General features: G+C 46.4%; 7 protein-coding genes, 1 long non-coding RNA gene and 3 other non-coding genes across 16 annotated transcripts; 5 read left to right on the top strand and 6 right to left on the bottom strand.

Annotated features, from left to right (window-relative positions):
* Positions 1-59323: 59323 nt before the first annotated feature.
* psph (phosphoserine phosphatase) lies at positions 59324-64157 on the bottom strand. Of its 3 annotated transcripts, XR_007383110.1 has the most exons (7): positions 63589-64156; positions 62715-62858; positions 62356-62490; positions 61901-62046; positions 61677-61825; positions 60083-60262; positions 59324-59582 (listed from the first exon to the last, which is right to left on the bottom strand). XR_007383110.1 is itself a non-coding variant. In XM_048981196.1 (6 exons), the coding sequence occupies exons 1-6, from the start codon at positions 63695-63697 to the stop codon at positions 60152-60154; spliced, it is 693 nt and encodes a 230-aa protein (XP_048837153.1). In that variant the 5' UTR covers positions 63698-64157; the 3' UTR covers positions 59768-60151. The 3 variants fall into 3 exon arrangements, 2 of the variants coding, with proteins under 2 accessions (XP_048837153.1, XP_048837152.1); XM_048981196.1 differs by lacking the exon at positions 59324-59582 and having other exon boundaries at positions 59768-60262; positions 63690-64157; XM_048981195.1 differs by lacking the exon at positions 59324-59582 and having other exon boundaries at positions 59768-60262.
* Positions 64158-64304: 147 nt separating this feature from the next.
* On the top strand, positions 64305-70199 carry cct6a (chaperonin containing TCP1, subunit 6A (zeta 1)). Its single transcript, XM_048981193.1, has 14 exons — positions 64305-64568; positions 65199-65262; positions 65731-65865; positions 65965-66138; positions 66670-66773; positions 66880-66990; positions 67300-67459; positions 67967-68049; positions 68777-68873; positions 68986-69133; positions 69288-69421; positions 69498-69600; positions 69743-69815; positions 69903-70199. Exons 1-14 carry the CDS (start codon positions 64432-64434, stop codon positions 69979-69981), a joined length of 1602 nt encoding a protein of 533 aa, XP_048837150.1. The 5' UTR covers positions 64305-64431; the 3' UTR covers positions 69982-70199.
* On the top strand, positions 65348-65482 carry LOC125712444 (small nucleolar RNA SNORA22). Its single transcript, XR_007383311.1, has one exon. It is a non-coding gene; the product is annotated as a small nucleolar RNA SNORA22 (small nucleolar RNA).
* Positions 67560-67694, top strand: LOC125712445 (small nucleolar RNA SNORA22). Its single transcript, XR_007383312.1, has one exon. It is a non-coding gene; the product is annotated as a small nucleolar RNA SNORA22 (small nucleolar RNA).
* LOC125712443 (small nucleolar RNA SNORA15) lies at positions 68573-68708 on the top strand. Its single transcript, XR_007383310.1, has one exon. It is a non-coding gene; the product is annotated as a small nucleolar RNA SNORA15 (small nucleolar RNA).
* A 469-nt stretch (positions 70200-70668) lies between the features above and the next one.
* Positions 70669-77341, bottom strand: phkg1a (phosphorylase kinase, gamma 1a (muscle)). Of its 2 annotated transcripts, XM_048981327.1 has the most exons (11): positions 77146-77341; positions 77011-77053; positions 75256-75384; positions 74078-74256; positions 73746-73800; positions 73118-73183; positions 72793-72956; positions 72368-72458; positions 71544-71697; positions 71338-71463; positions 70669-71253 (listed from the first exon to the last, which is right to left on the bottom strand). In XM_048981327.1, the coding sequence occupies exons 3-11, from the start codon at positions 75336-75338 to the stop codon at positions 70993-70995; spliced, it is 1179 nt and encodes a 392-aa protein (XP_048837284.1). In that variant the 5' UTR covers positions 75339-75384; positions 77011-77053; positions 77146-77341; the 3' UTR covers positions 70669-70992. The 2 variants fall into 2 exon arrangements, with proteins under 2 accessions (XP_048837284.1, XP_048837285.1); XM_048981328.1 differs by lacking the exons at positions 77011-77053; positions 77146-77341 and adding an exon at positions 76355-76955.
* A 1285-nt stretch (positions 77342-78626) lies between these two features.
* Positions 78627-80467, bottom strand: chchd2 (coiled-coil-helix-coiled-coil-helix domain containing 2). The gene is made up of 4 exons (XM_048981330.1): positions 80283-80467; positions 79498-79756; positions 79253-79415; positions 78627-78892 (listed from the first exon to the last, which is right to left on the bottom strand). Exons 1-4 carry the CDS (start codon positions 80330-80332, stop codon positions 78882-78884), a joined length of 483 nt encoding a protein of 160 aa, XP_048837287.1. The 5' UTR covers positions 80333-80467; the 3' UTR covers positions 78627-78881.
* A 2429-nt stretch (positions 80468-82896) lies between these two features.
* LOC125712196 (uncharacterized) lies at positions 82897-85541 on the bottom strand. Its single transcript, XR_007383209.1, has 3 exons — positions 85326-85541; positions 85185-85227; positions 82897-83739 (listed from the first exon to the last, which is right to left on the bottom strand). It is a non-coding gene; the product is annotated as an uncharacterized LOC125712196 (long non-coding RNA).
* A 2858-nt stretch (positions 85542-88399) lies between these two features.
* On the top strand, positions 88400-100489 carry si:ch211-235m3.5 (BICD family-like cargo adapter 1). Its single transcript, XM_048981688.1, has 10 exons — positions 88400-88782; positions 90433-90648; positions 94317-94433; positions 94522-94659; positions 95830-96003; positions 96655-96816; positions 97188-97265; positions 97801-97910; positions 98170-98290; positions 98991-100489. Exons 1-10 carry the CDS (start codon positions 88543-88545, stop codon positions 99210-99212), a joined length of 1578 nt encoding a protein of 525 aa, XP_048837645.1. The 5' UTR covers positions 88400-88542; the 3' UTR covers positions 99213-100489.
* A 5696-nt stretch (positions 100490-106185) lies between these two features.
* On the bottom strand, positions 106186-114233 carry LOC125712096 (claudin-4-like). Of its 3 annotated transcripts, none has more exons than XM_048981743.1 (2): positions 113536-114199; positions 106186-107886 (listed from the first exon to the last, which is right to left on the bottom strand). In XM_048981743.1, the coding sequence occupies exons 1-2, from the start codon at positions 114016-114018 to the stop codon at positions 107236-107238; spliced, it is 1134 nt and encodes a 377-aa protein (XP_048837700.1). In that variant the 5' UTR covers positions 114019-114199; the 3' UTR covers positions 106186-107235. The 3 variants fall into 3 exon arrangements, with proteins under 3 accessions (XP_048837700.1, XP_048837697.1, XP_048837698.1); XM_048981740.1 differs by lacking the exon at positions 106186-107886 and adding an exon at positions 112723-113307 and having other exon boundaries at positions 113444-114233; XM_048981741.1 differs by lacking the exon at positions 106186-107886 and adding an exon at positions 113160-113302 and having other exon boundaries at positions 113444-114231.
* A 1763-nt stretch (positions 114234-115996) lies between these two features.
* Positions 115997-117307, bottom strand: LOC125712358 (claudin-4). The gene has a single exon (XM_048982305.1). The coding sequence runs from the start codon at positions 117221-117223 to the stop codon at positions 116573-116575; it is 651 nt and encodes a 216-aa protein (XP_048838262.1). The 5' UTR covers positions 117224-117307; the 3' UTR covers positions 115997-116572.
* Positions 117308-117705: the final 398 nt, after the last annotated feature.

The raw sequence follows: 117705 nt of genomic DNA, 5'->3' as shown, positions 1-117705 counted from the left end.
CCTTCTGGTCTCTCTCAGTCTTAAGCGACTTTCATTCATTAATCTCCGTAGGAATTTAGAAATATGATCCACAGACACCGGCTCATTTCGTGAAACACTGGCATTTCTATTCCGTCACAACCAATAGCGATTTCAGCCAGCGGCCAGCTGATTGCTTAGACCACCACACCAGTCATTAATGAGTCCAGCATGGCTCTTGGACAGCCTGCCCAGGCCAGCTCTAACCCCCCCCCCCCCCCCACTCCAGAACGTCAAACACAGCTCCCCCTAGTTGTCACTTCTATAGATGGTTATGGGCTGCCTGGGTGAGGAATGGCGAAGGAATCTTAATGGCTATTAAAATGTCCCAGAAGGTGGGTGCTGCTTTTGAAATATGGGCGCAAGAAAACATACGGTAAGCTACCTATTTCAGGTAAAACATTTCTGATTGACTTATTAGTAGACACTCAATAAACAGCTATAATATACTGTATTGTGTTACCTTGACAAAGGTGAAGTGAGATTTTGACACCTGCAAAGACCGTGACTATCATGTGCTGTCGGTCACTGTGTAGACTGGGCACCGACTGTCACTGTGGCTTTCTTGAACCCACGTTCCTGCCATAGTCAGTCGCTACTCCCCCAGCCTCCCGCCGCTACGCTTCTTGCATCATACGCTTGTCCAACTTTCCGGCTGCGCTTCCCAGCTCCAGGTTTTTCTGTCGAAAACATCACTTTGTCAGGTCCGTTTGTGGTTCAGCGCTCCGGGAGAGATGTTTGATCAGTGCACGCTCAGAGACCCCTGATGTTTAAACACTAGATTCCGATCAGCTTGCCTCCTGGACATCAAAAAAAGGCAGGAATACATGGAAATAAGGAAAGACGAAACCTCCATGAGCTCATCCTTGCAAGGAACCCTAAATGTATATAAACCGCTGAAGGCTGGTTTGGACTCACCTCCTCACTCCCACCAAGAAAACTTTTCCAGCCTGAAGAATGCAAAAAGTTCCACTTTGTTGGTAGTAATGCTGGAACCCCCGAGATTCTCCTTGCATTTGTAAACGTTTTTCTCTTTACAGTCTAGCATGATAAACAGCAGTCCTCAAGGAACAGAGCACAGATCCACCGTGAAACCCTGATGGGGATAACTGGTGCTCTGTGTGCAAGAAATGCCCAGAGCATTAAATCCATGAACGTTAGCAGGAGAAACTCTCCCTTGATGCAGCTTGTTGCAAGTATGCAGGGGCCGCTTGTGAATTAAATGAATTAGAAACCAGCAATAACATGCAACATACTACAGCAACCAAACCAGCAGGAAAAAACCTATGTTGGTACAGCTCAGTCAGGAACAAATTTAGTGCAAAAAATTCCTCTAGTATCATCTAACTATATTTCAAGTGCATATCTGTAAAATACCTTTGTTTTAATAATACTCATGGACTGCGGTCAGGCATCAGGTAACTGACATGTTACCGTAAACCTGAGCCATGCTGTGGTGGCGCGCCACCATTCTGCCTGCATCATCACTCTCACCAGCCAAGGGTGACCCCAGCAAACTCGGTCCATGTAACTTGGCACCAGAGAATGCCCGGCTGGCTTCGGCCCCCCCCTCCCTGAACCTGACCACAGACAGGCTGACAATAGCCACCCAAAGACCTTGGCTTTGCTAAACCACGGAGCGCGTCGCCTGAAGCGCGTCGCCTGAAGCGCGTCGCCTGAAGCGCGTCGCCTGAAGCGCGTCGCCTGAAGCGCGTCATAACTGGACGCGGCTGCGAGACGAAACAGTGTGAGGAAAATATTATTACATGAAAATATATGAATAGGGTGAATATGAAAGCTAATGATATAAAACATGGGAGTAACATAATATGGTGAAAGAACACTGTTACATGTTATGTTTTCTGACTTGGTTCCTGGAACTTTAGAATTATTTTTATTATTTTTGTAGAATCTGTGCTTTCCATGGTCTCGGTGTGTGATCATGAAAGCAAAGACCATTACTGTAGTCTGTTTGGGGTGCCGAGCATGGGGGGGGGGGGGTCAGCTGGGGGCATCATTCAGACAGCCATACCACATCAAGGGAGGAACTGAATACACAGGCAAGGGAAAGACACCAGGCCCAAATTTGGCCAGCAAAGATATTGTCCCTCTCATGTCCAGGTATGTGGTCGAGGCTTGACCTGCTGGGCCCTTTAACCTCTGTAGGAACACTAAGTCCGCTCTCATTTCTTTGGGTATGGAGGTCAGGTCTTTGGTCTCTGCCGGTCAGACCAGACAGACAGGGACCAAACACCCTGTACAGAGGCTTGTAACCTGAGGGTTGTTGGCTCCACAGAGGTGAATCTCTGTTGTATGTTTAAGTATATAATATATATATATGTCTATGCAGCTGTATAATTGCAAGTCGCTTTGAATAAGAGTGTCGGCTAAGTAATGAAATAACACTAACAAATCCTGCACAATGTGGCCTCTGTGGAAATCCTTCCTCGTTACTTTTATTTATTGTTGTGAATGATTGTTCCAGACAAGCCGAATGGCTCAGGCCCAGCCCCCCACACTCCATATCAATGTGTCTCATTAGCTGGACCGCGAACACGGGACGCCCCCCATTTCCAGGGTGTTTGGGCGTCACGCGGAGCACTGCGGCCTGGCACAGGATGTGGCCCGAATGTGGCATGGCTCAAGCAGCCAGACTGAACCGGCCCTGGCAGAGGTGGGGGCGCCGACGCCTGACGGACCGGCTCTGAGGCTCTCTCATCGGCTCCTCCATTCTCCAATCAAGTTTTCAAGTTTTGCGGACGGAGTTTGTTTATACGTGTGAAGCCCACACTGCCACAGTGTCCAGATTGTTCCCCGGGCCGCCGGGCCTCAGAGAGTCACACGCCAGGGCGGATGTTTGCTTTTGCTGAGATCACATCAGATAAAACGCTACCCCCCCCCCCTCCCCACTGGCGTCTCACATATCACTCTCACTGTTATTCCCGCTCAGGGACGGACAGAGAACCCTTTTAAACTGAGATTCCCCTGAGCCTTTATTAACATATGACTTCAACTTCAATAGAAATTCCACAGGCTCCCGCCCGCTGCCCCCTGACCCCCCCAGCAGCCTCAGCACTAAGTCACCCAGCTCGCACCAGGTCGCCCAGAGGTTCTGCTCAAGCGCTGCTTTGTGACACCCCCCCCGGCAGCTGGCTCTCTGGACACATGTGGCCATCGGGTCCTTGGCTACAAATCTTTGCTGTCTGGGGGGGATTGGGGGTGGGGAACTTCCTGCTATGTGTCTATCATAGCATCCTGCTGGATCTTTCAAAGAAAGATGCAAGATGTGGATTCCACAGGTGAGCAGCAAGGCAAATGAAGAAAGAGAATGAATGAAACATATGGACCTTTACAGGAAGCATTGTTAGTGGCTAGATCACGTCCGGCACATTCGTGCGGATGCCTCACTCCACACGGTAGCTGGCTACATATCTATCTGTCTGGGCTCAGCAAACATCCCCACAAAATATCCGAGATGTAAACTAAGATCTGATATGTCACAGGCAAGGGGAACAGCGTCTCCGGCTCTGATGTCAACCTCAGGCTGCAAAACTTTATGTGACCTTCACCAGTCACCTCTCCAGTCCCTCTAACCCCCCCCCCCCAAAAGGCTGAACAACCCAGGAAGGCAGCCAACACAAACCAAGACCAACACACCAGTCTCACAAGACACAACACCATTCAAGACCTCATAATTCAAAGCAGTGGACTTCAAATTTAAGTACCTAAAAAGAATGAGGAAACTGTACTGCCCCCCCCCCCCCCCCCCGAAAGACAAATTTCTCACATTACTGTCTGTGGGAAAACGCAACCAGGGATGGCAGGAGTCAAATTTTGGCAATTATTGCATTTTCATACCGTAACGAGAAACATAATAAACAAGAGTCCCTTCAGGGAGCTGTTATCAGAGATATTATGGACGGAAGGTCTGGGTCGTATCAGGCAGTGCATTTCAAGGGGATCCAGCTCACTCTGCGTATGCTGAGGCAGCTGGGTACATGACTCCACAAACGACTCGGGTATCAAACTTAAAGAAATGACCTGTGGAGTAACACCTGAAGAAGTAGTTTCTCTTATCTCTTTGAGCAACGTGGCCACCCGTGTCACCCTAACCCACCTGAGGACTGGTATGAGGGATTAACTTGAACTGCAGCAGCACACTTGGAGCTGGAGGCCAAAGGCCTTGCTCAAGGGCCCACAGACATGTGATTATTCTGACGAATCCGGGCTTGCACCAGCAACCTTCCGATCACAGCCACAGAGGCTTAGCTTGCTGAGCCACAGACTCATGCCATAGGTCTGGGTAAACCCAGAACACTCTGGGGGACTGAATCTCTCAGGAGGCTCTGGAATGTCTGGGGATCCCCCCAAGACAATGCTGAATTTGTGGCCTTGAAAACACAGGTCATTCATTTCAATTAAATGCCTCTTCATCTACTTCATTTGTGAAGTCATGGTTCAAGGTCAATGATGGTTAAGTGGATGAAAGGGGCAGTCAGGTGTATAACAGTAAATAAAAAGTGAAGATGTGGGACTGCTGCTGTCCCTGCGCCTGGCCTGCAGAGGCTGACTGAAACATTTACAGACAGGAGAGAAAAGCTTCAGAAACCTCGGCACACAGGAACAGGGGAATGCCAGCCATTTTTACGGGAACAGTTTTATTGTGGAGGACAACATGCTGGAATCCGCCAGTGCGTTTAACGAGCACTCCACAGAAGCGTGAGGAGCAGAGCGGACAGCACCCGGCGCGTTTAGAAAACCACGCTCCGCACCGGGAGCCTGCAGGGATAAGGGCGCCCGCCGTCACACCGCAGAAGTGTGAGGAGCAGAGCGGACAGCACCCGGCGCGTTTAGAAAACCACGCTCCGCACCGGGAGCCCTGCAGGGATAAGGGCGCCCGCCGTCACACCGCAGAAGTGTGAGAGCAGAGCGGGACAGCACCGGGCACGTTTAGAAAACCACGCTCCGCACCGGGGCCCTGCAGGGGTAAGGGCGCCCGCCATCACACCGCAGAAGCGTGAGGAGCAGAGCGGACAGCACCGGGCACGTTTAGAAAACCACGCTCCGCACCGGGGCCCTGCAGGGGTAAGGGCGCCCGCCATCACACCGCAGAAGTGTGAGGAGCAGAGCGGACAGCACCGGGCACGTTTAGAAAACCACGCTCCGCACCGGGGCCCTGCAGGGTCCCAAACTGCACACTGCCAAACTGCCATGGTGGCTGGTAGAATGGAGGAGGACTTGCTGTGTGACTGGGCTCCTCTCTCTGTCCCCTGAATAAGAGAACTGAGGTACTTTACTGATACACCATGGAGAAAGAAGGTAGTTTAAAATGTACCCCACCCAGTATCACGTCGACTATGAAACCACCCACCCCATTTTCTGCAGCCACTTGTCTACTCAGAGACACAGGAGTCTGGAGCCTGTCCTGAAAGCTAAGGGCACATGGCAGGGAACACCCAGGACTCCAGCACCTCAGCATATTTCTGGACTGTGGGAGAGAAATGGGAGTTCCCAGAGGAGACCCACAACAACATGGGGAGATCATGCAAACTCCATACACAGTGCCATGTCTCAGAGGTGTGAGGCAATGGTGTTCACCACTGTGCTGTCCTGTAATTTAAGCACTCAAATGACTTGTGGTGAAAATCAGCAAATACATGGAATGGCTGGTGCCCCCAGTGACGGGTTTGGGAACTGAAGCTGTGTTCATCTAGTCGTCCAGAGTGATATCAGTAACTTTTTGGTGAAGAGAAGAAATTCTTGTTAGCTTTTATTGTGTTACTCTTAATTTGCTTATGTTCTAATGTTAAATTGTATTTTTCTTCTGAGGAAATGTGCACTTACTACTCAGATAAACGTTTCTCCGACTGCATGAGGCAGCACAGCACAGCACATACTGGTGAAACCAAGTTTTGGGGTTAGAGACCAGGCTCAGCCACAATCTACCCTCCGGCACAGACCCACCCATAACCTACTGAGTTATACACCACCGGAGCCAGGAAAGCGACCCCCTGAGCATGACTGCGGTCATGGGACCACGCCGGGTTTGTAAACTGCGTCTGGCCACTGCGTTACCGTTTACAGGCTGTTTGCCAGCGACAGCAGGTCGAATGCTAATGCTAATGCTAGCCCAATGCACACTGTTGCGTAGCCTGCACTGTGTAAAGAGGGCGGCGTGTTTGCCAGGTACTGCATTTACGCCAGCACTCATAGGCATTGGAGAGGGTGCCAAGCGCCAGGTCTTACTCAGAATTGGAAATTTTGATAGATGGGTGTTGGGGGGGGTGGTATGTGTAAAAAACGGACAAGTAACATTTAAAACCATTCACATTTCGCTGGCAATGCTTGGTTACTTGGAACCGCAAAATACAATTAAATTAGGGCTCAGCTTTCAAGCGGTTGTTTTCGAATACAGACGACATCATCACTCTCCAATGAGTCATAAATATAATTTCAGGCCCCTCTGAGGTTTCCAGATTGCACAACTGATCGTTGTGAAATATGTAACGCTTCTGCTCGGCCTCTGTTATTAATTATGAATCACTTCCACAATCTATGTGACACACAGGGTCTTATCTAGCATATTCCATTATGATTAGACTACGATATCAGCGACTGCAACACAGTTAACTTGCTGTCGTACTTGCTTTCCACTTTGCGAAGTTCCACAGCTCCGCCTCAGTCATCATCATGATTTTATTGAAACCTAACAAACAAATCTGTTGTGAACACAAATAAATAAGACCCCCCCCCCCCAACACATTCCTGACGTGTCATGGCAGCCAGATCTGAGGTACCCAACAGCCAGATTCCAGGCTTATTTTTTCCTGATAGTAAATCCAGATAAAACGTTTTAAAAAACAGGAACGTGTTTAGCTTAGTTCTGCGAGCCGCGAGACACTCGGCTGCTGGCCACGGAGCAGGATGAGAGCATGTTCTGGCAGCCCGCGTCTCTGCACTCACACATTCATTCATTGGCCCTGTCTTTGTAAATACTTAATAACATGCAAATTGTAAATTAAAGCACAGGGCCCAGTGCGAACAGTGAAATATTTATCTCTGGGCTCCAGATGTTGTGAGCCCCCACTGGCTGGTCCACTCCGATCTGCACGGCTCCTTCGTAGCTCTCGTGGTGCGTTTAGGTCAGAAGTAGCCTTGGAATCTTGCCTCTGTCTTACAAATTTAAAGGAAAAAATTTACGTTCGGTAAGCTTGTGTCACGCTAGTGCTGGACATTTACAGATGCACTTTCTGGGACTTGGGATCGGCAGCGGATTATGATAGTTTAGGATAACGCACATTATTTTCTAATGAGTTAATCGGCGATGAGGCCCCCTGAGTTCCTCTGCAGATCCTTTCCAGAGTCTCGCTTCCATTCACCCGAGTCTGGCTTGCACGAATCGAGGTGGGGGGGGGGGGGGTGTTTGAACAACGTGCGGTTCATCACGCAGCAGGGGAGGGCGGCGCTCACGCATTGCGGGGCTACGGCCTCACAGTTGAACCGGCACAGAGTACGCGCGGATGCAAACCGACCTCGCCTGCTCAGAACTGAGGGCTTCACTAATTGCTGGCCTCAGGCCCTGGCTGAGAGAGAGCCTCCTAATGCCACAGATCCTGTGCGTAATGTCTGCGATATCTCCAGTGAACCTGCCCTTGAGGTTGTGCCATTATTGCTTAGTGCAACGTTGAATGTTTCTTGGGACTGCCAGCTGTCTGGGGTGTAGAGGGGGTGGGCAGTTAATATGGGGGCGTGCAGAGGGGGTCAGGGTAAAAACCTCCCCTGCTGAGACAGCCGCGGATGGCCGGCTCCCTGCTGAATGGATGTTTCCTGAAACACTGAGCATCTGTATTGTTTTTTTTTGGTTCCGACCAAAACAATGCAAGATCCCCGTAACACTAAGACGAGTCCAAATATTTTCATATTTCTCTGGTTATTCTCACGACGAATCATCTTTGAAAGCCAGGCAGAAGTTCCCGTTATTATCTGACAATCTCAGGAAAATAGAGAAGTAGGGTCACGTCCCATTTCACCTCACCTCAATGAGTCTTCTTATTAACATTTCTCAGTCTACAATCTTAATTATACCTCAGGACTCCTCAATGTTTCCCTTTTTGATAGGTTTAAGGACACTGCATTTTTCTGATAGGGATTTGAGAGTAGACAGCAAACATCCGAATTCGAACTGAGATGTCTGCTGTCTCTCCCCAGAACGAAAAAAAGCAGCCCCTGACAGTATAATGTGGTGATTACTCTGAAGAGCCCCTCAAGGGAATCCTGTTTGTTTGTTCTTAGTCCTGACCCATTTCCTCCACACAACAGGCGTAATTCTGCAAGGCTCCAGCCTCAAACACGAGGCAGCACAGTCCTCGGTGTCACATTCCGGAGCTTTCTCCAGGCGGGCCGTATCTCGGTCTGACATCTCAGTCATGTAGGCACAAGCTCTCAGGCAGCTCGCCATGCGTCTTTCGAGGTGGGACGTCGTCCTGCTTTAATACCAAACAAAGCTCAGCTGACCTCCCTCAGGTCCACATAGGGATTAAACCACTTCTGCAAGCTTGTAATTCCTGGACGGAGCTGATGTCTCTTCCCCGGCTGTTAATGCACATGAAATGATCTCAATTAAGCGAGGATTTAAATGCACAGCAGACATTCGATCATGCAGCTAAATAAATGTGTTAGCCGATCCCTTCATAATCTTTCTTCACACTGTGCCAGTAGGCTGATGTCTCTCTTAGCCAGTTTGCTTGTCATGACATACCAGCCCGCAGTATAAAGACTTCTTTAATTTACAGTGATCTTCAATTACATTTTGACCACTTTTGTTCCTGATTACGATCGCATTTTTAATGCGCTTTATGGTTTTCTTTTTTATATTTTGTTCTAGGGTGCAAAACATGGGACTGAATTGACTGAGCTAAGAAAAATCAGCGATTAGTGGTTGCAGTCGAATTAAATTACTTATCCTCGAGTGCATAGGAATGCACGTCGGCTAGGTGAGAGATTCTGGTTGGCAGGTGACCAGCAAAAATGATGGAAGAGGCCAGGACTTTATAACCCTCCCTGTGTTCTGGGCTAACCTCCACATGGGTTCTTCCTCTTACAGCAAAGTCTTCTTGATCTCAGTCGCATTTCAAGAAGGACGAGAAAACATCAAAAACTCAACAGCACACATCACTAAGCGTGTCAGTGTTAATTTTAGGTACAGGTCGTAGTCGATGGGATTTGTCCTTTACGGTAGTGGGGGCCTGCGTAGACTTTGGCCTACGGCCCACAAAAGTATGAGCTGTGGCACCTGAGCGAAGTGTCCAGGCAGTGACTCAGGCTCCAAGTGTGCAGAGAACATCCACAAGCGATTACACACTGGAGGGATGCCTTTCATGGCCGCGATGAAGGGTTTCACACCTCGAGCGGCAGCCCACAATCCGGAAAACATCTGCCGGCCTGCACGTTCTTTTAATTACTCAAGCAGATGACTTTTCACAGGCTCTGTGTTCGGTGAGCTGCTCTCATCAAAAAACCGCAGCCTGTGGTAAAAGCAATGACCAGTCTGGCGTTGGGTCCATGTGTCACACATTCATTAACCAACCCTGTCAAGTTTTGTGTGGAAAACAAAACAATTGGCTTCCACTGCACTCATTTTACAAATGACACACTCCTGGCTACATGTTATTCAGGTGCAGCTAACTGGCTGTACGTGGCTCAGTCCGCGCCGCTCTGTCTTGTTTTTTCTCCCCGTCTGAGAATGTAGCATTTGGATGTCAAATGAGCCTACAGGCAGATATACTAACCTTCAACACATGGATGCCAGGTGTACATACCTTAAGCTCCACCCTGCCACCATGAGTCCACCTCAGGTAACCTTTCAAGCTCTGGCACAGATAAATTTTCCTATGTTAACTTTACATTTGGTCTTGACTGAGAAGAAACAAAAGGAGACCGTCCACTCCAGTCAGTTGGTTGAAGTCTGTGCCTACTTTGTGAAGTCATCGTTTAACACGTAAGAGAGAGCCGTCCACGGCACAACGGCTGTCCAGATTACATGGGCTATCAGCTATGGCGGCTCTTGGGTGCCTTGCAGCCACATCGAACTCTGAACCTGATCCTCACATCCTTTCCACATTTGTGGCTGGCAACCTAATTGTATGAACACCCCAACACAAAGAAAGAGGCATCAAAGGATGGTCAAAGACAGCAGCGAGGACAGGCAGGCCTGTCGATGCCAGAACACTAACCACCACCCCCCCACCAAATTACCTCAAGCATGTGTCAACCCTTGCTTGGTTTTTGTGTCAGTGTTGGTTCCGCAGCCATAAGAGCTCACAGGTGAGGTCAGATTGCCAATGGAAGGATCCCATGAGTGTTAGAGTGGGATCGGACCTGCTGTTGGGACTGTATCCTCAGGTAATACAGCTGAAATGACTGACACGTTGCAGAAGCCTTGAACAGTGGAATGGAAAATCTGAAAAATGTGCAAATTTCAGCGTTTTCCGAACATTTATATTCCGCATGTGGACTTCTTTGTTGTTTCATGCCAAGCTCTGCTGGCATGTCAGAACGGAGTCGAATGTTTACCTGGTTCTGTTTTGTTTTCGTCAGCCTCGAACCTTCCAAAACGGAGCCAACTGCAGACGCTATATAAATAACCCAGCTCCTTAGACAAATACGCCGCCGTGACTCAGTCCCACTCGAGACTCAGCGGCCCATGAGGTGCCCCAAAATCTGCCAGAAGCATCATCATGAGCCGTTCCAGATGCCACAGGTAACGACCATGTTGTCAGTCCAAGCAGGTGACTTTTGGGAGAGGGGCAGGTGGCCCTTGAGTTGTTCGGCCCATTTGCCAACCCCATTACCCTCTCAGTCTACCTTGTACTGGAGATCACTGTGCTCTTTGGGGGCTCTGAGCTGAAAGACCTGTCGAGCCAAGTTTTATTTTCAGGAAGGCTATAAATTCCCATCACATTTGTGGACTGTATCTAGTAGCATGGAGGGTTTTTCTGTGTTGTTTTAAGTAGTCATGGCAGTAGTAGCCATGACAGTAGTAGCTATGGCAGCAGTAGCCATGACAGTAGTAGCTATGGCAGCAGTAGCCATGGCAGTAGTAGCCATGACAGTAGTAGCTATGGCAGCAGTAGCCATGGTAGTAGTAACCATGACGTAGTAGCTATGGCAGCAGTAGATATGGCAGTAGTAGCCAAAGCCATTGCTATTTAATGCTTCCAAATGATTGTAGAATTCCTTTGTTACAAAAGGGTTTCCCATATGTGGTGAAGGTATAGTTGAAGGCAGTTAACCCCATATGCTCCCTGATCAACCAGATGAGCAGAGCTTGGCATGAATGAACAAAGAACCACAAACCAGAGGATTGTGTCTAAAAAAATCAGGTAGGCACTGGGCCACATGAATACCATGAGTGTTGACAAGCTCAGATTCATGTTGTCCTGATTCAGTCGAGTTTCACCTTCCCACCTTCATGCTCAATTTTGGGTGTGTTTTCCAAGAGCAGAGCTTGTGCTTCACAAAGACCCAAACAGACCCCAATTGCTTTTTGAAGGATCAGACAAATAACAGGGTTCTTCTGATATGTACTTTCAGAATGAGCCCACATCACGAAATGTTATGTCATTCCTGGATCCTCATCCAAAGATGTATGTGGCTTCATTTTTGGACAGGACCCGATTGCTCTTGTCTTTGCTAAAAGTCAGTAGGAACTTCCAGGACACAGGTAGCACCTGGGATTCCTAAAAATGGCCCGACTTTAAATTTCAAAGATCGACAACGTGCAAATGGAGCACGTAGCAAATAAACACCTGTCTTGCGAATATTGAATGTACATTCAATATTTCATCTTCAGTTTCAGTTTCCATTCACAGCAACAGTGTTCTCCAGGCTGTACATGCAAGCTGAAAATATGTCTTAATCCACAATCTGAAGATCTGTTTGTGATTATAAGGTAATTGTTCGAGCTCTGCATTGATCAGGGGAATAAAAAAAATATTCAGTACAAGAGTGCTGTTCTTCATGATCAAGGCTGGATATGTCTAGTGGTTAAACATTTTAGATATTAGACCTTTAGAGGCTCAAAGAATCCATGCCAAGAGCCACAGGGAAGCTGACTCCTAGATTAGATGAGGCCTTTTTCCTTCATCCCATGATGTGGAATTCTTCAACAATGATGTCAGCTCATGGCAATGAAGAATCCCACTCATCAGAACACGCAGCTGGAATGTGTACTTGAGTCCAGAAAACTACTGATTACCCGGCCTTTTCAATGTCGTCACACCTGCCTGCACCCACCACCCCCTTTCAATACTAAACTTGCTGAAATGATGTATAGAGACCGAAGGTCCTGTTATAGGGAAAACTCCAATGTAAAAATAAAGGTACACACGCCACCCGGCTAACCTTGTTAAAAGGCTGGCTCAAGGTGTGAGAGATGAGGGACCAAAGAGATGTGAGCTGCAGGAGAGACCGCCGTGGGCCATCAGCCTTCAGCGCTGACATCTTGCAGACATTTACATGACTTACTTTATTTATGCAGAGTCCAAGACAGCTGCATGTTTGCTAAAGCAATGAAGGTAAAGTGTTTTCTTTATAACAGCTTCTTCTCTGACATCCTGTCAGCCCATTGACTGAGAAGGATCATGCAGAGTCAAGCATTTGAGGGCTGGGAGTATCCCAGTGGCTGATGAACCCTTGGCCCCCACACAGTGGGAGCTGCTCCCTCATGGCTATCTTATCGTCCTTCTGGGAGTACTGGGAGCCAGTGGCCAAGGCTACTGAGTGCTAACATCTGCCCCTTCAGTGTTGATGTTTAGCGGTAGGGCTGCGGCACAAGTGATTGGACAGTCATGATTGTCCAATAAGAGTATAGGTAAGGAGCATTCCTATTGGGCAATCATGATTTCTAGTTTAAGTTAACCCACCTCCCAGAGTGGAGACACATATCACTAACAGTAGATACTGTACATACTTCCAGGAAGCAAAACACTCAAAGAACCCACAGGAATTGACAATACTGCATTTGGGGTGGGTTTACTTTTGCTAATAATTTTCTTATAAAAACCTTTACGCAAACAATACTGAAATCTCACATCCTTCAGCCTGTTTCATCACACGTGAGTAATTTGCAAGCAATTATCTCTTTGTTTGCAATGGAATGGTGCTGATAGCTCCCCAGCTTACTATTGTTTGTGCACCACAAACTCAACGTGGTGAACCTGGGGGGGGGAGGGGGGGGGGGTGAGCTGTTATTGTTGGGGTGGGTTTAAAGAATTGAGTCAATCATCAATCGGATCTTGCAAATATAGTGGTTTTGGAAAAAAAATTACCCGAAGACATTCTGTGAAACATTAATACCACATGAGTACAAGCCAATGTTATGTCAGCATCTAGCTGCCACAAATTAGCGCATATTAACAGTCTGGAGAAAGGAGACGCGTCAACATGACAGACTCCTCCAAAACACACTTTAGATGTTCCTTTGTACATAAACACAGCCTGGGTCCTTCTACCTGTGACAGGCTATCCCTGTAGCTCTGTGAGATCATGGGATGGTCCTCTGGATAAGTCACAGTTATTAGCCCTACTCTACATCCATATTCAGTAACAAACTGGTGTTTTATGATTTCTTTGTGAAGCTGCTTTCTTGGTTCAATTCCACGGATAATGGCTCAATTAATATCAACTTGAGGGATGTCACAGATCGTACTCTTAAACTGCAAAAGCAAATACGGAAAGTTAGATGGGGCCAATGGAGGTCATTTCACGGCAAATGACACAGTCAGAGTGGCTAAGCGATGACTTGACTGGGAATCAAATGTGACACATCCTTCTTGAGAGGTTCAACTCTACCGTCGCCTTAGGAAACTCTGGGGTTTCGTCCATGTCCATGGCAGAAGAACTGGAGTCTGGGCTCGCCATTGATTAGAAGAGGGTCACAATTTTCTCTCAGCCAAAAAACTATCGCCTCCCCTCCATACCATCGAGCATCTAAGCACAGCACAGCCCCTCACATGGATGGTACAGGAAGCCCCACAGGCCAGCTGATTTCCCCCTTGGGAAAGACTTGCTGTACCTCCACTGGACTATAGCAGTAAACTCTAAATGCAGTGTTTATTAAATGGAGACCCCTAGAGGGAGAGTTTACGGTACAATATTTCCGCTGCTTGATTTGTCTTCCCTGGCTTTTTCTCAAAGAGCGGAATTAGTGGATCAGGGAGACCTTGGAAACAAGAGAATACTTGTGCTCCAGCTTGCGGAGTCATACAAGGCTGGAGCTGAATTCTCAGTGTCTTGACTTGATTACCACGTTACCTCGAACAAACTGAACGTGGTGGCCACACCCTGCCCAGCACTGTGCTCAAAAGGGGCACTCTCATGTTTCCCAGACGGCATTACAATGAAAACAACTTGTCACCTGTTAGTCCAGGGCAGCGTAAAGTTGTCCTGGTACGTTTTCTAGACAGAAGAAGAGCTGAAAGAGCTTGAATTTCTTTTGACAGTACATAAAACATCAGGTCGACCACTGCATAGAAAAGTTCTTCCAATAAAATTAGGTGGGGCTTTGCTATTGAGGAAAAAATTACAATGATTTGCAGATGTGAGGGACCTACATGTGCAAATCTGTTCATGCTCTAACCTTTTAAAGCATGGTACTGGATAAAGATCAAGACCATACATGCAGTCCACCTAAAGAGCCCAGTATCCACTTTTATTGCATATGGAAATCCATAAATTCACATAAATTGGCAATACATTCAAAATTTTATTAGAATTTTGTATTACAATTTAAGTCCTGAACTTTCTCTGGTATTACTGACTGCTGGAATATACGAGTCACTTTTTGGATGACTGATGGTTTTTCATGGTGAGTGATAGATCGTTATGTACGTACCATGATGTGTCATAATTAACCGCCAAACTGGCACCAGGATAGACTTACATGCAGACCTATGGATATATTAAAGGTCTCTGGTGGGGTAAAAAAAAAAAAAAACAGAAAACATTTAATTAGGAAAGGAAACAGCAACTAGTGTGGAACACAATAAAACAGAAGTTTGGCGATGTTTAATCAGAAGCATGCTTGCAGGAAGCAGGACGTTTTCAGGCAGGAGCTGTGCTTGACGGACGTCGGGCCTCTTTGTCTTGTGAATATACAACGATCTTGGCTAGACTGCGAGACAGGAAACATCGGACTCACCCGAGTGGGGGCGGGTCTTTACTATAGCCCGGCGATATGCCCTCTCCTAAAAGAGGAGAACCGACAGACAGCGAGAGAAAGGGACAAAGCGGTATCTCTGCTGCCTTTTGGCTTCTGGAATGTTCCCGCTTCCCAGTTCTGAGGGTGGGCCAGGCTGGGACACGCCACACTCCATGGGCCAGGCGCCCTGTCTTCATCTCGCTCGGAGATGATCTGTTGGTTAGCTGTCTGCGCCCCCATGACTTCTCCTTACCTCACTGCTATGGCTGAGCATAGAGACGGCTGGTTTCTGTCCGGGGACCTAATCAGCTTGTCAGTCTCTGCCAAGAGCTTTGGAGCAGAGTGCTGGCCTGATACAGACCGAAGTAAAAGAGGGTCACGGGTCCTATGTTAACAGGGCGGTAGGAATGTAGGGGCACACTGCCATCAGTGGGTCACACTGCTGTTGCCCCTTTTCGATTTATTTGCATTGTTCACTGTGACTCAGATATATGACTCTCCAAAAAAGCAAACAATACAAAAAACAATTACGTATCACAAAAAATGTGTGCAAAGGGGCCGTCCTGGGAACAGTTTCTGGGTAAGTGTTGTGAGTAATGTTTGACTTAGTTATACATGGAGCTGGGAAACTACAGTACTATGGAAAGACGGTGACATTTTGCAAAATGTAAAAATGATTAATTACCCGTAGTCGTGTAACTGCCCTAATCGCAGCATGTTTGCGGGGCAGCTTGGTAACTGCTCGGAGTGCCCAGGTCCCCTCACGCTGTCTCATCCGATTTAGAAGAGGACTCCACTCTGCAGCCCCTTCACATGCTTCCGAGTTCAGCTAAGGACAGAAGACCTGCCTAGTGGCGCTATGCTACAGACCCACACGGTGACAAACACCGGGAACCGTACAGCTTGCCCTCTCTGTAGAAGTCCAAGTTTGAAGCACCACGCTGTCCTTCTTCTCAGGAAATCATTAACACAAACACACCCTGTACGCCATGCGGTGTGATTCTGATTTTACATCACACTTTGGTGCCCGGTGCATGAAGTGATGATGTGAAATGTGTGTGTGTGTGTGTGTGTGTGTGTGTGGGGGGGGGGGGGGGGGGGATGATCCCCTGAAAGACTTCCACAGGACAGGAAGTCCTGCTCTGCATTCTCGGTCTCCTACCCAGGTGGGTATTTACTCTTAGAGACCCCGGGACTAGCAGGAGCATAAGTCCAGTTTCACAATTATTCCGGCAGGCAGGCCAGGAGAACAAACACAGAATCAATTCTCCCAAACAACCATACTTGTGATATTCATGTTCAGACAGCTGACATTAAACTTTTGGCTGGAAGACTGTGAGGTTTGATAGGCCTTGGCAGACCAGCCTGGGGGCTTGGGATTGTGTGTGACGGAGAACTCTCCCTCCCTTGCTCCCTGAACATGGCCGGATGCAACCTCATCAAGCACGTGAGCTTTGACTGCGTGCAATTTGCCGACCCCTGAATGAAGCTCATGTAGTAACAGCTGTCAAATGGCTGTAACAAAGGCCAGGGACTCATGGCCTAATCTGTCTAATGTATGGTGGGAAAAATAACATTGTCAAGGGCTTATGCTCAGGATGTAAATAATGAAAAAACCAAAACCACTGCATTTATTCACTCATTAGGTCATATATCCCTGACACGCCCCCCTCCTCTATAGACAGAAACTAGAACTAATGCTGCACCGACGTCGGTACCATTAACGATGCCCTTTCAGGGAATCAAAATAAAATAAAACTTTATTATAAATAAAAGTTACACACCCATCTAGTTAAACTTATAATATTGAGGAAAAGCAATAAGAAATGAACTGAAGGTGACTTGTGATCATTTGTTTAGCTACTTGGACCATGGCCAGGCCGATACGAAGGGTAATTACTGTCCCAAATGTCCCGATAAAACATTACCAAGAGATTATTGGAATAAATATTTAGGCTGCAGTTACACAATTCCAACTTTAATAGTAATTATTATGTATTTTCCTACTATATTTTTACAGAGGAATGCCAAGGACTCTCCCATACAATTTAAAGAAAGCAGAAGAAGTGTATTATTTTTATTTTGCATTCTGCAGATGACGAAAATTTCGATATTCTTAGCTGGCCCCATTCTGACGGCTTTGCAGAGAACCAAATATGGGCTTTTAAGGGGACATTTAAAATTAAGTATATTAACGACTACAATATTAAAGCTATTATTCTCATTTTATGTTCTGTATTGGTATTCTGTGTATAAAGCAGAGGCCATTAAGATTACATTAGATTATATCCTACTATAAGATATCATCAAGTTGATAAACTTAAATAGTAATGGCTTTACAGTTATAAAAATAAGCTTGCAGACTAGTGCATTTGGCAGACATTTAGTCATGTAAAGCAGAAATCGTGGTGTCCGTTTATTTGCTGAGGATGTCACATGACCCAGACCTGACTTGCGTGATAGAGCATTTTTCGTAAGGAAGCAGCACAGCAATCTTCGCCTCATTTACAGCAAAATTAATTTTTGTGTGGGTCGATAAGCGCGTGAGATGAACCTCTGGGAACGACGGCGCTTTGGTTCAGTGTCTTGCCGAAAAGCTCAACCTTGCAGCGCTAGTGTAGCTTTTCAGCACAAGTACACCCTTGCGGCACTAACTCAGCCTCCCGGCACTAGCGTAGCCTTGCGGCGCTAACTCAGCCTTGTGGCGCTAACTCAGCCTTGCGGCGCTAACTCAGCCTCCCGGCACTAGCTCAGCCTTGTGGTGCTAACTCAGCCTTGCAGCGCTAACTCAGCCTTACGGCACTAGCTTAGTCTTGCTAAGGACGGCGGTGTGACAGGTGAAGTAAAGCAGCCACTGTGTTAGAATCAAACATCACATACAGCTGTTTAGGCTGTGGGAAATGATTGGTCCCACTTGAACACACACATAAACACACACACTTAATAACAGCTGTAAGCAAGAGGAAATTGGAAGAACCAAAAGAGAAAGGCACAGAGGAAACTCGTTTCCCTCCGGCTTGCCTAATTCCTCAGCTAATGAGCAAAACAGGTCTGGTTGGTCCATGCACAGCTGCCTGAGTACCTAGTGCCTCTCCTTACAGTTGTGCCGATGCTCTCAGATTAATGTTGTGGGCCTTGGAATTTATACATGTAGCACCAGCTGTGTCCAGCGGGTGGCATAGGGTATGATACGATGCCAGTCCATCACAGTGCACACACGCACACACACACAGGCACAAACAGGGAGTAGTTCACCTAAATTGAGTCTTTGGCAGCAAGGCAGAAGGTACCTCCATGTAGAGCCAGGGCTGTGATTAAAAGTGCATCCCTGTGGGTGAGAGGCCACAGTGCATCATGTGTAATTATGGGTAATTTACCCCTTCAGCGAGCCACACAGCACAAAAATCATCTGCTCTTCCTTCACCCAAACCATAAATCCACCCGGTTTACGCCTTACACACAGTGAAAGAATCAAAGTTTTATTTGATGACCAACGCTGAAAGAACGTTAAAAAACGCAAATGCTATCTGAATGACTGAAAATGCTTTTTCAGTGAGAGCGGAGTCCCATGCAGGCTTTACATTACTGCATGCTCCCCCCATCTGCTGACTGTCTTAAATCTGCAAACACGGAATATTAATTAGGAAAAAGGAAGAAAAGTTTTTTAAGGTCAAATCTGGATTACGAATCTAGTAATCAGGCGCAGGACAGTTTTATTGTTTTGTGTGGCAACACTAGGCAGATTTATTTATTGACCTGTGACTTTGTGACAGGTGTCCCTGACAAGCCTACCCCCCCCCCCCCCATTTCCTGCGCGATTCAGGCACATGCAGTGCAAGCAAATGCATACAATATAAGCCAGCCAGAGAAAAAAATCAAACACATGCAAGACCAAATAGTCTCAGAATGATTGACAGCCCAACAGGCGAAAGGGAACTTGGAAATGATTAATTAACTGCAAAGGACGTGATAAGCCAAGCGAGAGAGAGCAGCTAGAAAGATGCTCGTTGGTGAGTTCAAGGGGCGGGACACCGCCACATAGCGACAGGAAGTGTTAAGCGTGTAAAACCACACCGGGACGAGAACATGACAGGAGATTCTGGAAGAGGTGGGAGCAGCAGACTGGACTCAGGGAAACCTGCCCTTTTCCACGGGCCAAAACCATCTGCCCACTCTGACTAACCCCTGAGCACCAAGGACACAGTATGGAACCGATTAAACCGACTTTGCTAAAACTAACAATTTTAAAATATCAGCTAACACATAATGCCCCCTTTATTGCTTTCGTGAACAGCCCACGGAGGGCTCGGCAGGCATGGGGAAAACGCTTAGAGCCGTGATTTATGGCGGTGAACACAGTGACTGTCAACCCCGCGCGCGGCCTCACTGGCAAACTGCGCAGTGACAACGTGGGAGCCGTGATTTATGGACTAGTGTGTCACCACTGGCGCCCGGCAATGAGGCTCGCTGAGAGGCTGTTTGTAAACGGAGCTAAAACTTTCCACCTCGAATTCCCAGGCCACCTGCTTCCAGATCGAGAGCCCGATACGTGAGACTGACCCACCCACCCCAACGAAGTCGGAGGTGCATCCGAATGGCACTCCGGCGGCATGCTGCTATCGGGGAAGATGGAGAAGCTGGACTCCTGCTCGGACTTTTAACACACGGTATTACGACCCGGAGAATCCACTGCTATTCAAACTCAAGCCCTCCGAGTACCATCACATAATAGTTCATAAAAGACCAATATCTAAATAAGGCATTATGTTAAATTGAATACATTCAGTGCATAGACATCAGAACATCAGACTTAATACCCTACAGAACAGAACAGAATACAGACAAATAGAATTACTTGTTTATCCTGAAAATGTGTCCCAAACGTGTCCCGCCCCAGACCTGTCTTTGCAGTCTGGGCTTCATAGTCCAGGAGTGAGTAATTTGGACCAATAATATTCCTGATGACCCGTGAATTAACGGGGGAGGCTGGGCAGCAAGAAAACCATCCAGCAGTGACGAGATGTCGGTGCTGCTCCATGGACAGACGAGGCACTTAAAGGGCTCCCCTTCATCGTGACATTAAGAACATGACGGCAAGCATTCGGGTGGGTCTGAGGTGGACCACAGCCGGCCGCTGATGGAACTTCATTACCGCGCTGGTCAGCGTCAGCGCTGAGTTTGGGCTGAGCAGCACCCCATCTCCAGGTCCTGGGGAGCAGAGATCAGGCTGAAGAAGGGCTACGCTGGACTGTAAATGGGAGGTTAAGTAGGGTTTTTTGCCTGCCTTGCACCTTGCCTGCCTTGCACCTGGTGTTTCTACCCCAGGTCCTTGCGTAGGATGAGTGGTAGAGAAAAGGAATTAATGTTTCATTGAACCTCCAAGGGGTCACAGACCCCAAGTTGATTTAGAGTGTCTGGGATGGGGTTCCGTGGAGCAGGATTTCTTGCTTAGTTGGATAACTTGTCGCATTTAAAGTAGTCTGGCTAATATGGACTACATCTTTGTCGACTTACATTTAGCACCGACTGTCTTGAATCCAACAAGTAATCCAGCTAAGCAACAAATCCTGCTTTGTGAAACAGGGTCCCTGGGTATGGAGACAAGGTGAGTTATCACATCGGCTACAAGAAATGAAAGCTTGTCCTTAATAGTTATGGATATGCCCCAAAGCCACACTTCTGCTCACCCACCCCTCTTCCTCCCATACATACGTGCTCTGTGCATGTCGAAGGTCAGAGGTCTGCAAGATACAAGAGGCCTGTGTGCCTGCAGGAGAAGCCCTGGTGGCCAGCAAAACAGGCAGAAGTCGTGTGAGAAGAAACCCTTCGCTTTTATCTGTTTATAGCAGACAGCATGTTGCCAGTGCAGGCAGGAGGGAAGCGTGTCTCGCCTTCGATGTCCACCTTTGATCAGGTCCCCAGGGACGTGAGAAATGCCTCACCCCCTCTGGCCGCACAGCACAAACGTCATGACATCGGGAGTCAAGCGCTGCGGCGAACAGATCTGACAGTGGGGCGAAGCGCCATGTTCCTCCACAGGGAACACCAAGGGCGTCTGTTCTGACGGTCATCACAGCGACAGGAACACTAGACACAGAGTGGGCACTGACAGACGGAGCGCGACAATGGGCTGGATCAATGCTGGTCAGTCACCATGGCAGATGCAGGAACAGGGTTGATCTAGATCATCTAGATCTACTTAATAAAACAAGCTAGATCATCTAGATCTAGATCGCAACCATCTAGATCACAACCACACGGCCTGTTGGGCTGAATACCACCTCCTGGATCAGGGCCTTGGAATGAGGAGAAGCCGTAGATTTGCTTGGCTCTGGGAGAGCATGTATGGTCTAATGGAAAATAATGTCCAATCTGGTGCTTTACAGCTCATTCTATCTGACCAAAGAGAAACCGAAAGGCTGAACCTTTTCATCTTTCTATAAACCCATTTAACTCTAATTTCAATTGTTTGTCTTCGTCTTTTTTGTGGCGCGTTTAATTCAGACCATTCAGCTTTCTTCCCCCCTCCAAAAAAGCGTTGCAAGTATTTCCACGTTTGCAAGCCAGGGCTGGCCGAGAGAAAGCGCGAGGCTCTCTCCAACTGTCCGACTTCAAATAAAACAAGCTAATATTTCTACAGGGATGGGGACCCAGAGTCCGGAATACATCTGGAACAGATATGAGATGTGTCAGTCAGGTCTGGGAGAGGAATCTAATCACAAGATCGAACAAAGAACAAATGATCACATGAGCAGGGCTGGGGAAATGGAAAGAGGTGACTAGAATAGGCAGCAAGACCATCTGTCAAGGAAAGATGATAAAAACAGGGAAGATATATAAAATACATCACTGCTGCTATAATCTTTGTATCCTATTATCCGCCATGTAGTGTCACATTTAATCAATTAGCAAGAGATGTAGGGTATCAAAGACTCAAGGCAAGGGATGGAGCAGCTCCGGGCTGATATGGGAGGATTGCAGAAAAGTCACCCTTGGTCTAAAACATAGAAAACATGGTGTGTATTTCTAATAAAACCACATTTATTTACACTCGAATGACGGTTCTTATCTGAGAGGCAAGCCAGCTGGAAATCTGCGTGCTCTTCAGATTATCAGAGCGACAGACCTGCAGATAGAGGTGAGGCGCGGTGACACGCCTCGCACCCCCCTAAGCAACACGCCGCGGGGTGGCAGCCCGGAAGGGGGATACCGTGCACTAACAAAGGCGTCTCGGAGCAGACAGCGGCCGTAAATCCCCAACCCCAAACTTTGGAGAGCCAGGACCATAAATGCCGGAGTGCATGGGTTAGGTCCACTTTCAAGATGCAACAAAGGCATGGGTCATAGGGGTGCTGGGGGGGGGGGGGTGGTTATCAAGATGACCTATAAACAAGCGGCAGGCTGGGAGCGGGTAGCCGAGTGGTGCTCATTGTGCACCCACAAGCCAACTCCGTGATTCACGCATGGAAGCTTGTCCAGCAACAGTATGCAGATATTCAGCTTTAGTTGCCTAAAGCTGGCCCAGTTCTCTGCATGTCCTGTGAACAAGGCTGCCTGAGGTTCTATTCCCCACACGAAGACAAAATGAAACAAGCGAAAAGGACCGACCTCATTTTTATGGGATCTTTTGTCCTGTTTCCTCACATCTGTGCTACGGAGTTAGTGTCAGGGTGTGGAAAGCCTGCATCGAAAAAAAGAAATGCTTCATCCTTCCTTAGACAAACCCCCCCAGGACAGCAAGAGCACCCAGTATATTGTGTATGGGAGCATGAGCCTGCAGGTCCACAAGAGGCTTAGCGTGCATAAATGACCCATTAGCTCTGTATGTCTGGGCTCTCATAAGTTATAAAATAATAAACACTGTAGCGGATGCCGTATAAATCAGCTCAGGGCCAAACATGGCTTAGTTACTGTAATATGTTTCTGCTTGAATCTGCGATGACAGTCATGCTGTGTGGAGACCCACAGCAACAAAGAACCAATCAGGCGGCCTGAGGCTTGACTCTACGCTCACATCCACATAGCTGGGATAGACGTCAGGGAAATCCTAGGAGAGAAGTCCTGCCCGAATGGACCGTTCCTTTGTCTATGTTTGCCTCCACATTCCTCTAAGAGCATCCTGGCGACTGAAGGATACAAATGATATAATTAATGGGAGCCCTGATCTGATCTGATCTGAGTTAGTAATAAGCATGTTGTTATCGCAGTCAGGGTTCAGGATGGCCGCTGCCATTTCTTGAACGGCAGAAAATGCCGGACACATTGCGGCTGCAAGCGAGCCTGTGTTTAATATTACAACATTCCTGAAAAGCAAGTGTTATTCCGTACGCATGCAAGACCCTCCTCGGATGTGAGTATCAGCTGACAGATTCATACATTCCTGGCACTGTTTCCCAATTAAGTTTTAACAAATTATGCCGGGGGCAAAACATGACAGCAAGGTATTTTCACATGACCTAAGGCCTTCAGAAGAATCAATCAGCTCTTCTAGGGGGAGTGTTCCCTTAAAACCCAGATGCCAGATTAAGGAAAACATGAAGGTATGGGAATGCATCCGGACTTCGGAGGCGCTGGAGTGCGTTCCGTCAGTTGGCAAGGTGACAAGTCCGAGACTGAACATCGGGTTCGTCCTGGGATCTTGACCAGAATAAGAACAGCTCACGGAGTGATTGATAACTCAACGATATTAGGGTTCCTTCACTGAGAAGCTGATGGATGGTGTGGCGTCTGGGTGAGATGCGTCTGGAACACCAGAGAAGCCTTGGATGAGAGCGAGGACCTGGACCCAGACAGAACGTTTTATTAAAGGAAGCATTTATATTGTGAGGATGTGACAGTGTTTCAAGCTGACTCCAGAATGACAATGAAAGGTCACCTGACCCATAACCTTTGGGGTGAGACCACTCACCTTTACTCACTACTGAGTAGGACAGCAAACAGTTATTTGGATAATCGATTATTCAAGTGTTCAAGCAATCAACCAAATTGATTTTATGTGAAATGTAATGGAAAACACTGGCTTTAAAGAAAGCTGCAAATGCTCCATTTAAAGAAACAAGAGATGTTTTTAAGTTACAGTTGTAATAAGACCTTCATACCATGCAGAGAATCTCTATTTACTGACAAAGTGGCAAACAAAGAGCTGCAGTCCCCTGCATATTCAGCTTGCTAACATTTGCATTGCAAACAGCAGCATACAGTATTTTGATGGTATTTTCACAAGTGACAGGTTTTCTGGCATTTTGAAATCTTAGTAATCGATTAGAGTCGGGTCTGAGGGGGCGGCTTATTTTGTCACGAGGATTTCAAAATACCGCGGTATACTGTTTTACCATGACACCATCCCAGCCCAGTAATAATTTTAAAATTGCTGATAAAAATCATCACTATGCTGCTTGTAATTGTGTTTATTACAATAGATCTGCCCTCTGCTGGTCTGGTGGAATATCATTGCTATACGCATGTGCTGACCGCGAACGTCTGCGTTCATTATATCCTTATATCTATATAATTGTTTGTCCAATTTAAGTGAAATTACGTTATATGAGAGTCCACTATATGCGATGCTTTTTCTGCATGTTCATAAAGGCACACGCCCGGGACCAGCGGACCTCATCCGTTATAAGCGAATCCACTATAACGGGATTATACTGTACTATGTACAAAAGAGTTAACACACATAATTGTACGCGGACTATGATGGCACACAGATAAGCGAAGAATGAACTATACTGTACTTAACACAGAAACATTAATGGTGCTAGGTGGATGATGCCATTATAGACTATTCATGTAGCAAACCGCAAAAATGCAACTAATCGATGACAATTTTTTCACATCCTGATTATTATTGACATTATCGATTTATCGCCGAAGTCGTACTACTAATCACTAGCTGCTGTCATCCTGTCACACACACACTGTTAGATGTAGTTCTTAATGTAGGACCCAACATCCTAGCCAAGTTCTACTCAACAACTAACAAACCACCGATAGAGAAGAAAATCGACAATAAACATTGCTTTTTTTCTTTTTTTTTGTTAAATTATTTTTATATGGAAAAAAGACACTTGTGAGAATATTACCACTAGATGTTTCTTTTCAGCCCGCGACCGGAACGCGACCGCAGTCTGTCTCGCGCTGCTTGTCCTGGCGTCAGCGCCCTCACTTCCCTCCCTACTGCTTTCCTTTCGCCCCTCCAGCCAGAACATGAATCTTCTGAATGGGGTCGAACAGACAGGGCTGCCATTAAGTGGGACCATAATTACGGAGGTTCCACGCCGGGCTGCCTGTGGCTGCAGCCACGGTAAATCTACAGTCGGCCTCCCGTTCCGTTACTCTGCCAGATTACCACTACTGTGAAAACCACTCTGCTGCTTACTTTAGCAAGGAGGAGGTTCATTCCCTATGAGGCTTCAGCCTCTCCTGGAATTATCTAAATAGGGTAAAGAAATCCCAGTGGCGGCATGTCAGCAGTAAGATCGATACAGGATTTACCTGGAATTTGCAGGACTACACCCCACAGTTGGGTTAAAGTTAGAGTGTTTGAGATACTATATGTTTCAGGCAGCTTTCTGCAGACTTGGTGTTTCTCGATTGAGCAGCTGGTCAGTTTTAGCTGATCTAGAAGGCAAAGGCTGCGATGAACACTCTGTCTGCCAGCCCTCTTTAAAGGTTACAGCTTTAATGCATACATACGCACGTCCCCCCAGATTCATTCGTGCTGCATGCCTACCAACACACAATGTAAATACCAAGCCACACAATAGCCAGCTGAAAAACAACAGCTCTATTCACAATTCATCCGCTTTCCCAGAACCGCTTATCCAATGAAGGGTCGCGGTGAGTCTGGATCCCATCCCGACAGGCACAGGGCACAAGGCCACACACCCCGCTGAGGGGATGCCAGTCCACTGCAGGGCACACACACTCATACACACAGACAATTTAGAAACATAAATCCACTTAAACCATGTATCTTTAGACTGAGATGAAAGGGAAGTACACACACTAACAAGGGAAGAGCAGGTCATCCCTGCTCATAACATCACCACAGACGTGTCTGTCCCAGGCAGTCTCACGGAGAAGGCGACAAAGGGCACTTCACCTTGCACCAATGTCCCTCCCGCTTGTTAACTGCTACATCATCATGCACATCTGAGTCACGCACCAAATTTAATGCAGTGAGAATAACCAAACCAAACGGAGCAATGGGCAAGCAGCCCAAGCCGTTACCAATGAGAGCAACTGGTGGTGACTGGCTAGCCAGTAATGAACGTTTTGGTAACAGACGGTTTCGTCAGCCAAGAAGGCTGAGAAACCCAGGCAGCTACGGAACGCCAGCCTGCGTACCCCCCGATCCTTTCAGCACTGTGATTAAAAGCCCAAAGTGAAGCTTGTGGAAAGGTGTTCGGCACCATGATCTAACGACTCCCCTTTCTCTTCCCTGAAGCTGCTTGGCGGCGAGCGCAGGAACATATTAAACAACCTTTCCTGTCATTTCGAAACCTGGCCCGGTACTGCTCTCTGTGGAGTCCTGTTCGCCTAAATGCTCATGCCACTGGCGGTGGATTGGCGCGAGGGCAGGTTTTGGGGGCAGCTCAGGCAGCAACTGCTGGCGGGAATGTGCAGGATATCGACATGAAAGCCCTGACCCTGGCCAGCCGTCAGCCGGAGGAGAACAAAGCCGGAGTGCAACACGGCTTGGAGATAAAACGATTTTTTACAAGCGGTAAGGGAATGGGGAAGAGGAGGACCCACATGCTTTCAACTCCATAATCATCCAGATTCAGGAACCACAGGTCACAAATCTGCCAGTCTTACTCAGGAGCCACATCCGAGCCGCCAGTAGGGGGAGACGTGAGCCTTGCTGACACACCTCATTATCGTTAAGTCTGACTGCTTTCTGTGCCACTGCGGCTGATGTATCAGTATATAGGCGCAAAGTATATCCAGCTTGTATATATGCAGCATACATACATATATATATATGGTGTATATATATATACACCCGATACATTACACACACACACACACACAATGCAGGAGAGGGCGGGTTTCTCTCTGAGTTGCTTTTATCATTTCATTTTTCATAGCAGAGGCACCCATCACTGCAATTATGTAAATTTTGATACTTAGTAGGTAGAAAGACATCACTGGCTGTTCAAAAATTATTCTCACCTCCTTTGTGGCAAGCAAAGTCACTCCAGTTTACTCTGGAGTAGTACTGGAAACCAGTAATCACTAAAATGTTAGCATTTTACTTCCAGTTAGCACCAAGCCCCTGGAAGCCATCAGGTGCAAGACGGAAACTCCCAGCGCCAGCTCCAGGCGTCTTGTGATGTCATGTTTATTGACAGACGTTTCACTTCATGACTCTGCGATTCTGTATATGGATGCAAAAGCGTAAGCGAACACCAGGAGTCACACTGGCTCAGTGTCTGGACACGCTCCGACAGGCGGTGACACAAATGCAGCGGCTCGCTGCTGATGCCGGCTCTGATCAGCAGCCGCACACAGCTTCATCAGACCGGAGATCAGCTAGCGAGCTGCTGACGTAAGGCCCTGCTTATCGGTCCAAACTGTAGTACGGCCCCATTCAAAATCCAGCAGCATTTCAATACCTCAAAAGCCCTCGAGATCCTCTACTGAGCGTCTCCACCCATGCGCAAGACTTTTCTCTCACAGCGGCACAGAATGTTTTTAATTACCCCCCTACCCGCGCGTGCTTGCTTTTGCGCATTGATTACCACAACAAGACGCAATGCTTTTTGCCTTTTCGAAATGGCCCACTTCCAGTGACAGCGATCTAAATTAAAACAAATGCTTTTCTGTCATGGCACACGCAAATAAAAATAGCAGGTGGTTGAATAAACTTCTCCCGCAGAGTCAACACATGGATGCTGGTTTTTATAACAAATAATCTCTCTCAAAATATATCAAATAACTTGGATTGCACACCAATAAATTATATTCTCTGTTTAAGAAAGCAATTTCAAATCTGGCTCTCAGAGACTGAGCCTGTAAACCATTCCTCATTTATCCGCTTCTACCGAATGATTAATTGATGACCTATATTGATGATATATACTACTGTGTCTTAAAAGTTATAACTGTATACCAGTAGTTAGCAATAACTTTACATTTGATCTACAAAGACACCAACATCAGCACTGTATGTCACATCCAGTCTCACCAACAGCAGTAAAGGTCCCACCATCCAATTACAGGGTTCCGTGAACCATAAAGCATTCAACATCATCTCAAACCAAATAGAACCACACAATGCTGTTTTAATGCCCCTTAAACAGTTTAATGACGTTACCTCAAGTAACTAGATGCTTTAGAGGGTCACCCAAGCTCGAACCCAAACCCTGTACTGAACCACTAATCGGCACAAAACCCAGGAAACCGGCACAAGCCTGATAACTGCAGGCAAACGTGTGAAGGAGGATGCGATTCGGACCTCAGATGGAAAGCAGGGGGGGTGGAGAGAGCCCGGGACCATAACATGCGAAAGGTGAGACGAGGACAGACATCAGTGCGGAGCACTGGCAGGCATGACCACGGGCGTGTTTTTCTAAGACAACTGCGGAGTACAGAAAAGAAAGATTACTTCCTCTTGGCCAACGAAGTGAAAATTAAATCCTAACGATGGCCAGCGTTCTCCGGCAGGCTTGCGGCAGCCCGTCACGTCTGCGGGAGATTTTCTTAGAGGGTGTGGTGTTTGTTTTATGGTGATACGCGGTACGTGTTGTTAATCCACCTGCTTCGGGGAACATTCGGTTTATCGGAGCTGCGTCTAACTCATAACGCTCAGCATTCCTCTTAAGTGAGTAAAACCTTTGTTTGTTGATGCTGGGACAGGGGAGTGTATCACACTGCTACTCTCCTGACTTATGTTGGTCTAAAATGGCACCACCTTCTGCAGCTCCATTAGCCCCTCAGGATGACATTCATGCCACCCCCTGTGCACAGCCCACTTTTATGCCTCTTGTCCCACTGGGGATAATTCCAGCTTAATGTAAATTCTATGACTTCACTAACATGGCATTTTCCCCCCAGTGGACATATATACACATTACATATGTTTGTTGGCAAGTTTCTTACATTCCACAGAGAAGGAAATATGATTTGATGAAGTCAAGCAGATAGATGGAAAAGTCTGGCCTAGTTCAAAACACTTCCCATTGGGTGTATTGTATTGCACGGGTCACGGTTTGGGAATAAGGAAATTCCCACTGCATAAAACCCCCGTCACCTTCAGTTACGCCTCAAGTCACTGGCTTAGAACTCCTCCGCAATGATGAATGGTGGGGATCCAGGTCTCAGACTGTTTTGTGTCTACGGAGCACACTCATCTGGAACGTACCAACACGCTATCGTGTAACCAGGACGCCAAAGATCTCCATGTTCCCCAGCATTCTCTGATTGGCTCAGCCAGCCATTAAGGGTAAGGCCTTTGGCAGTGCCGAACAAGGAGAATATTGTGCTATAGTTTCCCAGAGCGTTTATGCCACACACCCTAAAACATAACTTCCCAGTCCTTGAGAGCTGATGAAATGTCTGTACGTTGCATGCTAATAAATGATAGAAGAAGGAGAGCCAACAGTCAAGGAGTCTGGCTATGATTGGTTAACTCCTGTGCGAGGCACAAAACGAATGGTTACAAAGCTTTTCATGACAAGGCATGCAAACTGTCATTTAATTGTGAACAGATTTGCTGTGTCGAGGCTTGAGTACTGTTGAAAATGCGGCCCTTTTCACAGCTGCTTGCAATGGCCCGGGTCTGAACATGGAGTGACCAACCTATTTGACCAAGCAGGAAATAGCCCCTCCCAATGCACCTTTATTTACCACACACCTCTTCATTGGCCCCAAGACCAGTTGGAGCCAAATGATGGTAACACTAATGACCTAACGCATAATGCTAATGCTAACAAGGTCATGGCTCTCCACTTCAGAAGACTTGCCTTAGGACTGAATTTGATTAAACACATAATAAATACATTTTTTTTTCTTGTAACATCCCCTTCACTCAATAAGAGGGCTGGAAAATCCAGCGTCGGCCGGTCTGGCTGCAGCCTTTTGTTATGTCAGGAAAATCTCCAAATCTACCACTGTAGCCATAGCTGGCAGAAGTACAAAAACACGGTCACTGTGGACCCCATGGCGCTGTACGGTGCACACTTCAGGGCTCACTGGAAACTGCCTCTCATAAAAGGTTCAAACAAGAAAAAAAAAATATATTAATTACAGCTCTTTGGGTTAGGTGGGGACAAAATTTCAGTGTGAGGAAAACAAAAGTCTGAGAGATCCTCACAATCCAACAAAGTTAACAGAGTCAAGAAAGGAATCTGGTTTAAAAAGCACCAGACTGCTCGTCATTCTGCTTCAGAGGTATTGCTGCTGCGCTGATGCACCTCCACACCGCACATAGCCCTCTGAACGTGCTCTCAGGTCCGAGTGACCAGGAGATGCTGAACTTTGGACGGACCTTGAAAATGAATCAGCCTCAAACCCTGGGCTGTTCCAGGCCCCCCTTGACCTCCCCCAGTCTAGGAACTGTCCAAGGTGGAGAGTCCGCTCAGTCCAGAAAATAAAAAGCAGGAAAACAGATGGAAATTATTGGGTCGCCTCTCCAAAACAATAAAAGTTCAGGTGGTTGGATAATTCTAGAGTAACAGATCCAGCGAGATGTTTTTTTTTCCTCTGACAGCACGTGCGTGAATAGGAAAGACGAGACACACAGTATTTGTGACAAAATAATTTTAACACCATCATTCTATTAATTCCCCACACAGACATCAATGCTTTAGGAAGGAAAATGACACGGTAGCTTGTCCAAGACAGAATGCATCTCCGTGCCAACGAAATGCAGAGAGGTGTCAGCTAATTTGAGGGGGAAAAAACATCGGCAAAACATTGACACTTCTTCAGTCTATTGGCAACTGCAAAGAAGCTGTTTGGCTTCAGATGCCCGATTGAGTCTCCACCTGCAGGGGGAGCGCTTTCCTGAAGCTGACGGCCTGCATTGAAGCTGAGTGACAGAGCGTGGCCCGTCTCACAGCGGCGACCTGGAATTCGCAAACTAGCGGGAAAGGCCTGCGGGAGGAACCAGGCGGAACGGATGGGCGCCAAGACAAACCTATGAGACGCCTGGGGGGGACCTGATTTCTTTAGAGCTATTATAACTCAGCCGAGACAGAGCAGTGATGTGATGTAGGGGCTCAGATATGAGGCCTAATGAAACAAAGGAGCTAGCATTAACATGTAACACTGTTTAGGCTCTCATAGGTCATCTTCCCAAATGAGGACAAATTACAATAATCTTCAGGCTTGATTAAAGGAAATACTGAAATGAAAACCGTTTGAGAATTCATCCTGAAGTGAAATGGAATTCCTGTGTATAGACCGATCACATTTAATTTTCTTGTTAGACTTAGTGACACATTTTCCCAAAACCAGCACACTAGATGTAGAACATGGGCACTTTTGTTGCCAAAGTCCAGATCACGGGGACCATAAAAATGACTCCCAGCTGGATAGTATCATTTCATAAGCTCAAGTGAGTGAAAGAACCTTTTTAATTTGGAGGTCACTTTGGCAACAACAGATACTAGTGATGACATCAGTGATTCCTGACGTCTCCTAGTCAGATGATGGGATTAAGCAAAGGAACATTCTGTTGGATCATAGGCATGGCATCCCCAGGAAACCTGAAAGCAAGACAGGTATCTGTTTTTCAAAGGGTCAGCTCTTGACAAAATGGAAGTATTCTAACTATGTCATTGACGTGATGAATTCACATGCTTTCAGGGGAACAAGGATAATCAGATTATTTAGCTGTGAATCCGACCCTGAGGATGTCAGACATTACTGAAGCCCTGTTCTTTTCTCTTATCACATGCGAACTAATACCTCGAATAAAAAAAATAAATAGTTTTGCTATGAGGCACTGTAGTGCCCTGTGGATGATTTTAATGGCATTCATTTCAATCCACGTGGCTCTCTTTCCATACTAAGGGAATACTTTATTCTTTGCAAATTCATGCCTCAAAGTTCATGCTCATACTCCTTATTAATCATTGTTATTCATCATTAGACAAACATCCATCTGTCTGTTTGCTGGTCACCAGCACCGGAGAGGGCTGTGGTATCACAGGAACAAAAAGTTTGTCTAATTAGACAATCACACTAATTCAGACAAATGAAACTGATTATCGTAAAATAATCTGCCGATGAAGAAATTGACCATCACATCATTCAGCTGTTAGAAACTAAAGAAACACAATAAGAATGAGTGGAGGAAGGACCTGTGAGAATTCCTGTCGGTCATTTTTATTTCGGCACCCCTGAGTGGTGCTGTAACTCAAGTACGACTCCATGCTCCGGAGGGTACATGATTTCAAGAGTAACTAGAGTGTCTCTGTATGTCAAAAAAATCATAGCCAATAAACAGTGTCGGAAAGGGCTCATGTGTCCTGCCTTTGACACAGTACATTACTAGTTGGCCGGAATGGCAAAATGTTATAAATTCAATTGGCACATCACCAAGCCATGTGGAACAAGCCCCTCACTCATACCCCAAACCCATCTACACACACACTCTATTTAACCCCAACCTCACCCCCAATCCATCTACATGCTCTCTGTGTACTTTGTGTGGTCTTGGTTGCTGGTGACGTCAATCTTCGACGAAGACCTTAAGTATAGTGAAGTTCCCAAACTCACACCTAGCAGGCAAACTTCTTTTTAAACGACAATAAATGGTAACCGGACCATTATGGTTGTTAATAAAGCCTGAATGGCTTAGAACGAGGTTTAGGGATGTGTATGGCGCAGTTATGGCGAGATGGAATCATAGGAATGCAATTCACTCAGAGACGATGAATGTTCATCTTTGGTCTTTGATAAAATTCCCATCTTACTCTTTCCATTACAGGTCACTCTGGCTGGATATAATTGGTGCTTGATATGAATCATATTTCCATCAGGTCCATGGGTCTGAAGGAATGCAGTGCAATCATATTTTATGCATTTTATAATCTTTTATGTTGCCTCTCTTCCACTTGAGATTATTCCCCCACTTTCCACTGATTCCAGAATGAATAAAGTCCTGATTTTTCCACAGCCAGGAGAGCTGCAGATGATATGAGTACTGCTGCAGTGAAAGGTGTCCACGACAGCCTGGGGACTTCCAGTCCCCATATGAAGCACCAGTCAATCCAAAGGATTTTAAGGGTTGGTCCAAAAGTCTCTGTGAAGTTCTCGTTACGGCCATACGGCCCTTCGATTAGCATCCCTGCGTCCATCACGGGCAGAAACCCGAAGCCATGAAACAATTGCGTCAACATCTCTGCCGATGCTAAATGCAGGACATACGACGTGCTGAGAGCAGCTAGCCTCAGTTTGCTCAGAGGCAAAGATGATATGGCTATCAACGTTTTCATTTTCATTGCATAGTTATACCTTGAGGGAGATGCTGGCAACGAGGGCCAGGGTTTTGCTGATCGTTCGGTCAGCCAATTAGAGTAGAGATGAGATTACGCAATCTGAGACATTGTGTATATCAAGGGTTACAGATGTACTGTTTCTTGTTTACCCTTATATTCAGGCTGCCTTTTTGTTGGTGATTTTACACCGTTGTGCACAGACCATTACCACAAAACTCACCGCAGAACGAAAACAGCTGCATACTTTACAAGAGCAATTCAGGTACAGAATCCTCGCAGTACTTGAACTTGCAACTCTCAGGTCAACACACCAACCTGTATGTCATGTGCAAGCTTCTCTGGCTATGAGACACGCATGGCCCTCATCCACGTACTTACCGGTGTACACATTTATACACACCGCTGGGTGTCAAGGTTTTAAACAAAGCGACAAATAAGCAACTCTCTGTAACGCAGGAACACAGCAGTCAGAGTGCAGCTGCGCCGGCTGGTCCATTTGGAGACACACACCTGCGCAGGCTGGTTCCGCTTGCAAGGACGCCGGCCCCAAGTGGGCCTAAATTTTTACGGTGTTGACGACTCTCCTGGAACCTGTCTCTGAGCGATGTCCATCAAGGTGATTCCCCGAGCGGTCGTACGGTGAAAATCCCAGCTCAGCTACTGCCTCCAGGCAGACTGATTGGCTTGTCAGACGGTGCGGAGATCGCACTCATGTGGCGGACCATTTCCATAGGCTGACCCGCACTTCTCCTCTTCTCTCCTTTACTGTGCGCTGGAGAGGCATGAAATTCCAGCCTGAGAATTTTTCCCACCATCTTAATCGAGTGGACTGTATTCATTTACACCCAGGAAAGGCAACGGTCATTTTAGGCCTTCCGAAAAACTCTAGGTAGATGATAAAAAATAATGTACTTAACCACAACGCTCTTACATATTGTGCATCAACACAACCAGAAATTCAGTCAAAAGTATCGCACCATGACTATACCCCTGAGAAGGACACAAAGGCAGTGAGCCTTAACAGGGGAATTAATAGCAGTGACTGTAAGCTTCATCATGCTTGATGAGGAAGATGAGTAATCCCTTCTGTTCATTCCGATTCAGTAACTGCTGTCCCTTCCAGTTAAAGCTTCCAGTTGCTTCTCAGCCTGCTAGAAGGGCCGCCCAGTGACCTGAGGAAGTCGCTTCCTTGTCTTGCTCTGTTACAAAAAAAAAGCAGGGGAGCAATATGGATGACCGAAAACTGGAAATGCTCATTAGTTCCCATTCATAAATCTCCTCTTTCAAGGGATAAAGTTATTAATTTCATTAATGAAAAGCCAGCAGTGTAATCAGTGTGAAAATGCTAACATCTGTATGCGTTTGGTAATGTGCCGAAGCATTTCGCAGACATGGGCCGTATTTAATGGCTCCACGGACTCTGATTGGACATTCTGCCGTGCCGCTGTCGGTCTTGCTCTCAGGTGCTCTTATCCATCACCGACTTCAGCATGGACGCTCCAGAACCAGGCTATGATTTCATACTCCTCTGTCATAATAAAATATACAAAATAAATCTGCTAATTTGATTCAACTTTTTTTTTTGCCTGTTTTTCTCAATTCCGACTGCATGCGTGAACCTCAAATTGCTCGCATATGGGGTACAGGACCCAGTCGCAAGGCCAGCGCAGATTTTTCGGCGACAGTGTCAGATCCGTCGGGCCGCTCCACTTCCCGTAACTCGGCAGGATGCCACCGGCTAGCGGGCCTCCAGCAATGATGCGAACACGGGTCGACGAGCACTAGCTGCCATCGAACATAAAAAAGAAAACCCGACCCTTGTTGGTTGATATCTTTGTTGTCTGTACAGCGTGTTCATTCATGTGTAGGTAGCAAGCTGAGGATGTCCTAAACAAATAAATTTAAATATTCCAATGGCCTCCCCTGCTGATTGGCCAACATAGGGAAGTGGGCGTATGTCTGCCTGAGGTGATGTAATTGGGATTAACTAGCAGCTGCCCCTGGTTCCATCATGCCCTGGTTCTGGGATCCCAGGTTTCCAGTGCCATATCCGTGGCGACGTGGGAAGCACCGAATCGGCATGAAGGACATGTAAATCTGTGTACGTGTTTGAGATGCTCCCCTGCCTGACGTAACACCTTTCAGCCACGAAACGAGAGCGTCTTGATGCCACACGTCTGTGATGTAGCTCCGAAAATATTTTGGACCGCGGCACCTCTCACTTAAATTGCTTATAAACTGCGGATAAATCACTTCTTCCCCCCACTAAGAAAAACGTCTCTGCTGCAGTTCTTTAGTGATGGATGGACCTTGAAGCCCCTGAGCCAACAGGCCGCGTTCAAGAGCTGTTTCTTGTCACTGAAAATCAGAAACATGCTTGTGGGGGGGGTGGGGGGTGGGAGGTGTAGGACAGGGGGTACCTATGAGGGTCTGGGCCAAGATTTTATGATCCCATATCAAGGTTTGGGGGGGGGGGGTCACTGAAGACTTGGTGAAATGCTAGGCACGGACCTTCCTTGGATCCCCTTGGGCAGGTCGAGGTAATGTCTTGCCAAAGCCCCTGGAGCCGACGTAAAGAGGTAGAATGACACCCCCAATTCAGGACCGAATCCCAGAACTTAAGGTGTTGGGTGGGGGGGGTGTCCAGAGGTCAGGGAATCAAGCAGTCCCCATCAGAAAGCAATGGTTTGAAACCAGCATTAAATACAGCTGAGAAACATCACTGTCTGCACTGGTAAATCTGCACGCCGGCTGCAGGTAAGCAAGGCCGACGGCTCCTGCCATCTTGGAACACAGCTAGAAGGTGGATCACAGCCGCCCACAGCCCTCATGTGGTCAGATAATCAGGCCTGCCGGTCAGGGAATTTACATCATCCTCTCAAGATGGAAATTTGGGGGGGTTAATTCACTCAGAGAGGAAACATTCCAGTCCTGAGCAAAATCCTCACATCTCAAATCCAGAGCAATTTAGAAGTGCCAAGCCAAGTTTGCCAAGCCGGGCCCATGGGGAGACAGAATGCGGCTAGACCTCGTGGTGACGGAGGATGAAGGAGCTACTCATTTTCAGCCTTAAAGCCACACAAAGCATTAAATGTGGTCGTCCTGAAGGAATGCGATACCTATAAGAAAGCACACGCTCATGTGGTGCCACACAGCTCAGAAGAGGAGCACGTAAATGCTTCCTGAAGTCTCTAACATCTCAAATCAAAAATCATCACCTAGAAACACCTGCAGGAAGATCCCAGTACTTCAAGGTGTTGGTTTTTCCACTGTCGTAAAAACAGGTACCACCACGAAATGACATCACAATGCAAGGTGGGGCATTTCATACTGATTTTGAAAAATGGCTATAGTGTGTTTTGCGAATGGGAAATGCGAGATTTTGATACCAACATAATATGTTATGTCATGCCATCCAGATCTTGTTGTATCTGTTCTTCCGACCAAAGTTTGGATCTATTCATTTGTCCATGGATCTGTTATTTGTACTATTTTATTATATAATTATTTTTTTCAAGTTTTTTCAAGATGGAACTTGTATTGTTTTTCAGAGACAGGCTATTTGCATAACCGATCAAAATAATGGGGTGACACCTGAAAATCCTAAGTACTGAAGTACCAGCTGGTTTGGTATTTTAGGTACTGGTACTCAACCGAAGTCAGTGGAAAAGGGAAAATACCGTACCTGCCACTGGAAAAGCACCCTTTGTCTCAGAGACTCACTAGGGAACCCACATGTACAATGAGGGATTGTGCATGTGACAATTAATCTTTCACGTTCGTAAGCATCCATGATTGTGTTTTCAGTGAACCGTTTCCCCCATAACAACATGCGGTTTCATGGGCCAGCACTGTTCCATCAGTCCTGAAATATGTAGCGAAAATATGCACATAATTAGATGTTTTTCTGAACAACCATTCACTGTGTCTTCGTGAACAAAGATTAATGTCTACTGGGAACAAGCCTGAATGTTGAAGTCAGCTCAGTATTTCCAGTAGTGTTCTGGGATAAATTCGCTTTGAATCCATTCGTGAAAAAAATAAGAAGTCTGGAAGTTTGGTTATAATTTGTTGTCAAAGTTTTTTATACCCCTCATCTGACGAAAAACGAATCTCACCCAGCCGGCCTGCTCTAACCTCCACCAACGCTGCGCTCACAACTTTATACCCCAATAATTTCTGTACCTTAGACTGAAAAATTTACGGGGAAAGGAAATTTAGGGAAAAGGAAAGTTAGCATTTATTTCCATTTGAAAATCCTTCACGTTCTCATTCACAACCTGAGGAATAAAATAATTTAGCCCGTAATATAGAGAGAGCCACAAAACAGTTGGATAGTTGTGGATTTGGAATCTGTGCCAGTGTCCAGGAGGTTGCTGGTTCAAATCATATTGTCACGCCCACACTGGCGGACTCTGCCGAGGGTTCCGCCTCGACCACACCCCATAGGTGGGATTCGCCAGGTGCTTCGCATGAGACTGATAGGGGAGCAGTTTTAGGCACCGAGCACCAGCGAGATGTTGTGAAGTATTGAGCCATGCGAGTGTGCCTTACTGAGCAATCTATCGTCCTTCGTCTTCCCATTGCCTCCTCCCTGTTCCGTTTTCCCAGTGTACTTACCATTCCTCTTCCTCTCCCCAGACCCGTCCCCGTACCTGAACCGTCTTCCCTGCTGAGACCGGCTCCTCTTCTACCCCACACCCCGTGTTCTCGTGTCTTGTGTCTCCTCGTAGGACAGACCTATTGGCTTCAGACCCCTGCTATTCGACCTCGACTCTTCTCTTCGACTTGCCCTACCTGTACTTTTGCTCCCGTGCATCCAATAAAGTCTCTGGTTGCACGTAAGACTGGATCCCTGCTCCTTTCTGTTGGCCTGCACCACACATATGGCCGGCAGAGTAATCATATTGTCATTTGATCAAGGCCCTTAGCCCGAAGAACCACTTCTGGGGGGGGGGGTTGAAAAAATGGCTGAGGCTGTGCTCCAATCTCACCTGTGTGTATCTCATCAATATAGGATGCATGCAGAATCTATTTTATTGTACCCAAGGGTGTCTGAGGAGAATGGATACTATGGGTGTAACGATCCACCAAATCCACGGTTTCTGTTTTTCGGGGGGGGGGGGGGAGATAAGAAAGAATTAGGAAAAATTTTATTAATGTTTTGTGCAATGCTGACATCAGTGTGGGGATGATGTCGTCTGGGATGCGCTTGCATGTCTGAAGTGCTGCCCACCGGCTGCATCCTTCCTGGCTAGTAGATGAATAAGCAGACGTGGAACTTGGCCTATAATTGTGATTATGATCCGCAAAGAGCGGGAATAAAAGTAACAGTGAGCGCAGGACAGCTGCTCCAGACAGGCACATAGAGGCGGAGCAGCCGCGTCCACAGCTGAAAGCACGATTCTCAAACAGAAAGGCACTAATTTCCCAAAAATGTGATCAAATCTCTAACATCTTCAGTTTCCATGTGGTAGAAATTTGTGGGGAAAAAAAAGAATTAAATTAGATTACAGCCTCGAGTCAAAAAACGCACATTTTATCAGGAAGAAAGTTACCAAGTCATTTGACAAAATACAGTTTGAAAGACAGAGGGAAAGCACAGCCACCCTGGTTTCTGTTAACGATAATGAGCTTAACTATGTGCGAAGAGGTTAGTGATAATGGACACTCCAGTAAGTACCATGGAGCAACAGTATGGACGCCCACACCGATTAAACGGTACCACAGGCAGCTTGTGCAGAGAGCCACAACATGCCATGCTAGGTGCCAGCCTTCGGGAACCGACACTGGGTCATTCGAGCAGGCTGTCCCTGCCTTCACATGTGCAAACTCACGGGCACCTTCGCAAAAGGCATTCGCTCCATTTTCCCGTAACGGATCTTCGGCTCTGGTGATTACTGGATAGGGGCCCCCAGCGCAGTCATGTGCACTGCTGGGGAGATCCAAGCTTTGCTCGGTCACCAACATGCACTCAGGACATTTGGAGCTTCTAATGAAGAATCTCAGCGAAGATCATGACTTGGGTGGGGGGGGGGCAGTCACCAACTACACACTACTTTGGATTACAGCCCTATGTCCTCCCGGAATTTTGAAGCCTTATCACCAATCGCCAAGTCACCTGGAGGGGGGTGGAGACGGTCCTCAGAGTGTTACTATCTGGGCAGGCCAGTAGGGGGTGCCAAGCAGGCTCCAGAGTTGAATTTCAAAGCAAGTGGATAACAGTGTCAAAACGGAGGCTGGCCATTCACACCAGTGGATATACCAGCGGCGTGTTGGTTCGGATACCCCAGGCGTCGGTACGCGGGTTTGTGGCTGATTTATACGAGCACTCAGACAAGCACTGCTCCCTCTACAGCAGCGGTAACCCATCTGTGACAGCCCAGCCGTAAATCACTGTATTTATAACTCTAATATTGTTTTTTTGCTTAATGTAACAATTCGCATGTCATGAGCTCCCAGTCCCCTCGGAACAACCAGCCGAGATACAAAATCGAGTTCCGTTATTTTGCAGAAGCCAAAACGGCGTTTGTGTTAAACAGAAATAAAATCATTAAAGCTTCAAATTGCACTGTATACCGGGTCACAAAAGAGAAACTCCTGAATTGCTTGAATGCTTTTACAACTTTTCTTAATTCAAAACTGCAGACTGTTTTATTACATTGAAAATAGAAGCTTTAAACTGCCTTTATTGGTAGGAGGAAAAGCTGTATTGGTTTAAATTCCTGATTTCAGTTATATAAATAAATGCAATAAAGACGACTGATTATGGTGTTTATGTACTTAACATCTCACATTCCAACTTTAGCAGCGCTGATATCACTCAGTCCCTAATAAATCTAAGCAGAATTGGTTGTTAAAAGTTCAATTAGCTGCGAATGTTTTATCTGCATGAGAATGATTACGAGGGTAATCTGTTCTGTTGGGCTTGAAGATTGCAGCGTGGATCATCCCAGGTCAGCCCGCTTCCATCGGACAGGCTGCTGGATCCCGTAATCCCACCCCGAGAGTCGAACCCTGGACCTCGGGCGTCACTGAGCGAAGCAGAAACAGGTCAGAGGAAAAGCAACATGCATTACAAGAAAAAAAAAAAGCAAACTTGCCCCTAAAGTCTGATGGAAGATCATGCCTCCATGACTCCCTATTTCTCAAAATTCTAAATTACATGGCGAATTAGCGAGGTAACCACGGAGACAGCCGGCAAGGGGTGGTGGGGGGGGGGGGGATCCAAGTAACGAGCTGTATAGAAGGAATGCCAAAGGGACATCAACACGCTGACACGGGATGGATCACACACCCCCCCAGACAGGGAGACCATCGGGGCTCCGACTCCGCAATCCAGTCTAACACGTCCCAGGATCCGCAGCCTGCACGGGTCGAGGCACTTCTAATAATACCGAGAGTGCGAGGCAGTGCAAGGCGATGCGAGACGGTGATGTCATGGCTGGGTCTCGCAGCGGGCCAGAGCCGCTGCGCCGAAACAATAAACTTCACCTTGTCATGACCTTAAATGAACAAAATAAAGCGCGCGGCAACGTTTGTCCTCAATCGTACAGGAACATGAAGGACGAGATGAACGTGAGACCAGAGCCGTCATGAAATTCATGTGGAAAGCATCACAAGAAATAAGTCGAGAAACATCTTGACAGTCTTCTGAGCATTTTCTGGGGACCGTTCTACAGTTTCCAGTGTTCTCAACCCGGCGATCGTAATTAAAACTGTGTGTAAACATGAAAGGATGTCACAAGCTATTAAAAACTTAAGCGAGATACGGACGTAACATCACTAAAAAAAATGTTTCTCATCAAGGCCCAAATTACACAGTATATTCATAATTCTACCTGGCTGAGAGCAGTAGAGTTTTATAAGTGGACTGCTTTTCGCCGTTGCAGGCATCAAAATGTGGGGATGAACTCCTGTTACAATTCGAGACGAAAGAAGTGCTTTTATCCCCAATTACATGTCTACCCTCTAAAGTCACAAGAAAATCGCACGAAAAAACACAGCTGTCTCTTCCACTCATACAACAGGCTGCAAGTTAATCTGATGAACCGCGAAGTGGATTTGGAGTCCGCTGGCGGCACTAATGCGGTGCAGGCCAGTCGCAGCCCGAAACCACTGACCGCTCAGCCCCCCCGGCGTATTTACAGCAGCCCGACACAGCCGACTGCCCGCGACCCAGGTACGCTCGCCGGTTTGGTGCTGAGCCAGGAGGGGGGCCAAGCCAGAGGCCATGAAATGAGCAGTGGTGTCCCCATGTCCTGCAGACAGATGTTTTGTGAGCCCAGTCTCTCCTCAGAACAGCATCAGACTGGTGTTTCTGTTCTGGTTCCAGCTTGTGATTTATCAGAACCAGGAGTACCTCGCTACACTGTTTATTAAGGAGCCCCACTCTTTGTTTTGAGGGTAAGTGTTTCAATAATGCATGGAAGCCTCCAGCCGGAGGTAGCAGCTTTCTGTAAAGGCAGAGCCTGCAATCACGGCAGCATGTCGTTCCAGCGCAGTTACCAAAAATTGGAACTTCATCTCACCAGTATCAGTGCCTTGCATAACCTCAAGTATCACTGACACACAATATCGATACACATAAATCAGTGTTTCCCATGCAAACTCAATACACAAATACAAATCAAGAACTTGAGTGAAATGGGGGAAAAGTCTGCTAGTAGTCAGCGTGGCCTGAGACTGGACCTCACTGGCACACACCTATCCGGCCGTCTGAAAAGCCCAGCCCGGATTAAGGGTATCAAGTGCCTCTGGGCAAAAGAAGGGCCCACCATCGCATTTTATGGAAAAACTAGCAACTCCTCTATACTTTATTCTACGTTTTTTTTGCACACCCACTAAGTTGCTGACGTCTCTCCATCTTGATTCAAAATAGCTGACTAACAGACAGTCGCTGGGGGCGGCAGGTGGGTAAAACAAACCAGAAGACAGACCAGCACAAATCCCTGGCTGTTCCACCCCAGATCCATTCGGGTTTGCAGAACCAGACCTCCATCACACACCAGCAGCTCTGCCGATACACAGGACCCAAAAGATTCTTAAGCATGTTGTTTCCACACAGTACATCAAGGTTCCGGTCATCAAACATCACTTCACTATCATACATTTCAACATACATGCATTTTTTTTCCTGAAGTGGTTCAGAATGAGCAGTTTGAGTTTATTTTTAACTTTAAGGGAGAGACGGCAGGACGGTTCCTTAAATGTTACACCACCCGCTGGGCCTGTGTGGCCTAACGTCCCCTGTGCATTTGGACAGCTTGGGTGGATAGAGAGAACCGACCAACCCACTAGCATGAAAACAATGTGATGTCGTGCTATGAATGTTTCACCAGGGTATGTCTGCATGAATTCCAGCCTTCCATGAACACAAAGACCTGCTTTACGACAGTGATTGCCCCTGTATATCACCGCAGATATGATGAGTGGACCTGACAAACCCCTAACTTTTAAAACAAAGACGTTAATATGTTATTTATGGTCTCATGCTAATGAATACGTTTCCATTATGATGTCAGCACGTCTAATAAACATAATGACATCAACCAAGGTCATTGTGCCCATTAACTGACATCATAAATCATTAGGAAAAATATAGTAAATCCAGCAATAAACATCAAGAAGCAAAATATGTTTCCAAGAGCCGTGCTGTTTGTCCGTGCTTCGTGTTTACAGAGACCGTTACGTGTGCACAGTCATTCTCGGGCACACGTCTACAAGCATGAATTTGTAAAAGTCTGAAAAACCCTACTTTAGAAGTCGGTTTTACTGGTTCATTTGTCACCGGTGCTTTCGTGTGGGCTGCACTTGGTTGATTTCTCATTAAACGTGACCATCGACGCCGTTGGAAATGGAATGCTGCACAACAAGTGAAAGCTATCGGCAGAGAGAGCGGCGGCTACCGCTGATGCCAGGCTGACATCCAGTGGGAATCACCCTCCGGTCTTGGTCGGCCGCGTGACATAGACCCCCAGACAAACAGTGTACAGAAACACACCGCAAAAGTCACGCGCTTCCTAAACCTTCCTACTCGTCTGTCCAAACGGCAAATCACCATTCTTCAGAGCACCATATTAACGGTCTGTCAGGAAGGTTTGTCTGGTTTTGTCCTTCTCTTGGTACTTCCAGTCTTTCAGTACACGCTTTATGGCTTTTTGATTCACTTGTTGGAAAAACCTTTTTTTAGGCTCAATGATATGTCTGTGGGACATTTCCAAGTAATATAATCCGTATAAATTCCTTTGGACAACATAGTTATGGAAAAGCCCCAAAAATTGTAATTACCTTGCAGGGTCGAAGCAAAGAAATGTTTTACATGCTGAGCACAGAGGTGCCTGGGACAGTTTAACCAGCAACAGGGTCTCCAAAATCCACAGGTTTCATTGATCAAATAGATCTGCCATTAGGTAATGCTGAACCCTTTCGAAACGCTTTTTGAAACAGAGTAATTAAAAGTTAAAGCAGGATATTCTAACAGCTCTGAGAAAAGGCTCCCCAGCTTCCCAAGCACGGCCCTGCCAAGGCCGCACCAACGGCATGCTGGAACAATAAGCGGAGAATGGAACGGCGAGGAGGTGGCCAGACGGGCAGCCCCCAGGCAGGAAACAGGAAGTGGGAGGTGACATGTGACCCTGCCGATGGAGCCGGATGGTCGCACTCCTAGGCCCGGCCCGGCTCCCTTGGCACAGCTGAATGCTGGCACAAAGAATTACTGATTAAGATCACTTAGAGGGGAATTAAAACAAGCAAGACACTCTCCTTGTTACACAGAGTTGGCCCCCTCCCCCATTCCTGGCACCCATTTTAAAATAAAATAAATTCCAGTTTTAACGCATGAACCGCCGAGTACAGCCAGCAGTTGACAGAATTCGAATTAGAACCAGATATGATTAACTGTAAAACTACAAAGTCAATGTCTCTCAAAAATGTGTCCTTATAAACCACTGCAGAACAACTGGTTCTCAAAATATGGCAGATGCATCTCTGCAACCCCCCCCCCCTCCCCCGCCCCAACCACCCCCTGGGAATAGGTATGCTGGGTCTAACGTTTCAGACAGTCGCCCCGCCCCCCCCCCCCCCCCCCGACAGACAGACACACACACATACACGCACATTCTTATCGTGAACAGCTGCGTTAGCTGGACAGCTGCACTTCCTTTGTGGAAATCCGAGCACGAAACATGTCTCTGACCCCCATCTGTCCCGTCCATCCCGCTGATCCAAAGACCCCCGCCTCTGGGATATTTCCTTACACTATGGCTGGGGGTCCAGCATGGGTTCCTCCTCAGAACCAGGCAGGGAAATGCCGATCTAGGTTCCTGTCTCCCTGAAAGCCTGCAGACACTGGGGCAGTCCTTGCCCGAGGAGGCCGTCTGCTCAGTTAGCTTTCTGATGCTCCCAAGTTCCTCTTCTCTACACTCCGCTAAGACCCAAACTTTAAATCGGACGTCCTCGATGAAAAGTATTACACTGGATGGCTTATTCTGACAAGTTCTGCTGAATGTAAGAACATCTGGGTTTTAGGTGAACAGTGCCTCCTGCCATGCCTCGCTCCATGACTCCTAGATGAACCTGACCGGCCTGTATCTCCCCCAACCTCAGCATGCATCATGAGATTAGTGTGAAGGTGAGCCCGTGCATGAGGCATGGAACAGTCTGGATGGGATGACACTCAAACCTGTCAGGACTTGCTGCTGTTCACCGAAGAAGAAAAGCCACTGAATTGGCTCCTCGACACCATTGTTCAAGAGTTAAGGAGGGACTTTCATGCCGGAGCCTCAAGCAGCCAGAAATGGCTCCACATCAGACTTTTCCAGAGCATGGGAACTGAAAGGTGACGTAGATGTCTTGGGCTGACTTAATTCAGAGGGAAGGGCAGTAAAATAACAGCGATTGGGACTTAATGACCCAAAAACACAACGTAACCTTGGCTGACACTTGAGTAATGTATACTTTTCCCCTGTGAGTGAGCTGTGGAGTACATACATCAAATCCCTGACTGACGAACAGGCCCACATCTTAGTCTCAATTGCCCATTTCAGACCAGCTCTCCAGAAGATGTTCTTTTAGGCAGAAATGAAACAAGCAACCCTGAAAATGACACGAAATTCCTCTCTTTACATTGTTTTCATGCCCCTAAACAGCCCATACATGTTTTGCCATGCAGTCCCATCACTATGGCCGTCCAAAGCAGATCCTGTTGCTCTTCCATGTCCTGCAGTCATTTTGACCAGACGCCCAGCTGTAGACGAGACCATCATCACTGCTGCCCGTCCATCCTCTAATATCATGAAGCAGAACTAGGCCGACGTTCCTGGATCTCATACAGCCTGTCTGGCTGTCATCTCTGCTGGCTTGAAAATGCTGGCTAAAAAGCCGTTCCTCTCTGCAGAGCCGTGACCCAGGGACACACTTAACTCAGCTAACTGAACGCTTTTGACAAAGATGCGCTGTCAGTTGTGTGTGGTGTTTTCCATGCCAGTAACCCCATTCAGGTGTGTGCCTGAATGACAGGGGGAAAAGTCATAAAGGGGTAATGATCCCAGTGGAAAAGTCCAGTTTGACTTGAGGAGTAAACACACTTCAAAGGCTCTAGGAAATGTGTGTTATTGGACCCCGGAAGCGGATCCCCTAACATCTGGGGGGCACGCCCACTCCTCTGGATAAACACCCCCCCCCCCCCCCGCCACCCCCTTCCTGTCCATTTCCGAGTCCTGACGACTCTGTGCCCCCCGACACCACCTCCTCAGCTTACAGGTGTATTCAAACCTACTGAATTTCTGCCTCATTCTTTCAGCCGCTTCAGAAGACATAGGTGACATAGAGACCACAGAGGCCACGTGGTCAGACCCCGTCTGCACGGTCAGCCCACTTGCCAGAGCTGAGCAGCGATCCCAGTCAGACATCACCATGCTGGCCTTCAGTAAAATTCTGCAGTGGTAAAATAAGCTCGACATTACGACTGGCACAGGCACGCATCACATAGAAGATTACAGCCACATGAATCACAGAGGCGGCTTACTTTCACTTTGATGGAACCATATATATACCCTACATTCGCTAAACACTGGAGTTTGTCTACGACGAGTCCACGACGACCCACAGAAGAAAACAACATAAATGTTCAGGCCATGTAGCGTTTGTGGCCTTTTCTGGAAGACTAACAGTATAGGCATGGCACATCCACTCAGACCCCCCCATGAGCCTAGGACAACAATGTTAAACAGTCCACCTTACGCAGTTATGCTGGGGGGGGACCCAATCATAAGACATCTGGGGCCCCTTCCATGCTGAAGGACCCAGCATGTAGGTGGCAGCTCATGCCATTAAAAAAAAACTGCCCTGTTTTCACGCTACCTAATAGATGGGAAGCTTGTTTTTACTTTGCTCTGCAGCAGAGTTATGGAGGCAGCTGTTTTCACAGCTGCTGCTGTCAGAGGTGAGGCCTAGAACATTCCACGCACTGCAAGCTTGAATAATGAGAAGGTCTTGAATAAAATTATTTCACACCCCTCATGAAAAGGAATAATTTGCAGTCACTGCTTACATCATTTCTTCTTTTATCTGCTATTCTTCTTTTTTTTTTTTTTTGCTTGAGAAGGTGGCTGAAAAACCTGCTATTGCCACAAAAAAAGTCTCCTTATGAGAAGACAGACGGGGAGATGCATCCCTCAGAATGTCCCAAATGTCACCTAATGATCCTGATCAGAGCAGGAAGAGGAACAGCACAGCGAGAAGCTCGTCCATATAATGCTATAGATACTCCTTTGCCGATGATGGGGGGGCTTGCGACCAGGTCAGACAAAAACACTACATCCAGTCGATGCTATAATAAGAGCTAGACGACATCTCCAAAAATCGGGGTGAATTTCTTACGAAAACAAACCCCTAGTATGACTTTTGACAGTGCACCTCATCTGTCCCGAGGATCCTATCTACCGAGTCCCTTTACCCTGGAATAGAGAGGATAAGGGGGCAACGGCCCTCAAAACGAGGGGGCAGCCTTTCTGAGGAGACCACAGCATCATCCAGGATGTCCACATGTGGACATCCCCCAAACAGCAGGGCATGACTAGGGCAGAGAGCTGAAGTGCGTTCCTCAGTGATGAACAAAGGGAAATGGCACGGAGCATGCAGTCTAGCCACTGTAAGGGCGGGGCGAAACCATGGAGAGAGATGTGATACAGTCACAGGACCCCACAGGTGTTTAACTTACTGCCTGCATAAAACATTCAGCAGGGGTTCAATCTGTTCTGATGTCTCCACATCTGCCCCAGACACATCCCTCAGCCAATAGGTAAAATAAGCAGGAGCCGGTAATTAGATTTGTTCCTTGAAATGAGTTCATGTCAAGATTGCTACACATTCTGTCACGTAACTGATTAAGGCCAAAACTGCAGGCCGTTACATTTGCAGTAATTGTTGCACTTGTGCACTCCTGAAGTGCAGTGAACATGGTTTTAACGTGTCACCCATTACACTGCCAGGAAATTACAAAGACTATTTTTTTGCTTAATAAAAACCAGGATAATTGCAATCAAAGCCAGGAATGTTAGCCATGATCTTAAACAGCGTCTGTGTTTGATCATTTCTGCATGTCCTACATCATAACAATCAGGAGGGGGGAAAAATCATGAGAATGTCCCCCCACCCCAAGCAAGATGATGGTTTAGCTTTCTACTGTAAACTAGGGTGGGGTTCCTTTATTTCACCTCCTTTGCCACCCACCCTCTTCTCTGAGCCCCCCCCCCCCCCCCCCCCCCACAACTGCCTCCCCATTAAAATCAAACGAGTAGACAGGAGAAAAAATTCCCAAAAATGGAGAGGAGATGAAGGCCCAAGGAGCGGGACCTGTATGTGCATCCCGGCAGAGGAGGTCTGCTTTTTTTTCATGCGCGCCTCATTCCAAACCCCTGGCATGAGTAGAGGCCAGACTCCTGGAATTCCGATATTTCACTTTGGAGGAATGGTATCTGATGGGATTAGACTGTGTGCTGGGCTCACTTTCCCAGCTGCTTCCAGCCAGGAGGAGCATTTTTCTGTGTGTGTGTGTGTGGGGGGGGTGTCTCCATTCAGGCCCCTTGGTGAAGGGGATTAGTGTTGCATGCTGGGACCTTGGTCTAAACCTCGTGGGCTACAGTCCCCGTGGATGGTCGCGCCGACGGCTCTCAGAGCTCAGTCTCGCCTCTCAGCTGCCACTGAAAATTTACCACGAGTTGCAAATGCAGATGGTTGATCTGAAGCCAGAGATCTCCGTAATTCAGCGCAGACTACATATCAAACATGGAGGCGTGCAGAGATGCGTGGGACCGCAGGCTATCCTGCAGGGGACCCTGATGGGACGGCTCACTCCTCGCAGCAGGCCCGCTTCCTGCAGCAGGCCCACTTCCCATGGCAGGCCCAGGTGCCTAATATGATGGCCAGGATCCAGGGCCCGCATGCCGACAGAACCGCTTCCCGACTGCAGCTATCTCGCCAGGGCTGCTCTCCAGCAGATGAGTCCCTAGGCCTGGAGGACGGCCTGCCAGTGTGGCATGCCGCCGGACCTCCCAGGGGATGCTGGGACCCTCTGATCCTCGCATGCATCTTATCCGAGCTACTTTACAGGGGATGAAGCTCCGAATGCCCAGCGAGGCAGTTTGGTGAGCTGCCAGTTTTTATAAAGCACTCGCACCCCAGAGCGCAGTTCTGAAACTCCGGGCTCCACTGTGGCACCTCCGTGCCAGCGGGGTCCCGCCAAATACTCCAGCTCATGGTCCATTTAAGCAAATGCGCTGGTTCCAGCTTTAGTCCCACCCAGCCTTGCCTTGGCCCTCCTCTGAGCTTTGATGCACTTGCTGATGATTAATATTTCTGGATTTAAAGCAAATCCCTCCGAAGAAGTCCTGATGGATTCCAGGGACAGTGAGCATTCTTCTCAGGTCTGACGCTCAGTGTACCCCTTCTGCCTTGGATCTCGCTCTCCCTCTTCTATGAGATGATTATCGCTTCTCCCCATCCTGCCTGTCCACTTCCAGCAGTCATAACTGGTATGGGTGCTTTGGCAGAACACCAAGGGTTGGTGGAGGGGACACAAAAACATGCTCGCTTTGTGACGGTCCTCTTTCCCAGGTCGTCGCCCCTGCCAAGTGTCTGTCGTCTCCGAGACATTGCTTGGCAGAACACCCGGTCCCATTTCTGGGTGCTTTACCCTTCGCTGCTGGGGCCTCCGAGCTGATAACATGTTTAAAATGGTTCCCACAAGGCATGTCATGAGTGAAAAGCGTGGAAGGACCTGAGCGTGACCAAGCAGCACCGTGGCCGGCCCTGAGGAACAACAGTTAAGTGTGCACAACTCTGTCCAGATGTAACACGAAGCCATGCCGGGGTCATGTGGATGGATGGCACTGAGGATGTGTGTACACACAGGGACCTCGCAGTCAGAAGGGTTCACTCAGATGCAGTCACTCGCTGACACAGACTGACCTATGCTAACGTTAATGTTATAGCAGCGCAGGAACCGAACGAGCGGGACGCGATACCTCAGCGAGTTCAGGAGACGCATGTCTGGAATACAGCGTCCTTACGGAGAGGATGTCCTCCCCCCTCACATAAATCTGCACATCTCGACAGCCAGCTTCACCGAATCCCCTATTTTGACAGGACACAGTGAGAAGAACCTCCACTGCGGATCGGTGCACTGGGATAATCTTATAAAGCAAAGAGAAGCTCGAGTGGAAGTTTGCATGGGATTGCAGGCTGACGCAATACAGCCTTGTCCTCATCCACCAGTCATTCTTGAAAATACACCATAAATCGAAAGAGTGTCAATTTAAACCCAAATCCCTTATTTTTAGAGGATTAAAATGCTTCCAACCCAATCCAAAACCCACATTTTCACAAATATTATTATAGCAATGAAAAAAAAGTCATGCCTATCAAAACCACAATTTGAAATGAGCTACCTCTTTTTGCACCATTTTCCTTCACTTCTTGCTCTCATAAAAATCCTTGTAGTAACAACGAAGCACATGAAAAGTACAGGAAACCGAACACTTGTAATCACCGTGTTCATCCTACACTCTGCATGTACCTACATCTGATGTCTGTTTCACCAACACCGGAGCATGTTCTCATCAATATGCTAATTACTTGACACTTTCCAAAGCATGTTACAGCTCCAGGAGGAGCTGGGCTGGAGAAAATCAGGTTAAGTACCCTACTCAAGGGCATGATGACCGACCATCAACCCCTGGGACTGCGACCAATAACCTGCAGCACCCTTAAACACTGGGCTACACCGCTTGAGCACACGGCGTGATGCCATGTCCAGAACAACATCCAGTACACTTAATAACTTTGGATTTGCTCATTTGCACTCTGTGGGCAGTACCCTGCTGCCCCGGAGACTCTGTGAAGGCTTCCAGATCCTTGGTTCTGGTCCACATCAGCCCACAGAAGTCCGATTCAGAGAACTCTGGTTCCGAAGAGAAAAGATCACAGCCGGGCGCATTGTAGACCTCTCCGGTTGTTGGTCTGGACATGAACATCACTGCAGAACCCGAGCCAGCTTATCCCGCCAGAAACCCTTAATGTTAACATGTGTAACATGTATGCTTGAGTGTATTCAGACAACCAATATTTTCAGAGCGTGATTAGCAGTGTCAGTCGCAGCATGTAACACCCGTTTCCTTGAGCTTCTGAACTCCCATGCAAGGCTGCATCCAATGACACGTTCCTCGCTGATCGCCAGAACTGCTCAATCCAATATGTGGCACTTAGGGCATCGTCTTCTTCATCATGTCAACTTCTGCATCATGTCTTACCAACCACCCGCCCCCCCCCCGGCAAACTTGGGGAAGCTACGAAGTGCTAGGAAATGGGCACCACAATGGCGTTCCCAGTGAAATCCTTTGAATTTGCACGTCGCTGATGTTCGGCCGTCTGCCTGACATTAGAAGAGTTTTGGACGTGCAGAAGCACAGCAGGCAACTGGGAGCTCAATCAGACACACAGCAAGTGGCACAAAAGAGGATTAAAAATACAGAATATTGAAGAGCGGCACCCTATAGGCTTATGAGCGATTGATGGGGGGGGGGGGGGGGTGCCCCTGGGGTCACCTGAGAGAAAACGGAAAACACGGACACAGGAACAATAACACAGGAAGGAGTCTCAAGTTCAGAAGCATGCCAGCCATTCCTGAGACACGATCAAGGACAAGGGCTCCGCCGTTCGACACCAGGCATCCGTTCCCACCACATAAATAACAAATTGGCACCATAAACGACATTACAGGTCACATTTCCTCAGTGCTGATTAGGTTACAAGTCATAATTGTGCATTTCACTGTCCGGATACTATATGAAGTGTTAACGTTTCGTATTTCTTGCTCCAGACGATTATATGCAGATAAAAAAAAAACAATGAATGTAAAAAAATAAAAACATAGTGAGAAAATATTATTAAAAAACCGAGTCAGGCCCGTCTGAATGCAGTTCAAACTCAACACTGCATGACAGGTTAAACATTTCTGAAATTTTTTGAGCTCTGCAGTCCTTCATTCTTCAGAAAACCAAATCAATCTTCATCCTTATCAGCCTTCGCAGTTATTCTGACCAGGTTTTCATCATTCCTGGCACTGGCTTTTTGGTTTAAAGCAGCACAGCCAGCAGAGACCACACACACACACACACACACACACACACACACACACACACACACACACATAGTAAGAAAGATTAAAATTCTCAGTAACATAAATGCACACAGCAATAATTGGTCCCATGAACGCTTGAACACTGACAGTAGCAATGATATGTAGTAACACACAGTAAAACACACCCACACACACAAACACTCATAAGACTGCCACCTGGTCTGCTCTTCCTGCTCGCTGCTGATTAACTCCATCGCAATATTCAAACGCATACAGGGCAGATACGCCATCATCACTGCAATCACCCAGGTAGCCACACGATGGCGCCAAATAGTCCCCGCACTCCACCCTGCTCCTAAAACGCTTACGGGAGAACCTGCATTCCCCGGGGACCCCGCCACACGAGTGGCCAGCATCGAGTGGAAACGCTGACAGAGCCCTCATTCCCACTAAGCCTCGTGGCCACATTAAATTCACATCCTGCACCCGCAGGCCCCCTAATCTGGAGGGTATCAAACACTTACATCACCATGAGTGCCATTAAACTTGCCATTTAACTGAGACCTGAAAACCTGAAACCTGCATCAATAAAACCATCAAGGTGAAGGCCAGCTTTTTTTTTTGTTGTTTTTTTGTTCATTCACTTAATGAAAGCATTGTACTGCATGCCGTGTGAGCGCGCTCCACTCAGGAGGAAGGTAAATTGTTCCCAGGCAGGGGGCTGCCTGTTCCCGGGGAGGCGGAGAACCCCACATGCCCAGCTGGGAGGTACAGACACCCTGTGCCAGGGCGCTGATTGAGGATCCAGGGCCCACATGCCAAGAATCACAACTGCTGGAATGCCTGGATTCGAACAACTCCCCCCCCCGGCCACACTCACACCCACCACCACCCCAAACCACCTTCTTCTCAACTTAATTCCTCACAGAAAGACCATAAAAGGCTCAGATAATTATTCAAAGAAACCAGGAGAGAATCAAGAAATGATTCCTGGCTATTTTCATATAATGGGCCGCGATTCTGGGTGTGCGGCTTTCCGGGGGGCCATGCAGCCTGAATGCAAACGGACACCCCCTGTGGCATTGCCAGAGCCTTCGGCATCAGCAATCCAGATCAGCGTGGATTGATAAGAATCAGATAACACCACCACAAAAAAAGTTACTTCAGAGCAACCAAAAACTCACTTTGGTCACCATTACCACCAGCCTAAAATAGGTCAATTAAACGGTAATTTAAAGCCTTTGGAAATCAAAACACCCACACAAGTACAGGGAGAACACACAAACCCTCAGAGGCAAGCTAGTACATAAACCAAGAGCTGGCAAGTGTAAGCAAAGAGCAACGAGACAAGCTTTCTGTGGACCAGGGAACTTTTCTGTGATGTTATGTGTTATTACATGCTTTAAGCAGAAGTGGACTGCAGCTGAAATCCCTGCGTGGTGCAGAACCATAAACCGACAGCTGGGAGAATTCACACAACTTCCATCTTAGTAACCAGTCTCAGGCGTAACACATCACACTGTTCATTAGATCCGCCAATTGGTGAGCTGGCATGGCATCTTAAACTGCATTCTGCTGGTAAATGTAGATTCTCTGGTCATTTAGTTTATAAATCAAAAGTTAAAGCAGGTATTTTTTTTAAAAGTGACGATATTCAAGATGTTAAGGGAAAGTTCAGAAGAGAAGACGGCCGCGCTTTGAAATTTGGACGTCTTCTAAGGCGCCGCATCAATGATTTCATTCATAATGACCGAACTATATTGATGTAATCCGTCTCTGATGTAATCCCTTAATGAGCGTCTGACAAAGGAAAACCACACGCGTTCAGGAACATTTTACAGTAGAAACGTTGACATGATTCAGAGGACATGTTAGAAAGCGGACATATGATATATTACCCCACTTTGGAGTTTTTAGCATAACCGCCGCATGTCATTTTCTTGACGTGTAAATGAACAATAACAAATGGGCGACTGTTAAAAATCAGTCGACGAGTAAATGTCAGGCTACACGCATTGATAAACTACACCACTCAAAAAATAGTCTTTTGTGAATCTGGAAAACCTTTACATATTTTTGGCAAAGTGTACTGATAATACGGATCGAACACTTCAGTTGTAGTTTATCAGTAACTTAAATATAACTTTAAAATGGGTAAGTAGAAGTGTTTGCCATTGCGAAACTGAAGCTACGGGACGGCAAGTGTGACTGCAGAGGGCTGCATGTGAACCGCCAAGTTAAAGCGGAACAAACACTGCGGTGTTTTTGCGCCACCTTGTGGCAATTCATTAGATATCACGCATAATGACCGCTCGCGGTCATAGAGCAGCCCACCGGTCCAGGGCCAGCGTCTGCCTACCCGTGTGCTTCCTTCCAGGAGGGCAGGAATCGCTCCCTTTATGTCACGATGGTTCACATGGTGCTCACATCCCACGCTGGGCGTTTTCCACGGCTGCTGGCTGTGTGGAGCCGGACTCTGAAGTTTGCGAAGTCTTGCGCGCAAAAGTTAAAAAGATAAAAGGAAAACAACAATAAATAAAAGAAAAGAATAGTGATTTAGGCTAACTGGCGTCTCCAAATCGCCTAAGTGTGCATGTAACTTGTGACAGACTGACACGCCGTTTGCTAGTACCGCCTGTAATGGGCTTCAGGTCCTCCATGACTCTGCTCAGGATAAATGGTAGTTCAAATAGCGTTGTCTCTCGGATATTCTTCTGTATCATCCATTCAATCTTTAAAGAATAAAGCCCAAGAGCAACCCAAATGCCCATGTTGTAATAGCAGCATATATGGCCCTGTCCCCGACTTCAAACGAAGAAGCAGACATATCGTTTATGAAACACGTTACGATTATGTGACAGGGAAAAACACAAACTGATTAAAAACAACATGCACGACGTGTTGCAAGCGATGTTTTTCTAAGATAGGGGGCTTATTTCAAAGAGATCTAGATGACGAAAGACAGAAAAACGGGTGTTTCGATTACCTGAGGAATTTGTGGCGCTTCCCGATACATATGCAACTGATCAAGCCAACATGAGAGAAATAAATCCCCTGCACTAAAACTGATTGCATTGTTAATAAATTTTGTTGAATAATTAGTAATGAAATTTTTTTTTTTTTATGAAAAAAAGATGTTATAAATATGTTTATATAGGCGGATACAAGACTGCTTTCCTAGTAACTACAGCGCTATGCCTTCTGAATTAAGCAGAGTTAACGGCGGTTTACGCCTTCAGGCGGACGGAGAAGTGAAGCGAAACTAGCAGTCAAAAAGACCGAAACTTAACGGTACTCAGTAATAAATAGGTAAGGAAGCGCCCACGGGGGCGCTCGCCTATGCCACGGCATTGGTCACGCTTCACTTTTCCGCATGACTTAGAGCCCGCGCACGGACTCTGGTGCACATACTATATTTGTGGCGGTCGGCGGATTCGTACAACAATATTGTTCCATCAGACCAGTCAAGTGCAGAGATATAGCAATAAACAGGCCGTACAAGCAGTGTAATGAAATGGGTAAATATTTATAGACACTTTTGTTACTAGGTTATGCCACTTTGTCACTTTAAATAGATTCTCAACACTGCCCTAAGTTTATAACTGTGACTTAAAATGTCTACATGTTTTTCAAATATATAATGTGATGAGTTACTTGATTTTCTGAAATGACTAATCGATTATGAAATCGATTACCAACAGCCATACTGTTTACAAATATGCAATTACAGCTATTTAGTAAAGAAAAGTATTTATCCCAAAAAGAACTCTCAAATAAATAGAAGATAAAAGAGACCGATATCAGAACTGCATAGGTCAGAAAGTGTTGCACTCCACTACCTCTGCTAACAGACACTTTTTCTCAGTTTATGACGCCAGGTCATGAACAGAAGCAGTGGCAAAGGGCAGCCCTGATGGTACCCAACACACATTGGGAATGAGTCTGACTTACTGCTGGCAGTGTGAACCAAACTCTCACTCTGGTTATACAGCGACCTGACGGTGCGTGATATATGTACCCCATACTCCTCATGCACCCCCCACAAGACCCCCCCCGAGGGACATGGTCATATGCCTTTTCAAAGTCAAAACACATGTTCAGTATACCAGTCGGGCAAACTGCCATGAACCCTCCAGTATCCTTGTGAGGGTGAAGAACTGGTCCAGTCTTCTCCGATCAGGACAGAAAACACATTAGCCCTTCTGGATCTAACGTCCAAGAAACGGAGGGAGCCACCTCCTCTCCTGTATCCCTGCATAGACCTTCCCAGGGAGGCTGAGGAGCGCTATCCCCTGAAGGTGGAACACACCCAGTCGCCCTTTTTAAAGATGGTGGCCCTGCGTGCCCAGAGACCTTTCTGGTTTACTGGCTTGTTTTATGGTTTGATCACATAGGAGATGTTTGTGGCATCATGACACCTTCAAAGGATTTCAGTCACCGGGTAGAATCATCAACTACTGTGAAGGTGAAGATGGCTCTAAGCTCACTTCTAAAATGTGAATTCAAGTATTTGTGCAACCTCTTTTTAACTCTGTCCAAATATCCAAAGTAACGGGTTGTACTGAAGTCTCTGATCATCCAGTGGCTTGCCATGTGACGAGTCATATGACAGTCTCTGAACGACTAGGAGAGCTCAAGGGTTAACCCATTATCAGTAATATTTGATAATGCCTATTACAGACAGCATGGGCCGGGGCGAACCCTCGACGGGACGCTCATATTAACATTAGCAACAAAATACAGAGGATTTATACTATATAGAAGAAGATGCATAGTTCTATAATTGAATCAATGTAGTGAGAATGAATGAATAAATGAAGCAAAAAGCAACAACCATACATTTAAATGTGAATCCTGAAATAATTGTGAAGTTAGCAATGAAATGAAAAATATTTAGTAATGAATACACGTTCTGAATAGTCATTAAAAGTGGTAAAGGCTAACATCATCATCTGAATATGCATGATGTGTTCGTTATTCGTGCCAATTTAAATATCACATATAAAAATAGCTTCAAAATATTTGACTATAACATCTAGAGGCAGAATGAGGTAAACAGCCATGACTGTGTCGTTTTCGCATTCAAAGTGGTGGGCATACCCCCCCCCCCCCCAATTCTGCAGGAGTTCATGGAGGATGCACAGGTGCAGATGGTGACATTCTTCTGTCATTGCTGTTTGGTCTTTGGAGCAAACCCTTCCCCACGGAGGTGGCCAGGGGCCTCCCATGGGGCTCTCAGGATCTACCCTCCCTTAGCCTGGGGCACCATGCTCTTTCTACACAGTGGAGACGTTCCAACATCTTTTTCTTTTTGTTGCCCTCTTCAGTGCAGTTATTTGGGATTCTGTACTTGTGCTCTCGCTCTTGTCCATGAATAGGCTGCACACTGTTCCAGGACTAATCTGTTTAGCGTCCTGTGTCCTTTGGTAGACTGTGCCAGTTCGCCCAGTTTGCAGCTGATTGGTGGGAGACGCTTGCCGTCGTGATTCTGGTTCAGCCACAAGCAGTGATCGAATGGGATAATTACTGGAAAGGCTGCTTTTCACCCTCATAAAGGCAGATGACTCTGTCCCAATGAGGCGACTCATTAAAAGTGACAGTACTACCAGGACACTTCTTGGAACAGGCTTTGTTCTCCGTTTAAGTAGCTGCAGTTCCTCCTCTATACCTTCTACCCAGCGCTGCGTTTCCCAACCTCGCTTTCGTCCTAAATCTGTAGCAAACATATACCGTTAAATCATTAAAATTTATAAGCCTTCGTGGACCATTAAATCGCGGTTATTACTTTTCTTGAGAGACTGGGAAGCTGCGGTGCATCAGTAAACAGAAGTTAATAGGCCGTGTATGTTTGATCATTTCCAGTTAAGCTGAAAGATTTTAAACAACATTTTGTTTTGCTGAATGAAAGCAGAGTTGTTTTCCAATAAATAAAAAAAAATGCTGCTTCCAATAACTGCTCACTTACTAATCCTCTCATGTCTCGACTGTTTTTCAAATCGTTCTTCCATCTACCCTGAATTCTGGCAATTTAAATTACATGAGTGAAAGACAGGCATGAAGCCACATAGTAAAATAACGGATCTGTACTCTCCTGAAATTTATTTGCTACCGATCAGACACATAGCCAGGTAGCAAACTTATGAGTTCGAACCCCCCCTCTAGACCCATCAGTAGGGTTACCGGACACCCTCTGAAATTTATTTTTGGCTATGGGCCTAGTGAAAAGGATTAAAAAAAATATAAGCCCATGGACAGCAATAACAAAGAGCAGGCCAAGTTAAAGTCTACGTGTGATCACCTGTGTCTCGCTGGACTGGGACCATCTGAACCTAGAGACGCTGTGGAACAAAGGGAATCCACCTCTGAGCCAGAGAGACCACAAGGTGATTCACCACTAGAGTATCATGATAACAGGCCCCTTGCGATAAAGCCCTCCCACATTGCCCCTCCCGCTCGACATTCGGCTCCTGACTTGCTCACTTGACTTCCTCTGCTGCCCCCTGGAGGATGGGATCCCCCTCTGAGTCTGGTTAGGGTAAGGGCTTCCTCTGCTGCCCTCTGGAGGATTAGCTCCCCCTTTGGGTCTGGTTCCTCCCAAGGATTCTTCCTTCTAGGGAGTTTTTCCTTACCACTGCGACCTCTGGCTTCCTCGCTGGCGGCTTTGGGCACAGATATCGACTTTGCGACAATGCGATGTGAATAGGCGATATAAATAAAACCGAACTGAAATAGAATTTCAGCAATATGCCTCTCAGCCAGTCCACGGTGAGCCGCCATTAGGGTGTGATATGCAGTCAGCCCGCTGCCCGGGTTATAAATGATGGATTTTAGCCTATAATCTATACCCCTCAGGTGTTGGAGGTTCCAACCTTTGAGAGGAGTTTGCTGTTAGACCCTTGCATCACTTTTCCTTTGCCCTACAGAAAAACATGGAGTTGTATAAAAAAATTAATATCATTTATTAATAAAAGCATGGGGGGGGGGGGGGTATTATAGGGACAGGCAAAGGGGTCACGGCCAGGCACCTGCTTCTCGTGTCACTGAAGGGACAAGTCGTCGGGACAGATCTGCATCACTTTCAGAAATCAAATGTCTTCTTACCTTCCAAGTTCCTTAATTTTTCAGTTCCACAAACTCCAGGAGCCCGTGGAGGAAAATGTTCACTTATTTTCCATTTTAAGAGAACAGCCCTGTCCAGTAATTTACAAAAGCTTCCCATGTTTGAGATGTCTTCATCCATTATATACACAGCAGGGTGTACCACTGGTCTCTTACACGGGGGGCAGGGAGGGGGGGGGGTAGATACAAACAGGACAGGCAATTAATGAAGTGCGGTAAAACTGGATGACCAGTTTGGTCATCCAGTTTTACCATGGTCACCATTCTGGTGACCATACTGCAGTACATCTGATCTGAGTGACTTCTGTTAGATTTGCATAAGGACTACAGAGACACTTGTTCAAAAGTTTAGTTTAATATTAGGGTTACATCTATACCAAAATCATATTCCAAAAAGAATTTATATAATTTTTTTTCCTGCTCAAAAACTTCACCAGGATGCTCTTTCACAGATGCACATCAGCAACCCATATTAGACACAAGGCTAGTCAACCTGATTTAACTCAGACTCATCTTCATAAACTTAAATCTCACTAAATCATTAAATAGGTCTATACACATAAAATTAATCCAGTAGCAAGTATATAAAGTTTTATATGAGAATAGATTTAAATTTTTTTAAAAACTGCCAAAACACAAACCATGAACTACCTATGCAACAAGAGGCTCCCAGTCAGGGTGTGGGGGGGGCACCGCGCTGAAGGGATCACTGCCCACTCCCTAGATCTTGTCCAGCTCCTTATGCAGCTCCCCGAAGCTGGTGACGTACCACAAGCATCGCTCTTTCACCTGCGGTCTGACCACATTTCCTCCGAATCCAACGAAAGCGTTCTGCAACCAAGGTGACACAGAATACCGGTCAGAAGTTTGGACAAACCTAGACACAGAAAAGGTTTATTCGTGCTACAGTGATCCCCCGCTATATCGCGGTTCAGCTATCGCGCCCCCACTATCTCGCGGATTTTTCCCCGATGCGACACTATCACTCTGCTTTGTAAATCATTTTAAAAAGGGACCATGAGGCCAAACTGAATGAACTTCCACTGAGCTGCCAAGCAAATGCTTTTCCCCCAGCAATAGGTGAGAATTTGATTTGGGGGTGGGGATGAAGACCTAAGGCCCAAGTGCTGCTCTGGGTGGTTGCCCTCTCACCTACAGAGGCAAGTTGAGGGAGGCGTAGAGAATTTCCATGGTGGTCAATAAAGAAAAAGAAAAAGTATCAAAGTCTTTTTGGGGATATAAATGAAGCCAACTTAAATATTGGGGGGGGGGGGGGGCTACCCCTGGTTCCTGCGGCCCAGTCTTGCAGGCGCCTTACACTTCTACCCATTTCAGCAGTGCAGCATTTAACAAGTATAGATTATGGACCACATGAGATCCATTCTGCAAGCTTTGAGTTACTGGGTCGCCATGCTTCACAGCTACGTCACTGGCAAGCTTCACGGACACCTGGTGGAGATGCTACACGTCAAGCCATTTCATGAAGGAAAACTTTACCCTCGGTGTGCAGACTGAAATACCACCAAGTACCGCAAGTAAAAACGGCCCTGCCAGGTACGGTTTCTTCTTTTTAGGGCTGTGTGAATGTTAAGAGATAATGTGCGACTATCGTGTTAATGCGCATGATATTCTGACACCCATATGGGACAAAGGAATGAGCAAATGCCAGAATTCAGAGCTAAAGTCAAAACGGTCAGTGAGCGTCACGCACAGAAGGCGGACAAAACAAACATTGTCACTGGTTTAATTTCATTAAATCAAAAAGACGGACACACACGATAATGCAGAGAAATAAAAAAAGAAAACTTGCTATATTTATTTTATTGAAGGTTAATCTCAAACTGAGGATCTTTCTGGTTAAGTGCATTTAAGTGTCTGTCGACCTTTTTCATACCATTTGTCAAATAGGTTTATGATCAGCAGCCACCAGCAGATGATCTACTAGAACAATGACAGTGTAAAAGGAATAAATCCCACCCAATCAGCACACACACGCAGAGCAAAATTAACTAACGTTAAAGAACAGTATGTCACTGATGCCACTGCAGGAGCTCTGCATGCACTCTGAGCCAATTGATTTAATCTTGCCGTTAGACTCACTCACACAACCGAGGCTACAAGGTTCCCTTTGCTGGGACCCTCGTCTGCTGTTCTCCGTTTTCCTTCTGCCACATTGCCGAGTAACTGAAACTGTGAATTTTAACCGAGCACCACCAAGTTCCACGCCCCAAAACGGCGTACTTACAGCAGGGGGGCAGGCCTCCATGTCCGTGGCCCCATCTCCAATCATCACCACCTTCTGGAAGCCGTACTTCTCCTTCAGCATGCTGATCACTTTGCCTTTGCCACCAGACTCCGCGGTGGGCTGCGTCTCGTCGAAACCCGCATACTCGCCTGCGCAAAACCCTCCTCGTGAGAATGGCATCGGCCAGGCAAGCTATCGAGCAGACCGGTCGGGTTCTCGCTCACCGTTGAAGTAGAATTTGAGGCGGTTGGCGTAGACGTGATGCAGGGGGATCCCGAGCTGCGAGGCGACGTGCTCCACAATACAGCGGAACCCTCCGGAAATGAGGAAGACCTTCACACCGCCATGCTGCAGGCGTGCAACCAGCTCCCTGCATAAGTACATGCACACAGTGTCACGCAGCCAAAACGCTTGGATGGGCGGGGGGACCAGCAAAATGACTGACATACACCATTTATACAGATACATTTTCCCATGTGTGATTTACAGAGCATCCCTATAAGAAGCAGCAAACTCCACATTAAGTTCTAAGCGCCCATTACCCATATTACTGCCTTAAATGGTCCAAGCAGAGATATTTAACCCTGACACTGCTGACGGCCAGGCCACAGCCCCCAAACAGCCTGCGCACAAACAAGACAGCTGCATGACAAGTGAAATGAAACCCACTTTCACTTACTTAATACCTGGAGTCAGTTGGGGTGGGTGGTCAGTAATCAGCTTGTTCACTTGTTCCCGAGAGCATCTTATGATGCACAGCCGTTCGGTCAACGCTGTTTTAAATGACATGGACCCCCCCATAGCCTTGCGCGTCCTGAAATTCAGATCACATCTGTATGTACAATACCCTAAATATTTATAAGGTTACATAACGTTGGGGGAGGGATTTCACAAGGCATTATTTCCCAGTTAGCTGGAACACTTAAGCCAAACGTGAAAGAGATACAAGTGACTTACTGGACACTCTTCACATTTGCTTTAAGTCATCTGACACTGGGTAGTAATACAGCTTAATACAGTTTAACGTGGATCACGTACATCTCGGTGACGGCGTCCCCCACGCCGCAGAATTTGGCCAGCTGATCGATGCCCTCCTCCCGGATCACGGTGCTGTCCACGTCGAAGCAGACTGCGTCCGCGCTCCTGAAGATCTCCTTCGTCTGGGCTAAAGTTGTCATGGCGCTGTGCAATCCCCCGAAAACCAGATCACGCACATTACCCACACAAAGCCGGAAAAAAAAATATTAACATGATTTATGATGACTACGCCTTAGGATAAAAAGCAACGACAAAATTCATAGTGGATTCCGAGGGAGACTTTTCAGGTTAGGAGGTGTTGCACTGCGTTGAAGACTAGTTAGGGTGCGCTTATCTAGTTTAGGCAGGTCACGAGACAAGCACGCCCTCGACCAGTGCGCGCAACCACCTTCGGATTACGCACCGACATCTAGATACCGGTTACACTGAAGGTTTCTTGTTCGACCAAAACTACCCACGCACGACGAAACTTCAGAAGAAATTAAAGTAATTGAGAAACGTCACGGCCAGTTTGCATCAAGTGTTTTTATTGCATTAAAAATTCTTTCAACATTGACTATTACGCTGGATGTTTTTTTTTTTTTTTTAATTAAGTTAACTGTAAAGAGCAGTCCATTAAGAATGAGGAGGTATTGTCTTAGCTATTCACCCAGCTGAAGATATTGCATCACCCCTCCTGAAAAAGACACTTACTGTAGGTGGCACAAGGCGTTGATGCCGGAGAATAAAGTTAGGCAGCAGTTTGTGTAATAAGGAGTTACATTTATCAATAAGACAATGCATACACAGATTGGAGCTAGAAATTTAGTGTCGTTTTTACGCAGTGAGAAAAAAAGAATGTCAATGACAGCCCTGAAATTAGTACCATGATTACCTCTTCCGTAAAATCGTACTCCTTGTTAGCATGAAAGGTTGATCTTCCCAAACAAATGCCGACTGTACGATTGAGTTAAAAGGGTTGCCGATTTTCCTTACTTCTTCATAAAACGCAAGGAGAGTTTTAAACGATTCCGTAATAGTTCGGCGACTCCCAAGCGTCTGTAAGCGACTGGATGCCCTCAGTGCATTGGTCGGTGCTCGCGAAAACCGAGCAAATCAAAAAACAGGCACATTTGGAAGACCGCCCTCCGCTGAAGTTCACGACAGGGAATCAGAGGGTTACCCTCCAATGTACAGGTCTTGAGACGGTTGCGGCTTTCCCAAACGACCTGCCGATGCTCCCATCAGGGTTAAGCAATCCGATCTTGGATCAGCACCTACACACTAGCAGCGGTGAGAAGTCATGCAAAAATACAGTTAATCTGTGACCTTACGCCTAAAAAAAGCATGATTAACAACCTAACAATGAAACTAAGGTAATAAGTCCTCAACGATTTCCGAATGACTGATTTCGCTGATGTACCATTAGCAATCCCCTAAACCAAGTTCTGCAAAAAAAAAAAAAAAAAAACACAAGCCGCTTGCAGAGGTAAAGTCGACGTCAATTTCAGCCAGCAGATAGAGTAAAAAGCAGCAGTGAGCGACGTGGCGCGCAACCAATCATTGATGGGAGCTGGAAGTCCGTGCCGAGGGGCTGACCAATCAAAATCTATGAGAAAGGAAACGACAGAAGGCAGCGCATGTGCCACAGAAGAGTGTTCTAGAAACCGGCGAGGGCCTGTGATCCGCTACTTGCTCGATTCATTGTAGCGTTGGCTCTCGGCTGCCTTGTACCACGATGACTGCTGTTAAAGCGCTGAACCCGAAGGCCGAGGTGGCCCGGGCCCAGGCAGCCCTTGCCGTGAACATCAGCGCTGCTCGCGGACTTCAGGACGTGCTGAGAAGCAATCTGGGCCCGAAGGGAACCATGAAAATGTGAGTGCGTCGGACCCTTTGTTAGCATCCCCGGCCGGCTAGCAGAGCCGGCGCGGCTAATGGCCGAGGCAAAACCTATTCGCACAAACTGGAGATTTCATCTCCCGTGTTTGGTTAGGGGCATTAGGTAACCACCGTTCCCGGTTTGACGAAAGGCGGTTTAATTGAGTTTAACTACTAAGCTGAGGCACGGGGCCTCCTCGCGCTACCTAGCGCAGTCATTGCCTATGCGCAGTTAGCATTACGGCTAAATTTGCCAAAGTACGGCCGTATGAACTTTAATTTTACACGAAGCAGCCACACGCTGCATATTTTATGCATTTTCATTCGCTTAAATAGTAATTACTAAGATTGATTAGTGATGGCTGGCTGCGGCGCGGCTTGGATGGGTGGGGTGAATTAGCATTATACACACGTGGTTGGTGTCGATTTTGCTTAATCATAAGCCGACTGAGCAGCATTGCAATTCAGTACATAACAAAAACCGCCCAACCGCCCTGTATAGATGGACGTGAAAGATGGAGTTTGCAGTCTTAGGCTCTGCCTGTGCAATAAAACGCCCTGATCGTGCTGCCGGGCTCCGGTAGTCTGCTTGCAGAAGTTGTTTAACCCGTTGCTTGTCCCCCTTAGGCTTGTGTCTGGCGCCGGCGACATAAAGCTGACCAAAGATGGCAATGTCCTGTTGCATGAGATGGTAAGAGAAATGATGCAGTTTACCCAAGCGCTCGAAATTGTATAATAGTGAATTATGGTATTGTAATTGCCTGGCATGTGTTTCTTTGCACAGGGAACACCCATGTGTGCTTCGTAGCTCCCTTGGTCATTAGCCTGTGCTAAAGTAAAAGTCTGTTCTGTACCTCTGCATTAGAAGAGCTGTCATTCCTTCTACATGTATTCATCAGACCAGCACATTCACTGTATCTTCATGGATTGATTTTCTTGTTAAAAGTTCATATTAAAATGCCTGAATTATAATCTATGCCCTTCTGTACTTTTGGTCCAGTAAATATGCAGAAAGATTACCATTAGTATGTGTAAGCTTAACTGAAAAAGTAATTAATGGCTTGTGAGAGAATAATTATTTAAGTACAGTATTATCATTTTACAGCTTTGTTATTGGTGGCGTTTAACTAATTAATGGACTTTAATTCTTTGTTTCCAGCAAATTCAGCATCCGACAGCCTCTTTGATAGCTAAGGTGGCAACTGCCCAGGATGACATCACTGGGGATGGAACAACCTCCAATGTGCTTATAATTGGGGAGCTTCTGAAGCAAGCAGACCTCTATGTTTCGGAGGTAGACGACTGAAGGGCGCCTGCATATTCAGATGGTCGTGATTAATCTGAGTGGCCAGATTAACTGAGTCTGTGCATTTTGTCCCTGTTTTATTTGCAGGGTCTCCATCCTCGTATTATTGTTGAAGGATTTGAAGCGGCGAAGGAGAGAGCTTTGGAGGTGCTGGAACAGGTGAAGGTGACCAAGGAGATGGATCGAGAGACGCTCATCAATGTGGCTCGGACTTCCTTGAGAACTAAAGTTCACGCCGAGTTGGCAGACCTCCTGACAGAGGTGAGGTTCTTTGGTGACCGTGACCATCAGACACTTGGATGCTTCATGAGTTCTTGTTTGTGGGTGGAATACGTTGTAGAGAGGTTAAGCTTGCACTAGGGATGCTTAACTGTACACACTGTTTGTACAACTACCATCAAAGTGTAAATGCTCCTCCTTTTGAGGCCAAGACGTTCTGTAGGGGTAGGTAGTACTTATAACTGTTTGCTTTTTTTTTATTGAAGAGCATCAACCTGGTAGGTCTAATCTGCTAATGAATGTGTGCTTAAATAGAAGCCTTCATACATGCAGATATGAGAGACTAAGTGACCGTGGCGTAGATCCCACGTCTGACACGTGTGGCATCTGATCAGTCATCGCCAACTTTCAGGAGGTATTATGGAATGACAGAGAGAGAATACAGAGTCTTGTCCATTTTCACAGTGGCTTTACACAGTCGCAAGCTATTTGTACAGCGAGAGGGAGCCTGCTAGTCCGATCAGTGTGCATATTGGGATTGTCTTCAGTAAACACCCTTCCTTCTCCTGTTAGGCTGTGGTTGATGCCGTGCTTGCTATCCGGAAACCTGACGAACCCATCGACCTGTACATGGTGGAGATCATGGAAATGAAACACAAAACGGAGACCGACACAACGTGAGTTGTAGCGTTCGCCTTTCAGAAAGGGCTACGTTGTCTCCACATTTCAATCTTTTCCAAGTGAGTTCTTCATTAAATATTAACTGTTCGGTTGATGTCACAGGCTGATCAGAGGCTTGGTGTTGGACCATGGGGCCCGTCATCCTGACATGAAGAAGCGTGTAGAAGATGCCTATGTGCTGACCTGCAATGTCTCCTTGGAGTATGAAAAGACGTGAGTATCTGTGTCCTGAGAAAAGCCTGAGGTATGACTGTTAGGCCCTTCAAGGCCCTTAATCCCAACTCTTCTATGGGCACATGAGGCTGACTGACCCTGCACTCTAGCTCCAAAACTTGTTCATCTGTATATACATGTGTGTTGATGTATCTCCCAAAGAGTACTATATGCAACATCTACCCAGTGTCCCCACAGGGATGAATGAAGTAGCTCTTTGCTTAGTGTCAGTAATTGTGTTTCAGCTGAACCTGTTCGTTGAAGCCCAGGTGATTGTCTGTCTGTGTGCTTCTCTGTTCTTGGTTTCAGCGAGGTCAACTCCGGCTTCTTCTACAAGAGTGCCGAGGAGAGAGACAAGCTGGTCAAGGCTGAGAGGAAGTTCATCGAGGAGCGAGTCAACAAGATCATAGACCTGAAGAGAAAAGTTTGTGGGGATGGACAAAAGGGATTCGTTGTGATTAACCAGAAGGTACAGGATCTCTAGGTCATTCATCTCAATAGGAACCCAATGTTCATATTTGCCATCAGTTTTCTTTGCTGAAAAGGTGGCAATGGTGGTGATTTTAAGGCTGCACAGGGAACACCCATGTGTGCTTCGTAGCACTCTTGGTCATTAGCCTGTGCTATAGCGAAGGCCTGGTCTGTACCTCTGCATTAGAAGAGCTGTCATTCCTTCTACATGTATTCAGCGGACCAGCACAGTGAAGCTAAACTGTTGGTCTATCGCAGGGGTGGTCAGTCTTACTGCAAAGGTCGTGTGTGTGTGCAGGTTTTTGGGTAACCTTTATGTCAGCCGTTCAAGGCTAGGTGTGAGGATTCATCAGCTAGTCAATCCTCTAATTAATAATGTAATTGTGGAGTTGCAGCACACCCCCAAATACAAGATAGCTTTTACAGGATAAGACTGGCCACCCTTGGTCTACCGTCTAAATGATGAGGTCGCTCACTGAATTAATTGGCATCTCCCTGTGGACAGGGCATCGACCCGTTCTCCCTGGATGCCTTGGCGAAGGAGGGCATCGTGGCTCTGCGCAGGGCTAAGAGGAGGAACATGGAAAGGTGCAGCTTGGTCCTATTTCAGCAGCTTTACAGGCTTCACAGTCAGGGGCTGCATCCTTGTAAGGCTGCGTTCCACAAGGTTCCCATTCCAAAAGCTCTTTCAAATGCAGTCTAGAAATGCATCCTTTTGCTGAGGTCATGAAGAATCCAGCCGATGGATTCTATGCAGCCCAGCATATCCCATGATTCATTGTGCAGAGGTAGAGTGGACGTGTCCCGCCTTTGCAATAAGAGCGGCGCTTCATGACTCGGGGATAAAGGTGCGAATAGCTGGTGACGGTAATTCTTTTAGGCCAGAACGTCCCATTTGACAACACTTTCTGTTCGACCTTGAACAACGCAGCCTACAAAGGCTATGCCTTCATAGTCCGCATCCTTCCAGGGATGCAGTCTCTGAATTATTGGCTCCCTGGAGTGACGTAAGATCCTGCATTTTGAGTGTCCTACTGCTCCTTCTGTGGTAGTTGTGTGGATGATCCAGAACTGTAGGACTGTAACCCACGTTCCTAGTGGTGGCTGTCTGGCATGGCTGAATTCTGCATTACTCTGTCAGTGGTTTGTGCAGTCAGACACCATGCGAGAGCAACGTCGTTCACTCGCTGTTTTGTGCAGTGGTGGCCTTCTCCCATTTAGGCCACTGCACAGGAGTGAATACAGTGCACGCGCAGCAGAAAGGCCAGTGAGGATGTGCCGTTCCACACCGTGTGACCACTGGTTTTGTCTGTAGGCTCACTTTGGCCTGCGGTGGCATCGCAATGAATTCCGTGGATGACCTCACACCGGAGTGCTTGGGCCACGCCGGGCTGGTGTACGAACATACACTGGTAAGTCATTCCCATGGTGTATCGCCTGGAGGGGGGATTGGAGATGGGAGTGTTTTGAAGCTGCCAGTGCCTACTAGTGTTCCTGATTGGTTTGGCCATCCCCGTGGTGCAGGGAGAGGAGAAATACACATTCGTGGAGAAGTGCGGTAACCCACGCTCGGTGACGCTGCTGGTGAAGGGGCCCAACAAGCACACGCTGACCCAGATCAAAGACGCCGTGAGGGACGGGCTGCGTGCTGTCAAGAACGCCATCGAAGACGGTTGGTTTCCCTGCTGCCGCCGCCAACTTGACCGATGGCTGTTAAATTAGCATGTAGCATGGCTAGCTAAGTAGCGCCACTCAGTGGCTACACAGGGCGATGGGTTGTGGAGGCCTGTGAGCTCACTGGGCCTGTGCTGGTGTCTCCCCCGCAGGGTGTGTCGTGTCGGGGGCCGGTGCCTTCGAGGTGGCCGTGGCTGATGCTCTGGTGAAGCATAAACCCAACGTGAAGGGCCGGGCTCAGCTGGGAGTGCAGGCTTTTGCAGATGCCCTACTAATCATTCCCAAGGTACTCGAGTGCTTCTTTAATAAGCTTCAAACCAAATGTTTTTGTTCAGCTTTTAATCGTCGTTTTTCTGTCTTAGGTTCTGGCACAAAATTCGGGATATGACCCACAGGAGACCTTGGTGAAGCTTCAGACTGAGCATAAAGAATCAGGACAGCTCGTAGGTGTGGACCTCAGCACAGGTAACGGCATTTCTCAAATGAATTTGTGTGTCTGACATCGGCAGGGGACACTTAAGTAGATCAATAGGATGCTACACTGATGAAAATTTGTGGTAAAAATACTAAGGCCATGTAGAGCTGAATATGTCCTCCTCTTCAAAAGGGGAACCGATGATTGCTGGGGAAGCTGGCATCTGGGACAACTACAGTGTGAAGAAACAGCTTCTACATTCGTGGTAAGATGTGGGGGGTTGCTGAAGAATGTCCCATTTGTGCACTGCGTGGTTAATGTCACTCTCTAAGTCAAAACTTTCTCTCAACAGCACGGTCATCGCAAACAACATCCTGTTAGTTGATGAGATCATGAGAGCTGGCATGTCGTCCCTTAAGGGTTCAGCCTGACCTGGCCTTCTGCCTTAGTGTCCGTGGATAGATCTCCATTCCCAGCACTTTGGAAGTCTTTTGGTGTGAAGAGGGTTTTGTTGATCAGTCAAGGCTACCGGTCCTCCCTACATCGTTTTTCCCTCCCTGTGGAATCATTTTGTCCAGGAACATCGGATTTATGGCACTGAACTGTACAGTTAACCCCTTTATAACCAATAAAATGTTTTGCCCTGGAAGTTTTCTGTTTGATTTGAAGCTTCTCACTGATTGTCAGACAAGTGACAGATGTAGTGAGTTTAGTTGTTCCTGCATACATCTGCTTAGTTCCACATGGGTTCCTCACTCAACATCCTACATGTCATGCTGACATTTGGCAGATGGTGATGCTGTGGTGTCTAGTTCAATAATTGATATTTCCTAATCTGTGCTGATCCAGGCAGCTCCAGTTCATTGCAGGGCTCATATACGATATGGACAGTTCAGGCACCAGTGAACCAATCAGCAGTTCTGAATTGTGGGAGGAATCCCATGTGACTGACAGGAGTACATGCTAACAGAAGAGATGCTCTGCCCCCTGCTGTTGGGGTGTGGCAAAAGTGTTCATCTCTTCGCCCCCCTCCCTTCCTGCCACTACTGATGTGCCTTCTCAGTGAGCTGGGTGGTGGACAGGTCACTCATCTTCAAACAAGCCACACGAGTTTCAGATGGGTATTAACAATTGTTCTTTAATTGATAGCTATTCCACCAGAGTAGTAAAATATTAAGGTACTATTGATACAATAGCATTTTAAATGTGTACTAAAACCATAAACACACTCAAACCTCAGCGCATAATAAATAATGCATTTTACATTGCAGTACATGCAGTTTCAAGTATGCATGTTAAATGCATCAAGTTTAAACAAGCATCAAATTAAAACAGACATGCATTCACAAACTAAAGTACCAAATCATACAATAAAACCAAAAAGGTTAAACGCTTACTAACGCTGTTCATCTCTCCCCCCCCCCACCCGCCATAGCGTCATGCTACCACATGCTGAGCAGCACCTCCTCCCCCGCAAGGGAGAGCAGGATAGCCTTGGGGCTGTTCTCGAACAGGGCTGCCCGGTTCTGCGTCTGCCCTTTCTTCACCCAGTGGCCGTAGATCTTAAAGGCGCAGGCATCGATCAGCTTGCGGATGGGCTTCACGGCGTACGGGTCGCTCTTGATCACCTCCTTGGTGACGGGCTTGGCGCGTCGGTAGTTGCAGTAGATACGCATGGAGGCGAGCACGGTTAAGCAGATGACCTAGAGCAATCAGAGAGTCGGGAAGTTAAAAGTCGCTCGAAAACACAAAACGTCCTCACCGGTCTGTTCTGCCATGTGCCGCACCTTAAACTTCCTGTAGGGGCTGAAGTGACGCACTTCCTCCACTGTGTACTGCTGGAAGAAGGGGTGGTTCAGGGCATCGGAGGCTGTGTAGCGTTTCTCGGGGATCACCACCAGCAGCCGAGAAATCTGGCAGGGGACAGACAGCTTAAAACGTGTCCATCAGCTCTGGGACAGTCACGCTGCAGGACTGGGGCGGCCCCTCGTACCAGGTCTTTGACTGTATCCGAGCGGTCGTCCCACTCTGGGGAGGTGAACTGGTAGTTCCCGGCCAGAATCATCCGGAGCATCAACATCTGTTTGCGGTGCCAGAACGGAGGGGACCCGGCCAGGAGAGTGTACATAATAACTCCACAGCTCCACCTGAAGGAATAAGTGGAATCTTCTACCCAGAATTCTCAGAGTTTGATAAACTTCAAGAATGGTGGTCGATGATCTAGATCGCCACCACAGGCGATGTGGCATTTAAGGTCACAGCCCTCCAACTGTGGAATTCCCTCCCTCAGAACCTTCAAGAAACTATTTCTCTCCCCATATTCAAATCTCGCCTCTCTCTGCTACCCAACCTTTCTTGATCACTGACTGTCACTGTGTCCATTTGCTGTTACTACAGTTTGAGTTTGTGGCCTCAGTCATATTTGCGATTGTATTTTATCTCTTCCATCTTTTATTTGTAGTTACATTAAGTTATTTCCTCTTTGAAGCATCCTTGGGTTGTCGAAAGGCACTACATAAATCATAATTGTTGTATATCCACTTATTACACTGGTCCCAGTGTTTAAGGCAGTATACGCCAGAGATGTTGATCTGTCCCACACACACGCAGACACAATGTAACAGTAATTTAGAGTCACCTGGTCACATGACCTGCTCTTCTCTGGACAGTAAGAAAACCGAGACTCCCAAGGAGCAGAGCGAAGGCAACTTCAAACCCACAACCCCGGAGGTGTGACTGTAGTGGCGCATGAACTCCCCAGCCTGTCCCAGTGTAAGAGTAACAGGGAGCTGTGGGCCAGCTGGCACTGGTACTCACAAGTCGACAGCGGTCCCATATCCCGGGTGATTAGCATCCATAGAGCACTCAATTATTTCAGGTGCCAAATACCCGGGTGTCCCACAGACCTCTGTAACACGGTGAGAGATCATAGTGAAAATCAAGCGCTTTATACAAAACAAATTATTCTCATATTTAGTATAAACGTATTACTGTTTGGCCACAGCTACTTGTTTTTTTACAAGTGCCCTTTTTAAAATTCAAATGCTTTTCAACTAAACAAAGCAGTCGAATCGAGGGAAACTGATTTTAACATTCAAAATCTTCTGGATGACTGTGGCTTTCTATCCTACTTTGTTAAAATTACGCACAGACATACAATCCACCCTCATTGGCGCAAACATGGTGCAGAACATAAGGCAGAGAGCAGGCAAACTGCAAAGGCCTGAAGACAAGGACCCCACCGTTGAGCTTCTGCCCCTGCTCAATCTGCACAGAGAAGCCAAAGTCCGTCAGCTTGATGTTCATGTGGTCGTCCAGCAGGATGTTTTCAGGCTTCAGGTCTCTGTGGACGATGTTTATGGAGTGGAGGAACTGGACCACCTCCAGCAGGGCACGCATAATCTTCCTGAGGAGGGGGGGGATACAGGTCAGCAGAGCTGCACTGTCAATTTGCCCCCAGCAAGATGATGAAAAAAACTTTTTTTTTGAAAAAAAGATTTCTGTGATGCTTTGATAAATAATTGTGTAAATGCATTAAGGAATTTTAAAAGCAAACTCATCTGCTACCTGGTCTCCTTCTCACTCAGTGTAACTTTCTCTGTCAGGTAGTCAAACAGCTCCCCTCTTCTCATCCTGAGGCAGAGAGAGTTGCAGATTCATGATGATGTCCGTGCCCACCTCAGTGCTGAGACACAGCAAGCCAGACCCAGCTGCCACTACGCAAACGCTGCCCCCCATGACGTTCATTGAATCTCATTTCTATGAGCCTTAGCACTGGTGCCAGGGTGGTTGTGTGACTCACACAGCCTTACTGCTCCAGGGCCCCCCCCAAGGGTGGATATGTGTTCCACATGGGAGCCCCCCCGGCTCAAATTTCCCTCTGCAACTCAGACTGGGACGTTCCCAGCACATGATGTATAAATAGTATGAGCGGTTACTCCTGTGGCCCGTCCCAGGAAGGCGAAACCTGACACGCCACGATGCCCTTTGCTGGGGCATTTTCGGAAGTGTGGGCGACCCCTCCGACACCCAGGCTTTGGGGAGTAAGGGCAGGCGGGTGCCACACAAAAAGGCACCGGCTGACCATCTGACACAGAACAGGACGATGAATATGCTGACTAGCACAGGGTCGCCTGTACGTTTACATATTTACAGTTCGACGCCTTAAGACACGAGTGGGGGATGGTGCACTTACAAATCAAATACCAGGAAGAAGAAGGCCTTGGTCTCGTAGCAGTCCTTCAGCTGTACTGCAGAAAGAGTGAATGCCAATTAGCAAGGAAATACTCTGTAACACCGAGCAGAGACATGAGAGGGCCACCTGGCACCCAGGGCATGATGGGAAATTGTCAGTGGGGCAAGGGAGCAGGCGATCAACAGATGGATCAGTGCAGCGTATATCGCAAAAGCTTATAATGAGACACACGACCTCTCATCTGACCCACAAAAGCAGCTCATGCCTCAGATAGGACAGAAAGGATCAACATGACAAAAATCACAGTCCTGCAGTGACATTAGTCAGCTTACTGATGTTCTCCTTGCCGTAGACCTTCCTCAGAATGTCGATCTCCTTGACGGTGGCCTCCCGGATCTCCTCGATCTCCTGAGGAGTCATTTTGTCAGATGGGGTGATGTCTATGATCTTGACAGCATACTCCTGGCCGGTCCGCTTGTCCACACAGCGCCGTACTACGCTGCTGACACCTCTGAGATGAGGACATTCCAGTTACCATGGCAATCAGCATTCCTTTGACCTGTGAACCCTGGCTCAGGTATAAAACTGGCCTGGCCATTTAAGTATTGTGACTTGACTCTTGTTTACTATATTTAATTAAAGCCATTAATGAACATAGAACACTTATGGTGGGATGTAGTGGGATGGTATCTGACAGGACACCAAAATTATGATCAACAAACTCTATTGGATCAGGTGTAAAAGCAGAGTACCAAGCCACCAAACTGCAGGTTACCATGCCTGAGTGCATTAATAATACTCATAATAATCCCCCTACCTCTCGCAAGCTAAGTGAGCACGCTGCCATGTGAGCTAATCCCCCCCCCCACCCATGTTTTGTAACTGCGAACTTCCAGGAATTAGACTGTTATCCTTCCAGAACAAGAACAAAATGTTTCTTTACCTGAGGAGCGTCACAAAATTACCTAACTCAATTTCACAGTCAATGACAGTGATTTGCACTTTGTCCACTCTGTGTGTTTGTATGTGTACTATATACATATTGGATACTACACACACACACTTAACTTAAATAATAAATATATACTAATATTTATAAACATGTATACATACACACACACCTTTCTTGAAAAAAACATCAAAAATTGCTAACAATACCATGCAACATAACGGAAACACATTCATGGTACTTGTAACTTCCCAAGAAACAAATCAATAACATTTTAAATACTCCTTCATAATTCAAAATCAATATAATGACATGCAGACGCAGCCATTCCCTCTGCTTTACAAAGGTCATGTCTGACCCTGGTGTGGCTGCCAAGCACAATCTAGTGGACGACACATGTACGACCCATTTAGCTGCAGAACACAAATCCACACTGAAACCTTCACACTAACTGCTGATACAAAACCTGCTGATGCATAATGAGGAAATATTTAAGAAAAGAAAAGCAACAGAGTGATAAAATATTACAAAACAGGGTAAAATGGTGTAAAGTAGCAATACCTTCCAAGGATCTCCTTAGGTTCATACTTCTCATAGAACTCCTGGGCCCCCACCCAATCAGGGATCTCATCTTCTCTGGTCATTCTGGGGTCAAAGGTTATCCGAAGCTACCGAGCTACGGAATACAAACTGCAGTAACAGGAATAAAAGCAGAAAAACAAGCCATCATTTAATCCTGACCTTTATTAGGTTCAGACTAAGAGACCTAAGCATCCCAGTCTACTCAATAAAAAAAACACATTAAGTTCAAGGCGCTGTATTTATGTATTTTATGTATGCATAAACACACAGTGTCCTTTCACCACGGCTCTCCAGCTGCCTGTGAAGAGAGAGCAAGACACCGGATCATCCCTGAAATGCCAGTTATGAAATTGTGTAGCGTTAAAGATAGGCTGAGGTGGCATCTCAAAGGGGTGAATGGTTCACTCAGAACATAACACGTTTAAGGATATAACTAAAGCTAAAACTGCAAATATGATACCAAGTTTCAATCATGCTTATACTTTTATTCAAATCCAATCGTAATTCTCTGGACACCTTCACAACAAACAACACGAATGCAAATATGTAATCCTAAAACCACAAACAGAACAGGATTCACAACTTTCAGTATTGCAAAATCACCTTAAATTTAATCTTAAATAAATCATTAATACTGCTAACAGTCCAGTTCCCGTAACAGTTATAGTATGACAATATTCATAAACTTGGATCATGTGTTGAATTTATTCTCTAACGATCTAAATACCTTTACTGACACATGGCAGTGTGAGGGACAGAGATCTCTCCCCCAAGAAAGAGCAATCGGGCTGATAATCTTACATGGCATTCCATGAAGAGTAACCGTCAAAGTTTTATTGTAATAAATGGTTTGACAGTGAACATTTGGTATCAGAAACGACTAGCTGGTCGGCTGTTCATTATATTTCAGAAAAACATACTGAATATGGTTAAATTAACTACTGGTTAATTTCAATTTCACACACGTATACTGTATCTGGTATTTTCGAGCAGCAATAACACGAATCTGTAACTTGACAAAATCATTGACCTTCTCCCATCTCTTAAAGCTAATAATTCTCCATGGACTTGTACTCACCTCCAAAACACTGGCCTACTCCATTTGTAACATATATTTCATCGTTTTATTAAAATATAAAGCCGAATGCATGCAATAACCAGATCCGCGGCGCTTGGGAATACCTAAGAGTTCAACGAGAAATGCACCGAAACTGCTTTTCCTAAAGCGAAAATGCGTCTTCCGCCAGTCCACTGTGGAGTCCGGGGACTGAGGGAGACCGATACCAAAAATAAACAGCGCTGTAGGAAGCAGAGCAGCCCTTACGGACATAAACACAATACCACTTCTAATATATTTAGTGACATTTCACAGGTTGTACCCAGTGCAGTGGGTGTCGGCATGGAGCCACATACAAAGAGCCAATCGGAGACCTGCATTCCGTCTTATCAAAATAAGAGCCCATTTGGGGCGACAAACAAAGAGTTTGAGACATTTTCCTGTTACACCAGCAACACCGAGGTCACCTTATTCCGGAAACTACTGGAATTGCATTTTCAAGCGTTTCCTCATGCCTTCCGCATATACAAAAAGCCTATGACACGCAGGGCTCTTGGGGAATTTCAAAATTCAAACAAACTCCTAGGAGTCGTGAATTTGTATTTCCAAGATTATACTCAGCATAATATTAAATACAAGAAATCACAATACTCTTTATTATGTAAGTATATGCCTACCTGTTACACGTACGACACGTCCCATACAGTGCTCACACCGTGCCTAAAACAAATGAATATTTCAACGTTAGGCTTTGCGGTGACAAGCTACGGCCTGTACTACTGTGTGTATCTATCAATGAAAAAAAATCATACCCAACGACGAAACAATCCGTCACAGCTGTCGGTGGAAACAATGCAGGCCTAACTAGCCATCTTCTTGTCCTTAGGAATAACAGTGGTTATACCGAATAACAAAACCGACAAGGTACTGAAGTGAAAGCCCGGAGCGAAAAATCTGCCCTTCGGCTGAAGCTCGGATGCTCATGCCGCTTCCGCGTTTAGTCACGTGGTTTGGGTTCATCCAAAACATGGCTTCCCCGGGAATCACAAGCGATCAAAACAGGCGCACTTAAGCCCCCGGCAGGCTTTTCATGCTAAAGGGTACTAAAACCTGGATTTAACAGCACACTTAATAATTAATTTCACATTATGCTATTGTCACGTTGAACGTACTACAGAATTGTACTTAGTGTCTACTGTGTTTTCTGTACCCTACATGTTACGATTTTGTATTTTAATCCGCAAATAATAATTTCACTGCACAGTGACAAAACTTTGGATATTTATGGTATCGATAGGCGCAATTCTGAATGCATGTAATACATTTTAATTGTGTTACATCCCCTTTCCAAATTATAATACACTAGAGGAGTGAAAAGGCTTGTAGAGAGAAGATGACACACATAAACTGCCAAAGTTCTGTGTCAAATTAAAGTGGAGACTTCCAGAAACTCTTGAGCATGAAATGCCATCATTTTTCAAAACTGCCATCTGAACGGATTCACCAGATGTTCTAGGTGCAGTGTGCTGTGTGACATTCCTAAGGTCGTAAACACTGAAACATGACCTCTACTCAATTCTAGAAGATACCTTCTTCAAACACTGGCACAGGAAGAAGTCAGCAGCTTTATATTGATATTCCTGCAGGACAATGCCCCTCCCCATGCATCAAAGTATTTCATAGATTGACCAAGAAAGGCTTGAAACGTGACTGAATTATAACCTGACCCCTTCATCGTCTGACTCAACCCCATTGAGAACTACTGAGCCTTACCAAAGTGTGAGATTTACCAAGGTAGCAAGCAGTACCCTTCTCAGAGCAGCATCTGGGAGGTGGTCCTAACTGGCTCAGCTAATATAGGACCAGAACAAATCAAAAACCTGATTGGTTCTGTGGGCAACAGACTCATGAAGGTTACTGAGAAGAAAGATGGCTATACTGGACATTAAACTTGGTGTAGTGGGCGGTATAGAACGACTAATAGCTTGTTATTCCTTATATATACTGAATAACAAAAAAATTGTTTTTTATTATTATTTCTATTGATGGTGAAGAGAGAGAGAATCCACTTAGTTTCTGATTGTCTAATAATTCTGCACACTGACAAGCAATCATTTTTCTTTTATTTAGGTACTTACCTAATAATTCTGCACACAGTGTATGAGTCCAATTTAAGGGCATTATGCTTGTCTGGGTGACTCTAAAGTGCTGATCATAATTATCCAAACTCCATAAAGTAACCAACATTAAATAAAATTCAGTTGTCACAGAAGGCAAAAAACACATATCAGTATTTGGGAGGAAGTGACATGGATGATTTATTTTCAATCAGTATACTGAAAGCACGCGTATCCACTACATTAAGACACACATTTTAATATCTGATTCTACAATCGGCAGCCTTTCACTTACAAGGAGACCTTTATGCCTTCATTACATTATAACTTAAACCTAATGGCAAAGGTCAGCAATTGTAAAATTACATCTATATTACACAAAGCATGTGTTCTGGATTCATGTCTTCAGTCAAAACTGCATTTCTCATGTCTTAGGAGAACCCTGTAGAAGAAAAAAAGAGATTCGTGAAATTCAGTCTTGAGCATAATAATTTGACACACAGTCTGAGTCACATGTATAGACCACACCTTCCCAGGAATTTTATCTCTCATTTGGCTTCACTACATGTCACCGCAGAAGTGTGGCCAAATGAGATTGAATCCCATAACACTAAACCCAATCTTGAGTTGCTAAATGATAATAAATGAAATGATTATACTTTACTGATCCTGGTGGGGAAATTCTCTTGCCTCATTTTACTCTCCATACCACACAGACACATATAAAGGTGAGAGGAAGCTCGGCTGTGGGGGGCAGGCCGATACGGACGCAGGAGCCCCGTGGAGCGCAGGGCACACTTACCGTTGGAGAACTTGCACTGTTTGAGCACCTCGCTGAAGCCCTCGCACAGCTTGAGGTCGCTCTGGCTCTGGGCACACTCGAGAAACTGTCTTAGCTCATACGCACATGGGCCTTGCTGGGGAGCCTGCTGGTACAGGGGCTGGGGCTGGGTCTGGTAGGGCTCCTAAGGAAGGGGATACAGGAAGTAAGTATACTACGGGCTAGTGACAGTCTCTTCCAGTACTGACAGGCAGCAAAAGAGTTACCTGGTAGGTGACGTCAGGTCTAGCCGCCTCGGAGCTCCCGCCGCCCCCCCCGAAGCCCCCAGTCATAGCGTGTCCTATGGTATGCCCCACTGCAGAGCCCACAGCAACACCCGCTGCCGTAGACGCCATTTGTGCAAACATTCCTGGCTGCCTGGGTGCAGTGGCCGGAGCTGCCACAGCAGATGGAGGCGGATGGGCAGGAACTGAGGAGGGAGGTGGAGCCGCCCTGGCCATGGGAGGAGGCGAAGGTGGTCCCCGGCTGTTATGAAAACATTAAAGCATGACTGTAAGTTAGCAGCCAGTCCAGAACAGGAGTCACAGGATATTATGGCAAATTTCTACGCTTTGACTCATGACGGAATGTAAATGGTGTGGTTCTGTACTGCCCTTCGACCTTGTCCAGGATAAACAGTTGGAAGATGGATGAATCTATACTATACTTATCAAATCACTGATACAAGATGTCAGTGCGCCACTGCCGGGACATTCTAGATGTGTTTACCACCTACGAGCATTAATGAATACTGCTATTACTACTTCTACTAATAATAACAATAAATTGTTCTTTCATTAATAGAACATTTCTGGCAATTCACAGGTGTCCGTCATTTCACTATCAAAAACTCCCGAGTCTATCACATTTTCAAGAAACATGAAATTGCTTACATGTACAGTCATCTACAGCCGCGAAACACGTACAGTATGTAATTTCCTATACGGAGCATAACGCGGATAAACCAGGAAGGCCGTAGTAGCACAGATAAGGCTTTTTAAAATTTCCTAACCTGGCCGGAGGAGCCACTCTAGATGTCCGGCTTCTGCTTCCTCTAGGCATTTTTAATGTAAAATAAAAGTAACTCTGTGTTTATTAACTTCTGAACAACTACACTAATACGACTGTGTCCCAACACCTTGCTCACGGTCGACCTTGCGGGAAACTGCAATCTGTCGGCGGACGTTTCGTCTCGTTGCGTCATATCCGGTTATCCATTTCCGGCACAAAAACCGGCTCCAATATACTAGAGAATTTACAATCCAGTAAATCTGTCAGTAGCAGATCAACTAAAAGCTCATTGTTTTTTACATTTATTTTTTGTATTTTTCAAATATGTGATATCAGTTTTCTATATATCGTAATTCCATGTTTAATAAAATGATAAATATAGGCCCACATTATAAATATATTTAAAAAAACATATATGAACTATGATATATTTATTATTCTGTATTGTATGTTTGGTGATTGTAAGCCAGATATATGCGAGTCTTAATAAAGATGATTTTGAATTTCAAACTGTTTCAGCAGCAGTCGCTAGTTTGCACTGCTGCCACCAGGTGTCACATTCGTGATTATGAATAGAAGACATTCTATGGGAGGAAAAAAACACAACTAATTTGTTGTCAAAACGAATATTTGAAGCAGTGGTCACCAACTGTCCAAACGTAGGTGTGGGGAGTGAAGGCTAACTTTTCTGGTCTGATCCCACAGGAGAGCTACTGTAGCCATAATTGTTCAAAAAGTTAATGCTAGATATGATAATAAGGTGTCAGACCACACAGTGATTCGCAGCTCGCTGTGTGTGGGGCACAGACCAGTCAGAGTGCCCACTGTGACCCCTAGCCACCATCATAGTGCTTATAGTGGGTATGTGAGCATCAAAACTCAACCATGAAGCAACGGAAGAAGGTGGCCTGGTCTGATGAGCCACATTTTTTTTCTGCTACGTCATGTGGACGGCTGGGTGTTTGTGTGTCGTTAATCTGAGGAAGAGATGGCACCAGGATGCACTTTGGGAAGGAGAGCCAATGGAGGCAGTACGATGCTGGGAAGCCTTGGGTCCTGCCATTCAAGTGGATGTTATTTTAACACATACCACCTACCTAAGCAATTCTGCAGACCAAATACACCCCTTCATGGCAACAATATTCCCCGGCATCAGTGGTCTCTTTCAGCAGGAAAATGCGCCTTGGCACGCTGCAAATAGCTCAGCGATGATTTGAGGAACATGGAAAAATGTTTCAAGCTGTTGACTTGACCTCCAAATTCCCCAGATCTCAATTCGATCAAGCATCTGTGGGATGCGGTAGAGAAACAGGTCTGACCCACAGGACGCCTTCAGAGGTCTTTTTAGCTGTTTTAGTGGCACGAAGGGAACCTACACAATATTAAGTGGGTGGTTTTAATGCTATGGCTGATCAGGGTGTAGCGCTTAAAGCTTTGAATCTAAAGAGAGAACCCTGAAGCAGTGAAATACACATCTACGCAAACATACAACTGCCTTTAGTTTACATGAGCAGAACTAAAACAGAAACTAAGATAGACTGGGCTGGAATTCTCCCTTATTGTTGTGCAGAAACAATGGGGATGGAGCCTTTTGAGATACAGTATTCCCTGGCCATATGTACAGAAGCAACAGGTTCCATGGAAACAAAGGCTGGGCTGTGCGTCAGGACGCCGCCTCTTTTATGGAAACCCCGCTACCCTCCATTGTCCGGGCTTTATGCAGGCTGACCTCTGACCTGCAATCAGCACCGGGTGACGCCCACACATGTGGGCACTGGCTGGGTCCCGAGGCTTCATCTCAGCAGGACACCGTTAGTCCGCCAAAGATCAAAATGTGTCAGATTAGTTTTCTGTTCTGATTTTTATTTGACCACAGTTGCAGATCTACCACATATAGATACGGCATTGAGATGCTTGAAGCAAATAATTTCACCAATTACAAGGTATATATTGTCACATTAACTTTTCAGTAACATTTCAATATTTCTGTTTTTTGACAATGTGATGCTTACATTAAAAGGCATTACACAGCTGATGTTCTTTAAAATTAACTCAGAATTCTGGCATGTTGTAAGTAGTTACGTATATCTGAGGACGCCGTTTGCCCTCCTTTCCTGCCTGGAATCGGCATCTGTTGTCCGCTGATTGTAAACCGAAAATGGCTTCCCCCACCTCCATGTGACAAAGGGCCGGCCCCCAATCCGATGTTCAGCGCGGTACCTGCTTCATGCTACCTGCGGACACAGCCAGAGTCCTCGAAAATTCATATCTCACAGGCCTTGGGGAGTGCGGTACAGCAAACCCGCTCTTTCAGTGGCATTTATTAAGGGTGGAATGGATGTTATATTAAAAATAAGAAATTCAATAAAACCAACAGTGCACTATGTATTTACAGTATGCATGGCAGAGTTATTATCGTTAGCAAAAACATTTCCGTATTTTTAACATATGAAAATAAGAGAAAAACTACAGCAACGGAAAGTACACATCGGAAATGAACTGAAATTAAAACTTTTACTGTTTTAAAATACTATTTAAAGTAAACGTTGCAATGCACTTGAACCACAAAAACAGCCACAGGCACAACATTGTGACATTTTGTAGTAGCTAGCGGAGTCTTCCATCTATCCCTAGAAATAAAATTGCTAAAACCTAAACTAAAATATATAAAAACAAGACAGATATACATCCTTAAAGACTAATAAAACCACACGAAAACCTAACTAAAACTAAAGTGGATCTCGAATAAAAACAAATATAAAAATGAAACAAAAAAACTACCACTGACAAAAGGACATAGACAGGTATATGGTATATAGACATATGGTGTTATATTCATGTTAGCTTGCAGCCTCCTGGAAGGCTGTTTAATCGCATAGCAAAGAATCATGTGATGTTCCTCAGCCAACCTTTCAATCTAACCATATATACTTTCAGTCTGATCAGAGAGGGTAGGAAAGGAACTTATGTACAATTTTTGGTCCAGTCTGCTTTCTGACTTTATGCTCATTTTTCTTGGAACTCGAACCGGACTGCGGCAACGCAGCCCCATACGCAACAGGGTGCGATGCACTGTGTGTTCCGATACAGTTGTTTCGTGTGCAGAATTAAATTTTTCCGTCAGTTGTGCCACAGTAGCCTTTCTGTCGCTCCGTACCAGACGGGACAGCCGCCGCTGCCCCTGCGCGTCGATGAGGCGTGGGCGCCCCACACCCTGTCGCCGGTTCGTAGTTCTTCCCTCCTTTAACCACTGCTGGTAGGTATTCACCACCGCCGACCGGGAACAGCCCACAAGCCGTGCCGTTTCAGAGATGCTCCGACCCAGTCGTCTGGCCATGACAATCCGTCCCTTGTCAAAGTCACTCAGATCTTTACGTTTGCCCATTTCTCCCAATTTGAAGTTAAGCTGCAGTCTCTGACACCAGTAGTGCGTCTATCTCCCACAGCTGTCCTGCTGCCTGTGGAGAGAGAGCAAGACACTTGATCATCCCCAAAATGCCAGTTATGAAATTGCATAGCGTTAAACATAGACTGATGCGGCATCTGAAAGGGGTGAATGGTATACTCAGAACATGCTAAAGGATGTAGATAAAACAGAAATAAAATTGCAGATATGATATTAAGTTGCAAGCATGCTTATAACTTTATTCAAATAAAATCACCGACAAATGACATAAATGTAACCAGAAAGCAGGCTGTCAGAACGATAGCAACGTGTGCCTCAAACAGTCCCGTCAACCCCCCCCATTTAATCCTTACCCCTCCCACATCCTTAACCACTACAATATTTAGAATTACTGAATGGATCAAATGGAAATGTGAAAGCCAATAAACATGTTTTTACCCGCATGCTCCGAGTCCCGTTAGTGACACACAACCCTGAAACTCCACCTACTCATTTATAGCACATTCCGCTTGCAGAGCAATTTACACAATCTTTCCCCAACAGTTATGTGGTTTCTTTGTGTGTCCTAATATTCACGGCAACAAAAAGTTATAAACTATATTTTACAATATTCGGACGAATACATTTCACACCTAACAGTATGAGAATCTGTACAACGTTCCCGGGACGTTCGAAAAAGATACTTTCAGATTTCAGATCGCCGTGTTCACAAGATGGCATCTGAAAGACTCCCTTTACGCCCCCTGCTGCCCTCTCTCACTGCTTCACTTTTGGGGCAAGTTGTCTCACATGTAGATTTTCATCCATATTTTGTTTTATGAAGTAGTAATAATATCCATCAAAGATCAAATAAAGTAATATCACACGGTCAAGAATCTTTTGAAAGTCACCCTTTCCTTTGCTATCACTAATACAATGTGTCTGCGAAAGCCTGAAAAATAACTTTTGAGTTATCATGCTGACAAGATCAAGTGTCCAAGATCAAGCTGCCCTTCTTTGTTGCTATCACGAAGAGGCGTTGCTTCAAGTTTGGTGCGATTTTTCTCAAAATTTGACAATGTGTCTGCAAAGTCTACATAAGATTTGGAAAATACTTTTGTAGTTACTGTGTCTTCTACAACTGTCCCTTCCTTCCTTTGCGCTTCACTTTTGGGATGATTTGTCTCAAGATTAAATCAGGTGTAGATCTTCATCCACATAATGTTTTTGTGAAGCAGTAATGAGATGAAATGCTTTTTGACATACCACATTTACCAGTTCATTGTTGTCTGCTTTCACCCTCCCCTTTACTGTCACTAAGCAGTGCTGCTTCAATGTCGAGGTCTCAAAATGTAATAATTTCCAATTTGTCATACAATGCTAATGCAAAGTTTGAAAAAAATCTGCCAAACACTTTTTAAGTTACCGTCTAAACGAGAAACCATCTGCAAAGGCAGCTGACAGGTCCTAAAACAATATGTATTACAATTCTCTTTTATCATATAAGAGTATGCCTACCTGTTAGGGGGACGACACGTCCCATAGAGTGCTCACAGCATGCCTGAAACAAATAAGTAGTTGAACATTAGGTTTTGAAGTGCCAAACTATGGCCTGTGTCTGAATAATTTTGTGCATGCATCAGTGCAGCCATATCATACCCAACCACGCAACAGTCCGCCACAGCTGTCGGTAGAGGCAGTGCACCCTTAACTACCCCTCGTCATGTCCGTCGCGATAACAGTGGTTGTGCAGAATAACAACAGCGATAAGAATATTAAACAGAAAAACTGAATTAAAAAGCTGCACTTGGCTGTAGCTCGTACTGCTGCCCAATCCGGACCGGAAATCTGACCTGTGCGACGCATGCGCGAGAACGCGTCTACATTTCGCGAGAACGCTTGTTTAATCGCTGTTGCTTTTAAACCGTATTCTTTATATAATCTGCTTACAGCAAGAAAAAGATTAAGTTTTTTAATATTAGTTACACAGAATTATTGGTCTATAAACTCTCATTAGCAAGTATTCTGGCCATGTGTGTTTTCCTAAAATAATATTTTTACAATATAATACTGCCTGACTGCATTAAAAAAGTAACTGCATTTATTGTTCGACTTCTTGTGTAACTAATATGTATAAGTGGTGATTGAAGGCAAAGGCAGCTCTGTCGCTGTCAGTGTAATATGTCCTTTATTTGCCCCTTGCAGTTTCCCCCTGTACGCTGGATGGAGCAGTCAGTACATGTGGCTGGTTGTGCAGCCAGAGATTGAGAAGAGATCAGTTCTGACAGGGTGCCAGAGCAGCCTTGGAACTGGAATCCGCAGCAGTATAAGAGGCACCCAGAGACACGGCCACTGCTGACCCTCACTGATTCAAGATGTCAAAGATTATGTAATACACTAAAGTATGATACATGTCTGTTACTTGTCATATCTCCTGATTCATTTTGATTTGGACTTTTGCCTTTTAATGTGATCCAACATAAACTGAGATGAGCACACAGTCTCCCAATTTGTGTTCATTAAATAATTCCTAGTAAGTGATTTTTATATTTATTTATATTTTAAATGAGGCATACACCTGCGATGGGCTGGCCCCCCATCCTGGGCTGTTCCCTGCCTCATGCCCATTGCTCCCGGGATAGGCTCCGGACCCCCCGCGACCCACTAGGATAAGCGGTTTGGAAAATGGATGGATGAGGCATACACAGCTATATTTAGGTTCTAGATTTAGGAAAATTAATCAATTGACCTTGTTCCACAACCAAACTTGTTACCTGTCAACAGATTCTAAAGTAGCCTTGCTGTGATACCACACATTCTGAAATAGCCTTGTTCTGTAGCTACATGCTACACTGATAGCCTTGATCCGTGACTACATGCTACACAAATAGCCTGAGCCGCATCCACGTTCACAGGGGTTAGTCTGCCGTTCTGTTGTAACGATGCATTTCTAAGTAACTGTTAAATTTGCCTAATATTTTGCGTGATGTGGTTTAGAGTGATGCAGTGGTGCATTGGGTGGATGGAGAGGTTTTACAGAGAAGCCTGTGAATGGAACTGTGGATAAGGTTTCAGTATCTTGGCTATAATACGCCATTGTAGTCTAAGTGATGTAATGGTGTTATTCAGAGGCAGGGGCAAAGGGAGCTTCAGCTTTACTCGGGGGAGCCTTCAAGTCTCTCTTTTGGGTGTCCAGACCCACTGCTGCCAAACTACTAACTGGCATGCAAGCTGTGATTGACAGGGCTGGAGAGAACAATAATGTACTTTTAGTTTCTTCCATTCGTCTCTAGTTTTATTTGTATTGTTTTCTGGATCTGAGATATTCTGAACTGTTTGTGTTGTTGTTTTGACTGCCTATATGAATTTGATGCTCACTTTCAGATTTCCTGCCGTGGTCCTTGCTTCCGGCCTGGTGAGGGACCTCCGTTTGGCTCGGTGCTGGACATGCAGGAACTGTGACTCTGTGTTGTCTTCCATGGGGAGGTTGCAGAACCTGCCATGCTCCAGATGATCTTCCAGAGAGATCCTGCAGGGAGAATGTACTGAGGCGAAGGACGTCATCATCATCATGTGGATCTGTCAGTATCAGAAGGACAGGGAGACACTGGTCACTAATTCTCTACATCAACAAGCCCTTGAGTTCAATGGCATGTTCCTTTATTCTGATCGAGAGGGACCCTGTCATCATCATTTAACTTTTTTGGTTTATTATTATTTATGAGCTTACTGGGTTTTCTTTATTTTTTATTGATGCGTGCTGATTATTTTTGCTGCTGTAACACCCGAATTTCTCCTCTGGGGGATCAATAAACTACATAAGATTTGGAATATCTTATATCTTTTAAAGCATTAACGAATGCGAATACAAGAGATCAACCGAGAAACTCCGAGTTCACCAGCGGAAACTCGGCCTCCATCCACGCCAGTGGTCCCTACAGTAAAACGCCGAATGCGTTTACTGTGCTCAATGGCCAGTGCGCTCGCGGGCCACGCCCCCAAAACGAGTCCTTCGTGCTGCCGCCCCCATGCAGGCTCCCGTCAAATTGGTTGCGGTGGCGGCCCTGACCGTAGTTAGATTAACCTGATATAGAAGTGTTTAGAGGTGTCAAAATGAAATTGTAGACATGTAGGCATTTTAACAAATAGTAGAAATCAATAGCTACAGGCGCCTATATAGTGCAATAGGGTGTACATTACATGCAAGGGCGTACGATACGGGGGGTCGCATGTACCCCTACCCCCAAACATTAAATTTGGCTTCATTTGCTCCTCTCCTATAAACAGACTTTTGCCTTTATATTATTAAGGTGTGTACCCCCCACCCCCAACAACAAACTGTCTCCTACGCCATGGATTAGGTCTACATCAACTTTTCGGTGACATTCCAGCATTTCCGTCTTTCATAACATGACGCTTACATTAATCGTTACACAGCTAATGGGCCTTAAATATGACTTAAATTTTCAGCGTCTCCCATAAAGCCCAGTTATATCTCAGGACGCCGCTTTTCAATTCATTTGTCTTTATGAATCTCTAGCTTGTTTTTGGTCCTTTCCCCAATGAGGAGAATAACTATAGTTGCCCTCCTTTCCTGCCGCGAATCGCCACCTGTTGCCCGCAGACTGTAAACCGAAAACGGATGACCAGTTTCAGTCTGCCTTCGGCTTCCCCCGCCTCCATGTCACCTGAATGTGAATAAGGGCCGGCCCCCATTCCTATGTTCGGCGCAGGGAGCGCACCCCCGGCCAGCTCGCACTGAAGGTGAAGACTAACGCTGGTCGTTAATAGCAAGAAGCGGGACGCCGTGTTTTTTCCTAACTATAATTTAAATGACTCTTGAAAAGAAACTTAATATCTCTTTTATCGAGAAGCCATGGATCAATGGACTTTAAAGTCACATGGCATGGATTTAGAAGAAGAATTTTACTCCTTCGATTTTGATGCAGGAGAATTGTCTGTGTACCAGGACCCCGCCGAACTTTTGATCGCTCTGAAGCAGAAAGAGGAAGAAGTAATTCTGGCTGCCGAGCTGGGAAAGGCGCTCCTGCTGGAAAACCGGCAGCTAAAAGAGGAGAGTGACAAGCTTCATGAACAATACACTGACAAGCTGGAGGTAAGACGTCCGTGTGAACCTTCCGCAGTCTGCGGAGGGGGTCTCTGTCTCACTAATATATGGTTATGTGTCATTTCATTCTTTTTGCCCAAAACAAACCCTCCGTACGCTTTTAGAGTGAGAAAAAATTGCCAGTTTGTTCCCATGCATCAGTGTTTCCGACTGTCTTAGGTGTATGTGAAATTCCTTAAAACAAATGTCAGTGCATCATATAAACACTTAGGGGGTTTTGTTATGTTTTTTTGTTTTGTGGGGAAAATCCTTAAAACTTTATTTTTTGACAGGTGTATGTGAGTAGCAGGATTTTTTAAAATGCAAAACCACGACCAAACTTTGATAAAATTGCAGCATATGTATTATCTCAAAAATATGAAAGTAAACTTAAATGATTTTTACATAAATGATTGATGAGTTATTAAAACGGGCCCCTCTTCAATTACATGTGTCGGTCCTGTGAGTTTCTGTTAAGGTAGCCTACATCAGAACCGACAAGTTACGAAACATTCTGTTTAAACGGTTAAAATAAGTAACGTGGTCCAGAACATTGAAGTTATAAGGAAACGAAGTGATATTTAGTGGTATGTTTGTAGGGTTAGATACTCTGTATTGTAGGGATAGTACTCTGACGGATAATTTCAACAGGATCACACTGAAGCCTGTCCGTAAAACGGCTGCGGATCTGTGAGACTTCATACATATGGAAACACACCGACTCTCGCTTTTCATTTTTTCCGCTAGTTATGTTGATTATGAAATCATTTCAGAAAGTGTTCTGTGCGGCTAGCAGTTGGAAAATAACACACACTCTGTTACCTGTCAGCAGCTCAGAAAGTTCGTGTGTACCTTTGCACGGGGCGCCTCGCCTGTTTTCGGGTTCGTTTTCGGAAGCTGCGCGATTTGCAGAGCGCTTAGATGTTTTCCACCAGACCCCGCTGCTTCGCGGTTGCTTTCACTCCAGTCGGAAAATCTTGGGTTAAATTTAGTGATAGCAGAAGCCAGCCTCTGTACGTGAGCCATGTTTAATCTTGAGGTTCCTTGTGTTAGAGGGTGAATTTATCGGTACAGATCTTCTATAAATTCGCATTCAAATTTGGCTGTAAGATTATTATGGGCGCAAAATGACGTTTCTGATCTCAGCTTTGAATCTGAGCGGTCTCCATTTTTAATGTGCTTCTTTGGAGGGGGTCGCGCGTAACAGACTGACCGGCGGGAGGCTGATGATGTCATTTTCATCAGAACTTCTGTGATTTTCATCATTACAGCTCCCAGTTGACGTAATTACTACATTTATATCCCGTTTCTTTTAATCTAATATTTAATAATTCATAATATTTAAGATAGTATTTGAATAATAACCCATCCGTCGGCTAACTGCATATTGTAGCAACATGAGGGAGGGATACACCTTGGGTGGGATGCCAGCCCATCAGAGGGCACACTCACTCTGCAGATAACAGTCACCTGGAGGGTGTGCAGACTCCACACACCAAAGCAGAACTGGGACTCATCATTAGTAATAATGAGCGTAATGATAGTAATAACTGGTGCTGATGTTGTCTAGTTCACTGTGTGGCTATAGCCATGGCTGGGGAGGCAGCAGGTCCTTCTCTGTGCCTTATGAGGGGTGTCGCGTGTTCCCCCCCACATCAGGAGCTGGAGCAGGGTAGGCATGAGCTGCAGCTGAAGCTGACCAGCTGTCAGGCGGAGCAGGGGACCCAGGTGGCAGAGCTGGAGAGCGATGTGCAGGAGCTGAATGCCCAGGTGAAGCAGCTGACCCGAGCCTTGAACCAGGCCAAGAGGGACGAGAAGAGGGCCCAGGAGGAGCTTTCGGAGCAGACCCGGTGCTTCCAAGAGCGGCTGGAAAATGTGAGCGCCTCCTGCTGGCAGCATGAGCACGCGCTCCCCTCACAGCCTCAAAATTCAGGGAGTAAAGGGAGCGGCCGGCGTGTGGATTAACCTGCCTGCTGAGCTCTGCTTCAGCTCACTGCAATGTTCAATCCAGGAAATTCACACTTAGTTGCTAATTTAAGAACTGACATCATCCACTTCCTGCACATCACATGAATATCTTTGTTATTGTACAAAAGCAATGTCTGTAGAGAAACATTCTCGTAATGTTTGTACAGAAAAACCTGCCTTACTCCTTACTCCAGTCTTTCAGCCCATAGCAGAAACGACGGGGCCGCCTGCTGATTCTGTACACAGAAACCTATCATACCATGAAGGCAAACACACATGCATTAGCGATAAAACCCTGAATGTAGAGAATGTAGAGTTGAATGTACAGACAGCCTCACTTCAGTTAAGATTCAGTTGGCTGTATGGGGAAATCCCAGTGCATTCTGGGAGTTGTATTCCATGAGCCACACTTCAGTGACTCCATTGAGTCAGGATACGCATACACCCCCCCCAATCCCTCGCCTCCAATCAGTGAAAAAGCCATGGGTGAAACAGCCTCTGGCTACAAATTAGACTTTATTGCATTTTCGTCAGAGAGGACACCACATTTTTTGCAGAAACGTCAGCGAAGGGAACAATATGGAGCCATAACATGTGATTTACAGCTTGGTATTGCGTCGTGGGTGTCGGACGGCCGGGCTTGACTGGCCCTGTAAACGGGGCCCCTCGTCTGCTCACATGGTCATGTGCGGCAGTGTCTCCGTGGTAACGGCCCTGCCGTTCGCCAACAGCTCAGAGGTTCCATAGCGAGAAGTTGGCGGCCTCCCTTACTAACCAGCTCCGCTCTCTTTAGAAGGCAGGAAGGACGTGTTTACTGGTGCAATCTTTCCATCTCCATTCGTGGAGGAAGTCACGGTTGGGTTTTAGGCCGGCTCACTGATTTCGGGAGTCTCTGTGCTTTTGACCGGAGCAGGAGAAGTGGGGTTTTTCGGGGGTTGGCCCTCAGGACAGGGCTGATTTTGGCTGCCCCCTCGTCTCACACGCAGATGTCTCTCTGCCTGCCGTGGTCAGCATTGGTACCAGCCTCTCCAGGTGCATGATTCCTGGCATGGTGAGTGTATCAGGAGAATGTGTGGGGGGGGGGGGTCAACGTGTAAACGTGATCGTTCTCAGACGAGATCTGCGGATCTCAGCCCTCCGAACGTCGAGAATGTGGGGGAGGACTCTCCCAGTTTGACACAGTGAAAATTGAAATGCATATCTTTTTTATTAACTGTGTTTCCATTCATGCTTGGCCACATGTCTCTCGATGTTCCTGTATTTGTGGTTTGTGACTCGCTGTTAGCTCTGCACCTCTTTGAGCATTAGTACGTTATGTTGCGGTTTTGCTGGCGTGAGGATATTCTCTCGTTTTCTGCCCTGTTGCTGTGCCTTTGAATGTTGCTATATAACCAGCAAAGTTAAATCATTATCCCATCTTTTTCTGTGAACTGGCTGTATAAACACCGTGAAGAGCAGTTCAAAAGGCTGACGTCAGCTTTTGGAGCTGCCGTGGCTGCAGGAAATGAATGTTTCCCCACCTTGCGAGCGTCACGGACTTCAAACATGATAAAAACTCCAGGAGTTTGTTTGTGAAGTCGCTGGTGATGGCAGCGCTGAAGCAGAGAGGAAGGATGCCTCAGCACCACATGCGGCGTGGTTCTGGACCTCTGACCAGTCAGTTGTTGGGTCACGTCCCAGCATGAGTCCTGCCAAGTTGCTGTTTTCCACTCCATGATGCTGCCCTGAAACTAAAATTCTATTGTGTGCGTGGTTTTTCCATTTTTTCACCCCAAACAATTGGCACATTTTAATTTTCAGATATGCCCATATCATGAACCTCAGAGGTGTGCAGATAAGCTTTCTATAAAATCCCCATTTTTCTAGATTGTGTTTTGGCAAGTGCAGGTTCTCCTGGAATGAATTTATTTTGAAAACACTCCCTGAAACTTCTTATCATTTTTTTTTCTTTCTTGGAAACGTGCTTCTTTGGCCGAAATGGAAACTTGCTGGAAAGTCCTCACAGGAAGTCAGTGATTTTCATCCCAGGAAGCACAAATGTTTGGTCTCAGTAGGCAGGCAACCGGACATTTTCCCCCGTAATTATGTACTCGGCAAGTAGAGCCTTCAGTGCACTTTGAAGAAGCCCATTCACTGGTTTTCTGCCAAATCCATTGATGGGGCTTGCAGTGGACTACCGATAATTAAACTTTAACACCCTGAGCTTGTTTGTTTTCTCTTGTTTGGAATTAAGCAGTTTGTGTTTAAGGTAAAAGTATGTGGACATCAGCTTGTACAACATCTCATTCCAAAATGATTCATACTAATTGGTGAACCCTTTGTTGTCGAAGTAGCTTGTACTCTTCTGGGAAGGTTTTCCATTAGATATTGGACCATCACCAGTGGGATCCGCAGCCATTCACACTGGGCATTGATGCTGGGTGATCAGGTCCCTTTCTGTGAGCTTGTGGTTACTTGTTGTGTCCTTCCTTGTAGCCTGATTTTTCCGCTAAAGGCACTGGGCAAGCTTTACTCACACAGGAGTTATAGACTGCGCATCCCGATTTATGACCTAACTTAAGAACTATCTTGCAAGTTACGCAACTGGATAACCTGATATCACAGAGCGAAGGACATTTGTCTCAGATGAAACAAGAACACTGGGCTATGAACTGTACGTCCAGATTTATGACCACGACTAGGAATTACGACATCGTCTGTAACCAGGCAACCAGCAGATGAACATAACGAACATTCACCGGCTCCCCAAGACCTTGGTATTATCAGAGATAAGAGGTCCCAGGCTCGTTATATGGCTTGCAGATTAAAAAGCCCTGGAATGAGCAATGTCTGATACTGTAAGCTAATGAGTACAGCCTGTACATCAGTGGTTCTCAAACATATTTGCACCGCAACCCAATTTTTACCATGCCAGCTCAGTCAAGACCCTATATCAAGTAAGCACACAGCGCACTCTGCAACCAACCCTATCTCACAAGTCTGATTGGATGTGCCAGTGAACATCTTTGTTACACCGATGGTTTGGCTTCTTGGATTGCTTGAGCATTCACTGGTTTTGCGCTAAACATTTGCAGACCCAAGGCTCATTTAAATAGGTTAATTCTAGGACTGGGACTGGGAAATCTGATCGTGGATCAGCATAGGAGCTTGCTGGTTTTAAAATACTTACATTTCCAACTCTACCTGATGACCCTTTCAGAACCCAAATTTGGGTGAGGGCGGAGGTCGGCTGACAGGCCGGGAAAACGGCACTGCCTAGCCAGGCCTGAGGAGGGAGCTCTCGGGGCACTGCCTAGCCAGGCCTGAGGAGGGAGCTCTCGGGGCACTGCCTTGCCAGGCCTGAGGAGGGAGCTCTCGGGGCACTGCCTAGAGAGAATAAGTGACATGGCCAGTGGTGGAGGGAGTGTAGAGCGAATGAGTGGAGGATGGAATAGAGGTACAGGAGAACCAGAAGGTGTAGAAAGCAAGGTGCAGGGACGGAGGTGCCGATGTGATGAGGGAGGCGTGGTTGTCAGTAAGGCTGTTATGGTTCCTGAGGTGCTGCTTGTGACCACTCTGCCTGTGTCTGTCTGCAGGCCACAGCAGGAGAGCAGATGCTGCTGGCGAAGCTGCAGGCCGTGAAGCAGAAACTCTGGGAGAAGGAAAACGTTCAGCTTCAAGATGAGCAACTTCAGAGAACCATGAGGGAGCAGGTGGGCGGGGCCGCCTCCTGCCATGGCACCCTGGGCGGGGTTGTGAGTGTATGGTATGCTGACAGCTCCTACACCCGCCCGTTTGCAGGTGCCACAGAAGGAGCAGGCTCAGGAGCGCCATCTGGAGGCTATTTACCGGGAAAATGAGGAGCTGCGGGAGAGCCTGGCCACCCTGAATGCCCACCTGGTCCTGCAGGAGCAGCGTGCCGAGCAGCAGAGACAGCAGGTACCCCGTACGCACACATACACACACACACGTAGAATCTCACACAGACACACACAAAGACATGCAGAGACACGCACAGACATGCAGAGAGAGAGAGAGACACACACACACACACACAGAATGTCGGCAGGGAGGCTAACCGAGAGGAGTTCACCGGGATTTCCGAGCGCAGCATGCATCCCTGCTGGGGAGTTTTGGGCTGAATTCCTCTGGCTCCCTTCCTGACCCCCTCCACCCCCCCCTGTAGCTGGACAGGCAGGATTCCACACAGCACCTTGTGCAGGTTCCCCGTCAGACGAGAATGTGGGGGGGCAGCATTTTTCTCCGTACAGGAGCAGCATCCTGACTCCTTAATGATTTTCTTGTGTACTTTGAGTGTCATTGAACGTAGGTGTCGATTTGAGGCTGATGTGAGGTTATGTTTGGATCTGTTCGTCTGCTGATGAGTGTGGGGAGAAAATCGCACCCTCAACATAGGAAACTCCTCAACGGCGTTTAATTTATTATGTTCAAATATTTTCACTGTATTTGTTGGGTTAGGTTATGAATCTTATGAAAATGTCTGGAGGATGGTTGGATGCGAGGATGCTGGCACCCACAAAATTGTCTTGGTATACAGACATTTTGGACAATTCTATGCTTCTAACTTTGTGGGAAGAGTTTGGGGAAGGACCTTTTCTGTTCCAGCATGACTGTGCCCCAGTGCACAAAGCAAGGTTCATAAAGATGTGGTTGGGTGTGGAAAACCTTGACTGGTCTGCATAGAGCCCTGACCTCAAACCCATTGAACACTGTTGGGATGAATTAGAGCGTAGATGGCGAGCCAGGCCTTCTGATGCAACATCAGTGCCTCACCTCACAAATGCTCTTCTGGTTGAATGGGCAAAAACTCCCACAGACTCACTCCAAAATCTTGTGGAAAACCTCCCCAGAAGAGTGGCAGCTGTTATCGCTGCAAAGGGGAGACCAACTGCATATTGATGCCCATGGATTTAGGATAAGATGCCATAAAAGTTCTTGTAAGGGTCAGGTGTCCCTACACTTTTGTCTATATAGTGTATGTTGAGTTTGCGATCAGGGATCCTGTAACTTCCCGACGGACGTCAGAGCGTAAGAATGTGTAGAATCCTAACACCATCTTGCCCTCCTCTCCTCCACGCACGTGGGAAGTTGGAGGAGGCTCAGCAGGAGGCAGAAGCAGCCCGTGGACAGAGCCAGCAGCTGCAGGCCCAGCTGGAGGAGCTGCAGGAGAAGATGAGCCCCCCGGGGGCCACAGAGACGTCCCTGCTGTGCGAACTGGAGACGAGCGTCGCGGCCAAAGCCTGGGCCCTGGACAAGGAGCAGGTAGGTCTGTCTGACTGGCAGGCAGACACTGTGCTGAGCCACAAGATGGAAACCCACAGCGGTGCTCAATTCAGAACCGAACACCTCACTATTACTGTGGTGATCCCTCCCCCGTCCCCCTAAAGGATCTCATATTAAACTGACTCCGACCCAACTTGGGTTAAACTTTGATAAGAGTTTGGGCAAGTCTTGAAGCCATTTTGAGGAGTTGGAATTTGCAGACACGTGAGCTGCGGTATCATCAGCGAAGGAGACTGTGAGTCATAAGCTTGGCATAAAAACAGTAAGGTGTCAGAGCGGCCGCATAGCTTTACCTGCGCCTCGCTGCTCGCTCTCCTGCGCCGTTTCACGCCGCGCTGTTCCTTGCACTGTCGGCTGTTTTTTTCCCAGAGAGATTGAGTTACCTCCAGCTGTCACTCCCCCTCCCCCCAGGCAACCTGCGGTAACAATTTATACAGCCGAAAGTTTTCACAGGAAATATCAGGTCATGCTTCTCACTCATTTCACCTGGGAAAAGAGCTCATGCCTTTAGCCGCCCCACCACCAACTAACAGATTAGTTTTATTCGAACACTGCAGTCTTGCAGAAAGAACTCTGCATAAAGAGTGTGTTTCTCCTGAACCAGTGCGACTAAACTGGACTCATTCTCAGGTGACACAGGAGCTGCTGTCCATGCTAAGAAAACTCCTCCCGCTGACTGACCAGGGGAGGAGTCCGGATGAGGACTCCCGGGGCCCGGATGACGGGCTTTTGGCCATTCTGCTGTATCTGAAACGAGTGGTCCGTGACCAGGCTTATGGCGCCAGGCTTCAGGTGAGATCGAGAATGACAGCAGACCCTTGCCGAAAGCCGGACTGACCTCCGGCACGAATGAAGCTAAAAGCTAATCGGTTGCTGGTTAAAAGCATGACCTAAGACAAAGTGGTGTCTGTCGGCGGAGGGTGATCAGGTCGCTGCCCTTTATGAAACTCTGTCACGCTCTGACCTGGGATCAAGGGGCGAGTAAAAGCACAGGTGTGTGTCCTGGAGGGATGCGGCATGACAGAACCCGAGTCCCACGTTACGCCGATACTCTACACCGCAGCCAGGTCTGTCTTCAGAAGGACAGGGGCCCTGCAAGGGGGGGGGGCTTTGTGAGGATCACTGAGAGCCTTTGTCCATGTTTTCTGACTCTCTCTCCCCAGAACATGAATCTTTCTCTTGTTGCCGAGATGAGCGATCCGAGTGAGAATCCGGGGTCGGTGGAGGACCTGCTGGCTCAGGTAACAGGGGTGACATTGGGGGGGTGGGTGGGAGGGGGTCTGCATTGAGCACTGAGACTGTGGCTGCTGATTTCTATCCATCCATATTCTGTCAGTGGTGCCCCAGAGAAACACCCTTACAGAATGACATTGCAGAATATGCTGCAGCTGTAGACTAAATACCAATGAAGTACCTCGATAATAAGGTCTCCTGAGTGTGAGAGTGCGGAGGCGCTGATGACAATTACATAGTGCAAAATCAGAGCGGGACACCTGCACTTCCATGCTGTGTAGGAGGACCTTGCGCCTCCACTCTGACTGTGTGTTTCAGATGAAAATCCAGCCCGACACCAATACAAATCAGGCACAAGCAGAACCAAAGTTTACGCTGTTTCAGAGGTCAATATGAGATATGTAATGTGGCGTAATGTTTTATGGAAAAGATAAACGGTGGGGGAATCGTACAGGCATGAGTCTGGAGACACATCTTGCGGGGGTTTGGTGGATCCTGTGGTGCATGGCTGACGGCACCATGGCCCTGCCCTTGTTCCCCCAGAACGCGGAGTTGAAGGAGGAGGTCACTGAACTGAAACTGCACATCGAGAACAACCAGCAGGTGGCGCTGGTGCAGCAGGCAATCCGCGACCGAGACGAAGCCATCGCAAAGTAAGCTGCCAGGGTGAAGATCAAACAGCGATGACTGATAAACTCAGAGACTTAACACGTGTGGTCCTGTCTTGCACCAGCAGTTATGCGGGAAAACGATTCGTTTGTGCTCTACCTAGAAATGTCCGAAATTAATTATCAGTACTGTTTTACCTTTTCAAAACGTTGTGTCAAAATATAAAGAAAAAAGCATTTTATCCCCGTTCCATGCATGTGGCTGACTGCTCGATTTGTCTCTCCTTACGCCCGTTACCCGCAGGAAGAACGCCATGGAGGAGGAGCTGTTCCGCAGCAAAAACGATCTGATGTCTTTGAACAATCAGCTGCTGGAGGCCATTCAGCGCAAGCTGGAGCTGTCTCAGGAGCTGGAGGCGTGGCAGGTGAGCGGCAGGTGCCTGAGGTAGTGCTGCCTCTCAGAGCAGCTTTAGCCTTTAAGTGTGTGTCTGTCTCCCCCTAGTGGGGGCAGCATGTAGCACAGAGGGCTGAGCCTCTGTGCCTGTGGTTGGAGGGTCACCGGTTCAAGCTGGGCCTTAGCAAAAGAGTCGCATGTTGTAACCCCCAGCTCCATGGGCATTGCTGCCAGCTTACTCTCACCTATATTTGTGTCATGGAGAGCAAGGTGGGGGAGGTGAAAAGAGAATTTCCCCATGGGGGTCAATAAAGTGTCATAATTTCATTTTACACTTACAAGCAAATTTACACTGCAAGTTTTCATTTAATACGCACTCTTTTGTATATATGACTAATATATTTTTGGCTTATGTGTTTTGCTATAAGGTGTCTTGAAAGGTATGGGAAGGTAAATCTGACTGGTGTAAAATTTGACTTGCATATGGTTTTGTGGAGTGAACTGTTCACGTCCGTCAAGAACAGCCTGTATTTATAGCTGCAATAAATACATGAGGAAACTTCCCACTCATACAGGCTCCTATAACCCTGCAATCTCATATTACCTTTGTTTTAGTTTTGCCATAAAAATGTAGGCTCCCTGTTCCGCCAACAGGTGCAGCTGTGAACATGGCCTTGCTCATTAACTGCTGACTGTTTATCCTGCTTGTCGTTTCTCATGGGACGTTTCAGGATGACATCCAGGTGATCCTGAACCAGCAGATCCTGACCCAGCAGCAGACTGAGCAGCCCCAGAGGAAGCCAGCCATAAACCCGCTGGCCTTCTTGCGGCGGCCCAGCGCCCCCACCCTGACGTTGCGACGTGCCTCCACCTTCTGGCTGGCCTCCGAGCCCGGCCCGGAGCGGGTGCACGTGCCCTGGAAGGACTGGCTGAAACGCGGGAAGACGGCCTAGCGGCGTGTGAGCAGCAGGAGCAATGGGAACAGGTCACGCCGGAACAGGGAAAGGGAGCGAGCAGGGCTGCCGCTGGCCGGATCCTGGCATCTGGCTGGAACACGGAGAAGGCGGGGGTCTGCAACTTCCCTGACATCAGGATGCAGCATGTTTAGGGAACATCAACACTACACCATACCCCGGTTTCCACACCAAACACCATGCTCTGAAATGCTCCCCTTGATCAAAGTGAAAGAGACGGACGTCGATTTTCCTTTTGAAGTAAACTTACTGCAAAATGAGAAATGTTAATTTTTTTATATATCTTTAGTTTTATTGCTTTTAGAAAGAAAATTTTGTTTTTTGTGGTTTTTTTTTTTAAAGTTATGTAAGAGTTTGTTTTATACAAGGCTAATTGAAGGACAGTGTTGCTAAAACAGGTCAGCATTCCTTGGGCCAGCTGCCACTTCTACGCAAAGGCAACGTGTTTAGCTGAAGAAACGATTTTACAATGGCCTTTCACATACAGCTGTGTGCCATTAAGGACAAAATCTAAAGATTAGCAATAAAACATTTTCCTAAACACCTGGCCAACATAAGTTCTTAAAAGATTATTGAATAACTATATGAAGTGTCTCTCTATTAATATCATGTATAATATGTTAAATATCTTGCGAAATGCTTACTATAATTCTGTCATTAAGCGCGGATCAAACTGGCCAAGTAGGCGGTCGCTTTGGGCGTCATCTTCTAACGGGGCGCGGACTTAGCGAGCCAATTTCGCTTAGTCTCGGAAATCGCGCCCCTAGGGGGCCCGCAGTGAAACTTATTCTTCTACCGACCAAATTCTCTATCAATCTGTGACTGCATACGTTGTGTACATAAATATTTCTGTTTTCTGTGTTACAGACCAGAATCGATCACAAGTAACATTTTGGCGTCGGGTGCAATATGCGAGCTTGTAAATGACATAAGTATTTAAGTGCGGGATGGTGCGCTGGCACACCTGTCTGTCAGCGGGACTGTACTGGAATTCCTGTCACCTGCCTTTTATGTACATATTTTTACACGTAATGTGTTTTCTTTGTAAGTTTTAATACACGTTTTGTGTATTTTCTAAAACTAGCCTATACTGGGTCAGGAAGTGTGTAGTACACACCAAGCAATGGGAAAGAACGGCTAAAATTGCGTTTTAATATATGCAAGGTATTCTTGTAGTACTGAGAGGATTTTTCGAAATTCAAGAGAAAAGATTAATCAGAGCCGCTCATGATGCTAAATAAAACGGTGTTTCCGTACACGGTGTTTCTGGACGTCCTTTGTCATCCTGGATTGTTTATTACTGACAATGACAGCGAGCTGCACCCAGCCGGCAGCCGCCGACTGGTCTGATCGGCCCGTCTAGATGGGTTTCGGGGGGGCACCAGCGCAAATGAAAGCTGCGCTCCTGCCAACGTGAGACCGATAATGTTCGAAAGGGATTTACAGGAAATTTGTAAAGTCAGAGAATTATTCTAAAATATAACTCTAACATGCATACAAGCAAGATTTTAATAACACTCTGAGTTATGTTACAATTATCCGCATATATTAAAATATATATTAAACAGTGCTGGCCCTGGATTATTGTGTCTCGTGGCTATACTTCCTCATATATGCCCCTTATCGGCACCAGTACAAAGAAATGCATGTTAGACAGAAACGTAATGCTTTTAAAAAATAGCCATAACTGAGTTATGGTAACGAAACTCCACGCAAAAATGTCTTTAATTGTTTAACTGAAAAGTAGATCTCAGGAAATGTAAATACAGATTTTCACTTCGAGCTGAAGTCACTGGTCATACATATACGAGTAATCAGCTGTTTCACTGGTCCATCGTGTACACCTATCTTTGTCACATGTGGCATTAAGGCTGGAATGAAATTCAATATCATATACCGAAACGACACCATAAAGAACAATTTTAGCCAACCTCCGTTTCAGGAAACTAGCTTCAGCATAACGACCTTCAGCGTAACGACCTGTTTTTCAGTCACCGATAGATGGCGACAAAATACATCTATAGGTATGATTGGACCAGCACGGCTACGCTCCGCCTGACGGATTCTCCCTTATAGGCCAGTGCTGTACAGCGAACGGCAGTTACAGGTAAAGAACGCCAGAATGTTAACTGAAACCTAATTATGGATTTTTTAAAGGTATTTTCCGAGATATCACATATTTCCCGTATTAATCATAACATTATTTATCTGTGTGTAAGGAAATGAAAAATGCACCTGATGCCATGTATTTTTCTGAAAATCTAATTGTCATTCTCTTTTCGAATAACGAAGTGTCTCACTGTTATCAACAAAAAACCTTAGCGTTTAGCCCGCTGTAGTTGTGTGTAGCCATTTGACTTCTTGTTACCTCCTTACTCATTACAATAATTAACTTTCCCTTCCATAAAGATAGTAACGAAGTGTAAGAATCACAGGACACGTTGGTTCTACAAAAATAACAACATAAAGACACCTGACAAGATGCACTCTTGATCTTTCTTAAAAATATTAATATTGATGGGATGGTTGTGTGACAGACAGTTGACAGTTTTTTTTAACATGTCAACACATTCATTGCACAGCTGAATCACAGACTGCCTCAAGTGATTCGGAATAATTATGTGAAGTGGATTATGATTTATTGCACTGTATTGATGTCTTGCTTTTCAGTTATGATTCAGAAAACATTAGAAAAAAAATTCATCAACATTTGTGACCTGTTGCCACGAAATGAGTCTTAAGTCGCACTGGTAGAACTGCACCCACAAGACTGATTTCGTGGTGATGGGTCACATTTCATCATCCATCCATTTTCTATACCCGCTTGTCCTATGCAAGGACACGGGGATCTGCAGCTACGGGCACAAACTGGGAACAACCCAGGATGGGGCACCAAACCCATCACAGTCCACTAGGCGTATGAAGCAAGCGTGTAAAAATGTCATTGTACTTTACTATGCAATAAAAGAACTTTAAACATTGGCCCTTGTTCGGTTCACTTAGCAATGACGCTGTCTCCTGACAGTCATGCTGTTTCTATGAAATGAATATCCTGTTCGGATGAGCCGGTTGTCCGACAGCAGCTTGTGGAATCTCCCTGCAGAGGATCTTAGCTCCTGACTGATCGCAGACAATGCGGCATCTTCACATTTTCCAGGGGTGGAGAAGCCTCTTGCACGTATGAAGCATAAAATTATGGGCGGGTGAAGTTTACAACCCGAATTCGTTGTTCCTTTGTGTAAACAAACGCAATCAGATCTCCTGGTGTACATGCTTAGCATCGGTACACTAATAAACCCCCAGCTCTATTATTGGCTTTTCCCGCCCAAGCTGCCATAGGTGACCCAGGAAGTAGGGCAACATGCACAGAGTTAAACAGAGTGCAAAGTCAGTGCAGATAGTGCAAACAAGGAAATGTAGCACAAAAATCGAAATTAGACAAGCTAGAAAGTACATTTTACACAAAAAAAACAATCACGAAAAACGCAGAAAATTGAGGAGTGGCAACAAAATAAACAAACAAATAAAAAGGCAGGTAAGCAGACACACGTATAAATGGTGTCACAGCAACGACAGCCAAACAGAGGCTGAAAGTGCAAAGTTCTTTTATTGCCCTGTGTACATAATATAATTAAATTCTTCCTGCAGATCATAATGTCAAATAAATATAGGAGGGTAATACAGCAGCTGACAGTAAATTATGCCACCGTAGACAAACAAAGTTAACAATTACATGTGTAAGGATAGTTAACGCTGTTTCGTTTTACATTTACACGAGTACAGATGTAGGTACGCTGTAATTCTTTAGTTTTCAGGCAGCCCGTCTTGCTCTGCTGTGAGACTCACGCACAGACAGGTGAGTGCAGGGACGGATTATGGGTTGTGTGGCCCCTGGGCAAAATGTTCGCGACGGCCCCCCCCCCCCCCCCACCACCACCGCCACCACCACAACCACCACAATTCAAGGGCCCTTGGCAGCTGAACGCCCTCCCTATAGGGTCAGGGGCCCTTGTAGGCAGAGGATCAAAGAATGTAGGCCCTCTAAAATAGACAAACGAAAATACATTGTTGATAAGCGTTGCAAATTGTTTTGGGCTAGGGGCCCCACGGGCCCCCTGCACCCCAAGGGCCCCTGGGCAGCAGCCCCACTGGCCCGGTCCGTAATCCGTCCCTGGGTGAGTGGGAAGCCTGGATTGGGCACTGAGTCATTCATTTCCCCCAATTTCCAGGGCCAGTTTTTGGGGATGGGGGCCTGGCTAAGGGGGCCCAGAAGCTGTATCATTTTGCAGCCAAAAGATTAGAGCCATTAAGCCGGACCGTTCTCAAGGCAGATTGCTCCTGTGAATAAGTACAGAGCTGCCGCATTCCCTACCACTCTTCGATGGCTCAGAGCTGTCATTTGATGCTCTGAAGGGAACGACTGGGTGTGTGCATGTGTGTGTGCGTGTGTGTGTGTGGAATACAACCACATGAAAGTTTTTATGACTGTTAAGGTGTGTCAGAATATGTAACGTCTAACCCCCAATGCATAATACATTCCATTCAAGCATCCATTCCAACCGTTAATCCGGTGCAGTCGCAGGGATCTGGCACAAGCGTGACCGCAGAACAGCATCCTCCGAAATGCTGCGCTCCTTAAAGTGTTGAGCTGAAGCTGCTTTCACTTTGGATTTCTGCTGAGTTGTGTGAAACCTCTCAGGAATACCTTCTCTATGCTGGGTTGGTGACATTTAGTACATTACCGTTATCCAGCTAATCAGTCAAGGGCAGTTGTGCTTTCAGTCTCGGTGTTAATGTTTCATCAAGGCCGCCCCCGATAACAAAGCTATTTGCAGTGTGAGGTGACAGACAGTCTGTTTCCTTCGAGCTATCAGCAAAGACCCTTCTCCCCTTATGCCTGGTGCCTAGCAACCGACCCTCCCACCCCATTCTATCCCTTCAAGAGGTATCGGTCATGTGATTCTAGTTTTACTGAGGTCGTCAGAGTTCATCTGTCTTTGTCATGTGCAAATTCAGAAAACCCCAAACAGCCATGATCTGCGTCACGCTGTAAGTGTATAGTGAACCCAGCCAACTGCCCCACAACCACTGGCCACGCCTCTGCTAAAATATTCACTCCCTTTATTTTATAATAACTTGAGAATGTTTGATTTGTTGTTGTGGGCTCCTGCTCTCTTAAAACACATATTTCAAAATAAAAGATTCTTAGAAAATAATTCCGTTTTCCCTTAGGATATTATGCAGAACTGAAAGCAAAAGTCAAGAGCTGGTTCTGTAATAATCATTGGTTATCCTATCAAGAAGGCGCGAGGATTCGGGGTTACACTGTTTGGGATCTTCGCTCCGGCGGCTGCAGCCAAACCCCGATCGGTCTGCCGGTGCTCGGTATTCATCTGGGAGCAGACAACGCCAGTGCCGTCTTCTTCTAAAGCTTAACTACTCAAACAGAAATGAGGTCCATCTTGCCATTCGAAAGAACTTTGCAAATTATTTTAAGAAACGGAAATGGAAAAACTGCAGTGTGTGATTATTAAGTGTGGTTATTGTAAGAAAATTATTAGTTTAATGTTAGTAAACAGTGCATTTTGCACTTCAGGAGTTTAGTTATGATAGAATATGACCATATTCTGATACCCCTCATCATAGTTTTACATAGGGATTTTTAAATATTATTTTAAACCTTAATTCTCATATTCATGGCGCTGTCTCATTATGTCCGTGCCGAGTAATAACGTCAAACCCCTTAGCGGAAAGCAGAGAGCCGCTCTCCCGGGGGCTTCGCGTCTATAGCAACCAGCAGGGGGCTGATGACACCCCGCCTGAAACAAACCTGGAAGGCTACACCCACTTAATCGAACATCTAGTGAAGTCGATCCTCCTTAAGATTCGGCAACACAATTACAAAGCACTTAAAACAGTGTAAAAAGCCAAATCAAAGTCTATGTGCTACACAAAAATCTTCCAAAGCTAAGGTGTTTTCCCGCAGATGCCGATGGTCTATGGTTGTTTAATTCAATCTCAAATACAAAATGATATGTCTTCGTTATTCGCCATATCATACTCATATCATATCTCAGGTTGTTTACTGAGTATTGATTTATTTATTTAAGTTCACTGTACTTTGTTTTTGGCTAGTTTTCTCGACTTTTTGAAATCCAGTAGGCAAGTTTTTAGCCGGGGGAATTATTTAAAACGAGTACAATATCCGCTCTGGGTACTTTCCACGTACTGGCATCCTTTTCATAATTTAAGCCTTTGGTTTATAATTGCAAATGACGCACTGCCAGGCTGGCTGATCTTGAAAACTTAGACAGCTGAATACTGAATTTTAATTCAGGGAGAGGAGTGTCCGAAGAGTGTAAAATCATTACTGCTATTTTTATATGATGACATATATACATTTGTTTGTTTTTGCCCTGCATTTATATTTGCACTGTATGGGGTTCGTTTTCGTATTTCCTTGTATGGCGTTTTACAGTTTAGCAGTCTACATAGTTTCAATATTTATCACGTGCACAAACAAACACTGTTTTTGTATGCAGTACATTTTATGTAAATAAAAAGGTACCTGTAATATAAAAAGAAACAAACCAAATGATTATTTTAATTGGCAGGCAATATATCTACACCGTCTTCATTGTTGATAACAGGCTTTGCTTATAGTTATTACACTTTGATTACTTTTTAGGTGTATTGTTTGGGAATTAATTGTTTGGAAATGTAGACGGGGGAACTCGAGACGCTGGACATGAGCGTGTCGTGCTTTTGTCGCAGAGATGTAGGTGTAACATAAAAGACCCAGGTGTCCTTCCAAGGCGATGTGCCCGAGTGTAGCTGGGCGTCGCCCATAATTAATATGAGAAGCTGATGAATATTTCAGTCTCGCCAGATGCCGTAAGTCATGTGATTTTAAAAAGAAAAACAATACACGTCAAACGTGAAATACACGAAATACGATAAGTGGCTTTATTGAAACAAAGACTCCGCATTGTTAGCACATGTTTTCAGCCTGCACTAGAGTGAGGCGTGCACAGGGACCCTCCCTTCATACGCTGAGACACACACCTAGAGGCAGACCCTCACCTCCCCCTCGCGTCCTCCGCCGTGCCTCCCCACTGCACCTCCTCTCGAGCGCTTCTTTGTGTCGAAGAACAGAGACCATCTTGTTACTGACGGGCTCGCGTCTGACTTGCAGTTTAAACCAGGCGTCTCTATGGTCTTTATTTCACAATCTGCTCATTTACTCAATTTCATTTATAAACCACAAAACTAAACAAAACACATTTTCAAAGCTGTATACACGTTGCAGGGCAAACATAACAATTGATTTTAGAAGAAGTAAACAGAACAAATAATTTGAAAATCAATCATATTAGGGGAGAAAGTTACACTCAAGTCATCTGAGGAGCTTGTTATTAGAGTCATTTAGGCCTATTTGCACATCACCCATATCTACAAACGTCTACATTGGTTATGTGACATTCAGTGTGTATGTAACCATTTGGATCATTGTTGCATAACATTTTGTGTCACCCTAGTTTAACACAGCAACAACACAAAGGAACAAGAAAAACATAAATTTTTTTCAGAAAAAAGATACAGTTCTTGCAAAGATTATTCTTAAATATGTCCATGTCAACATCTACCTATTAAAAGTTAGCAATAAAAAGAAATTAGTTGAAATTTTTAACGCATATCCCAGCGAAGAATCTCTGTACCAGTATGTGCCAGTCCTTGGACTGAACACTGTGTGTCTAAATGTGAAGTCAGGACTTCTGGGCAGATACCGGCCTCAAAGATGCACAGAAACCAACAGCAACATACAAATAAGCTCTACAAAAGCAAAAAGCTTTAAACTAAAATAAAATGTCACAAACGTGCAAAATGAACCGAGATCTCCATCATTCTTTCTTGTTAGCTTTGCTCCTCTTCCTTGGTTGGTTCTGTCCTTAGTTGAAGGGTTAGGGACTTTCAGACATTTACAAATATATATTTTTGTAGTTCACACATAGTCTTTACGGTCATAGGTGCCCCCCCCGGCTGAGCGTGGGGCTGAGTATGCCATCCTGGTGGAGTTATATTTCTGCTCCCTGGGGGGGCAGGAGCAGCAAAGCAGGGCGCCGCCGATGATGAGCAGGGCGGACGCCCCCCAGCCAATGTAGAGCGCCGTGCCCAGCTCCCGCCGCTGGGCGTCCGTCAGCAGCGGGTTGTAAAAGTCCCGGATGATGGTGTTGGCCGACCAGGACACTGGGATGAGCTGCATGACACCAGAAGTGATGAAGACGATGCCGGAGATGATCATCACCCTGGCTTTGGACGTCTCGTCCTCGATGCAGTTGGTGCACTTGGCCCCAACGATGGCAACTAGCAGGGCGAAGAGGGCCAGCAGGATGGAGATGACGGTGAGGGCACGGGCCGCCTGCAGGTCCTGCGAGAGAGCCAGCATGGAGTCGTAGACCTTACACTGCATCTGCCCGGTGCTCTGCACCACGCAGGTCATCCATAATCCCTCCCAGATGATCTGCGCCGTCACGATGTTGCTGCCGATGAAGGCGGTGACCCTCCACATGGGCAGGGCACAGCTCACGATGGCGATGACCCAGCCCAGCACGGCCAGGGCGATCCCCACTATCTCCAGCCCCACAGACATGGTCTCTGGCGCCCCGCAGGGTCCCGCCTCTCCCAGAAATTCAGAGATCCTCTAACACACCCCCTGGGAGCCGAAGAGGCAGTCAGCACAGGCTACCCTGCGCCACGGTGAGAGTGTGATGTGGTACAGCTGCACAACAACAACCTTTTATATGGAAGAGCAGGTGGGGGGAGGGTCTTCTCACCAGTGACATCACCTGAATCAAGGACAGAACTCCCGTGAGTCCAGAACCCTCTCGATTTACAGGAGCACAGGCTTCCAAAGGCTCTTTCTGTACTGTGAGGAAGGAACTTCTTACTGCTACTGAAATGTACAAACTGCTTTATCGCTGCATTTTTTACTCCAGTAGGGCCCATAGTTATTGCTTTTACCCAGATTTATAATAAACATGTGAGAGTTATTCCTCAGTCATATGGTGTGGATGAGCCGCGCCACAGAGCTGTGGAATGTCTGCGGGCTATGAGAGGGATACATCACCCCTCCAGGCGTCTCCTGCAAAACCTTTAATGGACTTGGGGCTGAAGAAATGCGCATCATGTTTTACTCTGCCTTTTGAACAGGCTGAAAATAACTCAAGTGTGCATCATGGAGATACAATTAAAGATACTGTTATTATCAGTAAAGAAGAACCAGCCTCACATCAGTCTGGGACCAGCAAAACCGTTATTTTAATTGATTGAGGAAAAAAAAAGTAACAAACGTAACAATGTTTTGGGGTAAATAGTGGCACCCAATGAGTGATACTGGGAACTGTCCCCAGGGCAGTGATGCTGACTCCCAGGGCAGTGCATGCTGTCCCCAGGGCAGTGATACTGACTCCCAGGGCAGTGATGCTGTCTCCCAGGGCAGTGCATGCTGTCTCTCAGGGCACTGCATTCTGACTCCCAGGGCAGTGCATGCTGTCTCCCAGAGCACTGCATTCTGACTCCCAGGGCAGTGATGCTGACTCCCAGGGCAGTGATGCTGTCTCCCAGGGCAGTGCATGCTGTCTCTCAGGGCACTGCATTCTGACTCCCAGGGCAGTGCATGCTGTCTCCCAGAGCACTGCATTCTGACTCCCAGGGCAGTGATGCTGACTCCCAGGGCAGTGATGCTGACTCCCAGGGCTGTGATGCTGTCTCCCAGGGCAGTGCATTCTGTCTCTCAGGGCACTACATGAAATCAGAAATCAAAAAGCTTTATTAATCCCGAAGAAAATTGCTTACATTATGACTGCACAACACAGAAGAACAATGCAATGAAATACTAAAGATTAATGTAGCTAAATTAAATGAAAGCACTCTAATAAAAAATCTATAAATATAGTAGAATAAAATACTAAGTTACCGCGTACATAAGTGACTCTGTAAAAAGTTATTATAAATTATTATAAGTTATTATATGCTGTTGCCCAAGCCAGTGATGCTGTCTCCCAGGGCAGTGATGCTGTCTCCCAGGGTAGTGCATGTTATCTCTTAGGGCACTGCATGCTGTCTCCTGGGGCAGTGATGCTGATTCCCAGGGCAGTGCATGCTGTCTCCAAGGGTAGTAAGAAACATATCACACTATATGCCATCATGCAGAATATATGAAGAAAATCAGCAACAAGGGTGGTATTTAACGGTTAGTACGCTTAGGCATTTACATCATCATCAAGCGTAAGCGTACTGGATAAGTACGAGAGTACAATTACTACTTTCATTGGATGTATTTACATATAATAAAATAATTTTGATACCAGTGGTCATTTGCCAGTGGCTTTCATTTCATATTTGCTTTAGGTGAGTTTGTGTAAAATGTAGTTTCTAATATTATTCTTTAGTTTTCTGTATTTTTTTTTTAATTATCCAAAGCAGTGAGACACAAACCCAGCCTGGGCAGAGGCAGCCGTGGTGAGGTGGGGAGGGGGGGGGTCCTTACGGCCCCACTTGAGCCTGCCTATGCAAACAGTGAGTAAGTGAGTAACGCTCCAGGGATGTGCAAAGGGGGGGGGGCTCACTGGAGCTTCCTCTAAGAACAATGTCCTATTTCTTTGTCTTGTGAGTATCAGCAGCAAATCGCCTGTGCTGTCAACATAACAAAGTCCTAACCAAGATATATGGGAACCCGTTTTTTCACGGATTTCTCAAACTTTTTTGTAAACTTCCATCTTGTAGTGACAAAAGTTTTCTCAATAGGTATCTAAAAATATCAGGTACGAAATTTAGCCTCTGTTTTCTCTTGATCGTGTTTGCCCAATTCCAGAGATTACTGTGGAGTTTCGACTCCAGGAGCCAGAATCCCCTTTTGAAGTTTACATCAATCCTCGAAGCCTCATAGGACCAGTTCTATGAGAGCCTGGCTTCAGTCGAAGCTTCATTTCTATGGAGCAGGCAGCTTACAAGACACCCCTGTTTGATCCATCTAATGGGTCATGTCACTGGCCTGAAATTTCACTGCTCTTTGGAATGTCTCCGCATGTGGGCACTCATTGTCCTGATAAGTATTCTGATGTTTTACTTGCTTAACAGTACTTTTTGGGGCTTCTGGGTCTGGCAAAATTTTTTGTGCTAAAACAAGACAGACAAACCAGTGAAAATCTTGACCGCCAGTGAATCTGACTGTAGATCATCATGAGGCTGCACTGTAAATGTTTCAGAATATGTAAATCCTTTGTAATTCTCACAAATACTGATTCAGTGAAGAAACCTCGCTTTAAAAAGTACAGTCTGTGAATGTTACAAAACAACGGCTAGTGTTGATGCACATGAGTTAGCTGTATTATTTAGGGTGTGCGATGAGAACACAGCAGTAAAATGGTGTCAGTCTCTCCGAGCCGATTTAACTATGCATGAGTCTCATATAGAAGAAAAATCCTTAGGACCATAAACTGCAGGCCTGGCTCTGGTCAGCAGCTGTCATCATCCCACCTGATAAGACTGGTTTGCGCCAGTCTGGAGTGTGCAAGTGTGAACAAATGTCATATGATATTGTCAAATCGATCATGTGGTCAAAACAGGCACCAACATAGCATAATACTTCAAAATAAAGAAGGAAAACTGAAAACGGAAATGCAAAATCAAAGTCACATTGCACATTTACCCATCTTTTCTTTCCCTGTGCGTGGAATATTGATGGAAATTCATATTTTGTATTTTTTTGATTGGTTAATTTATACAATCGTCTATCTGTCCATTTCTCGTCTTGCGGCTGTAGCCTCTGGGATAGGTTCCAGACCACCCCCCCCCCCATCACCCAGAACAGGACAAGTGGTTATGGAAAATAGGTGGATGGATGGATGGATCTATCTGTTTTTAGGATCTGAATAATTTTAAATCTAGGTCCAAAAACAGATTGAAAAACAATAATCAAAGTTTAACATTCTTTCTGATGTGTAAGAATCCACCATCTCATAAATTAATATAATGTAATACAGTGCAGCCATCATATACCAATTAAGGATCCTTCTTAACTACCTTTATTTCGCAAGAGACCCTCCCCACCAAGGTGCTGTGTGAATCTGCATGTAAAGCAATGCACGCGTGACCTTCTGGAATGTGATACAGGGACGAGGAAGGACAGATCGGGGGCTTCCCACACGAGCAAATGGCCGCTGTAAATTCACTTACTTCCTTATCACCTTGGCGATGCCTCGTGGAATCCTCACTCGTCCATGATCAGAGTTTGCCGCCTGTATTCAATTTTACAACCAAGAACGGTTTGGCAGTCTTACAGACTGGACTTTGTTATCAGGGATCTTTGTTTTGCTAAGTTGGGGTAGATGGCTGGGGGGGGTCTCGTCCCTTAATTCCTTGAACCCCACAGGGGGGAGGGGGGGACCATCGCCGACGTGGGAATGTGGTACTTCAGTCGCTTTTAAATCCCTGGTATAAATCACCCAGAGTTCTGCTCCGCCTCACAGGAGTCTAGTGAAGCCTCTTTCTCCTGCGCCCGGCCCTCTCCGAGTTCTCCTTCAGTGCCTTCCAGCCTCATGAAAGCACAGCTCCTCATCTCCCCCACATTCCCTCTCCCCCACATGCACACATGTGCTCGTTCTTTCAATGGCTTTTTCAACGAAGCTGCCATCTTAGTTACTGGGTTTTTCCACGCTGTTCTTGAATTTGGCTGATTTTGCGTGTCGAAATTTCATAACATATAACGTGTATTGTTCAATTCTTTTTTCTCCGCCTTCTTAACAGGTGTTTCTGCTGCTATGTGCAGATTAGGTTAATAATTGTTATTAGCAAATATTTCAATATCTATGCTTATCTTTGATTTAATCACATCAGTGATTTAACTGTAAATTGCATAAATGTTATATATGATTGCAGGGTGGTATTTCACAGAATGCAGACAGAGATGAAGCTGGTCGTTAGCGGGACCGTTTAATCGCCACTTTGAGCCTCGTCCTTGGCAGAGTAATCGCATCTCCGTTGAGCCCTTGTGTGAGGCCCCTAACCACCTGAAATGTTCGACTGGTGCCAGATCTACACCATCACCCTGGGCCCCAAGCCACACTCCCACCTGCATGGTTATGTGTGTGTCTCTCAAACAAGAGTAAGATGGGAGATATGATGGAAACTCTCCAACATACCTCTACAATAATCAAACAAAAAAGTAAAAATATGATAATAATATACTGAGCATAAGCAGTCATTGTGCGTGTTTCCATACGGATAAATAAGACGTCTGTGTGAGTGACCAGGAAAAGCCCAGTGTGAGACGGACCAGCTGAGATTTCGGTCCGATGCTGATGTCGCGACTGTGAGTGATGCTTTGGTGAAGATGAAGGCCCTGCGAATACCACTCAGCGCCCGCGGCCACCACTCAGCGCCCGCAGCCAGTCACACGGCGCTTTGCAGAGAAATAACCATATAAACATTCATCTACCACTCTTTATTACGTTTAAAAAACATGATATTGCAGGCATTACACCAAAAATACAAAATAAAAAGACATAAAAGAGGACCAGAGAAGTTTAAATATTAACAAACACATTCTATTTATGTAAAATAACCTGTACATGTTGAACCATAAGTGGCAAAAAAATACGATCAATCATTTCAGATTATCAACATGACATGACATTGAATCAATTGTACATAAGGCACACAAAGCTGTTTTAAAGCAGCCCTGGTACTGGAAGCGATTGTGTCAAATTACTCACTATGACATAACTAGTCAGGGTATTTTTTAGTTGATGATACTGGTCACAAGCTGCGTTTCAGACACAAACGTTGGGGTGATGCAGTGTCATCCTCGCTCCTTCGCATCGCCTCCTCCCAGCGATCCCAGGGTGGTGCGGCTAATTCCCCCGTGCATGCGGACTTTGCACACAAACCGGCGCTGCACTTTGTCCTCGTGTGTATAATGGGCAGTTTGAACTGGGGACAGTAATGGCTGGGGGCCTTCAGTCCCTGGAGAACGCTGTCCTCGCCATGTCGTCTGTCACCTGCAACACCTGTCCTTTCCATGGGGGGGGGGAGTGGGGGGGGGGTAGGCATTCGTAATTCTCACACTTTATACGTAGTCCCTCTTGTTATAGCTGCTAGGTGCATGTGACCTGGTGGTAGAGTACGCTATCCTGCTGGGGGGGGCGTACCTCTGCTCCTTCTGGGGGGGGCAGCTGCAGCAAAGTATGCCCCCACCGATGAGGAGAAGGGAGGCCGCCGCCCATCCAAGGTACAGCGAGGCCCCTATCTCCCTCTTCTGGCCCTCGGGGACGGTTGGATTGTAGAAGTCCATCACGATGGTGTGAGCGGACCAGGACACAGGGATGAGCTGCATCAGCGCGGCGGCGATGAAGGTGACCCCCGCTGAGATCATCACCCTCGCCTTGGTGGTCTCGTCGTCAACGCAGTTGGTGCACTTGGCGCCCACCACTGAGACCAGCATCGCCAGCAGTCCCAGGACGATGGCGATGACTGCCAGGGCGCGGGCCGCCTGCATGTCCCGCGGTAGAGCCAGCATGGAGTCGTAGACCTTACACTGCATCTGCCCGGTGCTCTGCACCACGCAGCTCATCCAGATTCCCTCCCAGATGGTCTGCGCTGTCACGATGTTGCTGCCGATGAAGGCGGTGACCCTCCACATGGGCAGCGTGCAGGACGCGATGCTTCCAATCCAGCCCAAGATGGCTAACGCTACTCCCAGAATCTCCAACCCCAGGGCCGCCATTGCTGCTCCGTGCCAGTCGGGATCGTGCTGCTATTCGCCTCTGTGAAACTCAAAAAGAGTGCGAAGGTTCCCGATGAAACTATGCCGAGAATTCGGTCCGCCATCCTTTTTATAGTTGTGGGAATGGAGAGGGAGGGGCTGTGACATCACACGGAGACAAGCCAATGTCGTCTCTACCGTATTTCCGTTGTTACCTGTGACGGTTTGGAAATGCAGCGCTGTAATAGCTAATCTGCTCTCCACGGTCACTCTCGTCTTGATTTAGGTTTTGGAGTAAATGAGTACCCAGTACGGCACTTCTGTGGGGTTAATCGTTAATCACAGACCCAGTTTGATCAGGTCATAACCTAAAGAGTTATGTATACAAATCATACGTGCTGGGATCGTCTGAATGTCCTGGACTTCTCGCTAGTTCACAGTAATTAATACTCATTCCTGGAATGATCATGTGATCAAAGGCAAGGATCAAAAGTCTGGCAAAGCCTAGACAAGTCAAGATTGATACATAAATAGATAGATATATAGATAGATAGATGACTAGAGGCATAATGTTTGTTTTCATGTGGATTAGACATGCCTTTTGCACTGTGTTTATCTGGCCAAAGTTCACCACGGGCATGGATGCTAACTAACAAATGGCAGAGCGAAGTTTTCTAATTGCTACCTGTCTGGTTAAGCAAGGAATGAGAGTTCCTGACTTTTTGACATGGATGCTGGTCATTTAGGCAAACCGCAGGCTCTGTTATCGTCACGTTCGGTCTGTTAGGTTTTCAGGCTCGCTGGCATTTCTTTCAAAGTGCCACGAAGGAAACGTTAACTGGGTCACGTAAACAGGGCCGGCAGGCGGAAATGAATGCGGGCCAAACAGCAGCCTGGAAACTGGCAGGATTACTCATGTGCTCTGTTTACAAATACAATTAATTTCACAAGTATTTCAAAACTAGAGAGCAGATATGCACCCTTACATCCATTTTCTGTTCTTTTTGTCCATTCATGGTTATCTATCAATCCATCCGTCTTCCAAGCGCTTATCTTGGCCTGGGTCTCAGGGGGCTGGAGCCGGGCGGGACGGGGGTGCACTCTGCGCGGCATTATTCATGCTTATGGTATGTACAAATATTCAAGATAAACCTTTACAGAGACTGGAAACGGGGCTTTTAGCACGAGAGAGGGGAAAGTTTAGTGAGAAACGCTCTTATTATTGATAGATTTGCTCTGACGTGACTGAAGGTGAAGCTTGTCTGATAAACTCCCGCGTGCTCCATCATACGGGATTTACCTCCCATCGTGACGCTGCCTGATGCAGGGGTTAATCCCTAAGCTGAGGGCGTCCCAGCACACACTGGGATGACTGGGAGCAGGGCAGCGAAGCCGTGTGCTGCAGGGAAGCTGCCTCCCAACAAAGGGGGCATTGTTTTCACGGAAACCCCAGGGAATGGGGCAGCTTTCAGCACGGAGTCGATTTCGGGGTGTAGTAGCTGCCCTCTCTTATCACTCAGCGGTCGGGAGAGCAAACAAACTCCAGACTGGAATCTCACAGTGCTGTATGTGATCTGGGATTCGTCTGGAACACTCCTCTTTGTGTGTGTGTGTGCGTGTGTGTGTGTGTGTGTACCTGAATCTCCTGCAGGGACAAGTGTGATGTGACGCAGGCCGGGGACTCAATACAGATGCTGTATTTGTGGAACAATATGAATCATCTTTTTTAATCACACTGAGATCACCATCGTAAAAAGATCGAGTCATTTCGGTTTGGTAATATACGTGCAGATGGGAACACAGGTCAATGAGTAATTTGCAGTAAAGGAACCTTGTTTGCAGAAGGATGAGCCATTTTCATCCCGGGACAAAGAGCTTAGAGGGGTGGAGTGTCCCAGTCGTCAGGTCAGAGGGTCATGTGATCATCGTCAGGGAGACCATCAGCGTCGCAGCATGGAAGGAAAAGAACGAAACTGGAGAAGGAAGCACTGCAGCAGTTTATAGTAGCTTTACTCACACTTTAGAGTCGATGATACATTTGCAATAATCATGTGCACATACGTCACCCAGTAGTAAAACCGCACATTCAGAACAGGATGAAAACATTTGGAATGCAAAGTGGGTCATTTAGAAAACATAAAAGTCCTTTAGACATATTTATAAACATGCATGAATTACCTGACGCTTGATAAATGTGTACAACAGAAAAGCAACAGGGAGCTTTAAAAGTGTAGCAAACAGACTAAAGATAAAACAGAATGAACCGACTTTATTTAAAAAATACGAACGGGAGAGCCAGTGTTTTCTCCCTACTGGAAGTCTCTAGAATGATGTATACGCAGTTTGATCAGCATATCTGTGTCATTTTGTGCTTGAAGGCACCAAATGAATGAAACTTACAACCGCTCAGTGACTCAGTGACGTGTGACATGACATCGCGCAGCAGCTTTGTAAGGAAACGATCGACCTGCAGAAATCGAATGCCGTGTTCCACGTATCTGCATGTCGATCCAGTAGCGGGCGGGAAGAGCCTTTTTGGGGAAGTTATCTGAAAGTCCTGAGGTCCTGAAGCTGCTCACACATAATCTCTCCTGGCAGGTCCGGAGAAGGAGACAGGCTTGACGGCCAAGTGGCCCACCGTGTAGGGGACATAGCGCTCTCCCTTTGGGGGACAGGAGCAGCACAGCAGGGCCCCTCCCAGGATCAGGAGACAGGAGGCAGCCCAGCCGAAATACAGCGAATTCCCGAACTCTCGCTTCTGCGTCTCCTCCAGCAGCGGGTTGTGGAAGTCCGCGATGATGACGTTGGCGGTCCAGGAGACTGCCACCAGCAGCAGCAGACCAGCGGAGATGAAGGTGATGCCCGCACCCAGGATGATGCGGGGCTTGCTGTCCTTATCTGCAGTGCAGTTGGTACATTTGGCTCCCGCCACCGACAGGGCGATGGCCACCACGCAGAGGAGCATGGAGACAACAGTGAGCGCCCGGGACGCCTGCAGCTCCTCGGGGAGCCCCAGCATGGAGTCGTAGACCCTGCAGTGCATCTGGCCAGTGCTCTGCACCACACAGCTCATCCACAGGCCCTCCCACACCACCTGGGCCACCACGATGTTCTGGCCCACGAACGCCGCCACCCTCCACATGGGCAGGAAGCAGGCCACCATGACCCCCAGCCAGCCCGCCACGCAGAACGTCACGCCCAGGATCTCGAGGCCCGCGGAATACATCCCCGCATCTGCCCCGTCCGGCAGAGCACAGGCAGTGGAGAGACACCCGATCTCCCTCCCTCAGAGGACGGGGTATGATTTCGAGGTGAGAGAGAGAGAAGGCGAGAGAGGAAACGCATTCTACCTTTTTTATATTGCTAAGAAGACTGAAGGTGGAGTCAGCCTGAACTGGCTTTGTGTTTGCAGCAAAGCAGGACCGGAATCAGCACCGGATAATGGTATTCCGCGTTCGCCATCCTGCCAAGCCGTGTCCGGCAGACAAAAGGGAGCTTGTTAAAGGCTGGAAGGGGCAGCGGTGGACGGACCGAGCCAAAATTAAAAAAATACTTGGACCGACCCAAACTGCGGGAACGCCATGCAATTTTACCTCTAATCTGTTCCTCTATTCAGTGCATGGCTGCCCAAATTTATATGTATTTCTGGTATTTACAAAAAAAAGAAAATCTATATTTGCTGAGAGTAGTTAGCACAGGGTGACAGGC

This window comes from Brienomyrus brachyistius, chromosome 17, assembly GCF_023856365.1.
Source record: "Brienomyrus brachyistius isolate T26 chromosome 17, BBRACH_0.4, whole genome shotgun sequence".
Lineage (NCBI taxonomy): Eukaryota > Metazoa > Chordata > Actinopteri > Osteoglossiformes > Mormyridae > Brienomyrus > Brienomyrus brachyistius.
Note: the sequence above shows the minus strand (reverse complement) of the source record. Positions and strands in the feature narration are given on the sequence as shown.

Excerpts from the sequence above, each read along its gene's own strand:
- psph (XM_048981195.1), bottom strand. The coding sequence starts at position 63,620 with ATGCTAACAAGGAGTACGATTTTACGGAAGAG. Across the intron at positions 62,859-63,588 it reads AGTACGATTTTACGGAAGAG|CGCCATGACAACTTTAGCCC; the intron begins GTAATCATGGTA and ends GGGATTGCACAG. Across the intron at positions 60,263-61,676 it reads TGGAGGCCTGCCCCCCTGCT|AACGCTTTCGTTGGATTCGG; the intron begins GTAAGTACGCCG and ends CCTTGGTTGCAG.
- cct6a (XM_048981193.1), top strand. The coding sequence starts at position 64,432 with ATGACTGCTGTTAAAGCGCTGAACCCGAAGGCCGAGGTGGCCCGGGCC. Across the intron at positions 64,569-65,198 it reads CCGAAGGGAACCATGAAAAT|GCTTGTGTCTGGCGCCGGCG; the intron begins GTGAGTGCGTCG and ends TGTCCCCCTTAG. Across the intron at positions 69,601-69,742 it reads AGGTGTGGACCTCAGCACAG|GGGAACCGATGATTGCTGGG; the intron begins GTAACGGCATTT and ends CCTCTTCAAAAG.
- phkg1a (XM_048981327.1), bottom strand. The coding sequence starts at position 75,338 with ATGACCAGAGAAGATGAGATCCCTGATTGGGTGGGGGCCCAGGAGTTC. Across the intron at positions 72,459-72,792 it reads GCAGGGGCAGAAGCTCAACG|AGGTCTGTGGGACACCCGGG; the intron begins GTGGGGTCCTTG and ends ACCGTGTTACAG. Across the intron at positions 71,254-71,337 it reads GCCCCTACAGGAAGTTTAAG|GTCATCTGCTTAACCGTGCT; the intron begins GTGCGGCACATG and ends TGATTGCTCTAG.
- chchd2 (XM_048981330.1), bottom strand. The coding sequence starts at position 80,332 with ATGCCTAGAGGAAGCAGAAGCCGGACATCTAGAGTGGCTCCTCCGGCC. Across the intron at positions 79,757-80,282 it reads AGAGTGGCTCCTCCGGCCAG|CCGGGGACCACCTTCGCCTC; the intron begins GTTAGGAAATTT and ends TTTTCATAACAG. Across the intron at positions 79,416-79,497 it reads GACCTGACGTCACCTACCAG|GAGCCCTACCAGACCCAGCC; the intron begins GTAACTCTTTTG and ends CCCCTTCCTTAG.
- si:ch211-235m3.5 (XM_048981688.1), top strand. The coding sequence starts at position 88,543 with ATGGATCAATGGACTTTAAAGTCACATGGCATGGATTTAGAAGAAGAA. Across the intron at positions 88,783-90,432 it reads AATACACTGACAAGCTGGAG|GAGCTGGAGCAGGGTAGGCA; the intron begins GTAAGACGTCCG and ends CCCCCACATCAG. Across the intron at positions 94,660-95,829 it reads CCGAGCAGCAGAGACAGCAG|TTGGAGGAGGCTCAGCAGGA; the intron begins GTACCCCGTACG and ends GCACGTGGGAAG.
- LOC125712096 (XM_048981743.1), bottom strand. The coding sequence starts at position 114,018 with ATGGCGGCCCTGGGGTTGGAGATTCTGGGAGTAGCGTTAGCCATCTTG. Across the intron at positions 107,887-113,535 it reads GCCAGAAGAGGGAGATAGGG|ACCATGTCTGTGGGGCTGGA; the intron begins GCCTCGCTGTAC and ends GGGGCGCCAGAG.
- LOC125712358 (XM_048982305.1), bottom strand. The coding sequence starts at position 117,223 with ATGTATTCCGCGGGCCTCGAGATCCTGGGCGTGACGTTCTGCGTGGCG.